Below are 118,887 nucleotides of genomic sequence, written 5' to 3'. Positions count from 1 at the left end.
CAGTCCCTGGGATGCAAAGGGCATCCAGCGCTCTGCTACAGAGCCATGCATGGTTCAGAGTGCTTGGGTCTGGCCCTGTGATGAGGATGGGTGCAGGCTGGGAGATGTCACATCCCCGGGGAAGTAACATTCCTTCTGCCATTCCACAGCATCCCACAGCCTGGGGCTGTCAGTCTGTGCACATGCCCACAAGCACTGTGAGATCCCCCAGCAAATCTGGGGAAGTTTGCAATTCAGCAGCCTTGCTGAATGAAGAGATGCAGGAACATCCTTTCTGAGGGCTGGATGTGTTTGAGAAGTGCCAGTCAGGCACAGGGCTGGTGGTGAGGGAGAGGAGTTCAGGATGGTAAATTGAGTTGTGGCTGTGCCTGTGCCAGGATGGTGCTCAGCCCCTGCTAGGGCTGACATGCACAGGACCCCATAGATCTCCCTGGCTATGTGCATGTGGAGGGGTCAAGACCAGTTTATCTGCTAGGTTCTTGTCCTGCTTTGTCTGTGGAGGAGCAATTTGGCTAGAGGAAATAAGCCAGTAGGTGCAACTGGAAGGTTGGGCTTAGGGAAGCTGCTGGCTTGAAGCCCATCAGAGGGTGATGAGAGGAAGGAGTGGGCACAGCTCAGCCCTGGTGGTATGGCTGCTTGACATGAAGTGGGAGCAGCAGTGCTGGCTGATGAGAAGGAACTAAAGGGTAGGAGGAAGCAGTTTCAGGGTGCTGGGTAGCTGGGACAATGAACTGTGACAGGAGGGATAAGTTCTGCCAGGGGACAAAGGTGGCCCCGTGGAGGACGTTCAAGGAGACCAAGTTTGTCCACCCCTCTGCAGGGCCAGCCCATCTCAGAGCTTTGTTGCAGGTGCTGCCTGGTCCCCAACATTGCTGCAGGGTGATTGCCAGGGGAGGGGAACACCTCAAGCCTAGAGTGGGCAACAGAGGGTCTGGGAGGTGTTGGAACTGCCAGGCCCCTTTCTGAGTGACTTGGAAAGGTTTACTCCCCCTTCCCCAGCCATGTCACAGCCTTGATGTGCTCAGCTTGGGGAGAGGGAGATAAATGCTGAGATGGCAGGCGGCTGGGAGGGGGGATGCGCTCACACACAGCGTTTAATGGGGAAGGATGGGATTACAGGGGTCACGCTAGGTGAGCAGCTTCCTTCGCAGAGCTGATGGTATCAAAGCAGGTGCCCCCGGCTGCAAATACCTTGGGCAAACAAACAGGGCTGTCTAAGAGCAGGTGAGCTCGAGCATGGCTGGCTGGGGGGTGTTCAGGGGTGGTGGGGGACGGGGGGCAAGAGGCTCTCTGTGAGTGGAGAGTGAAGCACGGGGCTCCAGATGTGAGGCCTGTCTTGCTTTGCATAGATTGGGGGGAAATATAAGTTATGTGTCCATGTACATACGTGGGCTCCCTGTGCTGAATATGCGTGTAAGGGTGTGGAGCCTATTGCTCTCCCATAGAGTGGTGGAGGTGCTGTTACCCAGGGTGCCAAATTATGCCACAACCCAGATGATGGCTCTGGGGTTGCTCTGGAAGGTGGTTGGTTCTGAGCATCCCTCCTCTCTGTGACATTTCAGTGCCCTGCATGCAGACATTACTGGAGATGGATCCCTACTCAGTGCTGGGGAACTCTGACCATGACTGAGCCACACAGCAGAGAAAGGTGGCCATAGCATGGCTAGATGTAGAGGTCACCATGCATGAATACCATGGCCAGGCACCCACACTGCCGCACTCTCCATGGCCCTCCCAAACTGGCCTTCTGTGCTCTGTGAGTGGCTTGGGCTGCTTGCTGAAGGGTCTGGCCCAGGTGCAGCCCTGCTGGGCTGGGGCTTGGCTGTCTACCTCCATCTGGGCATCTGGGCCAGGCCAGTGGCTCCCACAGGATGGTCTGGTTTCAGAGATCAAGTCTGAGTTGATTTTCAGGGATGGAGGAACAGGATGGGGAGCTGCTCTGCTGAGGCTGAGCATGGCCAGGAAGTGGTTTTCATTGTGATGCCCTAGCTGGTCCTGTCCCAACAGTTTTCTTGCTGGGTTTCAACTCTCCCTGACTGAGAACTCGGCCCCAGGGCAGCTGAGAGGCACAGCTGTAGCTGTGCTGTAGGTGGGGCTGGTCCCCTGCTCCATGAGCTCTCTGTTGCTGCTTCCCACACTGAACTGGGGTAATACTACTTTACTGTGAGCCTTGATGTCTGAGCAATGGAGGAAGCCAGTGGGACACCCCGGGAGATGCACATCCCCTGTTATTCCAGGGTGCAGCAGTTCTGTGAGGTGGGGCAATGAGCTGTGGGATGCCTGGTATGTCACTGACAGCAGGAGCCAGGAAAAGGGTCATCAGAGCCACCTGCAGCCAGGACCAGGGTGGTGTTGGGTGTGATGAGTGTCCTGTTCTCTGCAGTGTGAGCTGACTGTGCTATCCTTGTTCTGTCCTGCTGGGCAGTGGTACCTTTGTTGTCGCCTCAGGGAGCCACTGGCACCCTAAAGCACAGAGCTAGCTGTGGCAAAGCTGAGCTGGGAACACACTAATATCAAGACAGGAAGCAGCAGGATCTGGAATGGCCAGGCTGGTGGTAATTCCCATCGTCTTCCTGTCAACACACCTTGCAGGGGGAAATGCTGCTGGTGCAATGTGTGGGAACAGCTCTGTCTGCTGGAGAAGCTGAAACTCAGTTCTGGGGTCATCTCCTGCTCTCTGGTGCTCAGTCATGTGTTGGGTCCACCCCAGCATGCCTGAAGCTGTCTGGGAGCCCGGACATGCACATGTTCACCCCATTGTCTGCTTTGCAGTAGGACAAGATCCTTCAACTCTCATCTCCACAGTGGGTGCTGGTGGCTGATTTAGCATGGTGGCTCCCAGCTACATGTTCCAGGTTGCTTATGGCCAGGCTCTGCTCCAGGCATTTGCAGGCTGCAATAGCTGCTCAGTGTGTCTACTTGCAGTGGGGACGCATGTCCCCAGTTCCACAGCACTGTGCAGAATACAAAAGGCAGTTGTTTCCCTGAAGGTGCTGCTGCGGCAGCTGTGGCTTTATGGTTTGTAGTGGAGGCAGAGCAGAAGGTGCTGGAAGAGCACAGGGTGACACCAGAGCAAAAGTTGTGCCATGAGTTGGGTTTAAACCCACAAACACATACAACAGGTGCAAAAATTGAACATGACTGGGCATGGTAGACAGCCCCATGCAAGACAGCCTGGGTGAGGCTCCATCACAGCCATTCCACTCCATCCTCCCACATCCCCAGCACAGCTGAACCTCGTGTCAGGGTGGTGTTGGCAGCTCTGTGCTTGGCAGCCATGCCTGAGATACCCAGAGGTCATAGGCGTCCTGGCCCTCCACCCCTCTGGGGTGTGAATCTAATCACTGTGGGCTGGGCTGTCCCTGACACTGGCAGGGCTGTCGCTGATGGTCATGCATCCTTACCATGGGTGATGGCAGCTGGGAGGGATGGCTACGCCCAAGGAAGGGGATTTAGGGTCCGAAGAAAGGATCCTCCCAGAGAGGCACTTTGCTTCAGGGAATACAGGGACCTTGTGGTCCCTTATTCCCAGCCCCAGTGGTGGCAATAACCCTAGGTTGGATGGGCAGGATTGGGCTTCTGTTGTGTCCTTCCTGGTGATTACTCTGCAGAGGATCTGTGGGACACACCATACCCTCTCCATGCTTTCAGCACTTGCACCCGTGATGTACTCTCAGAGAGGTGGAGACCCCCCCAAGCTGCAGCACACAAGTTTTTTGGGGCTGGGTAGGAAGAGTTGTTGCTGATGGGCAGAGCAAAGGATGAAGAGAGCACAGGGGACAGGGATCTTGTCAGCCCTACTAGACTTTCTGATGCTCAGCTCCTGGGGGAAGACAGCATGATCTAGTGGTGGGGTAGGCACTTGGGAGATGGGATTTTGGCTCCTGGGGAAGAAGTGGGAGCTCCCAAACCCCATCCAAATTCCCTGTGTGCTTGCTCCTGTGCCCAGACTGGCTCCTGGAAGCCCTGACCCACCCCTGCATACCCTGGAGATGGTGTCTACACTGTGATGGGAGCTTGGGCGTCTTATGCATGTCATGACTATGCTCCAGGATGGTGTAAAGTCCCTTATCACAGCTGTTACCTGAGATAAATCCTTTACAGGCTGTCTCCAGACAATGCATTCACTGTCTTCCCAAAACACGGAGGTGTGCAGGGTTACACAGAGATCAGACATGGTCCTGGGCATGTGAGCTCAAGAAGAGCATGGTTTCTGTGCCAGCCCCAATGCCAGTGTGGGATGAAGGCTGTAGACAGGAGCTGGAGAGCTGGGCTTGGGTAAAGGCTAGCAGAGAGGTTTGGAGCAAGTCCAGAGGGCTGGCCAGCAAGGTGAGGAGCTGCTGCCAAGCTGGGAGAGCAGCAGGTACCATGGGGAGTGTGCCCACCTTGCCGCTTCTTTGGGGTTCACTCTCACTGGTCCCACCACCTCCTCCTGTCCCCCAATCTCTCAGGGCCACGTGGCATCCCTGGGGTTTGGCTCCCTGGGGCCAGGGTCAGGACAAGCTGTGGCTTTGCTGGGCTGGGATGTCAAAGGGGCCATAACCCTGGTGTTTTGCAAACTCCTGGGGTCAGCAGTTCAGCTGCCACTGACACAGGGGCCCAGAGACACACACGGGCATTTTGGGTGGATGCTGTAAGCAAACAAACGGAGGTAGAGTTACACCCAATGGACACCCCCCCCCCAGCCACTGCTGTTAGTTTTAGGCTTAACTCCCCTGCAGGCTGGGCACAGGAGTCCTCTTCTTAAGAGGACCCAAACCAAAGCCAAATTGCCTGGCCCAGCTGACTGGGAGCCAAGGCTGGAGCTAGGCACAAAAGAGCCTGCATTTTGTCTCTCTGTCTCAGCTCCTCGTGGCCCTGAAGGAGCCTCTGAGCCCATCCCACAAAGAGGACACTGGCCTCTGGCATTGAGTGATGGCTCCCACCTTCCTGGGTGGCCAGTAGAGTGGACCCCCCTCCCACCCAGCCTGGCTTTGACCCCCCTTCTCAACCCTAACCCTTCCCAAGCTGGATGACCACAGAGCTGTCCCAGTTCTCTCTCCTTGCAGATGGATGCAGCCTTGGGGTGCATCTTCTCTTCAGTACCCTTCACCAGGCTTCTGGCCTTGCTCAGCTCTGCCAGATCTTTACCCATGTGCCTGGCTCACTTCTGAGCCCCCACCATGCACTGGGTGTGGATGGCAGAGATGAAAAGAGCATTGCTCTTATCAGAGTCAAATGCAGCTGTGAGATGGATGCTTAACACCAGAGGAAAATCCCTCTGTGCATCCGTGGACTGCCCTGGAAGAATTCCTGCTCTGCCTGGGGACCAGGAGAAAACCTGTCATGTGCTGAGCCACACAAGGCTTCCCCTGCCACACTGTCAGCCCCACTGATGTGGGTGGTGATCTTTCCTCCAAATCACCAACCTGGTTGGAAAGCAGAGCCTAGCTTTGACTCCTCCAATCTGGAGGAACATCGCTGCCTGGGAGTCAATGTGTGGCCACCAGAGGATGATGTAGCCTATATTGACACCACTGCTTTCAGGAGAACAGCATGAAATTATGGAAGCAAAATCCATGATTATAGAAAGCTGCCAAGCAGGAGGTACAGGAGGGGATGAAATGGTCTCCAAAGGGGAGACGGTGGAGCCCAGTTCCCTGAAGTGAAGCTATGAGAGCAGGTTGCTGCAGAGGAACCTAACAGGGCCACGTCAGCCAGGTTGGTCCTGCACAGGGGTGGGCACAGCTCCTGGGTGCTGCAACCAGAACACAGAGGTAGTCTCCTGCCCTGTCTTTCCCACCACCCATGAAACATGCTCAACCCTGGTGTTTGTAATTGAATAGAGAGGAGAATTTATTGCGAGAGGGCTGTGTCTCCCCTCCCACTCCTCGTTTGCCCTGGGGGCTGCCTTGGTGCTGTGGGTAGTGAAGAGAAGGTCATTCCCATGTAACACACCCCGGTGGGGTTCAGCCAAGTTCCTTCCCTTGGTGGGAGGGGGGCAGGTTAATGGCGAGCAGTGGGATCGCCCCAGGCTGCTCAGTGCTGCTCAGCCATGGAGGAGCTGCTGTTGCCTCCGAAACGCCCCATTAATGCTGCAGTCCCTTTGTGAAGGATCAGCAGGCAGGGCTGGGGGTGCTGGGCCATGGGCTGGGGCTGGGAAGGGTGAGGGTGGAGTGGGCCAGCATCCCTGTGGCTCTGTGGGGAACACTCCTTGTGTTTATTTTGGGGTGACAGAAGCTGGTTTATGGCTAAGCATCCTCCAGGCATGGCTGTAAAACATTAAAAAGATCCTGGGTTTCATGTGTTTTGGCTCTCCATTACTGATGTTGGGTGGGAGTGAGATGCTCAGATGCAGGGCAGTGCTTCCCATGCTCTGATGTCCTTGTCTTCATGTGCCCCAGCTTTTGGCTAACCCTCAGCCCTATGCCAGCCACCCCACTGCCTACAGTGTTTGTCCCCTTTCAAAGGCAACTGCTCTACAGACTTTGCAAGCCCTCTCTCCCTGCAGACAGGAGGTCTCCTCTCCCTCCCTGGTTCAGCACTGCAGTGTGCTGTTGCAGCTGCTGCTCTCCTCCATCAGTCGGGATTAGCGCTGTAGTCCTGTCTATGTTTCTGGCCAGACAGGAACAGTGTACTATGCCTGTTGGCTCTTCTCTCTGAGTGACAGCAGTGTCCTGCTTGCTTCTCCACCTGATAGCTTCCCCTAGCGAAGAGATGTTCAAGTCAACCTGCTGTGGGTGTTTTGCTGGCTACCCTCACCCCAGATTCTCCTAGCCTCCTCCTGTGATGTGAACTTCCAGTTTGCTATGAGCCCTTTCCTCCACTCGCCCCTGTATGGACTGGTTGTCCCTAAAGCTGTGGTTGGTGTTGCTTTTCTTGGCTCTGCCTTTCTGACATAAGTGATGCTAGTGGGGAGGCTTTACACTGATGCTCAGGGAAGAGCTGGTATCAGCAACACCTTGCTGGCTTTGACCTCTGTGCAGAAGAGGGGTATCTGTGGACCACTTCTGACCTGGACTGTGCCAGATGGGGATGATGCCCTAGAAGAAGAAAGCTAGAAGCTGAGACCTGCCTGTGTGCTGCAGATGTGCAAAGGTACATCCTGAGAGAGCAGGGATGGTGCTGGGGTGGCCCCTGCTGGGGCAATGCAGTGCTGGGGTCACAGGAGCAATGGGGAGAGACCACCCCCACAACATGCCCTGTGCTCTCTCCAGTCTCTGCTGTACAGTGGCACAGGCAGCCCTCTCCCAGGGGGTTTCACAGTTCTTCACCTGCTACTCCTTCCATCTCCACAAATTATCTCCTGTTCTGCTCTGCCAGACTGCAGCCTAGGCTGCTCCAGGAGCTGCTGCCATGGTTCCTGGCTGCCAGGGGAGCCTATGTCAAGTGCAATGGAAAGGTTTGAAAGCAAGCCTGGACCCCAGTCAGGCTAGGACACCCATCTCTGTGTCCTGGTTCCTCTCTTTGCTCATGCTTTTTGTTGTCACAGTCCAGTGGCTGCACCTGGGCACCTTCAGCTTTAGGGAAAAAAGGGTGAGGGGGCTGCAGCTCAAATCTCTGATGTTCAGTGCTTCATCTGCAGCATTTAACCTCCCTGAAGAAAAAAAATGCATGAGGGATACACACTATTTGCTGAGGGATACACACTCCTGTGCTTGACCAGCTTCAACATAGGTGCAGATCTGCACATTAGGGCAATGGAGCAGTGGGGCAACAGAATGGGACCTGATGGGACCATGCGGGTAGCCTTCTTCAGGGATCACAGCCTGATGACTACCTGGAGTTCTGAGGACACAGCAGGTTCCCAAGTCTTTCTGTTGGGAAAGGATTTCTTTCACCAGCTCCACGGCAGCCTGGCCTGAGGCCTGGCTGCTATGGAGTACCAGGCTGGGGTTTCTCTGCTCTGCAGGAGAGCCAGACAAGCCATTTAGACTCTGTTCTTGGGAATGTTGGGGACCCTTGCCATGCGGACCAGGGAGCTTAGCTCAGATGGCCTGCAAAAGAGCTGATAGGCAGGCTGATTTCCCTTGGGCTGCCTTGCACAGGAGAGAGGCTTTTCAAAAAGGTCTTTTACAAAAAAAAAAAAAAAAAAAAGTGTGTAGTTCTTGATGCAAACATGGGTGATCCCATGGTGGGCTGGGAAGCACCAAGGGAAGAAGGCAAATGCCTCTGTACAGGCATGAGAGTTACCTGCAAGGAGTAGATCATAGACATGAGCTGAGGAAGCAGCAGAGGTGGGACAAACCTGGCAGCTGTGATGCTTTCTATCCTCAGCTGCTGTCACCAACCCACTCATGTCTCTCCCCTGTCCAAAGATGCAGTAAGATGGGAGAAGTGAGGACTTTGGCTGTGTGGGCCTGAGGATGGCTGGCAGGAGCATTGTCTGTCATCTGCTGTCAGGCAAACTGTCGCCGCCCATGGGTGATCCCGCATCAGCTCAGTTTTACAGCCATGACTGGCACTTGAGCCTGTTTGCTGAGGGCAGGGGGCACACGGGGCTGTCAGCTGAGGGCTGCCTCTGACCCCATATGGGGCACCATAAATCTCCTGGTTCAAGGCAGCCTGGGCTGCTCTGGACATGGTGCGGCTGAACAGAATGTCCTGGATAACATGTGGCCCAACCCTGCGCCTGCTGGAGGTAAAGCAGGGGTGGCTGCTGCTGAGTAAGAGCAGCAGCTAAGAAACAGGGCCTAAATCCCTTGAATTTTTTATTTAAAAAAGTGAGGATTATCTGAATTTAGAGCATTGGGAATATCTAGGGCTGCCTGCTCTGGTTTTGCCTAGTTTTCACTAGGCAACCTGGAGAGGTGGATATGGGGAGCTGCCTTACAATGCCTTGGCACATCTGCCGTTTGCACAGCTTGACACAGAGGGTTTTTCTCCAGAGCATGTGCTGGAGCAACGGGCTGAGTGTGTGAGTGTGTGCTGCTCACGGAAACCCTCTCTTGCTTCAGCTGAGCACCTTCAGTACCCATTCTGCCCACTCCTGTGGGGCTCTTAAAGTCTTCCAGTTAAACACAGGCTTGGCCCAAGACTTCTTTCTATGCATAGGAAAACATCAGAAACATCCTTTCAGCCTTTTGCACCAAGAAAAAAAAAGGAAGGAAAATGCCCAAGGGGCTGATTTTGTGGGAATTTTTGGCCAGGACAAGGCAGTTGCCCTCCCTGTGCTGTGTGAGGTCTGACAATGCCAACACAAGGGCTGTTTTTCTCCTTGAGCCCCATGGGGCCAGCCCAGGGATGGGGCAGTGCCCAGCCTCCTCTGCCCCTGGTAGTGACGATACTAGGCAAGCCCAGGTGGAGACCCCTGGGAGATCCAACCCAGAGGTGACTGTAGGCAGCATTTTGGGATGAAGCACTGAGTGTGCTGTAAGGAGAGGTGTGGAGCACATGTGTCCGGGGTTACTGGGTGCCTGAGCAAGGGGGAAAATGCGTGAGCTTGATGTCAGTGTGTGTGTGAGAGAGAAACGGCCTGTGACTGCAGCTGGTGTGCGAGTACATGTGTGAGATGTGAGAGTGTATTTTTGGGGTAGGGATGAGCAAAGAGGAGCGTGTGTGTCTGGGCTGGGGGGTGGGCAGCGTGTGTAGGGGGGCTGCCTGTGTGAGGGGTGCAGGTGGGTAGGAGGGGGCTGCATGGGAAAGGCTGCATGTGTGTGCAAGCTGTGTGTGCACGAAAAGCTCTGCATGGTGGAGGCCCTGCATGGGTGCATGTGAGGGCTGTGTGCGTGCGTGTGTGTGCGCGGGAGGGCTGTGCAGGCGTGTGCGGGCGGGCCGCGCACACGTGTGTGTGGTGGTGCAGCCGCCGCTCTGTCACTCAGAGGCCGGCTGACAGGAGCTGCCTCTCCAGCGGCGGCAGATAGCGCTGATTGCTGATTCGAGGAAACAAAATAGCAATTGTAATTATGGGCTCTGATAAGATAAAGGAGGGCGCGGGGAGCGCGGGGACCGGCAGCGGGGCACGGCCGGCAAATTAGCAGCTGTCACTCAGAGCCGAGCAGGCGGCGCCGGCCCCGGCCCAGGCCAGGTACCGGCCCCGGGGGCCGCCCGCCGCAGCCCCCGCCCCGGTGCGCAACAGGTGGCCGGGCCGGGAGCGCCGGGGCTCGCCGGAACAATGCAGCCCTCGGCGGCCCTGCCCGGGCTGCGGGGCTGAGCCCCGTCCCGCCGCCGTCGCTCGGCCCCATGGCCCCGCACCGCCGGCCCTGAGGGCACCCGCCCCACCAGGTAAGCGCCCGGCAGGGATGCTCGAGGGGGGTCCCGCTGCTCGCTCCACACCCCGGCTGCGGTATTTGCTCAGCCTCGCTCCCTCTCGAAACTCCGGCCCCCTCCATTCCGCCTCCCCTTCGGTAATCCTTTTAATGTCTGGCACGTCCCGGGAGGGCTCTCCCGCCCGGTCCCAATCCACAATGCGCCCACGGAGCGGTGAGCCCCCAGGGGGGGAACCGCGGCCCCGACGCCCCCTCCCTCCCAGCCCTTTAACCCCCTTTTACGGATGGAGAAACTGAGGCACGGGGCGGGGAGGACGTCCCGCCGGCAGCTGGCCGCGAAGCCCAGCCCTTAGTGCCAGCCCCAAGGCCGGCGATACCTGGCCCGCCGCCCCCTCGGCAGGTACCGCCGTGCTGGAGAGGGGAGCGGGGCCAGCCGGGTTTCCCCCTGCGCCGGTGGCCGCCCCCCGGCCGCGCCCGCCCCCGCCGTCGGGGCTGCGGGCCGGCCTTGCCGCCTCCCGGGGCGGCAGCGGGGCCGCGAAGCGGGGCGGGGGGCACCCCGCGGCGGGGGCCGCCGGCCGTGCGCCCCGGGGGCTGGGCGAGCGGGCGGGTCGGCGGGGCCCTTTCCCCTCTGTAGCCGCTTGTGCCCTCCTTTCCTTGGGGCGAGGACGCGCCGGCAGTAGCGAGAGGAGGCGAGAAGCCGAGGCAGCGCCGCGTCGTGTCGTGTCGTGTCCCCCCCGGGCGCTCCCTGCTGCCGCCGGGCCCCGGGCTCCCGGCCCCACACCGGCATCGCGATGGACCCCTGCTCCTCGCTCTTCAGCTACGTGTGAGTACCGGCAGCCTCTGCCCCCCCGCCCAGGTCCTCGCAGCCCTCCGGTTCACACCTCTCTCCTGCTTTCTCTCTCCCCCCTTCCCAGGTTAATGCACTTGTTCGTTCTCTGCCTGCAAGCCCAGGTAAGTGCCCGCCTGGCCGCCCGGCTTTGTTCGCCCCTTGGGGATGGGGGTGTCCGGGAGCCGCCGAAGAGTGCCCCGGGCTCGGGAGGGAGGGAGGAAAGAGAAACACTTTAAAACGCAGGAGACAGAAGTCGCCCGGCTGTAAAAACCGAGGTCGAGGAGGGGAGTCCCGCGGCTGCAAAATGAGGTACGGGAGGCTTGGGCTGTGAGGCAGGGAGTACCCGGGTTTTCAAGGAATCGCGCAGGCTTGTTTTTAAAGCAGCCTTAGGTCCCGTCCCCCCCACATCTAAATGGCACTGTGGATACCCCCGTTCCTCTTCTCCGGGATTGTTTTCCTGCACCGCTTCCTCCGAAAAGTAAAGCGGCATTAAAAAAGGGAAAATAAGTCCCCACCAAAGCCTTACTAAAAATATCGAGTTTTGATTCAGCTTAAAATTGTCAGTCTTTAGCATCCCTGGTTTGTGCCGCCAGGGACAGAAGTGTCATGAATAGATTAAACAGCCCGGGCAGAGTTTGTGCAACACCCGCATACCGGCAGGCACGCGTGGCTGGGAGCAGTGTGCCTTCAAACCAGGGTGAAGCCCCCTTCCCCCTGAGATCACAGGTGCAGAAGCTTTGTTTAAATGCCCCTTAAGCTAGCTGTTGTTGTTATTATTATTATTATTTTCCTGGAAGCTTGGGGGGAAAAATAAAAATCGAGTTTCCAGCTGAAAAGTGAAGGGAACTAAGTGCTGGGAGTGTGCAGTTGTATAAAAACATAGCTGTAATATTTTGGAGTATGAGATGGAGACCAAATACCAGCGTGGTTAATGACCTCTCCTCCACATGGTACCCTCATCAGAGCTGGGGAGAGAATCCTGCTGCATTATCCAAAACCCGTCTATAGGAAACACACATGCACAGGCAGAAGCGGAGGGAGAGAGATGACATTGTCAAGGGGAGATATCTCTATAAAGCCAGCTTTGGGAGAGCAGCAGCTTTCGCTTTTATTGGGTTTTTTTGTTGTTGTTTAAGACAGGAGGAAATCTTCCCATTTGACGTGGGGGTAGTGGGGGGTAGTCCCAGCCTTCTGATGTTGAAAGGAGCTATCTCCTAACATTTGCTCAGAATACATCTTTATAAATGTCAGGGAGCAGCGAAACTTTCCAGACTTAAAAGAGGGATTTGAGACAAGAGGGGGGGAAAAAGACTTGTGTGCAAGCTTGCAACCAGGGCTGAGGGGGGAGCAGGTTTGGTGGCTCATGAAAATCATTTAAAGCCTAGGAACAGCAGTGTCGGGTTTGGAGGGGCCGGGCTCAGCTGCAGCTCCGGGGTTAACGGGTTTGGTGGGCTGGGGACAACCCTGCTGCTGGCACCGAGCAGCTGGGTGAGGATGAGGGAGGTGTTTGCATGGACAGTGCTTTAGTATCCTTAGGTTTTTATGCCACAAAATACCTAGGCTGGGGCATGGTTTTCTTATAATTCTTCACAAGTCTACCTTCTCTGGGCACTCGGTATTTAAATAGCTCAGTAAGTGGGGTGCTTGGGGGCAAATAAAGCCTGGAGCAGAGGAAAGGGAGCTACTGAAACTGGTGGGGCAGCGGCTGGGGTACACGCAGCAGTGTGCTTCTGCAGGGTGGAGACAGATGTGGGATGAGAGTGTCAGCACCCCTGGGGGACAATCCAATGCCATCCTTTGTGAGCCCCCCTGGACCCTTTCCAGTGCCCAGACTTGATGCCCATCTCAGGTGCTCCAGTGCCAGTTGGGACAGAGTCCCAGGGAGGCCTGTGGAGTTACTGAGCCCCTGTTGTGCTCCAGAGCCATCTGTGCCTCTCTGTTTAGGGCATGTCTGAAGCAGGCACAGCTCTGTAAAGGGTTGCTTCTGTAAAAGGTTGCTTCGTCCGTGGGCTTAGTGCTTCTTCTCTCAGGGAGGCTTTGCTGGTGCAGGAGGTACGCCTGTGGTCCTGGCTCCGTGCCTCCCCATCAAGCCCGGCTGGAGGCCGGCAATCTCGGCTCAGCCCATTCGCCTCTCTGAGGAGTAGAGATTATAATGGTGTGTCGTATATTTTTTAATTTCCTAAAGGTAACTGTTCAGTCCCCACCTAATTTTACACAGCATGTGAGGGAGCAGAGCCTGGTGACGGATCAGCTCAGCCGACGGCTCGTCCGTACCTACCAGCTGTACAGCCGGACCAGTGGGAAACATGTGCAGATCTTGGACAACAAGAAAATCAATGCGATGGCAGAGGATGGAGACGTGCACGGTAAGGACGTGCGATGGGGGCAGGTGGAGTGGGGGGGAAACCGGGGAGGTGTTCGCAGCCCAGCATGGCAATTGATGATTTCCGTCCTGTTTGTTAGCCAGAAAATCATTAAAATCATTCAGCTTGTGGGGGCTTGTAAAGGGAGAACATAAGGGTCAGTGACCAGTGGCTGTGTGACTCAAGGTGAGGGCAAGTTTCCCGTGCCAAGGGAGGGGATCGGTGCTTTGGGATGGGCTCTGCTCTTTTCCATTCTCGCTTTGCACCTGACTTGGAGGGCTCTGGGCTGTGGCGTGCTGAACAGCACCAGTCATTTAAGTCCAGCTTTTTACAGGGCTGGGTGTCTCTGAGAATTCCATTTGGAAAATAAATGGAAAGTTTAAGAAGAAAAGGAGGGGGGAGAAGGTGAATAGCTGCTTTGGAAATCTTCCCTGAACCAGAACTGTCCGAAGTCGCATTTTCCTGACATATCCCCCGTCCCTCCCTTCTCAAAACAAATCCTGAGCAGAGGGTCAGTGAGGCAGTTGGCTTTGGGAGAAGATTCTGCCGTATCTCCAGAGACAAAGCCAGGGGGACTCAGCGAGCGTGAGAGCCTGTGCTCTGCCGCAGCCCAGGCTCTGGCACCCTCTCCCCAAAACTGCTGCCCCTCCTCAGAGCAGGGGAATGATCCTTTTGCGGGAGACTCCTGAAGCCCAGATAGTTTGGCTGTGTGGGCTAATGACACACCGGGATGGCCAAACACCAGACAGGGGCCAGCGGGGCCCGCGAGCCCCGGAACTACCACAGGGCCTGATCCTGCACCCGGACCTGAGAGCTGCCTGTGCTCACGTGTGTTGCACGTAGGAATCACAACTGGTTGTCTTTGGTATTAGGTGCAATTTCCCTTTCTTGCTTGGGGAGATTAGTAGAAACGGTTTCCTTCCTTCCCCTTCTATTTTTCACTTTTCTTTCTTCCTTTTGCTTAAAATTTCAGGCTGGACTTCAGCAGTTCAAGTGAAGTACAGATTCCATCTATATGGTATTTTATACATCCAACATTAATCTTCCAAATGAATTATTCTCACCCTAGAGCAGCTCTGGCTTGAAAGGGCATTAGCTAATTTCCCAAGCAAAAGAATAAAAAAATCCCATCGTGTTTTAGTCTTATAATGCCTGGATTTTAAAAGGCAGTTAGTGCATATTTAAAAACGACCAGGTTTAAATAAGGCCAGAAGGAGAGGACTGGTGGTGGCTTGAAAAACTCTATTAAAATGTAATAAAAAAGGTTAAGCATTTGAAGAGCTAAGGAGGAAAATGAGGCCTGATCTAAACCAGAAAGAGAACAAGCAGTTTTTCAGATGTAAAGTTTTAAAAGAGTTGCAAGTCTGTAAATGTTAAAATAGAGGTTCAGGATTGTTCTATATGAATCTCTAGGGAGGCCCCCATGTCTGGAAGAACTATTAAAACGCTTCTTACTTTCACCTTTTTTAACATTTCCTGAATACTTTCTCCTCTTCGCAGTCCAGTTGGGGGATCAAGTGTGTCTCGCTGCATTTTTTCAGCATTTACGTAGCCACTTTCCCTTCAAAGTTTGAGCATGAAACATAATTTTACTGGGATAAATCTGTCACTTCAGTAAAAGAATAGAGTTGAAAACGTCAAGCTCTCCTCTCCCCCGACCACCCCCCCAAAAAAGAAAAGTGGAAACAAAAAGTGTCCCCCAAAACATTATTTAGAAATTCACTTTTAAAGAAAGGAGCCTCCCTCCCTGAGTCCTTCCTTCTGCTTTTTTTTTTTTATCTCATTTTTGGGGGTGGGAGTGCAAAAAGGGTTGATTTATTTTTGCAGATGACCCCTTTCCCTACACTGATGTTTTTACAGCCGACTTAACATCAAGTCTGGCGTTTTCAGTTATCTGTCTTAATTGTCAATATTTGATTGACTTTTTTTTAATTCTAGGGGAAGGTGGGTGGCTGGTGCAGCCTAACTCATCTCTCTCAGGCTGTGCCTGCCACCGAGCAAACCAATGGTGGCTGCAGCCTGGGCTAAACCCTCTGAGTAGCTGGGGACACTGGCACAGCTCCCTGACAACGTGCTGGTTTTGTCTGCACCCAGGTTTTTCTGCTGGTCAGGGCTGGGGTTTGTGAAGTTTGTGTTTTACTCACAGGGATCTGGAGAAGCAGGTCCCTGGGGATGAGCTGTCCTCATCCTCTGCTGGTGGGGCTGGATCTGTGCACTGGCCAGGCTCGTGCGGGGCGGCAAACCTGTGCGGCAGCCGTAAATCACAGGGGAAAAAAAAGAAAAAGGCCCAAAGAGAAGCAATGTGCATCTTTAAAGAGGGGTTTTGTGCTCTCTGGGGCCAAGGCCTCCCCAGCTCCCTCCCTCTCTCCTCCCTCCTTTGCCTCCCTCTGCTCTTCCTATCTCTCAGAGAGAAAAATCAATTCTCCTCAAACCTTTTACTGCCTCCAAGATCAATTCCCCCCCCTTGCTTTCCCCAATATAGATAAATAGGGGGTCACTGTCTCAGCGCTTTGTTTGCAGAGCACCACAGCTCCTGTAGCTGGTTTTGAGGATGCTGGGTGTGTGTTAAAGCTCTGGGCATTGGTGATGGGGTGGCACAGCCTGGAGTTGGCTCTTCCCAAATTCTTGGCTCTGAGTCCAGTCTGTGCCTTAGTGGGGGTGGGAGGCTGTGGGCACAGGGCAGTTTGGCAACGAGAGATGCTGCAGAGTGATTTTGGCAAAAGGGAATGCAGGGAGGGGGTGCCTGCATGCGTGTTGACCCTGACTTGCCTGGCAGCACCAAATTAGTCAGCCCCAGCAAATTTTGGGCTGTCCTCTCCATTGCTCAGATCAGCTCCTGCCAGCTCACTGTCCTCTCTGTGCCATTGACCTCATCAGTGTTCATGATGGGAGGGATGCAGGACCAGGGTTTGGCAGAGAAACACAAGCAGCAGTTCGCTTCTAGTATGGAGTGTGATTTAGGCTCACTCTAATTTGTGCATGTGCCTGCAGCCTCCTCCTGCCATTCAAAACATCCTCCAGTAAAGCCACCTGCTTCAGAGCCACATCGCTGCCCTCACTGGCGCTCGTGGGTGTCTGAGCATCCTGGGGTAGAGATGTGCAAGCTGGGGCAGATGCCAGTCCTGAGGAACTGAGCAGCCCTTCTCCAGAGATTGGAGTGGAGAAATAAGGAATCTGCTTCTTTATTCCCATAATACCGCTGTAGACTTGGAAGCTTTGCTGGTGGCTCTCTAATTACCTTGCTAAATTGCACTTATGGCACTATGGGCTGATGCTGGGATAGAGGTGATGGTGGTGAGATGGGACAGTCCTGGCTGTTTTTCAGTGCTGTGGGGAAATCTTTGGTGTTTGGCACAGCTCTTCGGAGGTGCAAACAGGTAGCCACCATCCCCATCAGGGCTTGCCCCAAGGGATGAGCTGGCTCTGGGGACCGCAGCTGCCAGGCCAGGGAGAAGGATGTCCTGTCCCCATCCTCCTCCTTCCCTGGGGATGGATGGGCTTCGAGGCTCAGGTTCTCAGGGCGGAGGCAGGGAGGGAAGGTGACAGGTCTATTTATAGGCAGCTCATCGACCCTATGATTTGCATAGCTCCTTTGGAAGTCGATCGATGCTTCCATTAAAAAACTGAGACCAAATCAATATGCCCTCTCGACTCGTGCAAAGGTGAAAAGCATTGAAAGGATGGCTGTACCCTTCATTCCTACCCTGCCAGCTGCAAAGTCACTGCTCCTCCTGCAGCCCTGGCCCAGCGGAGAGGCACAGAATGGTGTCCCCTGGGCTGGGGACAGCTGGCAGCATGTTGTGCACTTCCAGAGCGTTTCTGCCTGCTTCCTGCCAGTAGGCTTGCACAGAATTGCCTCTGTTTACAGGGCAGTTGGCTTGTTCTCCACCAGCCAACGTGTTCCCTGCTTGCTGCCCTGCCTCCCTTCTGGGACATCTCTGTGGCACCTAAACTGCTAAGCCCTGTGGAGCAGGGCAAGGCAGAGGTACTCACCCTCCAGCATGGCTCAGGGTTGTAAAGAGATGTGACCAAGGCTATGCAGGGACACAGTGGCAGGTAGAGGGGCCAAGGTTGGCTCTTAATCTTTTGCCCTTATTTTAGGACTTTCTCTGGCCCAACTGCCTCCCTACCCAGTGTGTGCCTACAGTGCCCAGCATCAGGCATTGCTGGGATCTCCATCCTGGTGCCTGCCCCTTGCAGAGCCTCGCTGACCTCCCTCTCTCTTTTCTTCCACTTCGCTCCTCAGCCAAGCTCATCGTGGAGACAGATACCTTTGGGAGCCGCGTGCGTATCAAGGGAGCAGCCACAGGTTTCTACATCTGCATGAACAAAAAGGGGAAGCTGGTCGGCAAGGTAAGACACTGGGATCAAGGACACACAAGAGCCAGGGATGCTCTGTGGGTGCTGAATGGAGCTCGCTGGGAGAGGAGCTCTTACCCAATATGGAGTGCTTCTGTGGGGATAGGAAGGCAGGATGGGGGTCCTGGGGACTCAGCCAGTGCACCTCTTTGGAGGCCTGAGGGATGCAGCCCTGGGTGGCAGGCAGGAAGCAAGGGAGCACGGGAGGAGGCGGGTGCGGTATAGGGTGCATTCCTTGTATCTTCCAGAACAAATAGGCAGATTGCTGGGCTATTCTCCCCAATTACATGGTACAAGTGCTAGGAATGTTAAGATGCTCCATGGGGCTGGCCTCAAGGCCAGGCCCCACCACACACCAGTTAGTCATGCTCCCTCAGAGCCTCAACACTCCCTCCCTGGGGGCAGAGGGGGCTGTATGTGCAAAATCCCACTGGGATAGCAATTGTCTGGGAGGATTTTCTATGGCAGCTCCCTCCCTGGGGCTGGCTAATGCAGGTCCCCTCCTCTGGTCCCAGTACTGCCTGGAACTGGGAGGAGCTCAGCCTCCAGCTGCCCCCATGCTCTCTGCCACTGTGGGCATCTTCCCCACGGACCCGCATCACTTCTGCTCCTTGATGCCCCTCCTAAATTTAAGACCCCAGGAGGGACAGGATGGGTGGATTAGTTGCTGCCGAGATGGAGAGTTTGCTTGTGGTCACTCTGGCAGAGAAATCCAGCCCCAGGTATGGAAAAGAGCAGGAGTGGGCAAAAATCCCCTTAAGCATGCAGGGGCAATGAAGGCTGGAATGAGCTGCATTTTGGCTTGCAGTCCAGTGCTGGCACCACACTGGGGATGTGACCTGCAATGAGCAGTGTCTGCCTGTGCCCCAGTGCCCCCTCCACATGGCCTTCAAAGGAAAAGCAGATTTTTGGCAATTCTGACCTTTAGGAGAAGAGGTGGGCAGAGTGAAGCCCTTGGCTGCCCACAAGCACTGCAATGCTGATGCCACCTGAGCCGGTCCAGCTTGGGTAGCAAGAAGAAGCCTCTGACTGAGTGCCTGTTGCTTAAATCTCCCCCTCTGTCCCTTTCTCAGAGCAACGGGAAGGGCAAGGACTGTGTCTTCACAGAGATAGTCCTGGAGAACAACTACACGGCGCTGCAGAACGCCAAGTACGAGGGCTGGTACATGGCCTTCACCCGCAAGGGCCGCCCGCGCAAGGGCTCCAAGACCCGGCAGCACCAACGAGAGGTTCATTTCATGAAGAGGCTTCCCAAGGGCCACCAGACCACCGAGCCCCACAGACGCTTTGAGTTTCTCAACTACCCCTTCAACCGGAGAAGTAAAAGGACTAGAAACTCCAGCTCCAGGGTGAACCCTTGACTTGCCTGCCTCTGCCCGCCCTGCCTGCACCTCTCCCGGAGGAATCTCCTCCAAGCTGGTGGACTATATATAAAGACTTTCCCATATGGGTATTAAACAGGAAAAAAAAAGGGAGGGGGGGAGGAAAAAAATTCACCTGCTCTAGTTGATAATTTTGGGGGTTTGTTTGGTTTTTACAAAAAAAAAAAAAGGACAAAAAAAAAAAGAGAAGCTCTATTTTTGTACTCCAACTTTAAAAGTAATGAAACTTTCAAAGACTGGTGAAGGGGGAAGAGCTCTTCGCTTAGAAATGGTTTAGTCTGTTTGGGGTTGTGTTTTATTTTGTAGTATCTTTTTTTTTTTTGTAGCTCTAGGGATAAAGGAGAAAAAAAAAATCACCATTTAAAACAAACAAAAAGGAAATCCAAATCTGGGAGCAATGTGCTGGTTAAGTGAACTGAATTAATGCTTACGGGAGAAGATGAGAGGTTGGGAAACAATTAAGGGAAGGGGATTTATTTCAGAAGTGGGCTGAGGTCTCCCGGGTGGGTTTTGCAGCTTAGGTGTTGTGTGGACTCTGCCCATGGGGGCTGGCTGCGATGCCTGGGTGAGGACTACTGCCTGCTTTCCTTCCTCGGATGGGCCTGCTTCTTTGGCTGAGTGAGGGGTTGCTGGAAACAGTTTGTATCCTTCAAAAAATGCTGCTGTTTTCCCAACTCCCAACTTAATTTTTTCTCAGGAAAGGACAGGGGTGATGAACACCCCAGAGAAAGTCCTGAACTGACTTGGTACCTCTTACCCACAGGAGCATCTTCGGCATTTCATTTGTTTTAAACTACTAAGGTGAGGCAGTGGGCTATGGCTGCTGTGGAGTGGGCTGGTAACTGGTATTATTATTTCTTTCTCCCATATGGAAAATGTGAACTTCTCACAAAAAACTAATATTTTTTTTCTGTTTATATTTTTTATTAGATGGAAGTTTTCATCCATAAAATTAAAAAGACTTTACAAATTACTGTGGAGCCATTTCAGGCTGGTTTTGTCATAATCTTCACTTTACATTGTCAACCATTTCTTCCAGGTTTGATCTTTGAGAAGTACCATGGTCCTTATCCTCCTAGGAAAGGTTTTCCTTCAAAATTTTTGTTGACAGAAGCCAAATTTTCTATATAGAAACAAAACAAAACAAAAACAAACAACAAGCAAACAACCCAAATGAAACATTGAATCTCTTGAATGAACATCCCCAGCCAGCCCTGCTCTACACATGCTGCCGTGGGATTGCAACTCTCTCCAAAGGGTTAAAGCAATAATCCTTCATGGGGAGGGCAAAAGAAGACACTGGATAGGAGCCAGAACCAAGGGTGACTTTTCATCCAATATTTTTTGATTGTTTGGTTTTTGTTTCCTTGAGGATTTTTTTGGTTTTTTTGGTTGTGTACAAATTGAATATGAAATGATTGAAATATTTATTTAATATGTGCATTAAAAAATTGTATTAGTCTAACAGCCTGATGATTTCCAGGGAAGGGCTTGGGCTGGGGAGGTGAATTGGAAAGGGGTGGAGAAGGGCTGTGAGGTGCAGGATGGGGCTGAGGCTGTTGCTTGGTGTGAGAGCTTTCCTGAGGGAGCAGAGGTGGGAAGCGGGAGGATGCCTTAAGATCCCAGTCCCGGATGGACCTTGTGGAAATCATGGTTTTCCTTGCAGCAAATTCCAGGTTTAATGGGCAGATACCAGCTCCTTGGCCTGCCTGGCTGATTACAGGCTGGATGGGGGCACAGTGCAGCAGAGCCTTGGTGACTGGTTTTAGGCATGGGATGAGTCTCCCAAGAGAGAAGGCCGGTGTCTGCTTCCCTCTATTCTAGATGAGTTTGCTGTCTGTGCAAAAGGAGTTATTGGGTCCCTTCCTTTAGTGGATACTCAGACCTGCCAAGGTGCTAGGTCTTGCCCAGAGAAGCTGATGGGGGACTCGTATATGGAGTGGTCTCAGATAGGGAAGGATGCCAGAATAAAACTGCTAAATAAGTTTTTCTAAAAATTAAAACAAAACAAATAATAATTAAAAAAACTGCAGAAATAGAGCAGTCTTGCAAGGTGAGAGTCTCGCTATTGCCAGTGCTAACCCCACGGCTGCTGACATCCTCAGGGGGTGCCTGCAGCACTGCTTAGTGCTCAGGGTGTTGCTCATCTGCAGGGTGTGAGGATGAGCCATTCCCTGGCTGATGCTACAGGCTGGGCTGAGATGCAAATATATATTAATTTCATAGAGGGAAGCCTAGGAACTGGGAACTCTGAGCATCACTGCTGCATCACAGAGGTGGTGGGTGGTGCTTGGGCTGTAGGACAGTGTTGCTAAAGGCCTGACTGTCCCAGGGGGGACCCAAGGACCGCAGAAGGCTGGAGCTGACAGGGCTGGGGCAAGCCCAGGTTGTGGTTTCCATGAGTACAGGAACTAAAAGCGAATAGCTCCTGGCCTTTCCCCAGGCAGAGATCATGTTTAATAGTTCTTAGTGGGTGATTTTCTTTCATTAATTTGTCTAATTGCTTTTCCTAATGACTTTGTGAACCTGGGTGAATTGGTGCTGTGTTGCTGCTCCAGCTAAGGGTAGCTGAGAGGCAGGACTAGTTCCACGCAGGACAGCAGACATCTCCCTTGTTATCTGTCCCTCAGGGACAGTGATGGCAAGGAAGGGCCTGGTGTGGGTGCTCAGCCTCCAGAAAGGCAGTTCCCTCACCCCTGCCATTCCAGGCTGGAGCTGAGGGCTGGAGCAGGGGGCACCTGGCACCCTGGGGTTTGAGCTGAGGCAGGACACCTTTGCAACCTTGCACAGCTCTGTACCACACACCATCTCCAGCTTCTGCCTTCTGCTCTTCTGCAGTCTGCCTTTGTGAAAGGCACCCAGGCCTGGCTCTTGGTAAGGGGCCTTCTGCTTTCCCAGCTTAGTAAGTCCATGTTTAATTATCCTCTTTTCATTAAAGGGCTTTTGGTTGGCCATGCTGCCTAGGAGCACTACAACTTGGGGTTTTGTTTATTGCTTGAATTTGTCCAGCTTCAGCTTCCAGCCAGCAAATGTTGTTTTGCCTTTTCTTGGAAGATTAAAGAGCCCACTACTAGTTAGTTAATGAGTAAGTGAATTAATTAATGGCTCCTCATACCCTGTCTCTGCACTGATACCGCTTAGTCCTTGGCATGGCTGAAGCAGCTCGTACTCTTCCTGGTGACCTGGGTCCTGAATGTGTGGTCCACTAGGGCTGGTAGCTCCCACCACCCATGCAGGGAGATGGGGACAGTCTCTGGTGGTACCTGCTGTTCCTCCAGGGATGCAGAAATGCTAGTTGCTGGTCAAGTGTGCAGGGTCAATCACCAGTCCCAGGAATCTGGGAATTTTTCCTCCTCCGTCACCCTTAGTGTGGACCAAACTTGAGAGTCACAGCCATCCTAAGGCCCTGGGGACTGTGGGACGCTGAGCCAGGGCTGGACCCAGGGTGGTACTGGGAACAAGAGGCTTTGGAGGTGGGTGTTTGCTTCCATCAACTCATGCTGTTAACATGGGTGTTTTGAGCAGAAATCCCTGCTGCGAGCTCGCAGTCCTTGTGATGGAGATATGACTCTTCCTGGTGCTTCTTCTCCCAGTGTCACCCTGTGTCTCTCTCAATGCTATCAGCTGGGAGGTGGCAGATGAAGCAGAAGAAAAGCTGTATTGTCCTGGCTGTTGGCACAATGGTGAACACGTGTCCCTGCCCATATGGAATTTTGCTGCGTGATGCTGTTTGGACACAGCAACAAGGCTGGAGCTAAGAGATGTTTGGAAGAGTCTGCCTCATGAGACAAGACTGGGTAGCCTGCCTGGTCCAGCCAACTCATGGTAAGAAGCAAATGTGGGCCATCACCAGGCAGGGAGAAGAGCTGTTTTCAGATTAAATGTGACTCTGGTAGAGAGACAGTAGACAGGCTGGAGTAAACCAATGTGCCAAGAAAAGGGCTCTGTGCCTTCTGAGCAGGGGCTGCACCAAGCTTTGCTCCACCAAGCCCCAAAGCTTTCTGCCCATGCTGTCTTCACTCCCAATCCCTCTCTCCCTGTACAAACACTGCTGGTCTTCATTGCAGGGGTGACCCATGACAGCTTTGCTGTGAGATCTCCTGGGAGAAGAGTGCCCACTGAGCAGGGTGGGCTGTGTGATGCTGTGGCAGGGATGGGGTTCACTCAGGCCCCCTTGGGCATGCCCCCCAGCTTGGGAAGGAGGACTGGTGTGTTTGTTTATTGCAACAGGCTCAGCTTTCAAACATCTCCCTGCCATTCCCATCCCCCTCCTTTAATTAATTCTGGGTAAGAAGTCCTGGCTTTATTGTGCCACCGAGCTGAGGGCTCCCTGTGGGAAAAGTCACACCTTCTGAACAGCTTCTGATACCATGCAAATGAAGGACAAGTCCAGGAAACGCTTTCATCTCGGACCTGTCCAGCCTCCTGCCCATTAATTACACACATTTCATTTGTGTGAGAGCAATTCCTCTTGGGGAGGGGGCGGGGGTGGCCACAGCTTGGGGATCATCTCAGCCCCACTCACTAAAGACCTTTCCTTGGAAGGGGTTTTATAGCCAGAAACGTGGATGCTCAAGGGCTCCGTGGGGGATCCCATATTTCTGCTCTCACACAGATACTCCAAATCAAACTGGCTCATCAGCAGGCTACATCCTGCCAGCAGGGAGGGCTCAGCACTGCCCCACACCCTGCTTGGTCCTAGCAAGCCCTGGCTGTGGACCCAAGTGCATGGGAGCATCCTGGAGGGACACATGGGATGGAGCAGAAATTAACCCAATGCTGTCCCAGGGGAATGATTCTCCAGGGTCAGGAGATCCTAAGATGGGTAACTCTGGGCAGGGTGACCACAAAATTAGTCTAATGTATGGAAACATCTTTCCATGCTGGTCCTGAATTGTATGTGTTGGGGGACTGTGTCACACTGTGGTAGAGTTCAAAGCCTTCTTGTCCAACATGAATCAGAATCATTTCTCTCATTGAGCCTTGGTCTCTCTGTGTTCCTCTCCTTTCTGCACAGCTCCTCTGAGCATGGTGTCCTAGTTTGGCTACAGCTGAAGACATCTCTAGGATGGCTCCTGTTTTCCTGAGGCTGATGGGGAGAGTCAGCTCCAGATTCTGAAGAAGGTTCAGCATGAGAGGGTGTGGAGTACAGTGGGTTTTCACAGCCTGTTTCCTGGCCATGCTAATAACATTTAGCACTTCTGTAGCACCTGGGATGCTCCAAGCACCTACACATCTGCTACTCATTACCACCCCCTTTGCCATCTGCAGCATCTCTGCCCCCTCCCCACACATGCCTACAGCAGTAACAGCAGTCCCCTAGAAATGGGGCCAATCCTCAATATTTCTCCTGGAAATCTCCTTCAGGGCAGGGTTGCAGGGAACTGCAGCCACATTCTGTTTTGAGGTTTGAAGCTGAAAGCTGCCCTCCAGGACTAGGGTGAACAGTTTGAGGTGGCTGCTGTTGCCTTGTTGCAGAAGACCTTTGATGGTGAAGTTTGCTGTTTGACTTTCTCCTAGGCTGAGACGCACAATCTGTGTCCTCTTTTGTGACAAGCCATGGGTCTGGGAACACATGACAGCTGTGGCTTGGTGCACCAGAGGAGCTCTTGGGAAATGCTGGAGGGATATTTGGGAGTTGGTTAAAGGGAACCTGCAGCCTTTCTGGGCTGGAGGCTGCATTAAAACTCTCTAGTTCTTTGTTCTAGGAAAGCTGTATGTCCACTTGCTGGTCCTGTGCCACCTCAGCCAGGCGATGAGAAAGGTCACATGTGTGGATGGGTTGAAGATTACAACCATTGCTCCGGACTATCTGTTTAATGGCCCAGGCTGTTTTGCAATGAAACACCACACTTTGGACATGCTGTACTGGGAGCAGTGGGGATGTTCTCAGACTCCATGTGATTTACAGCATTTCTCCTATGTTCATAGTGGCTGTAGCAGCAGAATGTCTTTCCAGGCTCTCAGATGTGATGACCAAGAGGAAATCTGTGGTTATGATGTCTTAGCTCAGAGACTGGGGGGGTGGTTTGGTTGTGTTGGGAAGAACCACTCCAGCTGTGCCTAGGTATTACTACTTTGCTAAGTTTCTGCTGCTGATCATTGTGGGCTGGAAATAGGATGGTGAGGGCTGCCAGAGCCTCCCCAGTTCAGTGGGTGTCTGGCTGGTGCCTCTGTTCCCATTCAAGTCCTCTGCTCAGCCACTGAGTGGCCACTTTCAGCCACGGTCACAGCACCACAAAGGGTCAGTGTTTCCTGGGATGACCTCTCCTGCCAATATGGCAAAAAGTATCTTTAATTTTTGTTTTCTCTTAAAGCTATTACAACAGGAGAAGGAAAAATTCCATCCCACTCTTGCTGTGATTATTTTGCCAACTCTTTCTGCTGTAGTAGCACAAATTGTCAGACAGAGTTTCCTATTTTATGAAGTGCTCTCAGAGTAAATGGCAGCCCTTGCCCCAAAGATGTGCTGTTCTGTAGGATTGGCTGTATCAGCTGGCATAAACAAGAACAACAGACCTAACCACAGGTCTAGTTGCTACCTCAGCAAAAGAGAGTGATGGGAAGGGGTTTGAAGGAGGACTGGAAGATGTCCCTGTGGAAGTTCATAGTAAACATGAGAAAAACTCCAATTGTAACATCCAAAACCAAAGAAACCCTGCTGGAGTAGCTTGAAGTGCAGAATAACAAGACTCAGGCTTTACATCTATAGGGAGATTTTTGCTGCTGAGATGCGAAATGGGACCTTGTGTGCTGGCTGCACATCCATGCTCAGGCCCAGGATGTGGCTGGGTTCTGCATCACCCCGTGAGAAGCAGATGCCCAGGTGGAAGCCAACCCTTTGGTAACGGCCTGCGAATTTCCCTCGGCTCCGTTAATTGCCGCCTGGCTGCTAGTTACAGCTCCAAGTCAATTGCTGGGAGTGTTGGGCCCTGCAAAACAACCCCTTGAAATCAGTTGTTAGCCCAATTAACAACCAGTTTGGCTTCAGTTCAGGCTGTTAACCATCAAACAGCTAACTGCTGGTAATGATTGATTTCTCAGCAGTTGGGGCTGCAGTGGAGGAGCCAACCTGTTTCACAAAGTGCCATTAAAGCCAAGACTTTGTGAATGCATCTGGCTCAGACAAACATTCAAGCTGCCCCATGCCAGTACAGCAGGCAAGGTGATGGCAAGGATTTCTATCAGTTTTTATTAAATCATGGGTTGTTGGGGTCTGTTATGATAAACTGGCAGCCAGCAGGCCAGTGCTGCCACCACACTGTGCTCCAGGTAGACAGCCACCACTGTTTATAGGGCAACTGCTCATAGCTGTGGAGCATTGTGGTGTTCAGAGTCCCTGTGAATGGGAACTGCTTGGTGTTCAGCTCTTCACCAGCGTTGCTATTCCTGCCAGGGAACCTGCAAAGGTTAGTTTTTCCAATTTAGATGTTAGGGTTTTTCCACAAATCAACTGGGCTGTTTCCATCCAGCTAGGAGCTTGTAGCAGGAGGGTGGTTCCTATCAGCGTATGTGAGCCTGGGGGTGCCTCCAGAGCAGCCTGCAATACTGGCCTGTGTCTGCTGGTGGGTGATGCAGACTCATGTGTGGATGGGAATGTCTCTATGAAAGCCATAAAATACTCTCGGAGTCCCAGGTAAAGCTGACAGTCTGGGATTCAGGCAGGGTTTTGTTGAAGATTACTGGTCAGGTCTTCATCTGTTTTCCTCCACTACTTCAGCTCTGGTTCTCTGCTGTGCACTGACAGGTTGGTTTGAACACGTTGCTGATGCTACATCAAGGGGTTTTTTTTCCCTGGGGATATTTTTCCCCTTGAAGTGGCTTGTTCAAGTTGTAGCATGCACGGGAAGGAGAGAGACAGCCACCTGTTAGGGAAAGACTTTGAAAACACCGAGGACGTGCTGCAGAAGTTGACTTTGTGAAATGTACACCCTGACTGCACAGGGTAGCAGAGTGGTAGAGGATGAGGAGTGAGCACCTCAGTGTACAATGTCATGGTCCTCTGGTGTTTGAAGGCACTTGGGAACCTGTGGCTTTGCCGTGGCCTTTGCACTGCAGCCTGAGCTCTATTTCTGAAGCTGGGTCCTGGTGCCTTTCAGCAGGACATGGGCACCTAAGGCCCCTGTAGATGTTTCAAATTTCTTCCAGCAAAGTTCCTCCGAATGCAAATCTGACTCCCCCTGGTACCTCCATTTTGCCATCCTTTCCTGGGAAGTACAGTCATCCCAGATTCCCAAGCAGTGCATATTCCAGCACTGCACATTTTCTGAAATTTGGTGTATTAGATATTCCTGATGCAAGTTATTAGGTATTCCTTGTGCCAGCACAAAATTGCCTATTTTATCAAATACCTACTGGAAGTAGCTCTGCTATCTTCCACACTGGGATTACCTTGTTGAAGAGGCTGGGGAGGCTCTGTGCAGGGCAGTGCATGCACAGTGAGCTTCTGCATCCTGGGTCAAGGGGATCTGTCTGGGTTTCTCCCTCCTGTCAGTACAAGGAGAAATGGATTTTCACAAAGGGAAAAATGGGAAGTTTGAGGTAAGCAGGAGACCCGACAACCCGATTTTGCCACTCCTTGGATCTGTGAGCAGATTTTTATTTGCAGTTTGTGTATTTAACTGGGCTAGAACACAGCAATCCTGGTCCATGCATCTCCTGAGTGTCTTGTTCCCCCTCAGCTCTTGCTAGATGCACCCTTCCAGGAGGTGGTGATGGGAGCTTCCCACCTGCTGGAGCCGGGCAAGTCCTGGCTGCTCAGATTTTTTTCTGTATAACTGGGAAGGTCAGTTATAAACAGAAATGGTCAGTTTTGTTGGGGGCTTTTTTTAGACATCAAAAATGCTCTATCATCATCAGGCTGGCTAGGCTTTCAGCAGCCAACATAAAGGGAGCCAAACCCACAGCCGAGAATTCAGCACCGAGTTTCCGTGGCTATTTTGCCAAAGCCTTGTGTCTTCATTCCTCCTTATCCTTTGTGCCACAACAGCTGATGCTGTTCTGGGCTCTGCACAGCCACAGGGTGAGCCCTGAGGAACACCCAGCTGGAGCTGAAAGCAAGTGGCACAGCCCCATTTTTAGAGAAGGAGTGGGTGGAATCGGCACACAGAAAGATTAAGATCTGCAAGAAACCCTGGCAGAGCCACAAATCAGCTGAATCAATCTGCAAGAGGCCAAGAAAAGGTATGGAAGTGGTCCAATGGGGGAAGCACGGTATGTATGCAATAATCTGAGCTATAAATGAAGTACAAAACCACAAAACTGATATTTTCTCATGTCCAATTCCCCAGCTTTGACTGAAGGTTGGACTCGGTCCCACATCCTGACTGGAAGGAACCTGCTTTAGCACATGAGCAGATTTCAAGGTCATGGGGAGGGATTACTCTGAATGTCCATTCCAGTCTTCTGCAATTCTCAGACAAGAGGATCCTGCTCAGTGCCATCTGAGTGAAAGCCATACTTCTTGGAAAGAGGAAAAGGAAGGATATCCTACAGGGACTCCATATTTCAGTATTATTTGGTATTTTTGTTTAAAATTGCCTAACTTCAACTCACAGCACTTGGTCTTGCACTACTCTTCCAGGTTACAGTGCCATCCAACCTGACCAAGCTTCTGCAGGCACTGCAAATGAGTTTTCCAGGTCTCTCTTAGCTCTTGTAGGGATTTTTAAAGCTCATTCCCATCTGTCAACCTCTCTTGTGAAGTGTGGCCAAGTGTTTTGGCCACAGCATCTGGTGATGGAGTCTGGCATTGGCTTGCTTGGGTCCAAGATCTTGAGAGGAGAAGTGTTGCAGTGACCACCCACTGGAGCAATGTGTCTCGGCTCAGGGATGGTGTTTTCCAAGAGGTTCTTGCACAGTAATTGAAGCCAACTGTGGAGCTGTAATCCTAATTTGGTCAGGACCACTGTAACTCCAGTCTGTTTTGAAGAACAGAGGCATGGATGGTCCCTGCAGGAGGTGCAGCTAAGTCATGATTACAGTCTCCTGTCCCTTGTTTCCTGCTGCAGAGGCTACAGCAAATCTCTAAAGCAAAAGTGGCATTTATTTCATAATGAATCCTAAAATCCTGAGTCTTATGCTTGCTCAGGAGGGCTCCATCTCTGGCTATTCAAATATTCAGTTGGTGAAGTCTGAGCTATTTTTGTTCTCACTTATGATGGGTAAAGCCACAGTTGTTCCTCTGACTTCACTAGAATTGTTTTGGATAAGTTCAGATGTGAAAAGAGGTTAGTTTGACCTAATTATCTTCAGCGCCCATATCTGCAGTTCTCTAAGCAAGCACAGTGACATTGGCGAGTGTGGAGATTCTCATATACCCAAAGATTTGGGCAGAATCTGTGTTTCAAGAGTTGTTCGCTGACCCCAGATGCCATCCCACAGCACTTGCTGAGGTGTGACTGGAAGATGGAGAGGGCATGAGCAGGCAGGGACAGGAAAGGTGCTGTGGAAACTGCAAAATCCCAAGGCAATAGCTGTGACCTGTGGCAGCACCTGCTGCACTGACCCAAATTCCACCACTATCACAACCTGCTTAATCATAAGAAAAGGTCTTTCCTACTAATTGCTGCTGGCTGGCAAAGGGGCATCCCCAGCCCCTCAAGGACTGGGTGGAGGGGGCAGGGAGAGGAGAGTGGTGGTTGCTGACACGTGCTTAGCCCTTGCAACCTCCATCGTGGGGCCTGGAGAAGTGTTTGCACTTCACTCCCTCTCAAAGTGATCATTGTGAGGAGCCAAGGTTTTCACCACCTCCCCTCTACAGAGCTCTGGGTTTGCTGTGCACTTGACACCTGCTCAGGGGGATGATTTGTGCTTGATGGCTGTCTCCACCACAGTAGCTGGCCACCCTCCACCAATGCTCCCCTCAAACTGCATCGCAACAAGGAGATGTGCTGTTCCTGGTGCCAGGCTGAACACCAGGATGGTTCCATCTGATGTGGAGGTGACTTCTCCAAGGGCCATGCTGCCAGCTGGTGGGGTAGGATGTGGTGGCCCCTGGGGCCACTATTGTCCCAGGCATTTAGGTCATTAGCAACGACTCCCCAGATAGAGTGTGGGGCTTCCTGGGGGACCCAGCTTTTCTTGAACATCAGTGGGGATGAGAAACTTCCCTACAGGGAAGAGAAAATTGCAGATGAGATTTTTTTATCTGATGGTGAGGCCCCGTGAGCTGGTATTTTGGACAAACCCTCCGGTCTGTGATGTGGGATCACCTTATACATGGTGAAGATGAAGCATTTTGTTTGTATTTGCTACCTATGGTGTGTGGAAGGCTCTCCTGGTGATGTGAGCAAGGGGACAGGGGAGTGGGTAAGTCCTAGCTGGAAAGGCAGAAGAAGGCAGAGGAGCCCACTCTCCCAGGCAGCTGGGCTTGCCAGCAGAGAGGAAAGGCTGTGCATCCCACCTTTGTGTTCCCTGGAAATGAGTGTTCATGGGGAGGAGAGGGAAGCTAGAGCCAAACAGTAAGTGAAGCACATGGGCTTTTAGTCCTCCTGTCACCTCAAGAGTACCCAGAGGTGACAAATATGCAGTCTCTGCTATTGAGACCAAGTGAACCTGTAATGGGTGGCTTTGGGGACCCTCACATAGAGAAATGCCAGGAAGGAAAAACCTCAGTGACATGGACAGCTATTCCATGGCTAGTTTGTTGGGTAGCATCTCCTGCTCACTGCTTCTCCACCTCCTGCTCCACCCCAGAGCTGGGCTGACCTGGCCGTGTCCTGACGTTCAGAGGAGCTCCACTGACTTCCTGGGGGAGTTGTTGGACACCAAGACCAGATGCTGGTCCATTGTCCAGGCAAAATCACAAGTACTGTGCATCCAAACCATCAGTACTTATCAGTCTGGCCATAAATTGCTCTCTCTGTGCAGGAAAGCTCTGAGTGTGCTGACTTGTTCCCGAGTGTGCTCCCCTGCTGGTTTTATGTATGGGATACATGCTGCCATTGCTGTTATCTGAAGCAGATTTGGAGCTGTTATTTGAAGCAGGCCACGTGGTGAGTGGCCATGACACAAAAAGCCACAAGAAGTCTGAAGAGTGGTCAGCCAGGCAAAAGGCAGGATGGGTGTTGGAGGGGCATGAAGAGCTGGGGACAGGGAAGAGGAGACTCATCAACATAATACAGAGCCTTCATTCCCAGAAACCTCTCTGTGTCACTGCTTGCTCCAAGTTAGACCTATAGATGGTTGCTATGGAGGTAGGAAGCTGTTTGCTGCTATACTATTTCAGGGACACATATTATGGGGGAGCAGACCTTTCCCCATCAAAGTAGTGAATCTATACCTCTGCCAACAATCTACAAAGAGAAGGCAGAGTTCTAGATAAGACTGGAGGCAGCAGGATGAAACTCAGGTGGCTCCAGGCTGGTGCTGCGGACTTAGTTGCAAGCTGCGTTCCCAAATCATTGGCAAGAGCTGTCATTGCTGTCATGGAAGGCAACAGGTCTCCTTTGAGTTATTTGACCTGTATCGAGCTGCTAGGGAAATGTCTGACCTTCCTTGAAACCAGAGCATCCAGACAAGCCTGCTTACCCTCAGTAGTCATCTCTGGGCAGGAAGCACGGACGTGAGCGATGAAGGCAGCAGCTCTGCTGAGGAAATGCATTTAATTTGATCTACACTGCAGTTTTTGTTGGGAAAAATGTTGATGCAGTAACATTCTGCACAGTAACTAGGGGTGGATTAAAGGTCATAGAGATAATGTAGCATGCTGAATTCATAGGTAGCAGATGGGAAGAGTCCTAGACCTACTGGGAAAATCTCCCGAAGTGTCTTCTCCATTTTACTCAAGGACTGGGTCTGCTTCTCTTTCCTAATGAGTTTCACTCCTGCCTGGACCTTTTTCCTGAGTCTTAACCCACATTCCTGTTTTCTTGGTTTATCTTAGCAGCCCTAGTTAGTGCAGTTCTTTGCCATGCTAACTGATTTTATTCAGGGTGTTAGACCTCTGCACACTGGGCATGCTTGGCTAGCAGGTCTGTGCCTGACTCTTTCCCCCATGCTTAAAATCATGGGGTGACAGCTTAACGTGGTGCTGGAGGAGCAGGAAAGTGCCTTCTACTTGTGATGCAGTAGTGGCTGTGCAGACACAACACCCAAGAAGAAGCTTTTGGTGCACATAACTGTCTTGCGGCAGGGCTTCGTCCTGGACAAGGGAAGGAGAAGGTTTCCCCAGTCTGATGCAACTTTTGTGGTCATCTGAGGTTGATGCACAAAGTCTCCTGTGGTGGAGAGCAGATCTGTGGCAGGAGCACTTTAAAGGACTGTTCTCAGGTTAAATTCAGCACTGTAGTATGGGAATATGTGTGTCTATGTGTGGACAGAGGAGAGAGCCACATGTTTCAGCTCATGACACAAAACAACTGGTTGACCACCTGAGCTCCTCCTGTGCCCTGCATAAAATGGAGATGGTGCCGAATCACTTCACAGGTCACTGGGAGTTTAATGCAAGTTTCCCAGAGATTTTGGAGCATCAGTTGCGTAATCTGGACATCCATAAATCAATGGGTCTGGATGAAATGCATCCAAGGGTGCTGAGGGAGCTGGCGGAGGTCATTGCTAGTCCACTCTCCATCATCTTCGGTAAGTCATGGGTAACAGGAGAGGTGCCTGAGGACTGGAGGATAGCAAATGTCACTCCAGTCTACAAGAAGGGCAAGAAGGAGGACCCGGGTAACTATAGACCGGTCAGCCTCACCTCCATCCCTGGAAAGGTGATGGAACAACTTGTCCTTGGCACTATCTCTAGGCATATCAAGGACATGGGGGTCATCAAGAACAGTCAACATGGTTTTACCAAGGGTAAGTCATGTTTGACTAACCTCATAGCCTTCTATGAGGAAATTACTAGGTGGATAGATGATGGTAGAGCGGTGGATGTGGTCTATCTTGATTTCAGTAAAGCATTTGACACCGTCTCCCACAGCATCCTTGTAGATAAGTTGATCAAGTATGGGTTTGATGATCAGGCAGTGAGGTGGATCAAGAACTGGTTGAAAGGAAGAAGTCAGAGAGTTGTAGTCAATGGGGCAAAATCTAGTTGGATGCCTGTGACTAGTGGAGTCCCTCAGGGGTCGGTACTGGGACCGGTGTTGTTCAACATCTTCATCAACAACCTGGATGAGGGTACAGAATGTACCCTCAGCAAGTTTGCTGATGACACCAAGCTGGGAGGAGTGGCTGACACACCAGAAGGCTGTGCTGCCGTTCAGAGAGACTTAGACAGGCTGGAGACTTGGGCGGGGAAAAACCTGATGAAGTTTAACAAGGGCAAGTGTAGAATTTTGCATTTGGGGAAGAACAACACGATGTCCCAGTATAGGTTGGGGGCTGACCTGCTGGAGAGTAGTTTAGGTGAAAGAGACCTGGGGTTCCTGGTAGACAGGAGGATGACCATGAGCCAGCAATGTGCCCTTGTGGCTAAGAAGGCCAATGGCATCCTGGGGTGCCTTAGAAAGGGTGTGGTTAGTAGGTCAAGAGAGGTTCTCCTCCCCCTCTATTCTGCATTGGTGAGGCCGCATCTGGAATATTGTGTCCAGTTCTGGGCCCCTCAGTTCAAGAAGGATAGGGAACTGCTTGAAAGAGTCCAGCGCAGAGCCACAAAGATGATTAAGGGAGTGGAACATCTCCCTTATGAGGAAAGGCTGAGGGAGCTGGGTCTCTTTAGTTTGGAGAAAAGGAGACTGAGGGGTGACCTCATCAATGTTTACAAATACGTAAAGGGTGAGTGTCAAGAAGATGGAGTTAAGCTTTTTTCAGTGATGACCAGTGACAGGACAAGGAGTAATGGATACAAATTGGAGCATAGGAGGTTTAAGGTGAATATCAGAAAAAACTTCTTTACTGTGAGAGTGACAGAGCACTGGAACAGGCTGCCCAGAGAGGCTGTGGAGTCTCCTTCTCTGGAGACATTCAAAACCCGCCTGGATGCCTTCCTATGTGATGTACTCTAGGTGACCCTGCTCTGGCAGGGGGGTTGGACTAGATGATCTTTCGAGGTCCCTTCCAACCCCTATGATTCTATGATTCTATGATTCTATGCTTCAGTGAAAAGCATTGCTGTTTATTCTACCGTTATCACCCAGTGGAGAAAAATGCAGGGTTCATCATGACATCTACTGAAATGTCATGGGGGAAAAAAGCCAAAAAGCCAAAAGCCCAGCAGTAAAGTAACCCTGTCCTGCAGACCCCCTCCCCCGCCCCCAGTATTTTGTTCTCTGTCCCAGCAGAGGGAGCCCGAGTTTATTAACAAATCCCGATCTCTGAGATAGCTGCTATCAAGGTGGTACCAACGCCCGGGCAGGAAGCTTGCCGGTGGAGAAAGGCTGCAGAAGGTGGAGGGGATCTAGCAGTGATGATCAAAGGAGGACTGTGGTTCCAAATAGGGAAGTAAGCTAATGGTTCACTGGGAGACCCTGCAAATAACTGTACTCCTAGGATACTGCAACCATGTCAGGAGATGGATGGCCTGGAAAAACCAGTTGACATGTTCATAGAATCATAGAATCATAGAATCATAGGGGTTGGAAGGGACCTCGAAAGATCATCTAGTCCAACCCCCCTGCCAGAGCAGGGTCACCTAGAGTACATCACACAGGCAGGCGTCCAGGCGGGTTTTGAATGTCTCCAGAGAAGGAGACTCCACAACCTCTCTGGGCAGCCTGTTCCAGTGCTCTGTCACTCTCACAGTAAAGAAGTTTTTTCTGATATTCATGGAGAACAAATTTTGCACTGAAAGATGCAGCAGAGTCATGCTAAGATGGGTGAACTGAGTTTAATTTGCTTCAGATGCTTCCTCAAGGCACAGCCAGAGACCTGTGTACCTGCATTCTATTGGGCTGGCCAGCTTCAATCATGTCCCCATGAGAGTGCTCCCAATAATCTTCAAAACCATTGATGGCTGTGGTGCCAAAGCTGTTTGCTGTCTCTTGCCTGAGTCTGATCCTGTTCTGGCTGCATGGCCATGTTCTATAACCCCTGCACACACAGGACTGTTGGGCCTGATCCACAGCTGCTTAAACCTAGTGGGGCTTTTGCACTGATTTCCCTGTGTTTTGAAGGCTCTGTGTTAGTGCACTGAGGGCTTCATGCAAGGCAGCAGGAGCAGTTTTAGTGAACAGCCTTATTGGAGCTTGTGGGAATGCCCTAAGTTTTCTCTGTTGATAATGTGAGATGGAATGTCTCCTAAGGAGACAGAAGAGGCTCAGCTGTGTGTTCTTTCTTACAGACAGTAGTCACACTGATGCCATGGATGCATACATGGATACAAGATTATTTGGGATAAGGAAAGCTGGAATGCAGGAGGGCCACAGATAATTTTAGGCCAAATCCAAAGACCATTTAAATCAATGCAAAGCCTCTCAACAGCCTGAGCAAGGACAGAGATACTTGTTTTAGACCCTGAGTAACAAACTGGGATGTTTCAGGGCACAGAGACAGGAACACAATCGACTCAGGCTGCACTCCGCAGAAGTCAGCAGACGGTTATTTTCTAAGGCAAGTTTTGAAAGGAAGGTTAAATTTCTCCAGCTAGCTGGAATGCATTGCAAACCCCCCCAGCCCCAGCTCATCCTATGAACAGCTGTTGTGTTGGAAACCTAATGCTGATGAAAGAGTTAAAAGCTGGTTGATGGGCAATATCGGTGACACACCTCTGAATTGAGCATACTCCTGGAGTGAGACTGCGGACTGGTGTTACTCAATGAATAGAGGCCACTCCAAGGGAGTTTTTCCTTGAATAGAATGGGGTCAGGGAGCCGCTTTGGGGAACAATGGTTGCCACCGGCTAGCTGAATTTCTTACAATCACACACCATACCCCCTGATCAAATAGCTCCTTTGTCAGTCTGATATAAAAACATGTCATACAATGATGATCTGGAAGAATGACAAGAGCTGGCCTTTCAAAGAGATCAGAAGGGCTTGTTTCACACAAAAAGAGCCCCCATCAGAGTCAAGACAGAAAAAAAATGGAGAATAAAAGGGGGTGAATGGAAACAAACAGCAATAACAACAACAACAGAAAAGAGGGCAAGTTGGAAACTTGGGTCTGGCTTGTTTCACAGCATCCCATGGCCGCAGCGGCACAGCGCGGTCGCGTTGAATCTCTGTCAGTACGGACGTGGATGTCAGATTCCACTGCCATTGGGTCCCCATTGTCATTCTGCACTGGGACAGAAGAAATTGCTGGATGGGAAAAGGTCACTTGGCCCAACGAATCATCTCCCCCCCACCCCCCGAAAGCGTCTCAACACCATCTCTCTGCTTTCTCACTGTAGTTCTCTCCTCTGCCTTTCCAATACAATGTTCATCTGCTGCCTTTAGGCTCCTGTACAAAGTTCAGATTGCTCAGAAGGCTATTCTTGTCCATCTGCTCCTGTGAGTGGGAAAATGTCTTTATTCTCCCCCACTCTCCTGTTAACTTTCATATTTTTTTGTTTCTTGGAGTGTTTATCCTGCTTTCAACACTCTTCCCAGGATTTTTAGGGACATAATTTAGAGTTTGGATCGATAGACAAGAATTTTTTTTCCCAAAGAGTATTTTAAGATGTACAGGGAAGTAGATCTCTCTTGGCTACTTTGAGGGCAACTGCATTCCTCCAGTACCTATTGCAGGAATCCCAAGGAATGGAGTTTACACAAAATCATGACAATCATTTGCAAGCTAGAAAAATTCAGCAGTCCTAGGAGTGGGTAACTAGAGCTGCCAAGCAGTCTCAGCACCTACGTGTTTGAAAAAGCTTATATTCAGATTTTAATACTGTTTTATATAAAATGTGGAGTCAGAACAGTCAGAAGAAATGGCATGTAAGAGACAGAGCTCATGGAAAATTGTTCCTGAAAATACACCCACGATGATGACAATACACAGAATCTTTGCCCCACATTTTTTTACTTTTTAAGAATTTTTATTATGGCATTGCTCTTCTCAAAAAAAAAAAAAAAAAAAGAGAGAAAGAAAAATGTTGCTAACGCTTGTAGGAGACTGTTACATTTGTATGATTAAGCACGCTAATCAGCAGCTACCTTGCAGTAGAGATAACTAACTGTAACCACTTTCATTTATGCTCTAAGACAAATGACTATTATAATTTAGGATTTCTTCATTGTGCATTATTTTATTTGCCCTTTTTTTGTAATTTTGTATAGAAACCGTTACACAGGATTTTACTCAGCATATACCATCCATAGGGAAAATACTCAGTAAGCTGTATTTACATAATGCAGTATATTAAATACAGAGTTTATAAACACACACAATACTGACATGTGTAAACCAAATGAAATTCTTGCTGACCTGAATGGCTGAGCTTTTCAATTCCTTTACCTAAAAGTCTGCATTGCACAAAATTAGGGTCATAATTAATCACCTCTTCTCTTGAAACATAGCTCTGAAAAGCTGTGCAGCTGGCTGGAAATAATTAGGCCACATCCTGAGTGCAGCCAAAATAAAGATACTTAGAAGATATTTGTTGCAAATCTCTAGTAGTTCAAGTTGCAAAGCAATTACCAGATACTACCAGTGTATTTGAGGAGGTGGAGGTAAAACAGCCCACGTTTTGTAGGGCTGATTGTGAAATGATTTGGAATTGTAGCATTAAAGTTTGTATCACAGCAAAATAAGTGCAAAAGGCAGGTGAGTCACAGCATGTGTAGTGTTAAGAGTCAGAAGTTAGACACTGGAACTCGTACTTAGGCACCTAAATTAAAAGACATTTCCAGTGGTGCTGAGCACCCAACAGCTCGCTTGGCTTTCAGATACTCAGCAAGTAGTGACAGACAGACAACTGACTTTGACTGTCAGTCTGGAAGGCAGGTTTTAGTGCAATGGCTTCTATTTAGGGTTGCTCCAGCCACCAGCTGTAAACTGCAGGTAGCACAGAAGGTGACAATTCAGTTCTGAAATGGAATGTGTGCCCCCTAGGACTGGGTGATGGATGATGTGACCTGAACTGAACACCTTGTGAGTGGGTTTCTGCAGTGTTAGTTTTGACCTAGCTGTTGTTAAAGCATATCAAGACCATGCCATTTTGTAGTCAACAGGGCCTACATGAGAAGAAGCTCTTTGTATGCCACTATCTTCTGGCTGGACTTTGTAAATCCAGTCTGACTGGGAAAGTATCAACAGTTTTTAGGCTATAAAATCCCTCCTGGGGCTCAGGCCTGCTGGGTGGTGGTGACAACCTGCAACTTTGCAATGCCTCTATTTTTCTTGCTTAAACTGCTTTGCAATGGTGGTGTTTGGCTTTTCTGTTTTGTGGACATTTCTGTTTTGTGGTTAGTCTCAGTTGCTTAGTTTCCTTTCTTATGGAAGGTCTGGATAGGTGAGATGGATAATTTTTGTGTTGTCCTTGGGTAATACCCCATTACAATGCAAAGCAGCACAATTCTGTTAGATGCAATGAAACTGTTGTTTACAGCAACTTCACATCTGGCCTTGAGACTCTGGACAACTCAGGGAAAGAAAATAATACGTGAGGGAATACTGTGTAATTAACTATTCCAAAGGTTGGAAGGCATAAAAGTCAGGTTGTACCTACATCTTAATTCTGTCCCTTTGTCAACAGGTGGTACTATCAAAATTTAAGTGACATTTCTACCTTCTTCAGGTTGCTGGCTCTGCTGTGCTGAATCTCGCCTGTTCAAATTTCCAGAGAACCTTCTTGCATTCTCCTATGGTTCTTACCCTGCAGTTATAACCTCAGTATTGGGAGCAAGCCTGGAAAAATTCAGAATGAAAACTGAAACCTTCCAAAAGGTAGGAGCAAATAAAAAACAGAGGATATTAATATAGCAGCAGCTGGACTTCAACTTTAATAATGTATATTTTTTTAGAGCACATAGCAATTCAGATCAGATACAGGTATTTCTGGATGCTTCTGTTAAATCAGGTTTCTCGCCAATAACACAATGAGAGGTTGGTACACTATATTAAAATATTAATTACCAACCCCCTTTCTTTTGATGGGTCTACTAAAGCTACTTCAAATGGATATGTGAGAATTGATCAAAGATTCTGCAGGTTGTTGCCACTGCTCACTAGGCATTTCAAACCAAAAAAGAACCTGACTCCCATGAAAAAGATACTGTGTTTTTACAAGCAATAAAACACCACTGGTCACTTGATTGCTATGGGGATGGATATAACTAAACTGGGCTTTCTTAAGGCAGAGAGCAAAAAAACAAAAAAAGACATGGGAGAGGGAGGGAAAGAGCGAGTGAGAGAGAGCTGAATTGATTTCAGTCTGTTCAGGTCTAGCTGGAAAACACAATGCAGCGAAACGGTCCCTTAGTCGGCAAGCTTCTCTTCCTAGATTTTTCCCATGGTTTGAAGTGGAGAGGGAGGGATGATATAAGAAAAAGTGTGTGTGTGTGAGAGAGAGAAGGCTATAGGAAAGGCAGAGAGATGAGAGACATCATTTGGAAGGGTGCAAAATAGTCCATTCCTTCTGGGGAGTGGAAAACTTTGATGTCCATGTCTCTGGTTTTAAAGTGGCAGTGTCAGGTTCAGGCTGAAAGGCCCTGGTATTTGAATCTTTGTCCGTGCTTGTGCTTGGGATTCTGCCTGTGCACACACCTGCACATCAAAACACCTGCTAGGGCATCCAGGCAGCAAATAGGTCTTGCAATTCAGAGCGGGCAACAGAAAATAAGCAAGCAGATGGGTTCACTGATTCCTTGTACAGAAGTTCATGCTGAAAAAAACCCAGATTTGTATGTTTGTGTGCATGGCAAGAGATATAAACAACGGGAAAATGTGTTGTAGGCTTTACCCCTTTGCCCCTTGTAAAAAGCTAAACTGACAAAGAAGTACAGTTACAGGTAAGGAGAATAATCTGTAAGAAGTGTTGTGATTTGTCAGTCATCACACACTAGTAAATTCCATTTCAAGAGTCACAACTGATGTCTGTAGCCCTTTCTCTTCTGCAGGGTCACAGGCATCTTGCACAGCCTGACTATTTTGTCCTTCGAGCTGCCTTTCCATATGATGCTACTAATAATTCAGACACACTAACAATGATAAGTCCACTGCAAGCCTGGAGAAAAAGAGAAAGAAGAGAATCAAATTTATCACTCATGGCACTCAAGTGAATTCTGGTAAGAGGATCCAAAATGCAAGTTGCTCTTTCTCCTTTCCTCCTCGCCAAGATCAGAAAGCTTTGCACTCGTGGTGGAACTGAGAGGCCTCGTGCTCTCCCTGGGTAGTGAGCTGGAATCTGCACCCAAAAATTGTACCAGGCACTATCAGGCTGCAAAAGCAGAATAGGTATTTGAGAATTATTCAGAGATTCAGATCAAGCCAGCAACAGACATTTTACTGTGGTTGTGCTGTACTGTGAGGTCTCTGTTTCTAGCAAGAATAGAAGCATATGTCCATGGGGTGGCTTCTGGGTTCTGATGGGAGACAGACAATGGATCAATTTATGTTCAATTGACAGACCTTATTTACTGGAGAGGGAGATTTTGACTTGAATCCCTGGAATGTTGGCATTTTCCTTCCCAATACACATTTTCAGTTCAAACAGATAGAGTGAAAGGCCTGTTTTCATGGCAGGTGGGCTACAGAAGGAAGGTTTTAATGACTATTCTTGGATTTATAATCTGACACGCTGTACGCACATGTGTTTGTCACAAAACTGTGTGAGGTGCCCACCACTCATCCATGCACTGTCCAGCAGATGTTAAAGCCATCAAGTGTGTTTGCTTCCAGTTCTAAAGGAAAACATTCTCTATTTTGGGATGTGGGATTTTTTTCTTAAACTGATCTAAACAAACAAACAAAAATAGTTGTGGAGAGGCAGGGCTTACATGATCATAAGAAACCTGTGTAAATGAGGATCTAAGGCCTGTTCCCTGACCCATAAACTGGGTTAGTAATTAGTTGTTTCTGCAGTTCGTCGTGGTAATCACAAAACCCAAGGTTAGGCTGAGAACTATTTAAAAATCATGTGCATTAGCAGTACAGGATATCTAAACATGCATTTACTGCAGTGATAGAGCATTAGCTGCTCCTTATAGTAATACCTGAGGGCCTGCAGTCACAGCACATCGTGACATGTGAGCTACTGTAGCAGCACAGAAAGCCCAGGGCTTTCCTCAAGGGTTCATGGCCTAAGGCCCCAAACCCAGAGATGAATCTGCTGGGTGGGACCTTGCACTCGTGTGGTGCTCCATGGCAGAACTAGGGCCTACAGTGTCTGGACAGAGGATACCTTACTCTAGTATTTACTATCTCTGTGTGCTTGATTAATAAGAGGATAGAGGGTAAAAATTGCCTTATGGCTTGGCATAAGCTGAACTGAATAGAAATAAAGGCTGTTTCTAGCAACAATCAGATTCCTGCTGCTGCATTGTAACTCTCTTAACTTCAGATTGATGAACACTGTGCTTCAGTGATGAGATAAAACAGAATTAACCAGCGAGAAATAATTTCTCCTGATTGAGAAATCCTGCTGTGCAAGAAAGGACTACCAGTGAAACTTTGCCTCTGGCTATAGAGGAGGAAAGAAGGAAGCCTAGAACTCCAGTAATTCTCCAAATTTGTAATTGTTGTAAGTAATTAGGCTCTGTCTTGGTTGCCTGGTCAAGGCAGACCCAAAACTGCTTGTAGGATTAGGTTTGCTCACTTTCCTTGAGCAAATTATTACCTTGTAAGTGATATGATAGTGGAGCATGCTTCAAGAGCAAGGGACCCTTCTGCACCCAGGGGCACATGATGAGTCAGGACAGCGTCAGACCAGCTCATGGCAGGCCAGGAACTTCGTGAAGTATCCATGTAGGCAAAAGGCTGATGCAGGATAAAACAGTATCATAGCCACTGCTGCACCAAGGATACTCTTACACAGCTTTACAAACACTGCAAAAAGATTTGGACCAACCTGTGGAATTAATGAGAACTGAGCTGCAAATCTCTGAAAACAACTTCATAAGTCTTGGTCTTACTCTCAAAGAAGGCGTTGGGTATTTGAATGTTTAGTTCCTCAGGCTCTAAGTATGAAAGGAAAAAGCCCCTAAAATATCTTCATAGGTAGCCCCTATAAAAGAACAAGATTCAAAAGCATTCCTTCAGGAGATCAAGGACGGTCCAGCCTTTGAACACCAGAGGATTGGGAAATTTAAAGATCTTTGTGGCAATCATATTGTGCCATTAGAAATCTACCATTTGGAATTGTAAAGCATTTAAAAGGAATGATTCCAAATTCCACAGCTGTCTGGTGAGTGACAACTTGATGTGGCCTGGGGGGGAGGAAGAAGGCCATTGTTGGGAAAACAGTTAAAATGAACATTTTCGGAACAGATGCCTTAGATAATACTTTGATAAATGAGGTTAAAAACAAATAAAATATTCTGGGTGACTTCCAGAAAATAACAGATCAGTAAAACAAACAAACAAAGCCCAAAATGCAAAGACAAGAAATAGGTATATGGCCAGTACTTAGCAAATAATAGAGAATTGTTCAAAATAAAATGCACAATAAACAGAGTCTGAACCAGCAAGATGAGACAATTCTGCTGGCTATGGGAGGAGATATATTTATTTTATTGCACTGCACTTTTTCCAAGCAAAAGGGCTTCCAGAAGGCTCGGCTGTTCATTTTGATAAACTAAAATATTTGAGAATCCATTTTTATTACCCTTTTTTCCAAACCATTCAAGCAACTCAGCTGCTGATCAAAATACAAAAGCATTGCATGTGCCCAGCAAGTGGATAATGAAAGCCATCCCTTCAGTTTAGTATCTTTGTCAGCGGAGTGTAGTGAGAAAAGTAAACAAACAGAATCACTGATGACAAACTGATTTATAGAATTGTTTGTTTCAGCATAATTATGACTAAAGTTCCCAATCCTGTGGCTGCTGGGAACATTGTAGGGATGGCTGCTGGCTGGGTGCCCTTAGTACTCATTAAAAGCTCCTTCTAGATGTGGTTTGGAAGCACAGAAAATAGGGTCTGTTGGAATTATTTTTAAGACAAGTTTTTTCCTTGCCCTTTAACAGAACCCATACCAAATAGCTTCTCATCCTGATTTCTTCTGGCAGACCTTTCATAGGTAAGACCAAATCAATATGTATAATTTGGGATAAAAAAAATGAGAAAATTCAGCCCCAAACGCAGCATAACCTTTTAATTTTATCCTCTGTAATCCTTTGATAATTTTTGTGCTTCTCCTGCAGAAAAGCAATTTTGCTAATCACCTTTGTGCCAATTCCTGCATTCCTGACAATAGTGTGAACAGCTTCCATCAGAGTCTTTGATGTGGGAAAGACACACACACACACATATAATCTGAAAACAATTCAGCTCCTTGGTTCTCAATGGTGAGCACTCTGCTTTAATAGAGCGCAAGTTCTGTGGAGGTTTCTAATCCTTTCTGCCAAACAGAAGAGACACAGTCAGGTAGCACACCTTATTCAGAAGTTAAAATAACATGTTTCTTGCTCTCAGAGAAAATCAAAACAACTCAAGATCAAAAACAGATTCCGCCAACCCTAACAGGATAGACTTTCTACTCAGATAACTCTTGATCTAAGTGTGTAACAAGTAACCTGCTTTAATCCCTCAAAGCGATGGTGTTACAGATAAGTACTGTAGTAGCAGAGGAGGTGTCTTAAGTTTCAGAATTACACAAAAGCATCGGTCAGAAGGAAAAACAAAACAAAGAGCTGTCCACGATTGTGTCTTTAGCTGGAAAGGTGTATTTGAGGGCACTGCAAATAATAAAACCCCTTGAAGACAGAAAAAATAAAATAAATAAATTGACAGGCAGGTATTGAAAGTGTTTCTTCCAAGCTGGATTTAATTGACTTGCACTGTTAAAGCACAAATTTTATAACACCCCCAATTTCTAGCTTACAAACTGCAAGCCACAATGATGGAATGGTCTGCTACTTCGGCACAGAAACCTACCCCATTTTCTAGGGGTTCAGAGCAGTCATGGGCCATGAAAGGATTTGGATTCTTTGTAAGATTTGGGAAAGATACATTAATGACTATGATTATACTGCACTGACCACCTGTATGAGTGTGAAAAATGTAATGCAAATAATCATGCTACACATACAGTTTCAGTAATGGTTCAGAACTTCCCTTAATTCTTGCTCCTGCAGGCAACTACATATGCACTTAGTTTGGGATTGGTGGGAAAACTAGTGCACTGGGTTCCTAGCCTGTGATGCACAGCTTTGACAGCTCCACAGCAGTCCAGGTAGCTAAAACCATGCTACAAGTGTTTGCATCTACAGACCCATTTCTCTTAAAAAAATCCTCAAAACAAAATAGCAGATCATATCTGTGTTTTGGACAAAGAATAATTATTGTTACTACATTGTAAGGGGATCACCATATGATCCCCTTTTCATAAAGCTACATTTAAGAGCAAGGTATAGTAATTTTTTCTTTGTATTATTGCGTTCCCTGTCTGGAGCATATTTGACCTTCTCCATGATTACTGCATGCAAATATGTTTCCTCTTATTCAAATATTTCATAGTTGTCTATACCTTGAGTCACAAACTGGGGGGCACTGAGGCCCTAATTTTACAGATGCACTTGTCCATACCTTGGTCCTGGTATCCCAGAGGGTCCCACTGCACATGTTACTTTGCACCCAGGCTCCTTTTGGACTACATCAAGTAGCTTCCTTGGTAAAGTTGGCATGGCCACAGACTGGAGATTACTGTCCACTGAAATATGAGTGTCACAGTACAGGGAGGCACACACTATGCACATGTTGTCCCTGCAGAGCAACAGAGCCTAAAACCAGAGGGGACCCCTTTGACTGTCTTAGTCTGATATCATGACTTAGAACTTACCAGGTCAGTTCCTAGTCGAAGTTTTAGTAGTTGTGGTGTAGCCAGGCTCTCTTGCAAAGGAAAAAAAAAACAACAAACAAAAAACCAAGCTGGTATTGTTTTTAAGAAAATCCAGTAATGGTGAATCTACCATAAATCTTGATAAGCTGTTTCAACAGTTAATTTTCTTCACTACAAAAGCATGCTTTATTTATGAATTTGTTTCCCATCACCTTTTGTCAAGAGATCTTATCTCTTTGTCTGCTAAATTGAAGATCCTGGTATTACCAGATTTTTCTTCCTGTTTCACTGCTCATAAGGTATGATCAAGTCACACCTTAACCTCCTCTTTAAAAAGCTAAATAGACTGAGCACTTTGGGTCTCACTATAAAACATGTTTGACAGTCCTGTAATCATTCTTACTACTCTTCTTTGAAACCCCTCTAGTTTTTCAACATCCTTCTTGAAATGTTGGCTGGACAAATTATTTCCAAAGCAGTCACAACAGTGTCAAAACCAGAGGTAAAAGAACCTCCTGGCTCTTGTTTGTTTCCCAGGACAGCAGCAGCCCTTTGGTCACAGCACTGCAGAAGGAGCTCACGTTCAGCTGATTATTCATCTTAATGAAGTCTTTACGGAATTGCAGCTTTGCAGGATAGAGTTACATCCTTTCAGTGTGACCTACATTCTTTGTTCCTAGATGAGAGACTTTACATTTGGCTTGACTGAAATACATACGATTTGATTATGCCAAAACTTCACATAGGGTTATGCAGCCATAAGCATCCTTTGCCTCTTGTCCATGCTTTGTGCCTTCTACAAAGCTTTGCTCATAGTGATTTCAGATTTTTTTTCAGGTTGCTAGTAAAAATATTCAATAGTGTAGGTTCCATAGGCTGTCTCTGTGACATCCTATTGGAGAAAGACCAACTTTGTAATAAATCTGTCTTTAAAATAAGCATTTAAGATGGAGAACACATTCAGCTTTTAATAAATTTAATGTTTCAGACAATGATGAAGTCTATAACAAAAGAGCTAAGTTTAATGTCATCAAAAAGATATTAAGTTGATATAAAACTGCATTCACATTAAGTTTCCATCATCTCATGTTAAGCAAAATTTCAATTAGCTACTTAAGTCCTATACCAAATGTGTTGTTATTTCACCTGAACTCAAACTTAGGTTGAGAATTTTTTTATTACTTGGGCCATCTAATTCACTCATATCAATGCTGATAAAACATTTCCTGCCTTGTGGACCTTTTCTGACTTCCAGGGTGTATTGAAACTTGCTGTAATGGACCAGACAGCTCCTCAGTTAGCAGCTGTGAACCTCTCAAATTAAAGGCTTCCAGAGTTGGTGATTTAGTTGGATGAATATTTGAGTGCTTGAGATTACACAGACAAGATGACCTTCTGGAACAGGATGCAAGTACTGTCTAAAGGCTGTATGCTTTGGTAACCTCATTATACTCTGAAATTTATTTTTCTACTTCACTGTGCAAAAGGAGATGCAGACTGTGGTGGGTAGTAAGTGATACCTGTTCAAAGCATTCTAGGCAGATGATGAACTTCTTTTAATTTATCTATTTTTTAAATTTGAGGGAGAAATTTCACCAAGCATTTCAGGCTTCTGTAAAGTAGAAAGTACTGTAAGAAAAAAATAACACAACACTAGACTCATATTTTCCTGCTCCACTGTCTGTGGAGGGCTACTTTGTCATTTTGGACCGGGATCCTTCTGGGTTGTCAGTACTCCAGGCTCCTGTGGATGGCAATAATGACTCAGTTATTATGAACTGTTCTTTCGTGGTAGTGTGCTTGTATATATGTACACACACGTGTGAGGTGTGAGCCCTTTTCAGCCTGTGGAGCCCTGGAAGGGGAAACAGACTGCATCGAAGGGTTCCTGAGAAAAGCCAGCCTTAAATCCACTGTAGCAGGGCCTGCTCTCCTGTGGGAAAACCCCTTTCTTTTATGTGGCCCAGGAATTTGGGAGTGTTGAAAACTGCTGTGCAGCACCAGATGACCCCTGCTGTCACTTCGCGGGTGACAGGCACTCCTGACCCTGCTCAAGGATAATTAATGAGCATTAATCACCTTGCTGTTCACCTTCCTTCGCAGGGGTGCAGTGCCTAGCTGGGGTTGCTCCAGGTGGTGGAGCAGATGCTCTGGTTACCTGGGATGACCGTCCCTACCATTAATTATTCAAGCTACTAACGAACGGGTGCAGCAGGTGCTATCACTCCTCGCAGCTCGGAAGGACACCGACCCGTCCGCCCGTCCGCGGGGGGGGCAATTGGGCAAGGAGGGTCCCAGCGGCCGCCGTTAATGAATTAATTCGTTAACAAGGGTGGACTTGGCGGCCTTGTGCCCCCTCCCGCCCCGGCAGCCGCCTCCTCCCCCGGAGGGGGGCAGTGACAGGCAGCGGCTCCTGCCCCATGTGACTGGGGAGCGGCTGCCCCCGTCCATGGCCTGGCCTCCCCCGGGCAGCAGCAGCTCCGGCTCCCGGGGAGGAGGGGCAGGAGCTGCTGCTCCATGGGGAGGAAGGGCAGCCCCCGATCCCCCCAGGCGGAGGGGGGATCCCGGGCCGCCTCCCCTCCCCCTTCCGCCTCCTCCTCCCCCCGCTCCCTGCTCTGGGCCTTACCCGAGGAGCTGCTGCTCCTCATCTGCTCCTACCTGGACGCGCAGGCCTTGGGCCGCCTGGGCCAGGTCTGCCGCCGCCTGCGCTTCCTCAGTAGCCGCGATCTCCTCTGGAGGCGCATAGCCCGTGGCTGCCTCAACTCCGGCTTCACCCAGCTCGGCACCGACCTGTAAGCGCGGCCTTCCCGGCGGAAGGGGGGAGGGAGGCGGCCGCGGCGGCTGGGAAAGGCCGGGGATGCTGCGGCCTAGCTGGTTGCTAAGGGGCGTTCTGCGCTGCTGGCGCAGTCGCTAAGGGGGGCTCCCCGCTGCCGCGAGGGGGCGGAGGGAAGGGGGGAGCTATTCTCGAAGCGCGGCTGCGCCGTCTTTGCGCTGCGCCCAGAGGGGTGGCGAGGGTAGGGGAAGGGCGGTATCGCTGGGCCTGCGGTGGGGCCGTCCCCGGGAGGGTGGGAACAGCGTGTGGCGGCCCCGGCGTGGTGGGGCCGGTCTCCAGCTCTGCCCAGCAGGGTCGGGGCTTTGTGGGGAGGCCGTTCGTGCTTCCGCGAGGAGCCGGGCGAGTGTGGCAGGCAGGGGCTCTCTGGGTCCCCTCAGCGCCAGGCCGGGTGAGAGGGGACCTCAAATGTTGGGGCCCGAGGCCTTCCCCAGATCGGTTTGTTCCCCCCAGCTCCTCCTGACAAAATACGTAGGGTCGGGGGCTTCAAGCTAAGGAAGGTGGGAGTAGGGGGAAACTGACGGAGCTGGCAGGGTGACTCGTTTGTGCCCACCTCCCCTCCTCACTTCTGATCACCGGCTCCTGTCATGGTCTTGAAGTATGAGAGAAGAAACCACAAGGGAGTGAGGCCTGGGCTGCTGCCTTGGGTGTGCCATTGGGTGAAAGAGCCTTCGTGATGGGGGACCCTAGGAATACATGTTTCTTAAATTCTTCTGTTTACAGGACAGGCTGCTGGTATAGCTGGTGGTGGCTGTTGCAGAGGAAGTGGCTCTTGGACTCTTTGTGTCTTCTGGGCTTTAAAGTTTTGTGGATAAGGGTTGTTTTTCTTTTTTTTTTTTTTTTTCCCCCTAGTTCAACAGCACATAACAGTCTAGGAGAAGGTGCAAGCCCTCTTGGCTTTATTGTGTGTGACACTGGCATCTATCCAGATGAAGTGCTTTTGGGGCTTGGGCTTTGGCAGTGGTTGGTAAGGACCCAAAGATTGCTTTTCCTCTCTCAAATTTGCTAGCATACAAAGCACCACCCAGAGGATGCCACACAACGTGGCCTTTCTTTGCTACTTTAAGGATTCCAAGAGGAAGTTTATGTTCTTAGGGTCTATGAATCCAATCCAGGATCTTGTTTGTCATCCAGTGACTCACTATTGTTTCCCTAAAGACTGTACTGACATGAATCAAAAAAATTCTGTTTTTATGGCCTTTTTTGCTATCTTATATTGCTATCTCATCAATAGCACAGAGTCTAGAGAAGCAATTTTGACTCCTCCTGGCAGGAGTAGAAGTTCGGTAGTACTGAAACTCCTTGTATTGGATTCTTAGGCCAGCACTTCAACCCATTCAGTCTTCACAGCTTGAAAGTTAAACACAGTTCCCTTGGAAGTCAGCAGGAATAAGCACTGCAGAAGGGCTGTGCATTGGACTCTGTCTACTGTGATATATGATTTTGTCTCCTGAGGAAATGAAGTTCTGTATTTTTTATTAAGAATAAGGTGACACTATGCTCCTTCAGTTGCAGGAGGGATCAGGTGTACAGCAGAGCAGGTGCAGCATATGTAAGGACCACCACTTCCCCCTGCAGAGGAATGCAGGTCTATAAACAGCTACAGAAGAGGTTTGCTAGGTCAGAGGGTCTAAGTGAAGGGAAGGCTGCATGAGTATCATAAGCTCCCAGGGATTTTAATGCTGGGAGCTTAGTAATTTAGTAATTCTAGGATGTGCTTTTGTGCTGAGACCTATTTTCAAGTTTTCTTTAAACAACTTTAGTACTGAGTGCTGCTTTTAGCATTGGTCAGCACTGCCCTCATCCTAGGGAGTTCAATCATGGGTAACACACCAAGTGACATTACAAGCTGGCTATGCAGGAACCTTGAGATATATCTGGAGGATGAATCCCTCAATTACTTTTAACTTCATGGAAGCCTCAGACAATCTTCAATTCTCTGAAATAGGATACCAGATCTCATGGAGAATACCTGAAAGCCAAGCACTTTATTTCCCTGTGTGGAGATTGAGCATCTGGGGGCAGTTACAGGAGTTTTGCTTCAGTAGGGCACGTGGTTCTGTCAACAGATAAAAGGCAAGAACATATCACAGTACTGGGGGATCTGGGTATCCGTACATCTCTAGTGTGTGTGTTGAGTTGTGTTACAGCTGTAAAGTTTCTACTTAGCTGAAGAAGACTTTAATAGTCTCTGTTGCAGCTTGAGGGTTTTAAATAGCTATGCCTTTTCCATACCACTTGCTCCTTAAGGATGTTTCAAAGATCAAGAGAAGTCTCCAAGATTGCTTCTCTTGCAACTGAAGGAGTAAGATTTGTACAGAGAGGTTGTATTTTTATTTGACCGACCAATACAAGTTGGGGAGGGGTTGGAGTAAGCTTTTGGACACAGCATCTTTCTTTCTGAGAGTAATCCTAAGTAGAAACCTGGCAGGTTGCTCATTCAAGGTTAAATTTGAGCTAATTAGGTATTTAAGCTAAAACATCACTGTGTAAATAGAATGGTGATGAAGATGATGGATAGCTAGACCTTCTTGATAACTGTGCTTTCTTAGTGATACAGAGTAAATGTTGAGTTTGTCAAGCTTGGCTTTGACTCATACAAGAGTTGGAGCTTCTGTTGCACATTGTGGATAACACTGCACACATTGAACACTGGTTTTTGCTTTTAAGAGATTTTGGTACAATACTGTCCACAATTGAGAAAACAAAGGCTGGAACCGTTTATGGTAAATGTACTTAATGAAATAACATGTGTGGTTCTAGCATTAGAACTTAAACTGATGGTCCATGGGAGACTGGCATAAGTTAAAAACTAGTCTAGGGAGTATTTACTGTTTAAAACAAAAAAACATCTCAGATAGTTTGATAATTTCTGCTGTTAAATGGCTTTTGATAAGCCATCTGTTAATGCTTTGTAAATAGAGATAAATTTGAGCCCTGACTGTTAGATAGCTGTGAAACTTATCCCCTCACCCCCACTTTCCCATTTTTTAAAAGGATGATTAACTTGAAAATGACACCATTTCTTTCAAATGTTGTTTCAGTTAGGTATAGCTTCAGATAGTTGTACCAAAAAGATCAGAGGGAGCAGACTTTAGCTTGTATGTGAAACAACTCTTTGTGCAGTCAGCTTGCTTATAGAACTTATTCATGCCGAAATAGGGAAGAGAGAAAATTTGTGAGGAACTGGTTGCAAACCCTAGCTACATAGAAAAGAGAAATTGTAGTATACCTGAAACAATTTGATGTAATTTTTAATATGTACTACTCTGAGTAGTACTTCTCTTCTTTAAAAATTGCCAGCTATGGTTATCTCAGGACACACACGTAAGCTTAAAAAATGTTAAATTGGTTTGCTAATGTTGTCAAAGGAAGGTGTGGACTTAATCCCAGACACTTTCCATCAGGCTGAAAGGCACGTTCACAACATTGACAATCTCACATTTGCCCTTTCTGGAGAATTTGGCTAACTGGGAGCTGTGGGTGTAGGTGAAGCAAAGTATGTAAGGTATTGATTCAATCACATGCTTGCAGAAGAAGAAAGTTTGCTTTGAACAATGTTTCTGTACACTTCATTCCTTAAGGAGGGGAAGAAAAAAATCACTAGGTTCACATCAGTATGAATTACTGTATACTAGGGACAGAGGGCCTGACTTGGAAGGGCTCTTAATGCATGTTCTTAGTTTGAAAAATTTGCTGTTTCTTCTTTGAGTCATCAGTAAGGAAATGCTTAATAGAATATTGTATCAGTGTTATGGAAGTGAAGAGTAGTTTTAGATGGATGTGCTTCTTGGCACCTGTCCTACAAGTCTTATGTCAGGCTGCTACTTTTTCTCAACAGTCATGTTTATTTTCTGTGTAGAGCTGTACTGCAACAAGACCTTTTCATGGAGGTGGTAAAAAGATAGTCCCAGCGCTGAAGATTTTTGCTTCACTCAGTCATAGGAGCAGCTGAAGCAAGAATTGAGCCCTGTCTTCATGACGTATGGTGAATGAAGCATTTTTGTTCCAAAAACATGTGGCAGCATATCACAGAAAAGCTAAGGCTTAAGAATGCTTTCTGCAGCTAAACTGTAGCTGAGTGGTAGCACAAAACCTTTGGGGTTTTTGGTGCGTGCAGTGATATTACAGTTGTGTCTGGTAGCCTGTATCTGTTTTGCCAGCTGTTTTACAGGCCCAGCAAGAGCAGTCTCTGCCCTGACGAGCTTGCTGCCTAAATAGCCAGGGTAAACAAGAGCTGGGAGGGGAAGAGGAGGCAGAAAGATTTCAACCAAGCTGCCCTCTGTACAGCAGGTCAGTGTCAGAGCCAGGAATAGCAGAGGATGCTTTTAGTCTTCATCCAGTGGCTGCCTGCTGGACCACCTTATGATGGAGAAATCGGAGAGGCGAAGAGCTCATTGCAAGGTGGCTCTTTTATTTAAAGCATGGAAGAAAAGAATAAAGTTGCAGCTGGGCTAAACTTACTTCCTTTTTTGTAACAAAGGAATTTTAGAGGACAATTTAAAAGTTGCAACATAAGTAGCTTGCCAGTGTGATCTTTGTAATATATTAATAGCTTTTGTCAAAAATACAGAAATGTTCCGCTGCGAGTTTTGTTTCTCCCTCTGTCCTGTTCTGCCTTGCCCACTAGGATCATGGTATATTCTCCAATTCAGAGAAACAGATTCATTAATGGAATGAGTTATCTTTGAATATTTGAGCGCTGTGTAAGCATTTCTATGAGTTAATAAAAGCTGTGTTTTCTCCAGATCTTGGAAAACTATATACACCTGCAGGAGCAGGAAATGGCCAATCGATGGAAGTCAAATCCAAATGCAAACTGCAGCAATCATAGGAGACCTCTGCCTTCAGTACTGGAGGGGGAGGGAGTGTGAATGACTGTAAAGCTGCTTCAGTTTCCTTCATTTTTTAAAACTTGTTTTACCAAAGTTTCATTACTTTAAGTCTGAAATTAAGTAGGCAGTGAATTGATGCATATGATGCAGTGGGGAATACTCTGGGGAGGATATTGTAATAATAGTAGAAGGCACTCAGCTATAGCTTTGTGCTGGAAAAGTTACTGGGTTTTAGGAACTCCTGTTAGATTTGTTCTTGCTTTGTCTTAAACTGTTCCTTGTGGGCAGGACAGATCTGCCATGACAGCTCCACAATATTGAAACTGCTTTGTGTTCTGGGAATGTGAATTGTTTGTAAGAGTTCTCTGAAGGCTGCCTATCCTCCCCTTAAAATCTTGAGTTCCGAGGGGAAGAAGGGTTTAACCTAGTTCAAGGATTAAAAAAAGTGTGCTGGGCTTGTTATTTTATCCCTGTAACCTGCATCAGGGAAACAGCCATGGGTTATTTCACTCTATCTAAATACTACCCTGGCAGTCTACTCTTTCAGATCACAATACACATCACAGCTATTGAGCAGCTGCAAGTTTTCTCAGATCTTCCCTGGACTATGCATTTTTTGAAGCAGCTCAGATGTCATCTCCAAAAAGCCTGCCTGAGTCCCTGAGAGAAGCCAAACCCTGCCTGGAGTGTCCAGTCGTGTTCCCATGGCAATTGCTTGGGAGGGGGCATCTTATGGCAGGGTGGTCTGGCTCAGTCTTGGTGGTGGTGTTTTTTTGAAAAGTCTGTGCAAATTTGTGTCTTTGCTGTGTGTACAGAAATTTGGCTGCAACTCTGGTTCTTATTGGAGTCTCTGGCTTCTTCATGCAGGTGAATTGTTCATGAGAGTTATTAGGGGGAGCAGTAAACCTGCACAGCCTGATAACATCTAATGGACAGTGTAGACACACCAAAGGAGGCAAGAAACAGTGAGAGAACAGTCTACTAGAGCTCACTTCCATCTCAGAGTTATTTGAACCTGTGTCAATTAGGAAGGGGGGTAGGACAGAAGACAGTAACTTGGCAGTAAGCTAAATAAGCCTCATATGCTAAAGGAATTCAGGTGGAATTTTTGCCCTGCAAGAGACATTTTGAAAGCAGGCCAATTTGTTGAGGACAGCAACAGGAGCTCTTGACATAAATAGCTCTTCCCCCTTGGCTGTCTGTTGGTGGCCTGTGACTTGCAACTGCACTGAGACCTTGCCACTCAACAGGTGTGTCCCCATTAGACAAATAAGTGCAGTTGGTCCCTGTGTTAGCCATTCTTGCCACAGGGCCAAGGTTGAAAGTGGGGTTTAGCCACTGTGACCTATTTGTTCTTCTGTATGACCCTTTCAGTCAAGCCTGAGGCAGCCTGGTGACAGCTTTTATGCAGATAGCAGATTTTGTCCACAGAAGAGATTTGGTCTCAGTGGGTCTCTGGAGACTTGCATTTCCAGATGAACTCTTCTGCACTTTATATGTAGCAAAATGTGAAGGACTGGTGAGTTAGGATGCCCTATGCAGCTGGGAAAATATACAGTATGACATGTTGATGTTATCTTCTGTAACACAGTATATGTTGTTGCAGGCACGGTTGTTTTGGCACATGCTGAAATTTTAGATGGCAAGTAGGAATCTCCCTGGGATGCACTGAAGCACAGAAGCTCTTGCTGTTGCAGAAGTGCCATTTCTGATGGTAAAGGAGTTTGGCTGGGGAGGAGATCACTGAAGGCAAAACCTGCTGGAGGTGAAGTTTGAGGAGGAGTTGTGCTTAGTCTCAGGCTGAATGATTTTTTTTTTTTTCTTTTGTTGCTTTCCTTTGGGGCCCAGGCCAGCAACTGCCATGGTGGCTGAGGTCACTTGGGTCAGTGGTGCTGCTGGGGGATAGTCCCAGTCTCTCACTTCAGCAGCTGGGAACTGGGCTCCAGAAGGAATATTGTATTTCTTTTGGTCACTCTGCCAAGAAAGAAAGGAAATCCATAATTTGAGCAAAATACTTAAACTTTTTTTGGTAGGGTGGGGTGGGGTAGGAGGGGGGAAATGAAAAATCCTTCATAATGGGTTGCCTGGAATGGCTTTTATACTGGAACTCTCAGGCTGTAAGATATGTTCAGCTTCTCTCTCTTAGAGTAGCAAAATCTTTGTCTTCCATCAGGAGTGCATGCAACTGGAAACATTAATTAGCTCAGGTTATGTATTGCACCACGTGGTTTGGGATCATAGTAGGGTGCTTTTTGGTTTAATTAGCTAATAATAAAGATACCCTTGCATGTTCTGGATAGTTGTGATGCCCTAGCAGAGGAGAGAATGATGGACTCTGGTCTTTAAAAACATTTTGCTTGAATTTCACCAAGTTTTCATGTCCAGTGTTCACTAGCTCCTTCATCCTGTGTTTCCTGTCATCCTTCTAGGATGTTTGGCAGTACTTCATGTACTTCAGTTGCATTCTGATGCTGGACTGAATAGTAATCCTTTCTCAGCGAGTTAGCCTTCAGCAGTCTTAAAGTTCACTATTGGGTGGCTTCTCTGAGAATGTGAATGCCAAGATCTTGATTTCAGAGAGCACTTAAGTATGTACTGAATGTTAAGCATGTGGCTTAGCATTTTGCTGAATTGCATATGAAGAAAGGTCAAGGTATTAATTGGCTGTTGGAAAGTGGTCCCTCCACAGCATCTTAAAAGGTGTGTGTTTACAGGAGTAACTGCAATTGTCAACTGGTACTGTGGGCCAAGCCAATGAGTGACTCTCCATTGAAATTCCTTTCAGCACCAGGAGGATCAAGGCCTGCCTCTCAGCTCAAAAAGTGACCAGCAATTTAAGGAGGAGGCTTCTTTTTTGACCTTGGATTCACCTTTTTTGGAGCCTTGGAAATGACATCTAGTCTTAGTAGGGTTTGTGTGTTGAGCTCAGGATGTCTGGTCGGACCGGTATGTGTTGTGGCCTGAGTGCGTTTTCCATCACTATGCAACCCGGTGACTTAAAATCTGTATGTGGGGAGAACTTAACTGAGAATTGAGCGTGGGGAGGAGAGTGTTTTGGAGTAATGAATGGAAGTGGATGTAGGCGGAGGGCCTGAACTCTGTCTGGGAGAGTAATAAGCAATGAGGAGGCTGCTGGACCTAACCTGACTTTTTGGTGCTGTGCATTCATCTCAGTCACAGTCTGTGAGCTTGTAGGGCCAGACAGTGCTTGCTTTAAAATTGGAATTCCTCTTCTTGCAGCCTAGGCTAACTCTATACTTTCCCTGTTTATTTGGTTGGTGTTTTTTTAAAGGCCTAGGAGAAATAAAGAGCTCATAGCTTCCTAAATTCAGTTTTATTTTGTATGCCTCTACTGCTCATAAACTTAAGAGTTGCAAAGTTTTCTAGGGGATGAAAATCTTTTCTGTGTGTGGTTTCTGTTTTTATTTAAAATGGGTCACATGCCCAGGAATGCAGTCAAATTATAATGGTGACTAAGTGCCGGAAAGCATAGAAAAGGGGAGGGATGGGTGAGCAGAAAAAAAGGAGCCTGAGGCTATGGAAGGAAGGCTGGGAAAATGAGAATCTGGCCAGGCCTCAGGGCCAGGTTAGAGATTCCAACACCCATTACCAACTCCAGGAGATACTTATTTACAGGGAGCTAGTCTTTGTTTTAAAAATGGCAGAGGACCTAAAAATCCCACTTTTGGGATGTGGACTGGGGGCACAGTAAGGATGGGAGGAGGGAACCGGCCCTAATTGGGTACCAGTCCCCATCTCAAGTATCTTTCCTTCATTCTGTGCATCTGGGACCATTGACTGCTGAGAAATGCATGAAAAGGGGAAAAACTCTTGTAATCTAGTAAATGGTTCACAGTCCCCAGTTACAAAGGATGACTTCAAGAGTTTCTGCTTGCTTATACTTTTCTGATCTTTTCTACCTAAGCAGGTCCACCAAGGGTATTGAATAATCAAGTTTGATATGAGAAAGATGGGAGCTAAAGCTGCCTTTCTCTCCCTTCTTTAATCAACCTTGGATCGTGAAAGCAAAACAGATATTGAACAGCTACTTGAATGGAGTATGTTCATGTAGACTTGAGCAACCTTGGTCCCAGGTCTCTGTGGTACCTACCTTTTGTCACCTCTTGAGCTGCGTTGATCTTAGCTCATCTCAGCTTGACCAAGTAACTTTGATTTGTACCCCAGCAACTGCTGATGGACTACAGTTCTGACTATAGGTAGAGAATTTTCAGTGATATGGTGGAATTCTCTATCCTTTTGTGAGCTGCTGCAAAAGGTAGTTGGTCCTGGAGTATGTGTGCATTGAGTGGTTATGTGGATTAATTAATTTTATTTTTTAGTTAGAACATACTTTGATTCCTGATTATTCTTTCTGGTTGTGTGATCATCAGGCAGGTGAGGGTCTGGAGCAGTTTCTTTACTAGTCTCCAACTATGCAAACTCTTATAGCTGCGGGTTTCAATGTTGTCCTGTCTAGTGTTTCCCACATCTGTTCTTGTATGGTGTTATCCTTTTATTAACTGGCTTTCTTTACTCTCTATTGAAGACTGATGTCCTGTTTCTCTGTTTGTTTTGGTAGTTTCTTTCTGTCATGTTGTTTTGATTATGCTTTATCTGAACCTTTGTTGCATTCAGTATACCAGATAGGTCTTGATCAGATTTAGGGCTTGTTCACTAGTGATCATCAAGGATGACTTTCTATGTTGATAAGCACCCACTCTGCTCAGTGTTCCTTTCTTGTCAATTCTCATGAGTGTGCTTGCTCTAGTCTGGTTCAGACACCATCAGTGTTTACCAGGTGACGATTTGTGGAACCAGAGTGAGAGCATACCTGTGACCAGCTTGAGTGTGTTTGTCATCCATGTGGCATCAGTCCTGATTGCTAATCTCGTCTCTTTTCCTCTGTCTGCAGAGCAGCTGGCATTCCAGTGAAGGAAAGGGTGAAAGTATCTCAGAACTGGAGGCACGGACGCTGCCGCAGGGAGGCGGTCCTGAAATGGAAATGCAAGCAAGTGGCTCCTTTCTCTTCTGCTTTGTTCTGTGTCATCTGCTGTGGGGCCTTGGTTTTGCATCTGTGCCCTGAAATGAGATAATTCCTGCTCCTTGTGATCCACGGAGTCCTACAAGTGATTTTGCTGTCCTGTTTTGGGTGTTGCTGGCTAGCTGGATGTGGGGTAACTGTAGTTGCTGTCCTAGAGATTCACTCTGAGTCTCAAGAGTTCCTTTCTTAGTAAGAGCTTGAATTTGTCATCTTCTGACCTGGGCAGTTGTAGTCTGATTTAGCAATATTCACTACAGCATTCAAACTATTATGTTCCTATATGTTGGTGTATACCATGAGCAATTTTTTGTTCTGCTCTCACAATGACCACACCTTGATCCAGACGTGGGCTTGTGTCCCCCTCAAAATGCTTAGTTTATCTCCCATGTTTTATCCTGGCCCCTAATTTGGATGTACAAATCTAAAAGGCTAATTGCCATTTTTATGCTTCTTCATTGTTCTACCTTATGCTTATCTCCTTTACTTAAAAGCATATGTATATTTAACATTAATGAGAGGAGATTGTTGTTAAATTCTTGCTCCAAAGGTGTACTCAGCTTTCAAAGCAAAACAAAAGATAGGTTTCTTGTCTGAACAGCACATCTAAATTTTCAGCCTTCAGACAAGAAAAAATGAGAGAGACTGTGGTTTGTTAGCTGCTAAAGAACAGGGACCTGCTACTGGGCTTTCATACCTATTTGTGGTGCTTAGATTGAAGTGGTGGATAATGTGCCACTGCTTGTCTAAAGTCCTGGGAACAGCTGTAATGAGCAGAGTGGATTTTGGTGCAGGTTGTATACCTGCCTTTGAAGTGCTTGCAACCATCTGTGAAGACAGGCTCTGTGGATGTTAGAGATCATTACTAAACCAGCTTCCCAAGTGAAAAGGTAAGGACTGATTTAATGAGGCCACCATCCAAATTGCATCCCTTAATTTTCATCTATCCTGCTTCAAATTTGTTACTTCTCCTTATGAAAAAGCCATAGATAAAGGTAAAAAGCTAAAGAGCAGCAGGAGGAGAGCCACAGAAGCTGGCTGTAATCTAGGTAAGCTGGATATTCACTTGCTTTTAGAGGACTGCGTAGGAGTGGAGGAAGGAAGGGGAAATCAAAGCCCACCTAAAACCAAAGCTGGTGCTCCAAAAATGCCACTTATTTTTTCCATGCATCTGATCAAATCCCAGATGAATCTTATAACCTATGCTCAAGTGCTTTGTCCATGTGACTAAAAGCCTGTTCTTGGAGATGAATGCAGGCAAGCAGGAACCTTCTATCTAATAAGCAATCTTGTCTTCTTGCTTTAGTTCCTGATAGTAATGTTGTGATGTGCGGCTGTGAGCAATGGCTCTGACACAGAAAATCATGGCCTCTGAGGATGGATGAACTGCAAAAAAGAGGGAGACAGGTTTTTACAAAAAGCTCCCTTGCTGTCAAGACAGTTTGTTCCTGAATAGCTTGAAAACTGAAAGGCTGCTCTGTGGAAAGGCTCTGGTTTTGCTCAATGTTTGCATGAGTATTGGTATACTCGGTAATGACTGCAGAGTGGAGGCCGTTTCATACATCCATGCCCTATAGGACATAAGCCCCTTGTCTCTTTGTATCTGGCCATGCTGTATCCAGAAGGCCTATTCTCTGGTGGCTACACAAGAGCAAGACCTTGAGCAAAGAGCTCACTGCATAGCTGTGCACTGTAGCCTGTTGTGTGTTTTGGTTTTGTTTCAAGAATTAATAAAAATCTTGTGATGACAGACTTGATTCAGGCATTCTTTGACTATCGTCTTCTCTTCTTGGTCTCCCAGGAAGTGAAACAGTATTTTCTACTTGTAATTTCAATCTTTAAATACTTTGGAAAAGCTCCTTTAGCAGTCCTCTGCTCTTGAACTGGATCCTGTCTGTAGAAATCTGCCACTGTCCCACAGATAGCAAGGGGCAGAAAGGGTGTATGGACTCTTCTGAAAGAAAGGGAACAGAAATCAAGAGGTTGCTCTGCAGTTGCTTTTGGCTCAGCAGTGGAAGAGATGTGAATATAGAAAAATAACTCCTCTACATGATGCACAAAAAGTTATTGGATAGCCTCAGGCTTACCCTGCTGCTTTATGTATCAGCATACAGAGAATGCAGGAGGTGCAGGACTTCCTGTCTGTAGGATGACCAGTGTTACTTGATGTGACCTGCTTCCATGCTCAGATGCGTGTGAAACAGTGGCAGCTTTGTTGTCTCTGCTAGGGGGCATCAGCAGATAATATGCAGGATCAAGACTGTTTGCACCAAGAGCCTCATTTTGAAGGCTCTGTTAGAAATGCTTGACATAGCTTGCAAATAGTCTAGTTTCTTTACAAGTACAGTGCTTGTGAAGAGGAGTCAGGAAGCCTTAAGTATTTGCTATCTAAACTCACTAGACTGTTGGCCATCTTTTCTTTCAGAGATTCCATGCTGCCTTTTCGTCATCTCTTGGTTAGAAAAATGTAATCTGCTTCATATGTTGCTGGAGAAGCTTCAGTTCTTAGCTGTGCTACTATTTTAAGCTCTGCTTTTGCATGTTACCAGCAGCTTGAACTTCACAGTTTCCTTGAGTGGGCATTTGCTTTTCTTGCTCTGTTTACATATGCAAACTTTTTTCTTCTTCTTTTTGGTGTGTGACGTGTTTTGTTTTGTTTTCCCCACTCCTGCACACCCCAACCTGCTGTCTGTTTGCAGTTTGATGCCCTGGATGGAGCTGGACGGCGAGTATCTCTACCTGTCTCAAGCAGAGAACATCCATGCCTACCGGCTCTGTCCAGACGGTGCAGGTTTGCAGCGTCACCCTCAAGCTATCTTCTCTGGCCACCAGGAGGATGTATGTCGCTTTGTTCTTGTCAACTCCCACATCGTCAGTGGAGGGGGGTAAGTTGGGCAAATGAAGGAGCCCGAAGAGTGTGGCAGTGAGGTTGGCAAGATTGTAACTCCAGCCCAGAGCAGAGGGGTCAATCTTGCTACACAGAGTGCTCATGCTTGGCTGTGTTCAACTGCTGCCGCTTCCTCTCATAAGAAAAAGCTCCTAGTATAGCAGTGGAGCAGCTGAGTCATGTGCTGTTGACCTTATAAAGTGTCCTTTTCTCTTTTGAATTTGTGTAGATGTCCACAGGATTGACAGATCAGACAGTCCTGATGTGCAGTTTTTGTTTCATTCTCTGTTAGAGGCAGGGTAGCTAGACTGTGTTCTAATATTCAGAACTGCTGGTTAAGTGGGGCCACAGTCTCTTTCTAGAGACAAGTGGGTGCTTATTAGACCTCCTGATATAATTTTGGAGAGGGGGAAACTGCCAAGAATTCCTTCACATACACACCCTTCTCCAATTAATTTTGCGTTTGACTGGCCTTTTTCAGTTACAGCAAATGACAGAACTGTTATTTATGAAGTTTTAACTAACAATATATGCAGCACTCAAGCACAAAATTGGGAGATGCAAATATGGCTGTCTGCCCTGGATTTCTTAAGACTCTTCCCTGTGAACTGTAGCTCAAAATTCAGGTGGAAATGAAGGTATGCCTTCAAAATTCCAGTACCTGCATTGGTTGAAAAAAGTCTTGAGTGTTTTTATAGTTAATTCAAAGCACAACACATGCACAGCTGCTCTGAAATGAACGAAAAGCTGAGGCTTGTACACGGGTGAGAATGACCTCTTGTTTCCTTACTCCAGCCTTTCTGCACCCAGGCAGGATTCTGGCAAGCTCAAAGCAGTAGGAGTAGGAATGGCTGCTATACTGGTTTCTGCAGCTTAAAACAAAGTGGAGGATGGAAAGATAGCCAGGAAAAATTTCATGTGTGGCAGATCAGACTTTGGCCAGATGTGGGATTGTAAGAGAACAGGTGATGTGTGCAATGAGTGGAGGGTTAATAATGCTGGATGAATTTCAGCTCCCGTGAGAGATCAGTCCTGGCTTTTTTGTGGCACTCCTAAGCACTAATGGAAGGTGCATGTCCAAGGGAGAAGCAGCTGTTACAAACTCCCTGCCTGGGGATTTGTTTTTCAGAGATGGAAACATTGTCCTTCACAAGATCCGTGGCTCTTACAGTGTCAAGTTCTCTGCGCATGAACAGGAGGTGAACTGTGTGGACTTCCAAGGTGGCCTCATTGTCAGTGGCTCCCGGGACAGAACAGCAAAGGTGAGCAATGATGTTCCAGCTGCAGATGCTGCTGCAGAGGTGACCTCAAAGGTCTTGTGCCATGAATGTTTTAAGTGTCAGCAGAACCGTTGTGAGACCTGTCTTTATGTGTCGGCAGGAGAAGAGCTGGGTATCTTGGTGTAGGCTCATGTCTCTGAAAAGATGCTTGCTGTGCCAAGCTTTTGGGAAAGAGACTTGGCAGTACTTTGACATAAACTGCTGTTTTAAACTAGGAAGTGCAGAAGGCAGCAGCTGATGTTTTGATTCTTTCACTGTACATCTAACACTGTAGTGGAGATCCATGCCAGTTAGTCTGAAATTTGCCATATATATTTTAAGCACATCCTTGCTTTGGAATGCAGTGCTGCTTCACGTGCGCTCTGTTATATATTCAGTCTCTTGAAAGGGTAGCATGATGTCTTTTCCAAATCTGTGGGCTTGTGTTTTATTTATTTGTGGTTTGTGGGTTATGGTGAGGGATTTTTTTTTTTTTTTTTAATGGTTCTTGGTTTGCAAACCAGGAGTGAAGGTAGACTATAAATACTGTTAGCTCCCATTTTTCTCTTCCTGCTGGCATCACTGAATCCTTTAACATAATTTTTTGACTTTCTTTTTGAGGCAGGACCTTGTTGATTCTTTTTTGGTTTGTTTTGTATTTCTGGGTCTGGTTGGCAGTGCTCTGTTCCTACACAGACCTAGAAAGCTGTTCTCCTGAGCTGTAACTAGCTCTAGTTTAGTAGTTTAGGAAACTCCAGGTAGGTGTTTCACCCTTGTCCTGCTAGCAAGATGCAGTACCAGTAGCATCTTCACAACCACTAGTTTCACTGTTGGAAGTGGTTGCTCTATGTTGAGAGCTTTGACTGTTGCTCAAGGTAGACTCATGGATACTCTTGTTCCCTGTTACATATTGTAGAGCGTTAATGGAGGTAAGAGGAAAAATTGCTATTCCTGTTTTGTAAGAAGGGAAGCTGGGACAAAGACAGACTTAAATGCCTCTTTTAAGTTTTTTTTTTTTTTTAGGAGCTGTGTGATAATGGGTAACTGGCAGGCTGCTGAGCAGCCTGAATGTATCTGTACTCATTGGTGTCTCTGTACTCCTGGGTAAAATCACTCCCAAGTAAAGCAGTGCTCAGATGCAAAGAGCACTGCTGGGGAGGCTTTTGGGCCTCCTGGGAGCAAGGCCTCGATGCTGCTTTGTCTCACACTTAGGCAGGGCTACTTCTCCCTGCTTCGTGGAGCCTCTTTGCTGAGAGAATGCCTTCTTGCTGCTTCCCTAGCAGCTAGAGGACAGACCTCCCCGACCTTGAGGATAAATTCCTGAAGGCCAGAAGGGAATTTAAGGCTGTTTTTCTTGGAGCTAGTGTGAGATCTTGCCCACCCAGTGCACCCCGCAGCACAGGCTCTAGGGATGTTCACCTTTTATTTTTTATCATCTCTTCTGTAGGCTGTCTTGTTTGCATGAATGAGACTCTTGGAGGGTGGAAGGGAATCCCTACCAGCCTTTTAAAGGGGCTCTAAGTGTCTAAGCTATTGAGGACTCTGCTGAGTGTTGATTAGGACTAAGCCCTGAAGAGCTGCTAATGTACATTCCTGTGTGATAGGCACCAGATTGTGTGCTCTGAGCAATATTTTTAACCTGTAGGAGATAGGGATGCCTTAAAAGAGTTAAGCTTTTCTGCTGCTTTTGCTGACACTAGGTGCTAAATTCCCCGCTGACAAGAATAGCCTGCAATCCTGGGCATTATCAACAAACAAACAAATAGGGCACTCCCAGCTTTGAAGTCTTGAAGTGAAACATTGGGGGTCGGTTACACAGAACTGAGGAGCTTGAGTCCTGTGGGCCAAGAATGAAGGCAAGGTGGAGAAAATGAGGGCCACAAGCAGAGTTCTCAACAAAATTCTGGGGGACTTTATTGGGACCCAGAAACAAAGGAGGGGGTCTGGTGAACTGGTGAAAGGGGATGTGTATGTATGCACTGGTGGGGGAGGGAAGAGATCATCTCACTTTGTCAATGAGCGGGGGGAGGCTATTTGAAAATAGTCTGGGGTACACTTAAGAAACTTGGTTGAAAAGGGGTGGGTTTATAAAAAATTATTTTACAGGATAGCGAACAATTGATTTTGTAGATAATATGAATGGAAATTTTTCAGGGATGGTAAAAGTCTTCCCATGCTGTTCAAGAGAACAGCAGAGATTTGAAAAAATCCCACTTCTTGTTTATTTAACTGCAGAAGATGAGAAGCCTCTGTGGTGAGTGTTACCCTAGAGAGCATGGTGATGATGGGGGTGCTCTCTCTGTTACCAGTGAGGTGGAAGGTCATACTCATAAGTTGAACCTTTGTGTAACTTTAAGTACTTGTTTCTGCCAGCGTTTGAAGGCTCTGCTCTTTCAAAACAAGTAATAGGAATTCAGGGAGAGGATCTTGGGAAAGGTGAGCATAGCAGTTTTGGCAGCTCTTCTAGCACAATGTTGGCAAAATGCATTCTATCTTCTGCACCTTCTGGGTGATGTGGCATAACATGCATCTCTCTCTTCAGGTTTGGTCGCTGTCTGCGGGCAGAGTTGGACAGTGTCTACATACAGTGCAGACAGAGGATCGAGTGTGGTCCATTGCTATCAGCCCATTATTAAGGTAACTGCAAACTCTTTATTCCAAATTTCCAACAGAGAGAAGTAAAGGACTTGGAGAGATTTGTGGATACACAGTCTATCCAAGGCACCAGTGTGACACTTCAGGGACTTATTTGAGTGGAGGATGATCAGGTGCTTGTGCCTGCAGTGGGAGCTCAGGGGAGAGCTTGTGGTTTTTGTTCCCCGTAACAGTGGAGTGATCTGCTCATAAAGAGACTGTGAATATGGCCCTGTGTTCCTCTTACAGTCTCAGATGAGACCTGCTCGTTCTTACTTGCAGGGTGAACTCTGGCTTGCTAATTAGAAGCAATGAGCCAGATTCTCTTGAGGTTTTGTATACTGAAAAGATGCTAACTTGTATTTGTATGCCAAACAAAAAGCTCCCTTCTTTGTGAGCTGTGTGCAGTGGTTAGAGCTCAGTTTTTTTGGAGCAAGCTGGACTAAGAAAGGTGGAGTTGAGGAATGAGGTTTTCCAGCCTCTATTGTCTGTAGCCTTGTACTTCTGGTGTGGGCATAATGCTACAACTTCAGCATGGGAGGTAAGGGCAATAGCTACACCAGTGTGTTCCAGGGTATAGTTCAAAGTGCTCCTGTTCTTGAGGAAGTGAAAATCTGAGAAATTTTTACTCTTGCTGTTAAAATCTTACAGTGATCAACATCGATCTGTTGCTGTTGGTTCACTGGTTAGCTGGTCTTCTGCCTGCAAAGGAGATTATTCCTCAGCCTTTTTCAAGGAAGAGAATAAGAAGAGCTGTCCTTGCTGGCCGTGTGATCTCTGCAACTAGTGAATTTTACAAAATTCCAAAATACTTCCCACAGTTGTTGTCCTCATTAAATTTCCAAACTCATTTTGCAGACATTCCAACTTATTGGTATGGAGCTAATGGTGTTATCAGGAAAATGACCCTTGAGGCCTGCTACGATTTTGTTGTTCCCTTCTCCTATTGCTTAGAGTGAGACAGTGTTTTTTAAGAAGTGTCATGTGTATTAATGCTGCTGCAAGATGTTAGATAGGAACCTTTTACTGTCTGTGCTGCAAGGGACCCTTTTCTAGCAGACAGGCTCTGGCTCTAGCACTGTGGCTGGTTAGAGCCCAGTGGCATGCTGCTTCCTACTCCTAAGTGATGACCTACTGAGGTGGCCTCTTGTCAGGACAGTGTTCCTCTCCCTGGTGTGCACACTTGTGCACACTCTCTGTCACAATATTTACCCATAGTCTCCCCACCCCCACTTTCCTCCCTGCAGGGTGATAAATGGGAGGTGGTGGAACAGCTACCCCATGAACAAGTGGGCTTAAGTTGTGCACTCTTATTTTGTTTGAGACTGTGGACTGTACCAGCCTCCCCTGCTAGCCCACTCTACCACTCCCCACCTTACCCCTTCATATTTTGGGGAGGGGGGTGTGGAGAATTAGAGCCAATTAGCCACATCATTAATTCTTCAATTTGACGGCTGATATAGCAAGGCCTGAAACACGCTGCTGACCTCGTATAATGGGAACCCTGCTCCTTAACATATTGACGATGGGAGAAGTTAATTAAAATTCCACAGAGAGAAGGTGTCGGCTAACCTATAAACCTGTCTCTTCTCAGAACAAATCGCAGCCATCCTAGAAGAGAGAGAGGATCAGAGCAGGAGGGCATGTGGTGGGGGAGGGCCAGGGCAAGGGGCAGGGGAGATGAATTTTTCACTAATAGGTTTTATTGCTTGCTGTCTAATGAGGGTGAGTATAAAAAAGATAATATCTGGTTTCTAGCAGGGTCTGCTTTGGGGAGCTCTGTGGTTTCTGTTTTATTTGCAAGAACCCATATTTTATCCATCTGCATTCCCTATGCACTTGTGTGTGAAGCTTTTCCTCCCTTGTAGTCCCCATCCTTGCCAGGGCTTGGATGTGTTTGTTCCTCAGTGAGGCTGATCATGGCCTATAACCTCCACTTCCTCCAAAATGTTTGACATGCCCTCCCAGCTCTGCCTTTTCGTTTACCCTGGTGTAATCCAAGAGATCCTCTGTAAGAATGGATAGAACTGCTGTAGAATCTGGCTCTAATCACCTATGTATTTTATCCCATCATTGCTGAAAACCCATCAGCTCTCTCTATGATGGACACATAGAGCTCAAGAACAGCTCAGAGCTGTTGTATGTGGTGGGGTAGGAGGAGGGAGGGCTCCTCTAGCCATTTGAAAGTGCTTTGGAGAGGCTGCAGTTTCCTGACCTGGCCTGGAGGTTTGCCAGGACTAAGACTCTGTAGACTAGTCACTGTTGTATTCTTACTGAACCTCAGCTGTTAACAGACAGGACTGAAACTTTTCTTCTTACTTTTCAGTGTTATCTCCCTCTGTGTAAAGCTTCCTTAGAAAGAATCCTATGTGCTTCTCAACCACAGCTAGGTTTTCTGCTGTGTCTGCTGCAGTCCAGCAGAGCAGGACAGTGCCTGTACACCCAAACTGAACTTCAGAGACTCATGCTCTTAAAGTGCAGCTCCTCTGGCTTCAAACATCTTTTTTGAGTATTCTGTTTTGAGTTGTCCACAGTTTTCCCTGTGTTGCTAGAGAGATCCTACTACAGATGTGCTGAGTTAGGGAGAAGGCTTCCTTGCTCTTCATGTAGTGATGCTGGGCTGGATGATTGGAAGGTCCTCAAACAGAATGATGCCCATAAGAGAGATTAAGTAGAGTAAAAGGCAGTAAAAAGGGTACCAAGAGTATTGGATCTCCTCCTCTTGTTGTGCAGGGGAGAGTTATGCCTAGTCCTTTCTATGACCTTTTCAGTCACAGAAGTGCCTTCACATCTGTGTGTGTTAGTGGAGCTTCATTGCTGTGGAGATCCCTAACAGTGCTCTACAGGGTAGTGGGGATGGGAAAGGGCATTGTGTTCCTTCAGAGTTTTTAGCAAGTCTTCTGCATAGGTGAGCTTGTCAGTGTGCTTGGGACAGCAGGTCCCACATTGTGTGTCACATCAGTGACTAGAGAGGTCTCTAAGAGTATCCTTAAAATAGGATGCTTAAAATAAGGGTGACTCAGCTAGCTCTGGCAACTAGTTTAATTGGTCTCCAAAGCTGTCCTTCTCCACGTATTGGTAAAATGCTGTACTTACAGAGAGACTGTGCAGTCTAAACCATGTTTCTTATCTGCTTGTAATCCCTTCCCCCCCCCCCCCCCCGAGTTCATTTGGCTTTTGAACTCTGCGTCATGCAGATGTTAAACTTTCATTTACTGGTGCTTACTGCAGTGACTTATGTGTGCTCAGGGACCAGGGCAAGCCTGAGTGCAGTGGACCAATTCAAATGTGCAAAGTGAGGCAAACCCAGAGGTTTCTAATGGAGTAGTGGCACCTTCATGCTTTGTGATTCCCTGAGGTGGCAGTAGCCAAGGAAGAGAAGTGACCACTGTACACTGCTTAATTTGAGGGATAGGTTTATGGAGAAAATGAGGTCCAATTGCCTGGCATTTATGGCTGCAGAAACTTAAGGCTTATGATATACATTGTACTATTGAAATGTTCCTTTATTGAGGGGAAAATTAATTGTTTTTGTTTTTTTTTCATAATAATAAAGCTTGTAAGCTGGCAGGGAAAGAAAAAAGTGGATTTTGATGTTTAATTTGTTGTTAATCTTGGATTCAGAAATGGTTTGGTGTTGGATTATAAAAAGTATTCAAATCTAAACTGGCTTCTCCTGCTGGGTCTGGCCACTGGCATTTGCTATTTAGGTTTGAAAATATTTATCATGAGAGCTGGTCTTCACATACTGTACTTGAAGCGTGTTGGGTTTTAAGCTAAGAGAAGACATGATGGAGGCATGAAAGTGGTAGAGAGTTAGGAAACCTTTGGTGCAGTTTGGAACAACATCAGGCAACCATAATGTGCCTGATTGCAGCAGAGTTGTTCTTCTGGTCTGTAAGCCCAAAAATGGTCTCTCCTTTTCCAAATGTGTAATTGGTCTACGGCAGTACATGTCTCCTTGCAAATGTTTCCTTGCTGAAGTGCAGATTTACTTCAGAGAGGAGGAAAGTTTGGACCCAAAACTAGTTCTCTGCATTGAATGTTTATTTTAAAGGAAAATGCAGTGTTGTAGTTGAGACCCGACTTTTCTGTTTTAGGGTGCTAATTTGAATCTCTGTTAATCTGGTTGCCTCCCCCATGGAATGTTACGGAGAAGTAGTATCTGGGAAGACCTCTGCCTGTGTGGACAGCCTCTGACAAATTACAAAAAGTACCCCAAATTTGCTGGGAAAAGGAAGGAAGGGAGAGGTTACTGACAGGCACCTTAACTGAATGGGCCTGCCTCTTCCTTTGAGAACAAGCCAAGTTATTAATTCTGAGGGCTCATTTATAATGGTTATCTGGAAACTTTTTGTGAAACAATCTGATCTTGCAGATTGCATTAGAGCAAAACAACCCACTTGAGGCGGAGCAACAACCAGTGGTTTTAACTGTACAAGTGATGCCCTAAAGTGCAGCAGTTAAAATGTCTGATAATGTTCCCCTCACCCTCGTTTCTTGCTCCACTTTTATCAGCAGATATCCCCTACTACACATTGAGATGAGCTGTTGGCTGTAACGGTGCTCTGTTTTGACCTAGCTTTGCACAGTTAACCTCTCTGAATGTGCTAGGACTTGGGACACGTAACTGGGTTTTATTCTGGTTTGTGCATTGCCAGCAAAATAGCAGGCAGCAATAGCTCTGCTGTCCTTTGGGAGCTCTGTAGAGCCTGGTTGGTTTGAATAATTGAGAGGGGACTCTGACCTGCAGCTGTTTCTTAAGCGGGGGCAGGAAGAACCTGCTCAACTGTGAGATCCCAGGGTGGACTTACAGAGTTAGTGGTGGCGTGAACTACCATCTCCTACTGACCTTGGAGAGTGATCTGGATGTGGGTTTCTATATATATGCAATACTCATAACTGACTTGCTGCTCTTTCACCCCTAAGCTGAAGAGCAGGAAATGAGTATTGGTTTCTCCCCTCTGGAGCTAAAATGACACCTGTGTCTTATCCATGTGCCCTGACTGTTCTCTTGATGTTGGGAGGAAGAAGACTTTGTTTTATCTTCTTTAATGGTGTAATAATGAATCTTTTTGGTCGTCTTCACATGGGTGAACACATGAACATACATGTCCATTTTCCCTCTCCTCTAGAAACAAACATTTGCAAACACCTCAATAGGTTGAGAAACTAAAACTTACCTTTCTTTAGTTTCTTTCCTTTGCCATCTAAAGCTGACATGACTGATAACTTGCTCCTGTTTTGTCACTTTTGGCTTATACTCTAATATATATATATTTATTTATTTTCTGTGACTGAATTGGCTCACTAGTGGTTTTGGGCAGGTGAGCAGGTTTTGGGAGGCAGTGAGTTAGAACCCAGACATCTGTTTCTAATCCTATGGAACTGTGTTGCATATTGAAATCCACACACACACGCCCAGTTTTTTATCATGATTCTTCTTGCTTGAGGGGAAAGTCTACCTCAGAAAGCTTAAAGGGAGCATCTTTCTTGTGCTGCTTGGTTTGTGCAGGAGAAGCAATGTCTGTTTAATGGATGTGACAGAAGAAACTTAGTTGAGGGGGCTGGCAGCCTTTATGGTTTGAGGTTTCTATTTCCAGTTTGCAATCCTTTTCTCTTTGCTTTTTAAATTTGCAGAGGGAGAAGGTAACTTCACCAGACCTTGGCTGCTGTTTACCTTTGCTCGGTTGTGCAGTGTGCCTTTGTTTTTCCACCTTTGATCAGTGTCCTGCCAACAGATAATTTAGCAATTGCATCCCAGGGTGGAAGTGTGGAGTTAATGTTAAAATTAGTTTTTTTTTTCTTTTCCTAACTTCTGTGGCTGATGGAGCAGAGAAGGGGAGAGGGGAGGTGAAGGGGGCCATAAATTCTAGACCTAGTGATTCTGCTCCTTGTAGAGAAACGAAAGCCTCTGATGTCTCTTCAGCACTTTCATTAACATTTAAATTAAGGGTTTGTTTTTCAGTCGGCTTCAGTCACAGCCCTTTCATAGCCTGACACATGGACGCTGTTCTCTCTCTCTCTTTCTTTCCAGCTTGCAAATCAGTGTACAATAGTAATCACTGCAATAGTTGTGTTTTTTTTCTGATCTCTCAGAGGGCAGTGACCTGACAAGCTGTACCAGACTTTCAAAGAGAATCACAAACGGAGTGCAAAGGTAGATGAGCAGGAGGATGCCAGGTTTCACTCCTACAATTAGAGTGGTGTCTGTTCCCTCCCCTGCCTTTCAAAGGGCTGCTTTTAGGGGCGGGGAGGGACAGAGAGGGGTGGATGGACCTTTCTTGGATGGTGAGAGCCCCAGGTGCAGGTGCCTCTAACCAGGCTCAGCTTCCACTGTTACTCCTCCTAGATGAGGCCAGAGGTGTAAGCTTTGAGGATGCAGCTTTGCCATGAGGTGGGAAGTGTAGCTATAGTGTCCTAAGATAGCAGCCTAGCCCTTCTAAAGCAGTGTTGATTCACTCTGAGGGCAGCAGGAAGCTGGTCCTCAGCCTGCCATTGGCATTTGAAAGGAAGGTAATAGTGGAGGATATTGACCTGAAGAAAGAAACTCACTTCTGTCTTCTGTATTGCAGTGCTGAAGTCCTGTCTGCTCTGAGCACTGCAGTACAGTACTCTCTTACACTTGCTTCAACAATTGTGTAAGAGCCAAGGAACAAGGGGACAGTTTAGGCAATGGAGAAGTGGTATAGTAGGATCAATATAAATAATGTGAGTCTTTGTCCCAGAGCTCTTTTGTAATCTTTTGTTTCTCTCCTACCCAGCTGGTCACCACTGGTAGGCCATTACCTTCTTCGGGCTCTCTGACTGGAGTTGGATGAATCTGAGTGGCACTAAATCTGGTGTGTTTCATGAGCTAAAAGTGAATAAAAGGCAGAGGAAAATTAGCCAAAACATGGGTGAAGTGTTTACTGTAATGAAACCTGCAGTTTGGTTGCTGTGACTGTCACACTGTTCCTGTCTTCACTCTGCCACCACCCCAACTTTACTTGCCTTTCACCAAGAGCTTGATCCAGATAGGCTTAGAAGGATGCTAACAGGATGAGAGCAGTAAGCTGACATTGGTGTTGAGAAGGGTATTCCCTGCATGGTGGTAGATGTGGTGCATAAAGAGGAGTGGCCAGAAGTTTTTTTTCAAAATTGGTCTTGTGTGCCAGTGGTGGCCATGATTTATACCATGTGAGTCTTCTGGAGGACCCAATTCAAAATCATGCACTTGAGAAGCCTCCTATATATGCTAGAAAATGTTTCTGTTCTTGGGTTTGGATTTTTTTGCCCTTTTGTATGAACTACCACAGACTACTTTGTCACTACTTGTGTCACTGTTGTCAGATTGAAGTATTGTTTCTAACTGTTCTGGTATTGAGTGTATGGTGATGACCCTCAGGCAGTAACACAGAATAACTTCCCAGGGACAGGTGATCTTGTCCATATCCCAAGTGCTCCGGAGCTGTGTGGTAGGATGTGCTTATCTGATCTGGCCCATGCTCTTAACTGTTTTGTACCACCCTTCTGGTTGCTCTGTTGCTGCAGGTGGGTCCTAACTCCTCTCTGTGAGATTTCTGCATGGTCCTAAGAACAACCACCATCAACGTCATCTTGGTATCTTCATACTGTGTAATGGAAGGGGCATTCAGAATATCTGCACTGCACTGCTGACTTCCATCCAGCTTCAGCTTTTGGAGGTTCATAGGTTCATGCCCACTGAGTTTTCCTTCTTCAGGGCCCAGTGCTGGATGGTGCTGAGCATGTTTGGTGAAGCCCACTGCCTGCACAGACCAAAGCTATTGAGAATGTGAAAGAGGATGCTTAGTATTTGTCACACAGGGTCCTTAATCATGACTTCTGAGCCAGCTCCAGTATTGCTCAGTCTGTAACTTTCCAATGAGGAAATCTTCTAATTTAAGCTCTCCTGAGGCTGGATGCAAGGATGGAGCCCAGCTTGGCTGCCCCAGAGGTACTTGGGGCAAGTGTGCTGCTGTGCTAACTGGGGTAACTCCTCCTAAATTCTCTTTGGAAGTTCTACTGTATTTATGGAGGGGGGAATGGAGGGGGGGGGATGCCTGCCCTCCCACCTTCCCCCTTGTTGTCTCAAAAGGCCCTGGTGCATCTTTGATTAGGTGTAGGTCAAAAGAATTTCCACATCGTGACCTTAATAACTGGGGTTGATTGGCAGGCGGTCTGTGGAGAGGGAGCAGCCTGTCCCTTTCATCTCCCTTGGTGCCGTGCTGGGACAATGGGCCAGCATATTTTCCTTGTTGTTCCTCATTTGAAAAGGGTCTGGTATCTCTACTAGGTACCTGTGACATGGGGGTCTTGATTGGGGTCTCATAAAGGGCCCTGTCAGTGTGTCCAAAGGCCAGGAATACAAAGGCGATCAGTGGGTGGGGGTCTCAGCTGACCACTGAAGAAGGGAGGGGAGGGTCCTGGAAGCAGTGGAGGGAGAAGCAACCCCTGATGGGAGACCTTAAAGGGGGGAGGGTGGGAGGAGGCAGCCAATTTTTGTCCCGAACTCATCAAGCACATCTGCAGAATTGTCCCAGCCACTGCCTCCCAGTTTCAAAAGAAAATTATCGTTTGATAAACCGTCCTGATTCACCACTTTCTCACAAGGGAGGGAGACCCACCTTTGACCTCAATGATTTCACATTGGGCCCAGCTCCCCCCATCCAAATGCTGGAGAAACTTTGAAATGCATCCCTTGCGCTCCCTCTCCTTCTCTGTCTTTCCCTTTACTCTCTTTTTTTTCCTTCCCCCCCACCCCCCTTTTTTTTTCCCCTTCCCCTCCTCCTCTTCCCACCACCCCCACCTTCCCTGCTCTCTCGCTTTGTAAAAAAGCAGACGTACTGCTTGCAGAGTTTAGGCAAGTAATTAGTAAAATCTTTTCTTCAGCACAATAAAACCACAGCGCTTGGCCTGCATATTCCCACAATTTACATACTCGCGGGCATTTGAGAAAACAGGTGGCATTCCCAGTGCATCACTGCCTATGAAAATCATTTAGAAGGCAGGGAGGGGAGGATGCTGGGACCCGCTCGCTCCTGCGGAATGTTCATGAATATATTAAAATGTTTTCACACAATGCTTGTATTTTCCAACGGGAAGAGGCATCTTCTGGATGAAAGGCGGCTGGCCCAGACACAGACCTCTTCTGAACGTTCTTTCCCACTCAGGGTTTGTTCGCATGGACCAGATAGAGATGGGGCCTGGGGGGGAGGAAAGGGCAAGAGTGCTATCTATGAAGTGTAAATCTTTGTGTGCCTCCTACCCAGTCCCTGTTTGTGGTCCCAGAAAGTCGAGTTATGAGGGAATCATGTTTGTGGAGTGGGGGAGGAAAAGGGGATCATCAGGACTTTCTGCAGAAGCTTTTAGAGGCATTGCAAACATGGGGAGGAGAAAGGTTGTAATGGAGTAAATAGCTCTCTGACCAACGGGATTCAGGGGCTGCAGCAGGAAATGACTGAGAAGGGAGCTGGCTAGCTTAGGCAGTATTAGCAAAGTGCCTAATAATAACAGAAAACGCTCTTGAAGTACTTTTCCAGCTTCATTGTATTGGCCAAGAACAGGCTGGGCGATGCTCAGTCTGGGCAACTTATCCAGCTGTTCCTCTCCTTTTTCTGAGAGAGCAGTTGTTCCAGGATGTACCACAAGTGAAACACAGCAGTTCCCCCTCTGTTTCAATTGGAGACCACTTATCTATGTTGCCCTCAAAGAGGTCCTTTGGGCACTTCCAACTTGTAGGGTTTTGACAATGGATGTATGGTGAAGCTTGGGTCTAGAGAGAGTAGATCAAGGATTTCTTTTCTAACCGACAAGTTAAAGGAGAGAATGGAAGTGAAAGGAGGGCGATGCTGAATGCAAGTAATGAATGTCTTGGCTTAGGAACAGGGTGTGCATGTAGGAAAGACCCTGGGTTCAGCTCCAGGGATACTTTTTTGTTTGAGAATACTAGGCCAGGCTGCAAAGGGGTCTTGTTGGAGGAAATGGGTAGGTTGGTATCTGGGTATTATTTTTTTTCTTAAATAATATTATTTTGTTGAAAATACCCTTTGAAATTTCGGTGAGAAGTGGTGTGACACCAGCATAATGACCTTGATGCATGTCTCATACATGCTACAGAGACAGCCTTTGTCAAAAGCTCTTCTGGGCAGGCATCCTGTCCAGATGGGTTCTGCCCTGAAGATTTACTCGCCTGCCTACAACCAACCAGAACCATGGCAGCACAAATTTGTGGATTCTGTGAAGAGTTATTCCAAAGCCCATGCGACCCAGCTCAAGCTTCTGCTTTTGTTAAGGAACTTGTCAAATCACAGGCCCCAAGATCAAGGCATAACCCATTTAGAAAGGACTGGAAAGAGCTTTACTGAGACTTTCTCCTCAGCGAAGCCACTTTCCCTGTCCTTTCTGACCAGACTTCCTGTGACAGGTGGAAGAGAATGTAGGCCCCAGCCCTGCAAGGTGCTAAAGAGCTCAACATCTCAAAACCTTTTGCAAAGGGAAGTCTTGCATGGTGGCTGTTCCTAAAATGAATCTGCAGAAGTAGCAAAGCTCTGTAATGCTGTTTCTCCCAGCTGGTCTGCACTGGTCATACTGGTATTGGTCTTGGTGCAAAGGTTTCTAATCTTTTATTGGAAACAACCAACAACCCAACTGGCAAGACGGCTTTGTTTTTATTTTTAATTATTGTCTTCCCAATTCCCTGCCCCTCCCCTTTATCTTTCTGCATTTCTTAAAGAGGCAGTGGAGGGAAAAAAAGCTTTGGTTTTTGTTTGGAAAGGGGGTTAGGAAGGGCGACGTGGCCCCTGCAACCTCTCATAGGGGTGTCTTGTCAGGGTGCGGCATGAAGGGCACAAACAGATCATAACCTTTAAATGAAAATGCGATGGAGGGGAGAGATGAAAGCAGTGAAACAAATTAGATACATCTAGAGGGGGTGCTCAACTGGAGAAAATTAGCATTTCTTCCTAATTGGAGTGCAGGGCATTCCATTACAGGGTTTTATTACAGGGAGGGAAGCACTGGGCCTCTTCAGGGCATTCCCCCTCACCCTCAAGTTTTCTAGAAGCAAAAATATATATTTGGGAGAGAACTGAGAAAAGGCTGAATTGATCAGAGTGAAGTTTTCAAACTGCTTCAGGAAGAGGGATGATAGTGAAACAAGTTCTCTGTTTATTAGGAGAAGAAGGTGATGATTGTGTGCACATGAAGTCAGGTGCTAGTCCTAGTTTTCCTGAAGGAAGCTAACATTTTTACAGGAGACTGCAGGTGATGGTAACTGTCTGAGGTTCCTACTTGCTGAATCAGATTGGAAGACAGTATCCTAAATGCACTAGTGTGTTGGAAGCACAGGGATATATGTCTTACATCTTAAGATCAGTGGAATAAATGCAAGCCTACTTTCAACTGCCTCTCAAGTCCATGTGGTGCAAAGCATTTGTTCAAGGCATGTCTGTCTGATTCTGCCTCTAATTAGAGCTGTTGTATCCAACAGGAATTTGGATATATCCCTGGGAAGGCAATAGCAAACTTCCAGCGTGGAATGTCTTGTGGCTGCACTGGAGCTTGTGCATAGCTTTGTAGTCCAAATAGCTTGTGCCAACCTGAGAAACAGGCATGTATGGATATTCTTTGTGTGCATCTTTACCTATAGGTGGGTGCTAACAATAGCTTAAAGGGAATTGAGGAGACAGTTTGCATTGCACCTCTGGATTAAGAGTAGGGGGAGACAGTTTATTTTTTTCCTGGCAGGGACTGGATTATTTATCAGTTGGTGCCCTCAGGAAAGTGAGGAAAAATGAAGAAAAAAAGAAAAGCAGACTTGTTTGAGTGTATGCAATGTTTTGCTTTGCCAGTCTACAGTTAGAAAAATTCCTGTTCCAGCTCAGGAAAGGGAATATACAAGCATAAGAATGTGGATTGTAGGAAACTGCTGAAGGAAGGGTGCTGTCTGCACAGAGGGTGGTTCCTACCATAGTGGGAGTATATTTACAGCAGCAGTGCCTTCATCCTGGGCAGGCTCTGTCACCTCTGTGCTCAGGATGAGAATGCAGAGGATATGAATTTACAAAATGTATAAATGTAAATCTCTAACTCAACTCTCGCTGCTGAATTTTGTCGTTTTGACACAGAGCATAGCACTGCCCATGGGAATATCTTCAGACCTAGAGAAAATACTGTTAAAAATGAAAGCATGGCTTAGAGATGGGCTTCTCCTGTAATAGGTCTGGCACATATCAGGCTGATGTCTCCCATCCCAGCCTTCTCCAAAAAAGATGCTTGGCAGACTGGAAGAGATGGGAGCAGAACCAGAAAGGCTTGAATTTGGAGAGTAGCAAATGACTGGGAGGAGGTAGACTTGAAGGGAAACTGGTTTCTCTGAGGCTTTTGTCTTCACTGTGTGCAGTTGTGCATCTGGCTTGTGTGTTAATACGCTTTAAAATACAGCATGCCAGAATGCCTCTTGACTGTAGCTTAGCTTCAGCTAAAAAAACGTCTTTACTGTGAGAGTGACAGAGCACTGGAACAGGCTGCCCGGAGAGGTTGTGGAGTCTCCTTCACTGGAGACATTCCAAACCCACCTGGACACATTCCTGTGTGATGTGCTCTAGGTGACACTGCTCTGGCAGGGGAGGTGGACTAGATGATGTTTTGAGGTCCCTTCCAACCCCTAAGTTTCTGTGATTCAGCTTCCCTGGGTAGCTGGCATCCTGCATCTCTGTCATGAGTGGAATCAGACAATGGAAATGTGTGGACAGAAGTGTGGGGCTGTGTTGGTTTCTTTTCAGAGTGGTGAGACTGTGTCAGATTGGAAGGCGGAGTTCAAAGTCTGTTCACTCTCTAATGCTGTCTGGAGTGTGTTGTGTGGTTCATTATATAGGGTTTGTCAGTTCTTCTCTATCTTCCTTTCCACCTGCACGAGGCACAACTGTTGCAGACACTTTCTTGCTGTAATAAAAGTGTTGTGGGTTGACCATGCTCCATTCACCATTTCTGCACATGCCTGCATGTGGGATGTACTCATACTGCGTTGTAGGCATCCTGAGCCTTCACAGTTAACCTGGCCCAAAATTAGCTCTGAATTAAAGCCAGCTTTTAATGTGCATTGCCCTGTCTAATTAGTAAATCCTTGTTCTCTTTTCTCTGAGATTGAGGTACATGTTCCTCTTAAGTCTAGCCGTCCATCAAAGGGGACTTGAAATGAGACCCTGATATGGTGGGTAGACATGAGCAGCTAATGAAGAGAGAGAGCCCATTTCCTTTTGAGAAGAGGGACCTGTTCCAAGAATGATTGATAGCCATAGAGATTTATTTGTATGGGGTCTGGATAGAGGCTTGCAAATTGGAGCCCAACAACTTGTTTTTTTCAGGGGAAGAAGTCTGGTGGTCATCTGTGTGTGTAGCTTTTCTCCCCACCTCAAAAAAAAAAAAAAAAAAAAAAAAAAAAAAAAAAAAAAGGCTAAAGAAAGAAGTGAACTTACCAGAGGAAGCAATTACAGACTAAGCTGGACCAAGCAGCAACTGCTACTGTTGCAATGCTTGGTCTCTGCCTCCTGGTGCAGCAGCCTCGGGCCTTGCACCTGCACTTTGCTCAGTGTCTTGCTTTGCCTGTCCAGGATGATTCAATGACTGCCTGATGAAACAGGTTGTCTCTTGCTTCATATTTTCTGTCATGCACAAAGTCTTGATTAGTGCATGTGGCCTAGATCATGTTTTCCTTTTCCACATAGCCCTCTGGATTTCTTCCTCTTCAACAGTGGAGAAGCAATGGCACCTGCTCTAGAATTTAGAAAAGCAATAGTTTCTCTAATATCTGTCTTCTGATGGTCTCATAGCAATCTGGGAGTGTGGATAGTGTGCAGACCACTTCGGAGAAGTTTGTAGCTGGCAGAGCAAGGACTTTGTGCTCCTTATAGGTAGTGGAAAATGTCAGGTACTTTAGTAGTATTGAGTGCAGGTGAGCAATTCTGTTCCTGCTGTGCAATGGCTCTGTCCTCTGCTTCCCAAGCTATGGTTCACAAGACCCTGCTGGGCTTCAGACCTGCGTTGACTCTCTAGCTCTTGCAGTGAAGCCAGTGACATGGTTCCCTTCCAGCCTAGCAGTAACTGAGACTGGTTGAAGCCTCAAAGCTTGGAACACCCAATTAACTCTAACCATCCTCAGAAGGGGCAATGAACAAACAGGGTCTGAAGAGGAGATACAGCAGAGGAACACTCTTCTGTACCAAAGAAATTGCTACATTACTAGTTTATATCTGTGTGGGGTTTTTTGTGGTCTTTCCCCATATTTGGTCCTAAGTCAAACACACTGCAGAAGTTCCTGATGTGCTAATATTTGGTTGCCTCCGTTAGGTGGTTCTAGTAAAACCAGCCTAAAAAGAAATCTGGAGAGATGGTGGTGAGTAAGCTTGAGTGAGGAAGTGCTGTTCATCAAATCCTACAACAGTAGAACTAAAGACATTTGAAATTACTAGGAGATTGCTTTAAAATGGACAAAAGGTATTATTTCATCACATTATGTGTAGTGAGCTTCCTGCTCCAATAGCTTAGGGAGGTCAGTAATGCCAGCAGTTTTTAAAGGGATTTGGCAAATTAATTAATAGTAGGTTGACCTGTTTTAAATATTAAAGGTGAATCCCAAAAAACAGAGAACAGAACTGCTCTCTGTAATCCCCCTCCCCCTCTGCCCTCCCAAGGGAAGATAGAAGGGGAATAAGGAAGAAGGACTTTGGAAATTGAAACTAAAAACAAATTTACTATAACACAAGGTAAAAGGGTAAAATGTGGGGGAAAAACAGATAAGTATTTATATACAGAACCGGTCTCGATGATCACAGGGATATGGGAAAAGCAGGGCTGCTCCAGGGGAGAGGTCCACAGCTCCTCACAGCACCGGATTTTATAGATCTTGGCAGGAAGTGGTGGGAATACTGACCCTTCCAGTCTTTCAGGGTCCTAAGGACCCTCTCTGTAGGTGTCCAACACCATGCTGGGGTCTCCCAAACCATAACATAGGTCCATTACCAGGACTAGGTGGGGATATATGCTCCAAAATCCTTAATACAGCAGTTGCGGATGCTGGGGCAGTACAAAGAGAATGACCACAGACATTTGCCAAACTTGCGTGTTCTTCCTAAGCAGCTTCTGATAGTGTCACTGTTTGACTCAGGTATGACAAGGCTCTCGATCCTCTGTCCCTCCCACCCAGCTAGGGAAGGAGAGAGAGAAAGAGAGACTTTGCTGGGTTGAAAACTAAACTACACAGCTTTAATTAAACACTAATGATATAAGAAAATACAATTATGTATGAATATGTTCAGATATGTGCAAAAGCCTCTTGCCTCCCCCCACCAGCAGCAACTCCCACAGCACTCTCCTTAGCTGCCAACAGTCCTGAAAAACTCTGGACTGCTGCTGTAGAAAGCACAGAATGATGAGGGTCAGGAGAGCTCGAGCCTGGAGACAAAACACTGAGCTAGATGAGCCATGGCTTGACCAAAGTGGGCATTTCTCATATTCTTCTGGCCATGGTGGGTTAATGTTCTGGTCTTCATAATTCAATGTTGTGCCTGAAGAAATAAACACTTTTTTTTCTATCTTTAAACCTTTTGCCTGACCTTCTTATGGGAGTATATAGTGAAAGATTCCTTCCTGTGGGTAGGCTCTTCTGTACTATTTCAGTATTTTTCCCAAGCCACCTCTACTCTACTATTGATGGCCTTGTGCAAAGCAGTAGCAAAACATGACTGTTGTATTTGCTGGCCAGTTGTGATTTATGGTGGGCTTCACATGTAAGTGTCACTGAGATGCGTGTAAGCTCATTGTTTCCTCTTAGTGCAGACTGGCTGTAGGCCACAGAGATGCTGCCTGACCTGAATTGATGGTCATGTAATCACATCTTGTGTACCCACATGATAAAGATCATTGGCAGCTTTGGCTGAGACACTCCTAACTTGCTGCAGAATCAAATACTGACACTTTAGTAATCTCTTAATTTCATTGGAGGACATGTGAGCAAGTTTGCTTCTGGCATTTTCTTCACATGGATGTTTGACTTGCCCAGGAAAAATTATTTGTTTAATAACTGTGGTTTTAGATGAGACTTCCTAAACTCTTGGAGCATGTGACAATGGGGCAGGCCATGGAAAGGAAAGAAGGAAACTGTGGTTTCACACTCCTGCCTGCAAAGTTGTCTGTACGTCTAAAGCTTCCAGAGTTCAGTTCCTTGAAGTGTTGGAGGACTAGCTGCCAGCAGCTTGTCCTACTTCACCTAGACAGCAGCTTACTGTGGGGCAGTGGGGTACTTGATATTCCTTTTATCAGGTATTTCTTGACTTCAAAGGACAATGTGTTTTAGGGAATCCTAAATTCCATTTGCAGACTTGGGAGGCATTTGCCTGAAGAGTCTTTTCCCCAGTCCTTTCGACTGCAATCCTTTCCCTCCTACTCCATTTTCTGCGCCATTTTTTTTCTCCAATATACTGACGTTAAGCATCCTAATAAGTTGCTTTTCATCTTTTTGCATTATCCATTCCCTATATATACAGCATCTCTTTTGACTTATCCCTTTCCTATCTTTGTCTGTTTAATCTCAGTTATCACTGAAATTCAATAGCTCTTGGCCTGCCCTGCAGTCCAGCCTGACCACAGGTACTGAAGATGATACCTTGGTTTCTGAACCTGTGTTTTATTATATGTTGATGTCAGGATTGTGTGAGCTCTGGCTCCTGCAAGACATTTTCAGTGGATTTTTGGGCAGTCCAGGATATGTATGGGAGTTGACCACTAAACATCCTTATGCCTTAGACACATGTTGTCTGGTTGTTTAATGAAATCTTGTGTGCCTTTCTCTGCGTACAGGGTTGGGGCTGTCTGTTCTGGCCTGACTGGCGGGTTTTATTTCTCACTCTGGTGCTTGCTTACAACTAAGCATACCCTGAATCTGCAGATGGATGGCAGGGACTTTGTTCAGGATCTTGGTTGCTTGAGGGCAAACAGTTGACATGATCCAAACGCTTAGCATGAAAACTCTGAAGCAAATCATATTGCATAGAGTGGAGTACTGGAGAGGGGGCAACTGCCCAGAGCTTTATGGGTAAGTGAATTGAGGTTGTTGCAGGCATGTCTGTGTCGGGGCTGGAATGATCAGAGCAGTAAAGCTCTAGGAGTCATTTCATGGCTGAGTTAAACGCAGATGAGACTTTGGTCACCTCCTCCACAGAGCACCTGTGTCTCCATGCCTCCGTGTCCTGGACCTCGCTGTATGCAGCCTTTGCTACATATACACACTTCTACCCTTTCACTTTTCCTGGTATTTAGCTGCTTAAAACCCTCTGAACATCATCTCCTCTGCTGCTGAACAACCCATTTTACCTTCATTTGGAAATTGTTTGAATATCACGGAGCAGAGAAGGAAGATCAAGCGCTGTTTTTGAATGATTAGACTTCTTTCCTCTTTAAATGTGAACAAGTACAGCTCCTGCCTATGCATGATGTGGAGAAAGAACTTCTGTCCTTTGTGAGAAGATGATGAAAGTATATGTTTGAGAAGTCCTTTTCTTCCTCACCACCCTCATCACTTTTTTTCAAAATTCTCCTAAATTAGGAAGTTTAAATTTCGTGTGTGTGTGTATGGCAAAAGGAGTAAGATGAAAATAATTTGTGGCTTGTGGCACCAGGAGAACAGATTCCTTCCTACCCCTTCTTTCAAACGGAAGCATTCTCAGTTTTTAGTTGTTTTGGCAAATCTGAAGGGTTTCTCTCCCCCCCCTGACCTCACTGGCATGCCTGGATTACTGGCTTATTGAAAAGTAATTTTCTGTCATATGTTCTAACGGAAAAGTTTAGATAAGCTGTGATATATATATATATGTATGTGCATTTTTTTAAAGAATACTTGTTAACTGCAAACTCTGCCAGTCACATCTGAAAATATATTGGGATTGGCGGTCCAAAGCTTAAAAAAGAGAGATTTTTAAAATAAGAGAGGTTTTCTTCTTTTGCATCATAATTCTTTAAGCATTTTCCATACATGGGCATGTATTTAGACTTCTGTCCAAAGCAAAAACAGATGGAGTATTCACTTAAATAAATTTTACATGTCCCATTCTTTTAGGGTATGGGGTTCTAAGAAGCAGCAGCCCTGGACGTGGTGAGTGATAAGGTATAAGTATAGGCAACATTCTGTATCTTTTCCCACTGATGCTGAGAATCTTCTCTATTTCTCTGCATAGCTTTGAAACTGGCCTGGTCAGCATGGGTCTGCTTACATTTATTCTTTGTGCCTGATTCACAGATGCTGGCACTGATTTCATGGCAAGGATGTTTTGTTTGGAAGTGTCAAATGTTGCTTTTAAGAAAGTCTTGAGCATTGATAAGCCAAAGTAACACAGTTTCTAGCTGAGCTCATCTTCAGAAGTTGCAACTTCTCCAGTTTGCAACCTGATGCAGTGTTAGGTCACTGTTGTGTCTTTTAGCCAGCTCAGAAGTTACATGTCTGTATAGATGATAAGTCCTGAGAAGCAACAGAGACACTGTGCCTCAGAGTACCAGTTTCTGGCCTGTGAGACAACTGATGCTAGTCTGGTGCAACACAGGAGCAATACACTGGGAGCCAAGTGTTTTGGTCAACCCACATGCAGCAGTTTCCTGGTAGGTTTTGCAGAACCAAAGGCTTATAGAAGAAAGGTGTAATATGTGAGGTCTCACTATGAAAAACAGTTTTGCTTTGCTAAGAGCAAATGCCTCAGCAAAAAGAGAGTCTGGAGCCTTCTTTGCTGTCCTCCCTGTCCTGCTTGTTACTTGACTTTTGGGGCAGATGCTGGAGCAGGCAAATAATTAATCCCTGATTTTTCTCAGCATTAAGAGTTGTCAGTCTGTCCTCAGCACAGTTCTTCCTATCCCATCTGGGATCCACACTGTCCAGTTTCCTCTGCCAAGTCTGTTGCCTTTATTAATCTCAGTGCAAAGGTACTAGACTAGCAATGCTGTCCTGGGCGCATAGCCTACACCAGGCCTTCAAGAATCTGTCATGCATCATGCCTCTTCACATGCTTCTATTGTGCATCACTGGATCTCTTTTCTCCTTTACCCATTTTTTGGCATCTTGCACTGCTCTGCACCACAGGCTGGAGGAAGGATGCTTGTCATGAGCTGACCTTATCGGCACATGTCCCACCACTGACTGTGCCCCTGCTCTGCCAGGCAGGCCATCCTGCTCCAACCCCCTCCGCCTGCTCACCCCAGCTCAGAGCCCCTGAGAGGTCTTTGTCCGCCTGTTGAGAGCAGCCCCCATCCCGCTGTTCCCACATGGCGCACCCTCCCCAGCAGCCCCCTCCTCATTCAGTAGTTTGGGCTGAAAGAACTTTGGCTAATTACGGCAGGCTGAAAATTACCACTTTGCTGCGTTCTCCTGCTGCTGGGCCCATTTGTGTGGGGCCTGTAGTTAGAGGGAACAAAGTCCCCCCTGTGGAGCCAGGCAGGCCCCGAGTGTGAAGCTACAGGTACAAGCAAGAGGGGAATGAAGGGAATAATTACCAGCTTCTCCAGGTGAAAGCCCTGTTAAAACTTCAATAAGCCAATTAGGGGCCAGGGTGTGTGTGGGGGGAGAGTATCCCCCACCTATAAGTGATTCCCACCAGGCAATTAACAGAAATAATTTCATGGAGGGGAGGGTAAGAAATGGCTCTTAGAAATTGTCTTGGAATGGGGGGGACCCTGAAACAGCACGACTGCTACAGCAGTCCTCGTGTGCTCTAACCTTCTGGCTCACTGTGTGGCCTGAAAATGTTGGTGGGGCTAGGAGGAGAGGGAGGAGGGAAGGAAAATGGCAAAGAAAAAGGAATCGCTGAAGCTTTACACCTGGGCAGGCTTTGAGAAAGCAAAGGCTGAAGTTCAGAGCTTCTTGTAAGGCTGTGTGTGGGCCCAGAGCATTGAGCTCAGGGTAGCTGCTGGATCTGGGGTAGTGGGTGAGGGTCAGGCTCAGGGTGTCCTCCCCACTGGGGTGAGGGGGAAGGCTCATGGTGATGAGCCCAAAAAGGAGGGGATAGGTGCAGGGTGTGAAGGTGGGTGTGCAGGTGGGTGCAAACTGAGTGCCAGGCCTTCAGACATCTGCACAAGATGTGTGACTGTCTGCAGGTGCCGTGCCTTATGCCAGGGGCAAGGGTGTCTAGTGTATCTCACCCAGGGACCACGTTTTCCGTTGCTTAGCCAGCAGCTTAATCTGTTTCTTCTTTTCAGTTAAAAAAAAAAACCCAGCCTGCTAAAAATGAAGATTTTTATGAAGTCACCTTGCAATTCCCTTGCACTGTATTGCAGGTGGCATGTGCAGCAGTTAGGGTAGAGCATGCTGTCTGGTGGGTACCTAGCAGAAGTCTCGCCAGTCCATATTTCAGTGGTTGCTCTGGGGAGTAGAGTATGGATGAAGTTGCTGCAATGGCTGAGATTGCCTTAGTGATGTTGGAAGGAAGAATGCACAATGTAATTAAAGAAATCCAAACACCAGCTATGGTTATTTCACCTGCACTTACAAAAAGAATAACAGTAAAAAAACTCCCCTAAACTCCTCAAAACAAACTTAATAGTGACTTTGTTTGCTGTATGTTGTAGTTTCTGAGAATTAAAAATGTCCTGTGAAGTTTTGTTCTGGCTACTGGTAAGCTGAGTCTTGAATAACCCTACTGTAGTGGTGCCTAAGCACCAAGTTTTGGACTGACCTGGAAGTCCCTAGACTTCCTTATTTTTTTGTGTGTAGGGTTTTTTTGTGTTTTTTTTTTTCCTTCTCTGTCTTCATAGAAAGCTTTCTGTGGTAGGATTATAGAACTGTAGCTCTTGTACAGCCTAGCTTTTTATGCTCAGAAGTGGTTTCTTAGCACAACCATGTTTCTTTATGATTCGGCTTCTGATACATAACCCCAGTGGATGTCTGCAAAGAAAGCACTGTTCACAGGCAGGCCTGGTAAGCATGCAGAGGCTAAGAGATTTTTTAGCATGGGCTTTCTGCCCCCTTGATGTTTGGTACATGTTGTTCAGACCAGTGCCCAACTTGCATACTGGTTTATGCTTCTGTGGTTAATGAGTCTCTTTTTAATTGTAATAACAGTAATAATTTGAGCATCAGTTGGGAATCAAATTGGATCTGGAGAGAGCTACGGGTGTAAGAGTTTTCTTACAGAGACCTCTGTCCCAAACAACTGCTACATGCCTGGCAAGCCCAGAGGTTGATGAAGAGTGTTGAACATACCATGCAAATAAGTATTTTACACTGTTAACCAAAGTGCTCAAACCTTTCCCTTTAATAAAAGGGCTGATATCAACCCAGTAGAAATACTTGCATAGCCACAAAGTCAATTCTGTTTGAGGTTCTGAAAAATAACAGCAGCACTGTTAAACCCACTGTTTGAGTATCCCTCTTGTACAGGAACACTCAGGACCTTCAATCAACTTTCATAGAGTGAATCTGAGTGTGGTCCTGTCCTGGACATTTGCTTCTCCCTAAAAGCATATGTCATAGGAGGTATTGGGGAAATGAGTCTGATATGTAGATGTAAACAGCCCTAGGAACATAAGGACTGTTCCGTGGGTGGACTCACTAGTTTCTAGTAAAGGGTATTTTCTTGGTCAATGCCACAGTGTGGAGGATGTCTGTGTACATGTGTCTGTCCTGTCTGGAATCTCTGTCTTAATGTTGAAGAGCTCAGTTTTTCTCCAGAAATGGGGATTATGTTCTGGCTGCCTGTTTTCACAAAACTTATCTGCTGCAGGGTTGGTGAAGGGATAATAAACAAGGTTATGAAACTACTTGTTCAGACAGTATGGGGTGAAGCTGCAAATCAATGAAGGCAAGGTGGAGGTGTCTAGGTTGGGTACCTGCTAACTTGATAGAGTAGGGATGATCTGTCTACCATGCTGGGAATTGGGCCTTTCAGGATATTAAAGGCGTCCTCTGTTCTCCATTCTGTGGGTCTCTCAAGTCTGGAGGAAGACATGAAATTAGAGGGTGAGTCAACTGGTTGGAGAGGTGAAGGGTGACATTCCCTCTGCCCTGAGATATGCCATAAGTTGCATTGGAGACAACGATGTGAGCATTTCTTCTACGAAATGCACTGCAGTTCTGCTTCAAATGTGAGACTTTGATGTTTCAACCCAGCATCTCCACAGTGCCCTTCAGTGCAAAATGCAAATGCCTTCTTGGGGACCGCTTCCTAGTGTTCCACTTGGGGCTCAATGCAGTGTGCGAATGAGCTATTAGTCTGTCTGTGCCTGTGTCACTGGTGCTCCTTGCCAGAGCATGGCATTTCCTCTTGGAGCAGCAGTGGTTGTAAATTTTGCGGTGTTCATGCAGTTGTTTTTATGCATTTTGTTTCCTTTCTGTGCTGAGTCCCTGGAGGGGAGTGGCAGAGCTCTTCTGTAGCTTCTCTATGTGCAATTTACCATGCATATCAGGAGCACAGTTCAACCCTGAGCTGGCTGATGCTTTGGGGTACACTGCAGCATTCATGTGAGGCTTGAGGAAGCAGTAGCAAGTGTGCTAGTGCCTTCCAGTCTGTGGAACAAGCCTGGTCATTTGCCTCCAGCTGCTGGTTCTCTTTGGCAGTGTTACTCACTGCTGAACAAAGATGAGGCTATGCTGCAGTGGGGCTCTGCTTGCTCCTGTGAGCTCAGTCCTAATATTGAGCCCAAAGGCAAGATGATTTTGTGCGCATGCAAACAGCTGGGCCCAAATATAAGGTTGGCTCCAGAGCACTCTAGAAGCTCCTCTTTGTGCTGAGTCTGGAGTTGTACAGGGATGTGAGGAAGCTGTTGGCAACCTCCTAAAACCAGGCTTTAGCAAAGTGCGGTGTGGGTATCCTTGAGCCTATAACAGCAGCCAGCAACACAGATATTAAACTGACTTAAACATTTTTCTCTACCTTGTCTGCTTTTCCTTACACTGAAGTTCTGGAGGTGAAACATTGCATACCAAGGTTGCAGGAGAAGTGTGGTATGTGAGACTGGATGGATGGGAAGGCTCTTGAGGACTGAGATGTATGGAAAGACTTAGTCTCGAGCCAAAATCCAGGGGAATATTGCAGAGCTGTGTTAAATTGGATGCAACCTGCTCTTGTTATTTCAGGTTTCGGACAGTTATATAGTGTGTCATTGGTTTCTTCAGCTTTTTCAATCTTTTCTTCTTCTAAATAGCCTTCCACTTCCCATGTTCATGGTCCTGGAAAGCTGTAATTTTGGCCCATTAAAATTGGCTTGAAAGTGCAATTGGCTTACCTGCTGATTTTTTGTTCAAAAAAACCAAAAATGTTTTCATTTTCATGGTTACTGAGTTGTTAGCATATAACCCAGATGTCCTGACTTCTGAGATACTGAAGGCGCTTGGTTCAATTCTCTGGTCATCATGCAAGAGGCACAAAACAGGGCTAAAGGGAGCAGTCTGCAACATTGAAGGTCAACACCAGCCTGGCGTGATCACCCAATCATGGCTTTTTGCAGCATTGCCTGAACCAAAGTCAGGTGCGATGACTTGCAAACTTGTGGTACCTGCTTTCTTATGTAGAGGGAAATGCTAAAGGGTAAAGTGATGCTGTGCTCTTTTTTTTTTTTTTTTCCCTTTCTGCAAATTAAATGCCTCTGCGGAAGGAGCACCTGCTTCCCCTCTCTTATCTCAGTCTCCCTCCCTTTGTGTGTATCTGGTTGGCTCAAGAAGTCTCATGCTGGAGGTGCTAAAACTCCCTGTGCTGGGTTTCTCACCCCCTCCTCTCCCCTTCACTATGTTGTTCCTGTTGCATCTGCTCCTCAGCCTCCTGGGCTCTTCAGCAGGGGCTCCATCAAGTTTGTGTGACCTTAGCACTATATTCATGCCGGAGGAGTTACCTTCCATAATGATGTCAACTGATGAGGTTAGCAGGATGGTGGTGGCCACGATAAGACATGACATGTTCTAATGATTCGCCTTAGTGAGCTGCGTGTGTGTGTTGGGGGGGCACAGAGGGGCTTAGAGAGGGGAGGTGGGGGCCCCACAGGTGCCGACAAAGACTTTGACCTTTGCTGCTATAATATCAGTGTTTCACAGGCAGGGCGGTTCGGTAACCCACTTTCAGCCCATCAAAAATTGATTTAATTGCAATTTTTTCTCCCAATTAGGAGCACTGGAGCTTAACTAACTGGAGTAATAGAGAGTAATAAGGCTCTGATAAAAAGCCTTCCTCTGCCTCCTTTGTATCTTGTGTCATCGCCTGTCAGAGGTCAGAGAGCTTGCATATTCTATTAGGCAGAGTTGCCTTCATTTGTACAAATTAGTTTACCCAACAGTAATTAAAATGCCAGTGCGGGTCGGGGAGAGCTGAATACAATTGATGGGCACATTGGTGAAGGATTTGACAGCTCCGGTGGCCTCCCTTGCCAAAGCGTGTCAGTGTTGAATCAAAGGCTACACAAACCCACAGACCCGTGTGTTTAATCCGCGGCACCAACTGCTTTCTCTCTTCTCCGCTCTCCGTTTCAGACTTGCTTTCTCTTCTCCTCCTTTTCTCATCCCACTTGAGACTTTTTAAAAAAGATGTTTCCCATCTTTGAGCTGTCCTTTCTGTTGGTAGCTTTCATAACGCTGCTACCAGCCCCCCCCGTCCTGTGTCCCTTGGTGCTCCCCCTCCTCTCCCCCTGCCTTCCACATTCCCAGCTGCAGGGCTCTGTCAAGTAATAACTTCTTTGTTTCCCAGTCCGATGAGTCTCTGTATATAATAGTCTCCAAAATGGAGCAACGATGTCCAATTCCAGGGGATGGGGGAGAGTGTGAGGAGGAAGGAAGAGACTTTTGCACGTGTCAAGCAAATTCTGGATTTGAAATCCCCAAAGAGTAGAATAGGACTTGAGAAGCAATCTGTTTATAGTACAGGGGAAGGGCAGAAGCATGGGACACAGAGGAAGTTTAGAGAGAAGAGGTTGGAAAGGGACTGTTTCACCCAGGTTCCTTCAGTGATTTTGCATTGCTGGATTCCCAACTCAGGCAGTGCCTGCTCTGAGTGCTGGGCTGACAGTGAGGAAGGTATGTATTGTACAACGGGATTTGTATTTCTGGAGCTGAGGCTGTTTCTAAGCCTCATGACAAACAGCATCTTTCCAAAAGGATTGGTGGGCAGCTACCTCTTTCCCTCTGGTTCATCCACATCTGGCAGTGTTCTGTCCAGAATGAGATTAAGTAGGATACTACAGATGGGGTGAAAGTGTGTAGCTGACAGTTTGGGAACAAATATGGAATCATTGTAGCTGGACTGTAGCCAGAGCACTACTACTGTTGCCAGAAATGCCATGGGATCTTCAAGAACCACAAGTCAGTCAGTTGAAGAGAAGTTCTTGTGTTTCTTCCAACAGCACTGCCAGGTTGTGTGTTCTCTCTCATCCCCTTGGCCCAGCTTCTGTTGTTGGAGGATGATCTCGATGAAGTATCTCTTCTGTAGCACAGAGAAGTTTGGCTTCAGGAGAAGTAAGGGTTTTTCCTTTTGTTTTTTCGTTGTTTTTTTTTTCCTCTTCTCCTCAGTAGGGAGTTTTGAATGGGAAAGAGAACATCAAAGTATCAGATAAGTTGGAAAATGCCTTGCTTTGGAGAACAAAGCTGCTGTGTATGAAGTACATGTGTTTCAATGCTCTGCAAAATCCTTGCCTTCTTGGTACAGCAAAGGTGGAAACGCTCTGTTAGCTTGCTTGTTTTTACATCTTCTAAGATCCCTGTGAAGACAACATGCCCTGTTCTGGAAGCCCTGCAATGGTGCTTATATGAGAGGAGCCTTTTGGAGGGAGCAGCTTTCACAGAGCAGACGAAAGCTTAGTGGGGCTTTTCATCTCCAAGGCCATCTGAAGCTTGGGCATAGCAGTTTTTATGCAGCATGTAGATGCATCTGGTCAGTGTCTGTGTACATCAGAGGTATCTCAGAGAGATGCGTTATTCTTGCAGTAATATATATATTTATAAGGTATCTTGTGCACTCTTGTTCCCAGTCTAGTCTCTCCTCACTGTCTCTGACTCCTGAAAGCATTGTAGGCAAAATAAAATGACACTCACTAAGGTAGCAACTCAGGTAGAGTTGTTTCTCTAGGGCACCTGGCAAGAATAGTTTTGAAGACATTGCACATCTGTAGGTCAGAGGTTTTTGGTGTGTGCACTGTGCTTCCTAAGGCAAGAAGCCTTATTTAAAGTAGACTGAAAGAAGCAAGCCTGGTAGAAGGCTTCAGTTCTGTTTAACAGTGTTCCCAAAGTTTTGGAGCCAAGCTTTACATGCTTAGCTCCATTTTGTATGTTGTTTTAGACCTACCAAAGTTGACTTGTGTTGCCCTTTTGCTTGGAGTGAAACTGTCACATCTGTGAGGTTCCCAGTTATGAAGGCATATGCCTGCAGACCAGACTGAAGGTGAGGGGCCCTGGGAATCTAGACTTCCAGGTCAGTTTGCTCCCAGACTTTGATAATTTCTAACTGGCACCACTTCTTGTGCATGTCTTGTGAATGCTGCTTTCTAATCCTGGTAGTGAAGGTGCCTCCCTCTTCTGGGAGAAGTCTTATCTTTGCTTGCTAATGGACTCCAGACTGTTCAAGATAAGGCCTGCAAACCTGATCCTGCTGAAGTAAGAGACAAAATTCCTGTTGAATGAGTGGAGTCAGCTTTACCCAGAAGAGACTTGTTTGTGGCCCTGAGGCCTGTATGCAATGTGGGAGAGAAATCTCTGAATCTAACATTATTTTTCTGGTTTTTGTTGTGTTTTTTTTTTTGAGGGGTGGAGGGTAAAGACTGAGGAGGGAAAGCTGAAGTCCAGAACTGACAGCATGAGCACAGATTAGACCTTGCTGTTCCTCCCACCTTTTTCTCCCTGTTGGTGTGCCTCCATGCTAATTTAGACCTGTGGCAACCATCAAAGCCTTGTGCATACCTTCTGCACAAAGGGGCCTGTCTCCCATGTGAGGGTGTTCTCTGCTGGGACAGAGTCAGTTTGTCCCCCAAAAGAAAAATCTTAAACACCCAATTGCCTGCTTGACTGACTCCCTGACTGCTATTATGTTTCTAACCACGGTAATTGGCTTTAGTGGTTATTAGTGGATTATGTTTGGGAAGGGAGGGAGAGAACTCAACACCTAGCGTTGTAGCTAAGGGACTCCCTGACCAAAGTGCTGCTTTCCAGACATGGGGTTTGACTGGTGCGCTGTGAGAGTGAGTTTCTTTTGCTTGTTTTCCTCTGAGATGGGAGACACTGGCAAAAATGAAATGTTCCTTTTTCTCCTGCGCTATTGAGGTATTGAGCAGACACTCAAATATGAGTTTCCAAATATGAAATGCTGCACGCTTTCTTAGTTTGTTCTTGTGGCTGCTGCACAGCAACAGGAATTGGCTTTTCCTTAGGCTCTCAGACTTTGGTCATGGGCTTCCATGGAGAAGAAGGATGTGTGCACCCTGCAGCATCTGTGCAGAGCCTTGTGCTGCTGGTGTGTTGTGCCAGTTGCATGTGCACTGCTGATGCAGCTGGGATTTTGCATGTAAGACAGTCTGGTTGGAGAGACTTTGAAATGGCTCTGGTGCTGCAGGCCTTGTCTAGCACTGAAGGGCAGCTAAGGGTCACAGGACCTGTGGACACTTCCAAGCACGCAAATTTGAGTAGGATGGATAAAGCCAGCAAAAAAAAGAGCCTTGTTAACTGTAGACCTTCTTTGGTTCTCATAGGTCTTTGAGATGGCTTGATGTTATCTGCTTGCCTCTTTGGAAGAGTTTATTGACAGTGCTGCTTTGGCCTTATGGTTTGGAGAAACTAATTGTTCAGCTAAACCATAGAGCTAGGAACAGGAGGAGTCCTGAGTTCTGGCCCTGTTTCCACATGGCTCTTTCCTAGCTTTGATTGAGCTGAGTGTGTGTTCACCACTTCCCTGCTGGGTGCCTTGTAACACAAGCAGCAATGCTTCTCACAGAAGTGAAGTATGCTGCAAGAGTCCCTTCCTGATACAACAGAGGCTTGGAGGCACCTTCTGACTTCCAAAGGAAGAATATTGTAGAGGATCAAAGAAATATTTTAAGACTGCTATTTTTACAGACATGACATTGTTTCCTTATTTTGCTTTCCTCTTTCAGGTACCAGCCCCATGCCATGCTGCGAAAGATGTTTAGGCAAGGCATAGAGCTGGCTTTTATTTAAAGCAGGCTTTGTTTCCTGCATTTGTGCTATCCTTGTTGCAATGACTTAAACATAGTTTTGGCATTTTATTCTTGGTGGCTGCAGTAAGTGTGGCTTTGTGAGAGGTCATTTATACCTTACTTAGAAAGCCTTGTATGAGCTGCTTTCTATTATTTGGACTGAGGATAGGAAGTTGGCACAAAACAAGCAATGTGGTTTGGAGAGCCACAGCACCTGTGTTCCTGCTGCTTGTTTTTTAAGGATTTGTTCCTGTCTTATCAACTAGTTTCAGGCCAGTTGCTGTCAAGAAACCTCTGGAACCAGCATGTGCAGCAGGGACATAGCATTGTCAAAGACTACTTTGGAATGGATCCTGCTGGAGAGTGTGAACTGAGCCAAATATTGCTGCAGGAGAGCTGTGCTACCCCTATTAGAGAGTTCTTGAGCACTGAGGAGGGCAATCTGATCCAACTTTGAAATTGGCCCTGCTTTAAGCAGGCTGGAGACCTCTGTTCTGTGATTCGTTAGGCCTGTGATGCTACAGCCAATTCATGATTATGGTCAGAAGTTGCCAGCAAACAGAAGTGAGACATGAAGTAGGAAGTAACAGGGAATTTTCCATGGTGTCTTCCTGCACCTTCCGGGGCTGACTGTATCTGAAACTGTGCTAACTGTTTTGAAAATGTCATTGTAACTTATAGCTGTTCCTGTTTTAGGTTTTTCCCTTTGCACATGCAAATGCATCTTTATGTCCTGCCAGTTCTCTGCAGTCATGACCTGCTGCATCTGGGAAGCTCAGCTACTGAGAGCTCTGGAGCACCTCTCCCTTTGCTGCTGCCCCTTGTGAAATGTGCTGGAACATGCTGAAATAGTCTTGAACCAGAATTCAAAGTCTGTCTTGTAGCGTGTTTTCTCTATCTTGCTCATGCACTATTTCTTCAGAACATGAGGATTAGTAAGTGTTGTTTTTTTGTTTGTTTGCTTGTGTTTTTTGAACAGCTCATTTGTGACGGGGACAGCCTGCTGTGGACACACTTCACCTCTGAGAATCTGGGACCTTGAGAGGTGAGTGAGCTTCCAGGTTATAGGGAGGGACTCGATGAGTGAAGTGAATAACAATCAGAAATGCAACATTGGAGATGCCATAAAATCATTCCTTTAGTCCGTGTAGACAAGGGATGTTTCAACATGAGATGTGGGACAGAGTGGAGGGCAGAACAAACTGGTGTGGAAAAGGTGTATGTAAATGGGGTAGCTCTGACTCAGTAGGGAGCAGCTTGACTTTTCTTATCAGCTTTTCTAGTTGATGGCACAGCCATCCTTGTTTCTTTCCATCACCCGTATACAGTCAGAATATGTGCGTTCCACCTTCCTTTTCATCTGTCTCAGCTGATGCTTCAGCCTGAGCCAGAGGGGTAAGGAAGGTGATCTGCATCCTCCCATTCACCTGCTTGTCTGTGGTGCTCAGAAGCCCGAGCCAAATGCAGACTCTACAGTCATCTTGTCTTGGCTGGTGTTTCTGGTAGCTCAGGGAGGTGAGGGGTGGCAAGAGGTTATCTACAGAAGTGACCTAGGCATGTTGTCTTCTCTCTGTTTTAGTAAGCATTGAGGAGGTTAATTGCTGTGGCCTCTGATTTGGGGTCATTGAGTAGTTCCTGTTCCATGAAGATGCTGACCTTAGTAACTGGGGAAATGTTGGCTTCAAATCCTGACATGAGACTCAACTGCTGACAAATTTGAAACTTTCAGCCCAGGGGTCTTTGTGTAGTGATCGGTAGATAGGAAATATTTGTCAGGATTATTGAGTGGCAGCTCAACTTTCCAGGACTGGTATGCTCTGAGTAGGAGTGGCACAGCACAGATTATCAAGAGAGTGCCATCAGGATTGAGGTGAGCTGGGTGGGCTCTGAGAGGAGAGAGAGGGGGGTGATGGCAGAAAGGGCCTGAGGGGTGTCAGCAGGGCTGTATTTAGGGAAAGAAAGTAGAGGAGGGTTGATGTGGATTTAGGTTGGGTCTGAGGCCAGTTGCCTTCTAATCTGTAGTTTAGATAGTTTGAACTGTCTGCATAAACTGCATCAAGTACAAACATGAACCAGTTTATTTTTCTCTGAAGTAACAAAAATAAAGACTTTGCAAAGAGTGCATCTCACAAGGGATGAACTAGAGCAGGAAAGACAGATGCAGGCTGTTCTGTGATACCCCTGCCCATCAAGTCTTCTGGTTGTTCTTCAATAGAGGCATCTGGCAGGGGTAAGAAGATAGGCAACCCTTTCCTCCCTGTCCCAGCCTCTCTGACAGCCTTTCCCAAGAAGGTCTGAAGAGATAATAAAGCTGCAGAGAAAATAGGATTAAGATAATGAACAGGCACAACGGAGTTTGATCTTTCAATAATGTCAGAGCCTGAATGACAGGCAAATAAAAAAGGCAAGGCAACCTAGGCCACTGGGCCTCTGTTGCAATGGCTGGAGTGTCAAACTTATTCTTCCCTCTTCACCTGTCACAGCTGGAATGCAGCGTGCCAGTGGGTCTTTTCCTCTCTGGGGACCTGTATATGGGCTGGGAGTCTCGTTAGCACATGTAGGGCAGGAGAATGAGTAGGTAGCACCTCCGGGAAACTAGCATGTGAAGCTTGATGTGATTATTCGTAGCGAGGGAGTACAGAGCTGTCTTGCCAAGTCTTGACTTCTCTATAAACTGTTGTTCTTCCCAGCAGAGCCTTGGATTCATTTTCAAAGACTCCAGTGTTGCCAGAAGCAATCATGTAAAGAATTTGTTCCTTTGGGGCTTGTACATGTTGTTTCCCTGGTCAGACTCCAGAAGTGGGAGCATGGCATGGAAACACCAAATCTTAGAGCTACCCAGGACTGAGAAGTCTTGTGCCCAATGTGTCCTGATAACATCTGGCAGACAGAGCCAGGCCCCCTGAGTTTGCTGCTTACCACTTCCTTGGGGGCAGAAAGGGCCAGAGTCTGACCTGCAGAAACTGGACATGGCAAGAACATTATCTCTAAGAGCAAAACCCAGACAAATTATTTGTGAAAAAAAAAATGAGGCAGGTTAGAACAACACTTAAGACGTGTTCTTTAAAACTACAGGATCCTTAGATGTTTTGTCCTGTCCAAGACCAGTTAGTTCAGTTAGATGTTATTTTTTCTGCGTGAGGATGTGTGTAATATTGCAGCAGTTTCTGTGGCATTCTCTTCCCTTGGGGTAGGTGGTCTTTTTCCCCAACAGCTGAGAGCTGGAACATGCTACAAAAGGATTTAAAGCTTAAATAACCTTTTGTGTACTGATCTTCTTAGTTCCAGGCCAGATAAGTCGTTGGCTGGTGCTTGTAGCTGTTGGTCATGGTATGTTTTTGTATTTGTGACCTTCGCTGTTTCCTGACCCTGGGGCAGCCATTCTCATCCCTCCAAGAGGAAAGGGATAATGTCTTCACCTGGAAATATGTTCTGGGCTTTGAAAAGGGCTTGGTTGGGTTTGTCTTTGAGGACATTTTTAGTAGGAAGAAGAAACGCCTCTTACTGCATCCCACCCCTGCAACTGTCTTTCATTTCTGAGTCTGCTGAGATGGTGGCGTTGGATCAAAGCCACAACAGGCAGCAACAAGCAATTGTCAAGGGGAGTCTAAAGCAGGGGAATGACCGCGTCATGCCAAGTCTCTGGCTGAAATTCCAGCTGCTGCTACACCTGGCTCTTTCTCCTGTAATGAAGGGAAGGTCATTTTTTTCTTATGCTTATGAAGCTGGCTAGCTGCACCTCCGGAGAACATAGTTCATGCCACAGATGCTACGTTGTGCCATCTGATTGATTTTCGAGGTGGGGTAGTTGCTGTGCACTTACTGCCACTCAGGATGAAGATGTGTGTGGAGGTGGGCTGTGAATAACTTAGGTGACTAGAGGTCTGCACAGGAAAGGAGAGCAATTAGTAATATGGGCTACTGGATACTAACTTAAGTCCTTGCATCAAGTGTCAGCCCTTTCTGACTCCTTGGCCTCTTGCAAGTCTCCTTGCTGCTCGTGCCAGTGAGGGATATGACAGGTGTCCCTCTTGCAAGGCAGACACCTCTGCTCCCTTTTGCCTTTCTCTGCTCAGACCTTGCTGTATCATCTGCCAGTGCTCAGCAGAACAGCCACTCAATGCCAAGCAAGATAAAAGGAAACTTTCTTCATATCCTGTTCCTCCTCTATGCCCTTTGGGAGTTTAAGCTCCTTAGGAGACAAGGGTGGTGCACCACTGGGAATAGCTCCAAGGCCAGCATTTGATATTTGCCTGTGGAGGACTGTTGCTCCCCAGCCTATTGTGGTCTGCATGCCTTCAGGAGACAAATGTCCCTGCCTCAAGGGTGCTTCTTCATTAGGTAGGGTACTCCAGAGGTCACTTTTCAGAAATTTTTGGAGCTATTCTGCCAAGCCTGATGTTTGAAATGGACCAGTGATCTGTCTGGCATGGTAGTCTTAATGCTGTAAACACTTTAAATGCAAAGTTCTATATTGTCCTTTCTTGTGACACAACATGGCAGATGCAGGGCACAAGAACTGTTAAGAAAACTGAGACAAAGTTAGCTGTGCCCTGCAAGCCACCCCAGATCTTCTACCTTTTAAATATCCAGTCTTTGTCCATCTCCTCCTCTCTTTTGAAAGCATTTTGGCAGAGTGGTTTTTTGTTGGTTGTTGGTGGTTTTTTTTTAAGAACCCTCTAATTTCTTGTTCGGTTTTTCTCCCTCTCCTGAACCCTTTGAAAGTGGCTTTACACCGTCACTGACACCAAACTGACACTTTGCGTTTCCCCACTTCTTATCCCTTTATGGCAACAGATGTTGAAATTTTGTATCCCTTTTATCTGTCCCTCTTTGCCCTCTTCCTGTAATTAGGTTTCCCTTGTTAGCAGTACAAAGTGGCCCGGTTTGCTGCCTGGCCTTTTGAGCCATTGTGTCCGAGCACATTTTTTTCCTCCTCTTTCGGAAGAGTTCCTTCCCCCTTAAGTAATAGGCAGGGTGCGGGCCAAAGCTGTGGCTTTTTCTTGTTTCTTTGTTCTCCATTTATCTCTGCCACCTTTTTCAAAGGGAGAGGGGAAAAAAAAATAGAGCCTGCATGAAGGGGAAGATACAGAGTTGCATTTCTTGACCGTCAGGCCCCCTTGCTCTTCAGGTGTGCAAGGCAGGTGCCTTTGATGTCTGCTTGTTTTGGGGAGGTGGGAGGTAGAGGATTCATAAGAATGGCTTGGGAGTGGAGGAGAAAGGAGATTCAGGTGTGTGTCTGATGCCCTCAGCGGAGGGGAGGAGTCTTTCAGGGTAGTCAGGCAGCTGCTGAGCAGGTCAATAATCCCTCTTTGCCTCTAGTGCTGTTTCATTGTGCTCTTCCACTCTGAGAGCCAGTGTGGCTGTTACCATCATAAGCAGCTGGCTGAAGTTTACTAACTTGCTGCTCCTTGATCTCTTGTATGTGCTTCCATGGGACCCTTGCTAGGTTACATCTGTCTGTGCAGTAGGGTGGGCAAGAATTAGTTGCTGTCTTTCACATTTCAGCATATGTTGATCTGCATCCACTTTGGTGGCTCTTTAGAGCCACTGAGTGAGGAAATGTGAGCAATTGTCAACTAGGAGGGAGAGCTTTAAAACTTGGGCTCCCTGAGCTTTTCTTAAATAGCAAGTGTGATTTGACAATTGCAGTATATAGCACTGAACACCATGGTTAGCTGATCACTACTGATGCTTTTCTGATGAAATCCAGTCCTTCTTAGCTTTGCATCCTTTTGTGCTCAGATTTTTTATGTATGGAAGTAGATAAATGAAATTAGAATATTTGGGTCTAGCTCTTGGTTATAAGGCTTGCTACAAAAGCTTTTAATGTAAAAAGCTTGGCTCAAGATGCACAAGGAGACTTTTTAGGGTGGTGTTCTCTCTATGGCTTTGAATTTCAAGAGTTTGAGACCCTGTAATTTAATAGCAAAAGGAGTCTGTTTGGTGAAGGCAGCAAATGGATTCAGAACTGAAGTTGCTAGATTGAGAGGAAAGGTAACAGACTCCAAGAAATGTGGAGAGTCTGTTTCACCCAGGTATTTAAACTGCATTCATCTGGTCACAGAGAAGTGAGTGGATCTCTGGTAATAGGAGAGACAATTGGTAGCAGATATTATTGTGGCACAGGTAAGTTTAATGGGATTTGGGGGTCAGAAGAATCATAATACCAAGCTGTAGATGCAGAATCCCCTCTCCTGCCCTGTTTTTCTGTAGATTCATCGTGCTAAGTATTACTTTTTTGACAAGCAAATTCTCTTCAGGCTTTGAGAGAAATGGGCTTCCTACTCCTTTCAGGTTTGGTTTTCTTTCTCAGCATCTCTATCTTGGCTGAACACTGTTTTAAATCATAATAACCAATCCAAAACTGATCCAACAGTAAGCTAAACAGCTTTCTGTTCTTACGTTACATAAGTGAATGCAAATGTGTGCAGCAAGACTAGATATAAACAGGTCTCTTGCCTTCAGGCATGAATTAATCACTTGACAAGTGAAATTCCTATCCCAGTTCTGCGGCTCTAAACTGTAGGATTTGATTCCCTTGCTCTGAGACCTTGGGTATTGTTGAAGGCAGGACACCAGGCCTATGGCCAACTATCTCCAGCACTGGAGAAAAGAGGCTCCCAGCAGCAGCAAGCTAAATGGTGGTCTCTTGGATGTCTGTTCCTTTTAGCAGACTTGGTTGTGTTCAGAGCTCTGTTTCTTGGCTATAATGGAGAGCTTCAGTCTTGTCTGTGCAATATATTTTCCATGATACAGATGTGTTCACAAAACCATTTGAGGCCTTATGGTTCTTTACTGATCTCTGATTTTGGTTTTGTTTGTTTTTTACATCATGTTTCTGAGCCTTCTCACAAAAGCTTGACATCTTCTGCCTTCTTTTTGTTAAGAGGCTCTGGTACATCTTAACCTAAATGTAAAACTGTTATAAGAGGGAGAACATGCAGGTGTTGATCCTAAATCCTATCCTCCCCATGGCAGTCTTGGCCCTGTTTCACTACAGATGAGCATGAGGGCAGCTCCTGCCCTTTGGATGTGTGCATGTCCAGGGCACGCTGTGGCCTTTGCACTCCTGTTCAGGCATATTTATGACAACTTTACAAGGCCCTGAACAATTAGAGAGTGTGGGTGGGGGCTGGACACTCCAAGCACATCAATCAGTTTCATCCCTCTGAGCCAAAGCAAAAGCAATCTTTATTTTTCCCTGGGTTGAGAGAGAATCAACGGAGGCAAGAGAGAAGAATAGGAAAGAGTGAATGAAGAACCCCCTCTGCCACTGGCTGGCAGTAGCTCATTTAAACAGATGGCTTTGTTTTGATTTAGACTCTCCATTTTTTTTGTCTCCCCACTAAAGGAGACCTGCAGAGCTCTGTCCAGAAAGGGAGCAATACAGCCGCCTGTTCCCACACAAGTGGGGCGAAAGGCGAGAGGCTTTGAGAATTCCCTGCTTCTTTTCCTCGCCTCCCTCTTTTTCTCTTCTCCAAGAAATCACAGTTTGAGAGAATTCCCCCCTACTCCTCCCGTTGGAAAGAAAGACAGACAAGACATTCTTGGCATTCTTTGCAGAGAAAAGGGGTTAAATGTCTGAATTTGGGGGTCACCATGTTATACAAATTGCAATCTAATCGTTTTTACAAGAACACACGTGTGCTAAGAAAAGGAGCCATGGACAAGAAAGAAAAGGGGACAGACAATCTTTTTGTCCTGTTTTCTTCTTCTTTTTTTTCTTTTTCTCCCCCGAAGGTTTTGGACTATTGTCATGTCTTGTCTCTCTCCCCTCCTCACCCCCGAGAGGGAGAACATTGGTTTTATAGTTAAATTGGTTCGTAAAGCAGAAGGGCTTGGTGCCATTTCTGTTTGTTTTCCCAAATAAAAGCCCCAGCAGGGTCTCTTTTGCACCGTTGTGGCTTTATTTGAAGAAACTGGCTTTTTCCCATAGCCCAGCGTGTCAGTTTATCCTCTGAACTTAACCTTACGGGAACCCGAACAACAAAAACTCACAGGGTCCCAGAGCTGGAAAGGTAAAGAAATTGTATCTTTTTATTGGACCATTTAAAGCGTGTGTGGGCCAATTCAGAGAAAGCAGAAGAAAAGAAGGCAAAACTCCCTTTTCTGTCTCTCCCCCCTCAAACTGTCACTGGTGTCATTCCCCCCTACTGCCTTGAGTCCCTTCAGCTGTGCTGAGAGAGGCAGAAATCCTGAATATCACTTATAATAGCATCTCTGAGCCATTTGACATGGAGGTGCTCCCTCAAAATTCCCCAAGCCAATCCCACATCTCCCTGCAGAAACCAGTAGCCTTGGCTAAATGCAGGGGTAACATTGGGGTGGGATAATTCTATGAAGAATAACTTTGCCAAGGATCTGTGCTTCTCCCTCTGTACGTTATAGATGTTGTTTGACCAAGCCTTTCCCTTCTTAGCATATGCTGCTGCTTCCCCTGGGTGCCTCAGCTGCTGTCGCAAAGCACCTGGAAAAGATGACAGTTCAGCTCTGCTCTTTGGTTCTGATGTGCTCTCCAAATTGGATGACAGAAGTTGTGTAAATGCTGCACTCTGGGCTGCTGGATTTATTCTGGCTCAGTTTCTTGTGGGCTGGTACTGGATTTCTGACAATATGATTTCAGTCTGTCTAGATGCTCAAGAGTAAGTAGGAGAAACTAGGAGTATCTGTGAGTATCCTGCTCAGCACTGGAGGCCTACCTGTGTGTCTGTAGTGGCCCAAGTGGTTTGTGGTTAAGATGATGAAGCAAAGCTCTGGCTCTAGACTGGTCTTTCCAGGAAGCCTGGACTGTCAAATTTGTGATTCTGCTCCAGAGAGCTCCACTGAAGCTGAGTGTTTCTGTCAGTGCTACCCAGCACTGGGACTGAACCCTGGCATTGTCTGGCTTAGGCTTTTCAGTGCAGAAAAACAGAGCAAAACTCCCACCATCTGCATGGCTAACTGCCTGGCTTGCCTGAAGAAGGGCTGGGACTGAAAACAGCCTCCACTTGCCACTGCTGGGGGGCCAGTGCATGGTGGGGAGGTGGTGTGGACCTTCCATGCTTGATCTTGCTTGAGTTTCACAGTCACTTGCTGACTGACCTTTGTAGTGTGTACAAGGACAGGGAACCCTGGCCTCTGAAGTGTTGAGGACTAGCTGCCTGGTTTTTGGAAGGTGTTTGGGTGTGGAGAGTGAAAAAGGGCCCACAAAGGAAAGGAAAAGGCTGTTCCCTGCTGTGTTTGGCTGGTGTTGGTGATCTCTGCAAGCTGGTGAAAAGCAAGGTTTGAGATAGCTATCACATCTCTTTCTGTCCATCATTGACTAGGTATCTTCTGCCCAAGTAAGTTGTTAGAAAACCATCAGTGATGTGCTGGTCATCTGCTGCTTTTCTGTTGCCCCTTGATGGGTTATCTTGATCCTTTAAGGGTTATTAAGGATTTACTGTGGGTTTTGCTCCCTGAAGTGGAAGCTGTTGGAGGCTGGAGTTTAAGGGCAGGGAGTATTTGGGATAATCATAGAATCATAGAATCTTAGGGGTTGGAAGGGACCTCGAAAGATCATCTAGTCCAACCCCCCCTGCTAGAGCAGGGTCACCTAGAGCACATCACACAAGAACGCATCCAGGTGGGTTTTGAATGTCTCCAGTGAAGGAGACTCCACAACCTCCCTGGGCAGCCTGTTCCAGTGCTCTGTCACTCTCACAGTAAAAAAATTTTTTCGTATATTCACCTTGAACCTCCTATGCTCCAATTTCCACCCATTACCCCTTGTCCTATCAAATGGAGGCTGGACAGTATTTGAGTACTAATTTGTGATCCCAAGGCTGGGAGAGTTGTGAAGGCAGAGAGTTCCCTTCCCAATATGGGCTCAGCATGGATGCATATGCTACAGGGACACCTGGCATGGTGGTAGCTTATCCAGAGACACCTTAATCTGCTGAAAAATGGGAAATACTAATCATGTTCTGCTTCTTTATCAATTGAAGTGTGCCCTTGCCTGAACACTTAGGTCTATTGGTGTGTGTGTCCAGTGCACAGCACAGTAGGATTTTCCCCTGTATTCAGGGCTTCACTGTAGCAACTAATGTGTTGTTTCTGTAAACTGCTAAAGGACACTGCTGTGTGCAGGGGCTGGGCCTCCTAGCTGAAAGCTGCTGTGGCTGACCAAAATCTCCAGCTTGAGGCAGGAGAACTGAACTAATTAACAAACTAGGAAAGCAAGGTATGCTTTGCTGCAGTAACTTGGAAGTATCTGTGCTCCCTCCTTGTCTGCAGAGAACAGCTAATCCTTTGTTGTTTGGGTTTGTTGTTTGTTTGCTTTTTTTATTTTGTTGCTGAGGCTGGAAGTGGAGGGAGGAAAACAGGTGAGTTGACTTTGCTGGGATGCTTGGATATCGCTGCACTGAGGTGTGAAGGCATGGAGAAACACTGGGAGCAAGACACCTGGGTGGTGTTCAGTGCTGCACAGGAAGCTCTGAAAGTGGGAATTCAGGCTCCCTAGTTTCTTCTGTCGCTTTGATGCTGACATTTTTCACTGGGACACATCACCAAGCTGCCACTAAAAATTGCTGCCATCTTGCAGTACTGCAGACTGAGGTCTGGTCTGAGAGATGGAAGGCAAGCTTTAGTGTGTCCAGACTCCCCCTGGGTTTGTGTGCTTGTTTAGAGATCTGCTGTGACCCATTTCAAGCACCTGAGAGGAGGATGAGGGCTGGTTCCACTGAGTAAAAGATGCCTGGATGTGCTTCTGCATCCTGCTGCCTTTCCTCAGCACAGTGCTCCTCTTTCCCTGAGCTCACTTAGTCCTTTACTAATTAAAGGTGTATTATCAGGGAAAATATTGCAGGGCAAACAACACAAACAGGCTGCAGTTAGCTAGCAGGAGATATTCACCAGGTGTGCTGCTGGGCTGCATGGCCCATGTGCAGCTGCCTGTCCTGGTTTTCTCTCCCAAAGTGCCACATGCTCAGAGCACCATTCCAGGGGCTACTCTGTGGAAAAAAAAAAAAAAAAAAAAAAAGCAGTAGCATTTGGAAGTTGGCAGAGAGGGGTCCAAGGTGCTGGTGCTACTTAGGGCTTGTTGAGATAGCTTATCTCCTGTGAGTAACTCCCTGCTCCTACCTGAGTATCTGGCAGAGGACTCTGCATGTTGAGCATTCTGGCCCCTATACATCTCACAGGCATTCAAAGAATTCTTGTTTGGGAGAGCAGCTGACTCCTCTTACCTCTGCTGTATGTCTCACAACTCCAGGCCACATGTATAACTTGTAGGATGAAGATTTTGAGTAAGCCTTGAGAAGGGTTGTGTGCATGTCTATCTGTCCTGCTGGCTTTGTAGGACAGCAGATGGAGATCTCTGTGCTTGGAGGGGCAGGGGAGTGCCAGAGCTCAGAGATGGCCATCCATGACTCACTCCGTGGAGGAGCTGAGCACTCATCTGCCCAGTCAAACCCTTCAGCTCTTGTTCCCAGTGCTCAGACTGCAAATGCTTCAACCTCTCAACCTGCACACAGGTGCAGAGTTGCTGCTGGGTTGGTTTGCAAGTAACCTTCCAAGGGTTAATGTATTGTGAGAAGGTTGCAAAGGGCTGAAGCCTGGAATCCCCTCGATCCCTTGCCTGGAGAAACACAAAGTCCAATAAGCCAGCACCCCTGGATTCGTGTTGGGGGGGATTAATTCATGCACTTGATGTTAAAGCTTGTCCGAGAGGTTTGTGCGGGGGGGCCATTGCTAGGGCTGGTTGGCCTCTCTAAATGGTTGCTAGGGCCCTGGCATCAAGGGCCAATGTAGCTGCCCACAGCCACGGTCACGGAGGGAATTACACAGCCACAAAGAAATTGTTATTCTACATAATCTGCTCTTTGGAGAGTGACTGTGGGGAAACAGACTGGCCCCAGCATGCCGCCAGCTCTGTGATCATAGAAGCGTGCTGGCTGCAAAGATCGGCCAGGGCTCGCCTTCTGATCTGGGGACACCAGGGCTCGAGGCGCTAATCTGCTTTATCAGCAATTTCTCTCTCCTGACACAAAGGTGTTTACTTGTTTTAACATCTCCTGGGACTCTATTTCTCCTTTTGTGTGGTCTTTATCCCCCGACGAGGGCTTTAGCCCAGATTACAGACAGAATTAAGGCATTTGGCGATGTGCCTCAGAACTGTGTGATGCTGGATCAAGGAGCAGAAAGTAACAAAATAATGGGGGGAGATGCTGGGAATGACCCCACTGCGGGATCTGTGCTGTGGGCTTTGAGGACTGCTTCATTGTCCTGAGAACCAAGAGCCTGTTGGAGAGGGCTGGCCATGCAGCAGGGTTTGAAAAGCAGGTGCTTCAAGGTTTATTGTGTCCAGCATTTTTGATTCAGAGGGTGTCAGGAGAAGGAGGAAGAAAGGGAGGGGTTGCAATGGCTGTTTCAAGCAGCTGGGCAGATTGTCCCTCCATTCCTAAGAGTCTGCCATGGCTGGGTGTTGCTGGCTGCTGGAGAGGGGCTGTGCCATACACCTGAGGCAACTTCATATAGTCCAGGGAAGGGGCTCAGTCTCCTTCTTGCAGTCTAGCAGAGTGGGCCCTCATCAGGCACCATCAACCTGGTGAGCTGCTGGTTCTGCACATCAGCAAGCAGCAGAGTGATATGACCACGAAGCATCTGGCTTAGAGCTTCATGGAGATCTTGTTTTTGCTCTTTCACAGCAAGCAACAAATTAAAAAGGAGGTAAAAAAAAAAAGAAAAAAAAGGCCAGTCTTTGGAAAGTCATCTCCAGAGTAGGTGGTTGCAGTCATGTTCAGGTGAACCTGACAAGTGGCCTGTCATGTTCAGCCCGAGATACGGTGTTTGTAGCATGCAGTGTAACTGGAGAGGGTTGAGGAGAGCAGCCATGGCACACTGGGTCAAAAGAGTCTGACTTGCCTGTGGATCTGAGCTGTTCTTCGGAGTTATGGGGAAATACCCCAGTGGGCAGTATTTTGAAGGATGGAGTCTGGGATGAGATTGACTAAGTTGTTGCAGATTAACTGGAGTTAGACTAAGTTGAGAACTGCCTCCCATGGAGATGGAACCTTATCATTCAGAGTACTGGTCACTTCTCCCAGGGAAAATGATCTTCTGCTGAGGGTCAGCTGTGCATGTTCCTTGCCTCTCACTCTTACAGCTATGGCTCCTGCTGGTCACCCTCCACAGCAGTTAGTGGCTTAAACAGTAGCAGAAGCTGGAGGAGGGAGAGGAAAACTGCAGGCTTCTGCGCTCTGTTTAATCACAGAAATGAAATCTAGGAGACTTTTGTGACACCATCTCTGCTCTGACCAGCTGAACTGGAAGGGTGCTTTGCTCTGAATTACTCTTCCCCTATTGTTTCATTGCAGTGGTCAGCTGTTGACCTGTTTAGGGACTGACTTCCACCGTGGAGCTGGAGTCCTTGATGTCTTCTATGAAACACCTTCCCTTCTTCTTTCTTGTGGGTATGACACCTACATCCGCTACTGGGACATACGGACCAGCACCAGGTGAGCCTGCCCAGCTGGTATCTGGGGCCTGTGTGAGGCTCCTGGGCTCTCCTTGTGCCGAGTATGGGGGCCTACCTGCAGCTGAATTAGCTCCTTCAGTCAAATTGGGCCTCTGTTGCAGTGGCAGAGGAGTGGAGGCTCGACCCCTCTCTGCATTGTGTGCTCTTGCAGGAAATGTGTCCAGGAGTGGGAAGAACCCCATGACAGTGCCCTGTACTGCATAAGGAGTGATAAGAACCATATGATTGCCAGTGGCTCTTCGTACTACGGCGTGGTGCGCCTCTGGGATAAGCGGCAGACTCGGTGCCTGCAGGTGAGAGCAAGCTGGAGGCCAGGCAGCTGCAGGGCTGCTGAGTTGTGCTCCAGAAGCCCTGTGCCCTTGTTTCTTTGGAAGAAGAGAGAAGGGGTGCTGGGCTGTCTTTGGTTAGAATCCACCTTTGCTCAGGCATCTCTGCCTTCAGGTCTGCAACACTGGTTGGGGTCTTTGGGCTGACCACTTCTTTGAAAGGTTGTTTCTCCTATTTTCTTGCAGAGCTTTCACCTGTCTTCACCCACCAGCAGCCCAGTGTACTGCCTCCGTTTCAGTACCACCCATCTGTACGCTGCCCTGGCATCAGCCCTGCACATCCTAGACTTCACAGCCCCGTGAAGGGCACCACAGCTGCTTCTGGTCACCCCAACTCAGCAGAGTTGACACTTGGCTCAGGGAATTGCAGGGCAGGAGAGGTGAGAATGGCCCCCAAGGCTTCTGAAGGGTTCTTTTCTTTTTTTGCCTGCCAGAAAGCTACAATGAAGAGTGCACAAAGGGCCAGACTTTCTCAGCCTCACCTGCCTGTTAGTGGAAATAAAGGCCAATTGTCCTTTATACTTTTTATTTTGTGCAAGTTTGGGTTTGTTTAATTAACCGTGTTCTTTTTTTATATTTTTTTTTTCTGGGGATACAGCATTTGAGGGACAAGTTGAGCCAGGATGCCCTACCAGCTGTGTGTGCTGGTCAGATTGAGATCAGCCAAGCTCTGAGCCATGTGAAGCAAGTCTAGGCTGTGTGTGGGGTGGACTGATTTGGTGGAAGGGGAAGGTGCCTGGAGTGGGGCCCTCCTTCCACCTGCGCTTGCTCTCCTGACAGCTGCTTCTGTTGTCCTTTGCAGCCAAGAGCAAAAATTGAGCTAAAAAGCAGAGCCAGCCCTGCTTTCAGTGTATGCCTCCCCAAGCTGGCCATCAGGTCAGATTGTGCACTTGGCAAGGCTGAAACAGTTGTGTTTTACTAAATAAAACTCTGAGGGAAACAAAAGAGACAGTATGTTTTGTTTCAACTTCCAAAGGGGCTGTGATGTTATCCACTGATCGCAGAGGCCTGGCTGGGCAAAAGAGGTTGGGACCATTCAGACTCTGTCTACATATCTAGTAGATCTCTCTTCCTGGCTAGACCCTGTGATGCTGCTGTGCTGAAGGCAGTTCCTGGGATCTTGGATCTTGACTCACTTTTTCAAACAACAGTTCCAAAACTATGTTCTGCAATTCATTTGCTGTCTGCATAATGAAGCAGCAAACTGGACTGGTGCAAACACCAAGGCCTTGATGTGATTTACAGGTAATTTGTAAGCACATGTTAAATGGGCTCTGCTGTTCTTTGTGTCAGCCTTTTGAACCCAAGCTGAGTCTCAGAGCAACCAACTGTGGATCAGCGTGCTGTTGGCAAATGCAGCAGTGTCATGGTCTGGCCCTCCTTGGGGAAGGAGGTGCATGAACCCTACTTGACTGTGAGTTTGAGTATCCTGGACAGGTAAAGGAGAGGTTTTGGTTGAAAACTGGGAGCACTTCTAGGGCAAAGCACCCAGTGCAGTGCTTTGTAACAACTTATTAAGTAATTTCCACTGTCAAGAGGCTGCTCTTCTCTTGTGATGCACAAAAATTAGAAGAGGATGTTTGCTGAAGCCCCTGCCTGAGCAGGGAGGGAGTGGCACCAGCCAGCTCCTCACCTGCTTGAAGGGAGCCCTGCAGTCCCAGTGGATGTGAGAAAGAAGCTCAGGGTGCAAAGTAATTTAAAAGTGTGGTTTTGCTGCAGGATCATGTTCTGGCAAGGATCTTTCCAGCACAGCTCCCTGTCACAGTTCCCGATCTGTGCCTGTTCCTCTGCAGCTACTCATGCCTGCTTCCTGCCAGTTTCCCTGTTGCTACTGTGGTGCTGCATATTCTCCTTGTGTAAGTAGCAGAGTTGACATCTAAGTGCCTCACGCACTGGTCTACTGCTGTAAAAAGGTTCTGTGGATGGAACAATCTTCCATCAGCTCCAAGCTGTAGATCCTAAAGACTGCTAGCCCAGGGTAATGATTCTGGGGGGACCTCTGGGCTATTGGTAACACTGAGCTGTTGCTGAAAAGACATCAGGGGTTGCTAAATACTGCTGCTGTATTGCTTGGAGCACTCTGGGATCTGCATGTGAGGAGAGTGTTAGGTAAGTGATTAGGCATGAGAGAGAAGACAGAGAGGGAGAGCATGGGAGGAGGGGAGGCCTGGTTTGTTCGGGGTTTTTTTCACATTCTGGTCTGTTACAGGTCCTTTAGTGAAATTGTGAGGAGGGGATGGATATATTCGATGTCTTTGGCAGTGTCCTGAGGGAGGGGCTGTGAAGGAAGAAATGCCTGTGGGGAGGGAGGAGTTCTTTATTGCACTGAGACTTGGGCAAGGCCCAGAGTAGGAATGAGCACATCAGCTGGGCAGGTGACCAAGTATTATTGGTGCAGGAGACTCCTCCCATGACAGGCCTCCCTGCAACACTGCTGCTGCCAGTCCTGCCAGTTCTTTTCTGCAGACCATGTTGGTGGGTCCTGAACTCTTGTAGCTGCTTTTAAGTCCTTCCTGACTGAAGCCTGGTGGAGAGCCACAACCCCATGGTAGTGCCAGCACTGGTGGGTAAAAGGATGTACTCTTGCATCTCAGGTGACGTTTAGGAATGGCTAATCTGCAAGTACTGCTGGTGCACTGGCTCTGATGAGCTCTGCCAGTTGATGGTGTCTCCCTTGTTTTGGGAGGACTCTGCAGGTGAGTCCTGAAGCTGTCAGCAGTGAGGCTCTAACTGGGGATTCCACCCAGGCAACAGGAGTTTTTGGGCTTTGAAAGCAGTCCTCATCAGGGGAGCTATGCTGGGAGCCCAAGGCTGCTCACTTTAAAGTAGGGTTTGTTTGGGTAGGAGCCATTCAAATATGAACTGGGATTGAAATCTAAGCACAGGGATGGCTGGTGCAGGCTAGAGATGGTAGCTGGTTGGAGGGCAGGGTGCTAAAGCAGCACTGCTGGGGCTGTCCCTGTGCAGTGAGGTGTTTAGATAGGCCACATTTGTGCCCTCATGGAAGGGGTGTGCTGCTGCTACTCCTGAGCTGGCTGGCCAGTGGCCCATCACCACTTTCCCCTTCATGCCATGCAAATGAAGGCAGCTGCATTGCAGCGCCTGTGTTCTGCATGTCATATTGTGCGTGGCTGGTGGTGAGGAAGCAGTCTGGTGTCCCCCTCTTCACCCTTTTCATAGGCTGTGCCCATTCAGGTCTAAGCACTGATGCTGTTTGCAGAGATACCAGGGTCACCAGAGCATCCTTCTAACTGCACAGAGGACCTTGTACAACATCGCGGGAGGGAGCTGCTTCCAAGCACATCCCAGGCAGGTAAGGGGTGCAAGGAGGGTGTTCTTGTTTTCTAAATGTTCCTGCCTTAAGCGATAGTGGCAGACAGAGGGAATTTGTATGGGGAACTGCCCAGCTTTCGTGTCTGTTCTGCTCATGGAGGATGGGGAGAGAGCTGCAGTTCCTTTGTGCACTGCAGCTTCCCACAACTACAAAGATCACAAGTGTCTGTGTAAATCAGACTAGGCAGTAAAGAAACCAACTGCCCCACCATCTCCCTGGGCCTGCAATGAATCCTCCAAGTGGCTCTATTAACACCAGGACCGATTTTTATTAGAAAAGGCAAAATAAATACCATGAAACTGTGCCAGAGAGCTGCTCCCCCCTCCCCTCAGCCTCTTAGCAGCCATTGCCTACTGGGTCTTACAGTTGCAGTCCTCATTGTTAGCAGCCTTTATCATCTTCAGCTCCTTCTGCAGCTGCTTTTCTGCAGCCAGGATCTCCTTTGGCTTCTGGTACTGTAGGAAAGAGAGAAGTGCCCTAATCATTCCTTTTCAGCCTCTGCTCTAAGCACCTGGGGTCAGCTGCTTCCAAAGAAACTGGGGCCATCCTGTCCACGGAGGCCTTCCTGTTACCAGTTACTTCTGAAACCCATTTGGAGAGGTGGTGCCATAATCCTAGGGACATTTGCCAAGATCTGGAGTGTCTTTTACAATGCAAGTAAAACCTCCCAGTTGGATGTGGAGTCCTGTCCCCCACCAACCCCTCTGGAATATCTTGGCCAGCTGTGTCATGCAGATCCGTGGTGTGCTCACTGACTGCTCACACTGTGCATTTTTTAAAAGGCAGACAGAGAGGTAAGAGTTGCAGTTCCTCTGTCCTCAGAGTCCACTCACCCAGCTGTAGTTCAGTGGTGGATGCAGGTGCTATTCAGCAAGGGTTTGGCCTGTAGCAAACAGAAGCTCAGAAGGACTCAAGGTGCTTCTCTTGGCTCATTTCCCCTGCACGTGCACCCCCTGCTCTGCTGCAAGGTTTCTCTCAGAGGGGATGTTGTCTGGGTAGCTGACTTCTGCATTTAAGAAGACAAGCACCTGCTGCTCTTAAGCATCTGTCTGCCTCTTGCAACAAGTAAGTGCCTGTTTCACTAGTTACTCGCTTTCACCATGTGCATATGGTGGAAGTGTGTCCTTTCCATGTGTCCTCTCCAAGAAACATGCTGTCACTGAGAGTGGAGGCTTACTGAGGCCTGAGGGAGGGGATCCATAGAAAACAGGACACTACAGACACTCTTCCACGTGCAAGTCACCTTCAGCAGCAAGCAGGGCCCCTCCTGTGGCTGGGCTGTCCTGGCTAGTGTCAGCATGCCAGTGTAATCTGAAACTCCCACCGACTGTGTGACAGAGAAAGGGGCTCACCAGTGACCCTCAGCAGATCCCCCTGTTCTGCTGGGCTTCCCTACATGTAAGATTTTTAACTTCATTGTAGACTTAAAGAGAAAGGCAAAGTGCAGTTTTGTGTAGCTAAAACCTCACCGTGATGATCAGGGTGTTGTTGGCATGGGTGAAGCTCAGGGCAGCTGCATCCAAGGGGAGCTGGTATCTGTCCAGGTCAGGAATAGAGAACTTCTTGTAGTACCTTCAAACAAGAAAGGAGACACAAGTAAAGAAGGTGGGGTTCCCATTCCTCTGCTAGTGGTGCTGAGGTACACAGTGCTGCTCTGCAAGGTGTAGATGTGGACAACAGGCCTCTCAGGGTTGGCAGAAGAACACTGAGCCATGCTGTGCCTGATGGTGCTGCCAGGCTGGCAGGAGCACTGGAAACAAACCTCCAAACTAGAAAGTGATACTGACAAAGTCCTGAAGGATTTTGGTGTGTGAGAGCAAGCTTGTTCCCTCCAGCTTGCCCTTGAGCAGTGCCAGACATGGTTAGGGACAGAGTACTCAGCCCTAGTGAGAAATGTCCCTTGGTCCCTGCTCACGGCTTCTCATTCCCTCTAAGTACCAGCTCCCATTAGGTCTTGTCAAAACAGCTGTCAAAGCCCTTGTGCCCTGTGACTTATGTTCCCTGATTGATGCACCATTTTGTGTTGCAGTCCTTCCTAAACTTCTCTTTTTGGCCTGTCACTTGCTGCTGCTGTGTTACCTTGATCACCTCCTGCTTTGGTGGCACGGTCATGCTTAGGCATGCTCCAGGTCACCTGCGCCTGTTTTGCAGCATCTCCGTGCAGCCCCCATGATGGCTGTGGTGCTCCTCTGCACTTCCAGCTCCCCTAGTTGTTCTTTTCCTGGTCTCTATCCCAGTCTCCTAGTCATCTCTCACATCCAAGCAGAGGACAGAGAGGTTTTTGCCAGCTCCCTATCCAGTCTGTGTGTCTACTCTGAGCAAACCTTGGGCTTTGCTCAGAATGAAGGAAACGAGATTTGTCTCAGCACTTGGAGCAGTTATAAGCTCTTTAGGCAGCTAAGAGATTTCCTAAGACTTTGGGACCAGAACCTTGTAGGTCTGTGTTTGCCTGAGACCTTTCTTCCTTGGCATGGCTGGCCCTGCATCTGTTGCTTCTCACTGTGGCTGCACCAAGTACACTAGTTGGTGGTCCTTTACCCATGTAGAGGTGTGGCTGGGTTCTTAGTCTCTTCCAGCACTCCTGTGGGCAATCACCTCCAAGGAACTGGCCTGCAGCTGGTAGTGAGGTGCCCACAGCAGAGTGGGAACAGGCAGCAGCTGCTGTCATGCCATAAGGGGTTCTTCTGCATTCAGCTGGCCATGTGTGAGGCTTGGCCTCTCTAGCTACCCCTGCCCAAATTGCAGTTTATTTTCCAAGTCATGGTGAAAACAGCTACAAAGGGCAAATGGCTCTCCTGGTGCAGTGGGAGGAATGTAGGCAGCCTGTTACCGCAGGGCTCAAACCCTTCTGTGTTGTCACTGCTGTCGGTATTTGGAAAAGGTGGCAGACATGGATAATAAGGGAGATGTCAAAGGTTAAACAGCAGAGATTAGATGAACACAAAGACATGTTAAGGAAGTGTTAACTTCTTACCGATTAGACAAAAAAAAAAAAAGCAGTACACAGAAAAAACCCACTGTTTCAAAGGGCCTTGGGAGTCATCAATGAAACAGCAGCATTCTGCTGCCCCAGGACTAAGGAGAAGGGGAGAAGAATGGCTTTGGCTGGCTTCAAACTAAAATCTGTGACAAGATCAAAGGAAACCAGATCTGCCTGGCCCCCTCCTCCTCCTCCTCCTAACATTACCACTGCCTCTTGCTACAATAATTGAATCAGGTTTGGCGTTTGTGGAGGTGGCTTTCTGGGTTTGTTTTTAGAGTTTAGTTTAATGGATTTATTTTACAGCAAGAGGTTTTAGGCAAATCCCACTTGAGCAGCCCTTGCCGTGGCCATAGGGAACGCGAGTGAGGAGCTCCTGTCTGGGCTGGGGAGGTAGCTGATGGGCGGTTATCCCTGCGGAGGCAGCTGGATTCTCTGCCCTCGCCTCTCACCCCATGGCCAAGGGCAGTATTGCACTCTGAGCCAGGGTCCTGGCCTGAGATCTATAATGCTTGTGTGAAGTCACTTCTATTATTTTCCTACTGGAAACCCACTTTTTGTCAGCCTGTAGGAAAAAGTGCTACTGGAATGTGGAGAATTTAGAGCTGAGCTACACAGCAGTGACTTGGCAGCCCATCCCGTTGCTCGTGCCTCTGGCTGGCAGTCAGCACAGCTCTATTGCTCAGAAGCAGCGTGGCTGACTTCCAAGGGCTGGAGAGGCTCCGAGGCTTCCTTTCTCTCTCATAGTGATGTGCACTCTCTCTGTGGACTCTATGCCTTTGTTGCTATCTTGGAATTAGTTGCTGAGTGATGCCTTGCCCTGGCTGAGACCCAGGAGAAATGATATAAGATATCCTGGAGCCTGTACTAAGTCTTCTGGTGCTGGAATCTGCCCCTGCTCCCTATTGACAGCAAAGTCATTCTTGCCTTGATGAGGCAACTTTCTGCTTTAAGTCCAAAAGTCCTTAACTTTCATGTGCAGGCCCTGAGCCACTGTCAGGTCCTTCAGCTCTCTCTGACTCGAGATCATGAGTGTGCAGGTGTTGGCTGCTTGTGAGGGGCTGCTGTTTTCCTGAGAGTGGTACAAAAAATCTTGAAGTCTGGTCGGGCATGGGTGAAACCTCAGTGGAACTTTATAACCTTACAGCATCCATGCAGGCATGGAAGTTCCCACATACACACTACTGTGGTAGGATTGGGAGCAGATGTGCCTTTCTGTGATACTATGTGGTTGGACTTAGGATCACATACCCTTCCTGCCCTAGCTCCATGTGCATCCACATGTGGCTGATGGGAATCTCATTCATCTTTCCTAGACAGGTCTGTCTGCTAAAGTGACACTCTTTTCCTGTGAATGTCTCTGCATGCATTTAGGCCAGCATCTTTCTGTATTAGAGTTGTAATTGTTTGCTGTTTTCATGGGGCAGACTCCCTTTTTCTCCTTTCCAGCCTCCTCCTGCTTTTAAGCGTCCAGGTGTGCTCCTGTGCAGAGCTCCAGCATCCCTTTGCCACAGCCTCTGATGTCAACTTGCCTGAAGACTTGAGGGTTCTGCCCCGCGACAGGCGTTCAGCTGCCACAGCGGAGCAGTTCTTTGCCAACAGCACCACCTACAGCCAGCTACAAAGAGCGGCTTAAAGAGCGCAGGGATCGGTTGGAAAACACCGGTGCTGATTTTACCCATAAATCTAATCCTTCTCTGTTCTGCAGCAGTCTTGGGAGGGAAGGCAAGCAGCTTTCCATACTGGTGTATTACCCCAGTTAGTGAACAGCTCTCACTTATATTCCAATATCCTCCCTTGTTCTCCTAATACTCCTTTCTCTCTCTTCCCTATACTATTGTTCATCCTGGCTTATCTTGCTGAGGCTGTAAGTACTTTGGGGCACCATGTGTGCCATGAGAGATGCCATGTACTGACACAGTATAAGATGATGCTGAAAAGAATTTCCTTTTTTTCCCTCCTATCTTGGATTTCTTTTGGCAGAATATGGGGGTGCTTCCTTTCCAGACTCTCTCTGTCTTTCTTGCTACCTCCAGATCACATCATTGGCACTGTGACTACAGGACAGGTTTGTGCAGAGAGATCTGACTGCCTGGGCACCCATGTCTTTGCTGTACCTGTTAAATCCTGCATCTTAATGCATTCTGAGATAGAATGACTCAATCAAAATATCATGTCAAAGGGAGGAGGTGGGATGCTCTAGCTTCAAAAGGTCTGCAGGCTCTTTATCTTTCTAAGGGAATGACATTTCATAGGGAAAGAACAGAGCAAACACCACACTGCTGGAGCTGTGAGGTAAGTTTGCAAAGGCCAGTGCAAAGCTTGAGGAGCTCTATCAGAAATTTGTCTGGGGCAGTTGGGAGTGGAAATTGGACAGCAGGAGACACAGCTGTGAGGTGGGGCCCTTCAGCTCTTGCATGCTAGGGACAGAAGGCAGGAGAGAACAACCCCTCTGCACAATCCCTAGCCTGCCCTCTGTGCCAGCCCACCCCGAGGGACTGTCAGCACTGGCAGTGCTGTTCTTACTGACTTCTTGTTGGTGGTTCGGACGACACAGCAGCGCTGCTCCTTCTCCACAGAGACACTGTAGACCTCCTTGGGATACGGCAGGTTACGGATCCGCCACTGGAAGCTGCTCAGGGTATCCTTCCTCATGAAGACAGGCTACAGCAAAAAAGTACCTTTAGCAAGGCCCCTCCAGCTGTCTCCCCTCCTCCCTGTCCCCTTCTTTCTGTACTACCTTGAGAGGCTCCACATGGGAGTAGCTCTCCCTCCACATTGGAGCATTAGAAAGTAACTCAAGAAGCTGCTTAAGGATCATGTTCCTAGAACTAACACTGCTCTGCCTTTACCCAGGGTGCTGCCTGCCCTGCTTTGTAGGGGGCTGAAAGTGTTCACTGGGGGAATCTTGCAGTACAGGGTTACAGGGAAAGTGGGCCTCTTCCTCACAGGCAACTGAATACTGAGCTCTGCCTGCCCTAGGGACCTGCTGGATTCAGCCCTGGCTCTGCCCCAGTTTGCTGTGTGGGGCTGTGCTTGTGTTTCAGGTCTGCAGGAAAGATGGCAAGAGATTAAAACCTCTGTCCCCTGAGCCAGTGGGACATGAAGATAAAACAGGCTGTGCCATGTTAAGGAGCAGCCTGCTATGTGCTGCCTGTGTTGGCCTTTCATTGCCATCACTTTGGTGTTACATCCACTGACTTGTCCTGGTACTGGCCTTACTTTCAGCCTTTGTTTTTGGAAGCCAGAATAGTAGTTGGCCAACACAGCAGTACAGTTTGTCTGCTTAAGAAATCTACAGATACGTTGAAGAACCCAAAAGACTCCAAGCTGTGCCTTCTTTCTACCCAGCTCTGCACTTCTGGGATAATTTGTAGCAGGGTCCTGGGCATATTAAGGCTTGGGGCTGTGAGTGATCTGTGGTCTACTAACTACTGCTATAAGCATGAGACTTGGTAGTTTTAGGTGTGGTGCTGCCTGCAGACCCTTATGTACATTAGAGCTGCTTTCCTTTATGAGCTCCGATTCCAGTGCTCCCAGGAGTGGTGAGATGGGCTCTCCCACTTCAACTTGCCACTTGCCGGAGCCCCCGAGGGTGTTTTTCTCTCGCCATTTTCTACCTGTGAAAGGGAGCAGGTTTTTCGTTATTCTGCTGCATAAGAATCCAGCAAATGACTGCCAAAGCTGCCCAGCAAACTGAGATGATATAAAGATACACATCTTAATTTCAGTCATCCCCACTTTGGTGTGACTGGATCTGTTAACTGGCCTATTCCTGAAGTCATAAATTCTGTACCGACTGTCCCTCTCTTTTGCTGCTTGGTCCTGAAGCCACACTAGGGTTGCAACAGGTGCTGTGCCATAGCTGATGTGGTTTTGGACAAGAGCCATAAGAGAAGCCTTGCTGTTTTGTGGTTGCAAAAACCACAAAAAAGCATCATTTCATCCCAGCATGTGCTACAGACTCGGTGCCGGGCTATACAAGATGGCAACCCCCTGCAAAGTTCAGCTACAGCCAGGATTATTTCCCAGGGGTAACTTGATCCTGACCAGGCAGTCCATGTCAACACCCCTGTCCTGTGCGTGCAGCCTTGCTGCTGTGGCTCCTGCAGTTCTGCCCTGGCCCACGTCTGCTGGGCACCAGCTGAGAGCACCACTTACTCACTAACTGACCGGTCTTCAGGTTGTACTCCTCAGCCATCTCCTTCCCATCCTCGAACAGGTAGTGGATCTTGTGATTCCCTAGGGACAAGGCCAGGTGGTCAGGGTAAACAGGAATACCTCTATCTCTAGGAATACGGCTCTGTACCCTTGTCTGGGGCCCTATCGCCTCGTCTGGGGCCATGTACCCGTGTTGATGGCCCCGTCTGCCTTCCACGGGCCCTGGCTCGGATGCAGGGCTGTCCCCGAGAGAATTACCCCTCCCCCCCCCCCCGCTCGCTGCAGGTCACCCCGAACGCCTCGGGAGGATGGGGAGGAGGGGGCTACCCCGTATCGCGGCCGCGGTTACCGTCCTGCACCAGCGCTGTCTTGCGGGCCGCCCGCAGCCGCCCCAGCCAGCCCGGCCCCGCCATGTCGGCCGGCCCCGTCGCCACGGCAACGCGGACACTTCCGCCGGCCTCCCGGAAGCGCTTCCTGCCGCCGGGCCCGGAGGTGAGCGCCGCCCCGCTGGGCCCGGCCCCGGGGCTCGGCGCCCCGCTCTGCCCCGCCCGCGGGACGGCCCCGCCGCGGCTGCCGGGGGGACCCTTCTCCTCCTCGCGGCTGCGGTCGAGGGGGGCTCCGGGCGCTCCCCCGGGCCTCGGCCTCTCGCCGCCGCTCCTGACCGGGGCGTGCGGGGCTCCCGCCTTCCTTCCCCGGCCCTCGGCGCCCCTGGGCTCGGTCCCGCTGCGGGGTTTTGGGGGGATCGTTCCCTGCCTCTGCGGTTCCGGGGGCTGCTCGTTCCGGGGCGAGCCGGGCTGGTGGCATTGGAGCCTTCAGGGGCTGAGGGTGCTGGCAAGGCAAGCCTGGTACCTGGCATGTGTGTTTTGGCTGAAATTAGCTTAAAAATCACTTTAAAAAAAACACTTTTCAGAGTCCCGAAGAGGACTTTAGCACCTAGAAACTTGGGGGGGGGGGGTTTGTTTGTTTGTTTGTTTGTTTTCCTTTATATAATAGCAGGTATTACTATTTTTGGATGAGTGGGGTTTTTTTTTTTGGTCCAAATGTCCTGAAAACAAACGTTTCTGTGAGGCTGAGCTCTAGTAGTGTAGTCGAGTTTCTTCTGCCCTGAAGCAGAAGCCAGGGCTTGAGTCCAGCTCTGGGTTGGTCTCCCAGAGGGTTGTGTTTAGCGCTTGAAGGAAAAGGTGACCACAGGGTGAGGTGGGACAGTTGTCAGCTCTGCCAAACTTAATGTCGTGGGTTTGTGCCAACCTGTGCTTGAGAAACCTCTAAGCAAAACATGAAGTGCTGCACGAGGAAACCTTCCCCTTGGTGTGGGCTCAACGCTGCAGCCGGGCAGAAGGGGCTGCAGGGATGTGTGGTGATTCAGGGCAGGGGTTTGTTCAGGCTGTGGAAAACCAAACTTCCTCGTAACCGGGTCTGGTAGGTTTCAAACTCTTGAGATTTAACAAGCTCCAAGGTTCGCCTTTGTGATGGTAAAGCTACAGCTGTAGCTATGTTGGACTTGGCTAGTTAATCTTTACTGATTTGCTATATTTGGTTCAAGCCAGGGTGGGGCTTTTCCACCCGTGGCTGTATGAAACACTAGGTATTGATCAGCTACTTTATCTCATCTTCTTGACAACTCAGTATCAGCCCTGGCAGGAGAGGCATTCCCTACTTGGGAATGTGCTTAAGAAGTGTCTGGGAAATAAGGTTAGTTCTGTTAGCCTGGCAGGAAGGAGCTCAAAAATGTTATAGTAGTTGAACACTTTCTATTGTAAGAACCTAGCTTTAGTGGTTTCTAAAGTATTCAAGCAGGGTCTTCTCAAGTGGCTTTTTGGTGGTTTCTGACCTTGTGGGCTGCAATTTGTGTTTCCAGGTGCCTCCCTCAGGGCAAGCATTTTTGGAAGGCAACAACAACAGCAAAAAAAACCCCAAAACAACAAAGACAGTGAGCAAAATGAGCAACTTTTAAGTTGTGATTGTGTAACATTGTTCTAAGCAATCTCCCTCCTCTTTACCTGTATTTTTGCAGCTAAAA

At 47.6% G+C, this 118,887-nt stretch overlaps 4 protein-coding genes across 11 annotated transcripts in view; 3 read left to right on the top strand and 1 right to left on the bottom strand.

The window, feature by feature from the left end:
• The first annotated feature begins 10,776 nt into the window (after window positions 1-10,776).
• On the top strand, window positions 10,777-19,112 carry FGF8 (fibroblast growth factor 8). The gene is made up of 5 exons (XM_051618212.1): window positions 10,777-11,010; window positions 11,102-11,138; window positions 13,202-13,382; window positions 17,626-17,732; window positions 18,812-19,112. Exons 1-5 carry the CDS (start codon window positions 10,979-10,981, stop codon window positions 19,097-19,099), a joined length of 645 nt encoding a protein of 214 aa, XP_051474172.1. The 5' UTR covers window positions 10,777-10,978; the 3' UTR covers window positions 19,100-19,112.
• Window positions 19,113-47,349: 28,237 nt separating this feature from the next.
• On the top strand, window positions 47,350-106,918 carry FBXW4 (F-box and WD repeat domain containing 4). Of its 2 annotated transcripts, XM_051619210.1 has the most exons (9): window positions 47,350-47,719; window positions 57,505-57,600; window positions 60,330-60,515; window positions 61,647-61,779; window positions 64,319-64,413; window positions 93,548-93,613; window positions 105,906-106,046; window positions 106,218-106,359; window positions 106,579-106,918. In XM_051619210.1, the coding sequence occupies exons 1-9, from the start codon at window positions 47,445-47,447 to the stop codon at window positions 106,693-106,695; spliced, it is 1,251 nt and encodes a 416-aa protein (XP_051475170.1). In that variant the 5' UTR covers window positions 47,350-47,444; the 3' UTR covers window positions 106,696-106,918. The 2 variants fall into 2 exon arrangements, with proteins under 2 accessions (XP_051475170.1, XP_051475171.1); XM_051619211.1 differs by lacking the exon at window positions 93,548-93,613 and having other exon boundaries at window positions 47,352-47,719.
• Window positions 106,919-109,974: 3,056 nt separating this feature from the next.
• Window positions 109,975-117,399, bottom strand: DPCD (deleted in primary ciliary dyskinesia homolog (mouse)). 5 transcript variants are annotated; one of them, XM_051618512.1, is made up of 6 exons: window positions 117,217-117,399; window positions 116,868-116,948; window positions 116,202-116,326; window positions 115,237-115,370; window positions 111,196-111,298; window positions 109,975-110,181 (listed from the first exon to the last, which is right to left on the bottom strand). In XM_051618512.1, exons 1-6 carry the CDS (start codon window positions 117,278-117,280, stop codon window positions 110,077-110,079), a joined length of 612 nt encoding a protein of 203 aa, XP_051474472.1. In that variant the 5' UTR covers window positions 117,281-117,399; the 3' UTR covers window positions 109,975-110,076. The 5 variants fall into 5 exon arrangements, with proteins under 5 accessions (XP_051474472.1, XP_051474476.1, XP_051474473.1 ...); XM_051618516.1 differs by having other exon boundaries at window positions 117,195-117,283; XM_051618513.1 differs by lacking the exon at window positions 117,217-117,399 and having other exon boundaries at window positions 111,191-111,298; window positions 116,868-117,183.
• Window positions 117,335-118,887, top strand: part of POLL (DNA polymerase lambda) — a 12,568-nt gene continuing 11,015 nt past the window's right edge. The window contains exons 1-2 of one of the 3 annotated variants that reach the window (XM_051618509.1): window positions 117,335-117,359; window positions 118,882-118,887. The exon at window positions 118,882-118,887 is cut by the window's right edge and continues 129 nt beyond it. The gene's annotated coding sequence lies outside the window, so the exon portion shown is untranslated. Of the gene's footprint in view, window positions 117,360-117,493; window positions 117,713-117,814 lie in introns of those variants that run through there. The other 2 variants (XM_051618507.1, XM_051618510.1) reach the window with 2 other exon arrangements.

Source organism: Apus apus, chromosome 4 (genome assembly GCF_020740795.1).
Source record: "Apus apus isolate bApuApu2 chromosome 4, bApuApu2.pri.cur, whole genome shotgun sequence".
Lineage (NCBI taxonomy): Eukaryota > Metazoa > Chordata > Aves > Apodiformes > Apodidae > Apus > Apus apus.
This window is presented reverse-complemented; position numbering and strand designations above follow the sequence as displayed.

What these genes read in the sequence shown, in the direction of transcription:
- FGF8 (XM_051618212.1), top strand. Translation starts at nt 10,979, where the DNA reads ATGGACCCCTGCTCCTCGCTCTTCAGCTACGT. An exon ending in TCCTCGCTCTTCAGCTACGT is followed by an intron (nt 11,011 to 11,101) that starts GTGAGTACCGGC and finishes CCCCCTTCCCAG; the next exon opens with GTTAATGCACTTGTTCGTTC. An exon ending in AGAGGATGGAGACGTGCACG is followed by an intron (nt 13,383 to 17,625) that starts GTAAGGACGTGC and finishes TTCGCTCCTCAG; the next exon opens with CCAAGCTCATCGTGGAGACA.
- FBXW4 (XM_051619210.1), top strand. Translation starts at nt 47,445, where the DNA reads ATGGGGAGGAAGGGCAGCCCCCGATCCCCCCAGGCGGAGGGGGGATCC. An exon ending in GCTATCAGCCCATTATTAAG is followed by an intron (nt 64,414 to 93,547) that starts GTAACTGCAAAC and finishes TTTTTTGAACAG; the next exon opens with CTCATTTGTGACGGGGACAG. An exon ending in GGCAGACTCGGTGCCTGCAG is followed by an intron (nt 106,360 to 106,578) that starts GTGAGAGCAAGC and finishes ATTTTCTTGCAG; the next exon opens with AGCTTTCACCTGTCTTCACC.
- DPCD (XM_051618511.1), bottom strand. Translation starts at nt 117,051, where the DNA reads ATGGCCCCAGACGAGGCGATAGGGCCCCAGACAAGGGTACAGAGCCGT. An exon ending in GAAGACCGGTCAGTTAGTGA is followed by an intron (nt 116,327 to 116,867) that starts GTAAGTGGTGCT and finishes TCCCTTTCACAG; the next exon opens with GTAGAAAATGGCGAGAGAAA. An exon ending in TAAAGGAAAGCAGCTCTAAT is followed by an intron (nt 115,371 to 116,201) that starts GTACATAAGGGT and finishes TTTTTGCTGTAG; the next exon opens with CCTGTCTTCATGAGGAAGGA.